This window comes from Biomphalaria glabrata, chromosome 17 (genome assembly GCF_947242115.1).
Source record: "Biomphalaria glabrata chromosome 17, xgBioGlab47.1, whole genome shotgun sequence".
Taxonomy (NCBI): Eukaryota; Metazoa; Mollusca; class Gastropoda; family Planorbidae; genus Biomphalaria; species Biomphalaria glabrata.
Window position 1 is genome coordinate 1,462,605 of NC_074727.1, and position 143,750 is coordinate 1,606,354.

At 37.8% G+C, this 143,750-nt stretch overlaps 4 protein-coding genes across 11 annotated transcripts; 3 read left to right on the plus strand and 1 right to left on the minus strand.

Annotated features, from left to right (window-relative positions):
- Window positions 1-26,562: 26,562 nt before the first annotated feature.
- Window positions 26,563-27,785, minus strand: LOC129923720 (soluble scavenger receptor cysteine-rich domain-containing protein SSC5D-like). Its single transcript, XM_056016181.1, has 2 exons — window positions 27,723-27,785; window positions 26,563-27,309 (listed from the first exon to the last, which is right to left on the minus strand). Exons 1-2 carry the CDS (start codon window positions 27,783-27,785, stop codon window positions 26,563-26,565), a joined length of 810 nt encoding a protein of 269 aa, XP_055872156.1.
- An 854-nt stretch (window positions 27,786-28,639) lies between these two features.
- On the plus strand, window positions 28,640-79,321 carry LOC106073156 (26S proteasome non-ATPase regulatory subunit 10-like). 8 transcript variants are annotated; one of them, XM_056015676.1, is made up of 2 exons: window positions 28,640-28,875; window positions 73,959-79,321. In XM_056015676.1, exon 2 carries the CDS (start codon window positions 73,976-73,978, stop codon window positions 74,771-74,773), a length of 798 nt encoding a protein of 265 aa, XP_055871651.1. In that variant the 5' UTR covers window positions 28,640-28,875; window positions 73,959-73,975; the 3' UTR covers window positions 74,774-79,321. The 8 variants fall into 8 exon arrangements, 6 of the variants coding, with proteins under 6 accessions (XP_055871651.1, XP_055871652.1, XP_013089094.2 ...); XM_056015677.1 differs by lacking the exon at window positions 28,640-28,875 and adding an exon at window positions 28,951-29,062; XM_013233640.2 differs by lacking the exon at window positions 28,640-28,875 and adding an exon at window positions 48,806-49,241.
- Window positions 34,088-34,969, plus strand: LOC129923721 (uncharacterized). Its single transcript, XM_056016182.1, has one exon. It carries the CDS (start codon window positions 34,088-34,090, stop codon window positions 34,967-34,969), a length of 882 nt encoding a protein of 293 aa, XP_055872157.1.
- Window positions 79,322-88,885: 9,564 nt separating the features above from the next.
- LOC106077499 (testicular haploid expressed gene protein-like) lies at window positions 88,886-108,345 on the plus strand. The gene is made up of 7 exons (XM_056016104.1): window positions 88,886-88,974; window positions 91,824-91,884; window positions 92,894-92,958; window positions 94,534-94,597; window positions 95,859-96,095; window positions 99,476-99,557; window positions 103,776-108,345. The coding sequence occupies exons 1-7, from the start codon at window positions 88,956-88,958 to the stop codon at window positions 104,004-104,006; spliced, it is 759 nt and encodes a 252-aa protein (XP_055872079.1). The 5' UTR covers window positions 88,886-88,955; the 3' UTR covers window positions 104,007-108,345.
- Window positions 108,346-143,750: the final 35,405 nt, after the last annotated feature.

Consider the following 143,750-nt stretch of genomic DNA (forward strand, 5'->3'; position numbering starts at 1 on the left):
CACTGTACTTCTCTAGTATATCACTGTACTTCGCCAGTATATCACTGTACTTCTCTAGTATATCACTGTACTTCGCTAGTATATCACTGTACTTCGCTATTATATCACTGTACTTCGCTAGTATATCACTTTACTTCGCCAGTATATCACTGTACTTCGCTAGTATATCACTGTACTTCGCCAGTATATCACTGTACTTCGTTGCACTTCGACTTTTCTCAGCTTGCATCAAGCCGTATTCCGCTCTACTCAGCTGTTCCGAGTCGTACTCAAACCGACGTGATCAGTCCTACACGTCATGCTTAGTCTGTATTGACTGTAACGACTCAAGTCCACTGTAGTACGCTGTGTAGACTTTAACGACCAGTTACCTCTACCCTAGTTTACTTGCGTCGAGTCGTACCCATCTCTTCTACTGTCTCGCACAGTAGACAACAGTAACGACGACTCTACCGATGACTGACTTTTCACATTACCTCTCTGGTTTACACAGAGTCTCTAATCGCTTCTCCAAAGTTGCAGAAACAATGCTAGCACCTTCTGGAACATCACGTGACGACACGTCACATCCCGTCTTTGTTTATGCATGTACATTCCAGAGAATACTCGCTGCTGTGTCATCTCGCCGGGGGTCACACGTAGTGACCTCTACCTGTCAACGCTCATTTGTAACAAATGTCAATTTTAGGTTCCAATGTTGATCCAACAAATTAGTGTTGTCCAGAACCTCCATGTTTTATCACGGGGGTTGATCTAGCTCCATATTTAGTCGATTAGAAACTAATGTGTCCCATTGTAGATCTAAAGCTACAATAACTCCTCTTTGTTTGCCAAATCATCAGCTTTAAAAGGAATCCTACTGTTTTAAGAATTTTGATACCGTCTTAAAGTTACTTAATAACGTAACGTGGGGAACATGAGTAAATAGAGCTAATAGATTTCTCTGGTTTAATTGTGGATTTAATTCTAAAAAAAATAGTCAGTTTTGTTCTCTTTAATCAGGGGTTCTCAACCTGTCGGTCGCGACCCCCTTGGGGGTCGATTGACGATTTGCCAGGGGTCGCCTAAGACCATCGAAAATGTGAATTGTTATTGTCTACTCTTCTATTGTTGTATGTGTGGGGGATGGGGGGGGGGGTCGCGGCAGAGTGGGGGATTGTAAAAAGGGGTCGCCGAGCTTAAAAGGTTTAGAACCGCTGCCTTTAATAAAATGTATCGAAGCTTTGTCACAAAATTGTATACTCTTCTTTTTATGTAACGCAGGGCCGGATTTAAGTAAGTGGGAGGCCCCTAGGCAGGATTTTTGTTGATACCCCTACACCTCTTTAATAAAAATCTACTTCTTAATAAAAAAAATACTTAGGCCTCGATCTAAAAGTAGGTTACTTTTTTAGAAGAAAGAGATAGAGTACTTGTAAGTTTAAATCATTTCCTTCTTTCTAAACTTTTTAACCCAACCGCCCCAGTATGTTAAAGTCAACAACACCAAATCGTCAACTCGAGTACTATGTACGGGTGCTCCACAAGGTTGTGTACTTTCTCCTGTACTGTACACTCTTTACACTAATGACATAAGAAGCATCTATGACTCAGTTAAACTCATTAAATTCGCTGATGATACTGCCATAGTCGGTCTTATTTCAGGAGACGAAACTCAGTATCGAAGCTCGATAGAAGAGTTTACAAACTGGTGCACCGACAACTTTCTAGAACTGAATGTAACAAAAACTAAAGAACTTATAATAGATTTTAGAAAGAAAAAACAAACTATACGTGAACTGCAAATAAACACTACATCTATAGAACAAGTAAAGGCATATAAATATCTAGGCGTTATCATCAACAACAAGCTTTCATGGGAAGACCACCTTGGAACTCTGACAAAGAAAACAGCCCAGCGACTCTTTTTTCTATACAAACTCAATAGTTTTAAACTAAACAAGAAGATCCTTGAGACATTTTACGGCGCGACAGTACAAAATCTGCTAACATACGGAATAAGTTGTTGGCAAGGCAACGCCTCATCTAAACTGTTGCGACGTCTAGAAAACATCATTAAAAAAGCATCCAAAATTACACTCACAACATTACCACATTTAAAGGAACTTTTTGAACAAACGTACCTAAGAAAAATCGAAAAAATCTTGGAAGACAACGGCCACCCGCTCCATCAGAACTACGCCAGGTCGTCGCGATGTGGTCGACTGCCGTCAATCAAAACAAGAACGGAGCGGTACAAAAACTCGTTCGTACCTCACTCGGTCAGACTCTATCACCGTCACTCATTGATCAGGGAACATGAAATGCATCAAGATACCTGTGTGTAGTCGCTGAATAAACTCTTTATGTTGTCTGTTGTATTTATGTGTATTTTTCTGTTGTGTTGTCTTTATATGAGAAACGAGTCCTTGTAATCACAACAAATTTCCGTAAGGATCAATAAAGCAGTCTTAGTCTTAGTCTTAGTCTTAAAAAAAATAGCCCTGGGTTGACACGCTTCTTAACCACGACAGAGTTGCCAACCAGAAGATTTAAGGAATTGTCTTTTAAAAAAATATAATATTTGAAGATGAAAATCGTAACAGTTTCTCTTTTGAGTATACCCCGGATCAATAGCCCCGCCAGTCCCCCCCCCCTTAAATCCGGCCCTGATGTAACGTACAACAATCTTACAGACTAACACATTATTCTACAATATGCATATACTGTGTTAGACTGTGTTAGACTGTGTTAGACTGTGTTAGAATGTGTTAGACTGTGTTAGAATGCGTTAGACTGTGTTAGAATGTGTTAGACTGTGTTAGAACGTGTTAGACCAGGGGTGGGCAAATTACGGCCCGCGGGCCACATGCGGCCCGCTGAAGTGTTTTATGCGGCCCGCGAATACCTACAGAAATCATGTGTACCCACAGTATATACATATAAAAATGCTAATCCATTAAAAATAATTCTAAATTTCCCTACAAATTATCGAAACTCTTTCATTATATAAAGTCAAAGACACAATCTCAGGCCAGTATTTCTTCAATGCTTTGAAGAACTGTGTTGAATTTTGGGTATGATTGGAACAAGATGGCAAGTGTAACAACTGATGGAGCTCGATCTTTGACTGAGAAAAACTTTTTTTTTAAAGAATATCCCAACCATAAACTCTAAACAGAAAAGTTTGCACAAAGCTGCATGAATTCTCATCATATTATGTGTATTTCTAAACGGTAATAAAAACATCTAACCTACGGTCATAACCACAGGCAGTATTGAAAAGTACTTGTGTATATATATATAATTAAATATTCCGATGCATCCGCTGGCTTAGCATGGGCAAGGTAATGAGAAGAATATAAATTCTCAAAGTAGAAATGTCCATATTCTTAGAAGGATATTGACTGTGACTTTGAAACTAATATTTCTAATGAAGAGTGGAAGATATTTTATGTTTTTCATGGTAGCTATTGAAATGGGCTGCTTGCTTATGTAATGCATGTTAAATTTTTCAAACAAGGCTTTCCAATTTCTCCAGGCCAGCAGGGGAAAATAGGCTTTGTCATTTTCCTTTGTTGAAAGGTGAAAATATTTCTAGTGAAATGGTTAATATTACCAGACTTATTTGAATTCCTTAATTATGAAATTTATGAAGGCAAATTTTAAGACGTCAAGAACCAGTTTTCAATACCATCAGCTCATCATTTAGTGCAGAAGCTGATTCAGCTCCAGAGAACATAACGCCATGCAAATTATAACCTGTAAGAGAAGTTCAAGTCAGTACTTCCACTATAGCTTAATGGGTGCCAGAAGCTGTATTTCCACACTTTAAAAAACTTTGCAGCTAAGTGTTAACATTATTTTGGTACACATACATATGTGAACAAGTATTTTTCTTGTGGAAAATAAACAAGTGTAATCACAGGTCGATGGTGAATGACTATAATTTGACAGCAGTCACAAGTATAACAACTAGAAAGCTAGCTCCACAATTCAGGAACATTACGCACGAGTGTAAATAGTCAAATTTCTCACATTAAGTACAACTGTACATTTGTGGTGAAATGTAATATGAAAAGACAATAGCAAATTTAAAAAAAATTGTTAAATTGGTTTCAGAAATTGCTAACTCTAGTAATTCCTCAATTTGGAATGTGAAAAAAAAAAGGAAAAGTGAATGTATGATACAGTATACATATGAATTAAAAGACATTATACAGTTAACTAGCGTATTTTTCTAAGTTGTAAGTATACACACACACACACACACACATATAAATATATATATATATATATATATATATATATATATATACACATATGCGGCCCCCCATTCCCAAAATTTTGTTAATGCAGCCCTCGATACAAAAAGGTTGCCCACCCCTGTGTTAGACTGTGTTAGACGTAGTGATTTATTTAACTTTGCAGTCCTTTAAATGTGCAATCCTATATCTGTACAGACCCATACAGTTTTAGTCCTATAATTAGATGAGATTGATAAAATTATTAATTGTCCAATCAAATGGAAATTCAGTTTGACTACAATTTGACCACATCAGCGTAATTACTGTAACAATTACAATATAGATGCACATTGTGTAGTTCTATGAATTCGTGGTTTCATAATATATCAAAACAGCGCTGGAAGTACCATGATGCAGCATGTGTAAAATGACCCAATACTAGATCAATAGTTCCTCGCATAATCAGTAGAACGGACAAGTTGGCAGCACTGGCCTGGTTAACGAACAATGGTTTAGCTTCTTTATTCAAAATGTGTTAGTTACCAACTTTCCCTGAAGGCTGGATGTTAAGAATTTATAAGAGACTGTATTCTCCACTCTCGAGAAGCGATAGATCAGAACTCATCGATCGGTATGGATCGATAGGCTTTGTTCTGATGCGTAAGTGCATTGCGATCAAACTTTTTTTTTATAGGCCAAGTCATATAGTCTTGTTATGAATCCAATAGGTTAATAATAGTTGCTAAATACTAAGACTAAGACTAAGACTGCTTTATTGATCCTTATGGATAATTTGCCGTCGTTGTGCAAATGGTTTGGACCATGTCCTATTTTGAACCATGCTCTGGTCAGAAACAAACAAGGTCACTGTTAAGTGTGTTTATATTATTATTATTATTATTATAGCTTTTATATAGCGCTACTTTCATGCTTATAGCATGCTCAGAGCGCTTTGGTCCAATCTCATTTGTGGACCAGTGAGGGGGAGGGGGGTATCTAGGAGTTGGTTTTCCGTTAGGGTTAGGCGCTCAGTTAACGCAACTCTGCCCGAGTCGGGTGTCGAACCTCGAGCCCCCTACTAGGTAGCCAAGACAAGCCAAGTTCAAGCGCACTTAGCCTCTCGACCACGCTTCCCACCTATAATAGTAGTAAGTACAGGGTTCCGGTTTCGAATCCTGGTGAAGACTGGGATTTTAAATTACGGGATCTTTCGGCGCCTCTGTGTCCACCCAGCTTTAATAGTATCTGGGGAAAAAGTAAAGGCGGTTGGTCATTGTGCTGGCCACATGGCGGCACCCACGTTAAGAGAAACAGATGACCTTTGCATCATCTGCCCTATAGACCACATGGTCTGAAAGGGGAACTTTACTTTTTTATTTCATATTCAAATTCAACATTGGTTTTAATCACAAACAAAAAAAACTCTACTTTGTTCATTACAATATTCATTCTCCGACTGCCCCCCTCACCCCTCACCCTTTAAAAAAAATATATAAAAAATTTATAGAATTATTTTCCATAACAAAAAAAGAATTAAAGGTCGATTCAACAGGTAAACAAAAGTTAGCTCATTTTTTTTTCAATTCCAGGTAAATTTAACTCTTTAAAAGCCTTGATGAATCATATCAATTCTTCATTAGTAGTCGCCCCATCTGCTACTTTACCAGACCGCTCGTCTTCCGGCCTCTCACGATTTCAGTTTGAAAACGAACATTTATGAGCCCATGAGCCAAATATAGTTTTATGACGAAGTGTTGCCTGAACTGGTCACGTGACTAAGACTAAGAGTGTCACGTGATCCCCTGGTGATGTTTTACCGCCGCGACTTTCTTTAACTCTCTAAATCAGCGGTTCTCAACCTTTTAAGCTCGGCTACCCCATTTAACAATTCCTCACTTTGCCGCGACCCCTCCCCCCTTACACACACACAGCAATAGAAGAGTAGACAATAGCAATCCATATTTTCGATGGTCTTAGGCGACCCCTGGCAAATCGTCAATAGAACCCCCAAAAGGGGTCGCGACCCACAGGTTGAGAACCCCCTGCTCTAAATACTGTGACGTTAAAGGAATGATTATACTGAAATGTCGCCACAACGGAAGGTAACACATTTAACCCTGTCTCAATACCAAAGCATTAAGAAAGGAGTTGCTAGAATGTTGTAGTTAACCCTTCAGAGACAGTTGACTTGAGCGACTGGACTTGTTGAGATGTTGCCACAACGGTAGCTAGGGGACGGCGCTATTATTTCGCACACCACATCGCCGACCCGCGGGGGGTGAACAGTTTGTTGACGTCACCGCTACTCTCGAAACTGCACGTGATTGTGATGTAGTGAAATATGACCCCACACACCCACCCACACACCCTCTCACACACCCTCTCACACACGCGATAGAGAACAGCAAGAGAAAATATCTTTTTAATTATAATAAAATAATGTGGGGGGAGGGTGGGGGAAAGCCACAAAGGAAGAGGGGGTGGGGGTCGGACACTACTTCAGAAAAAGCCATCTTTGTGTAAAACAAAACAAAAAACACTTTTGTATTTTGTTGGATTTAAATTGAATTTCTTTTTTTTTTTTTTTTTTTTTTTTGTATTTGAAATCGTAAGTTTCTGTGTGTGTGTATGTCTATAAGTGTCTGTGAGTGTAATTCTTTAAATCGATCTCTGTACCAGTCGGACTTACTGAACAAGTCAAACAGAATTCAGATGATTGTATTAGTTCTACAATTGGTTGACAGAAACTTGGACTGTGAATAATACTAATAGTGAATAAATCAAATCATCATTTTAATATGTTATCAGTATCGATCAGTCTGAGATGCAACTTTACGGAATGGACTATAGAAGAGATTTTAATCCTGACAAAGAAATAGAGTAATGGAGAGAGACGTTTATCGGATCGTGCGTGGTGCCCCAACGGTTCAACAGGCTGAGGGAACAGGTGAAGTTGAATAAGCCTAACTCAGTGTTTCTCAAACGTTGAATAGTGACGTCCCTCCCAAATTCCAAACAAATTTCGCTCGCATCCCCTTAAGCCAACTGGGGACCTGGAGAACATTGAAGGCGCCCCCCCCCCCCCCCAGAGTAGAGTCCGGGAGAACTTTCATAACATAATCAAAAAGAAAAGAAAATTAAAAGACATATAAGTATGACGCAATTTTTCGAGGACAGACGCAGACGGCGACAAGAAAATCTTAATCGACCACTGGCGCACAATGGTTATGCTTGCCCTTGGTGTGGCAAAATATGTAGGTCACAGCTGGGGCTGCGTAGCCACGGGAAATACTGCATTCCTCATTAATCTTTGGACTCGAAGACAAGCTTTATTATTATGTTTAGAATCCGAATTCGCGTAATGAATGTTCATTAAATCTAGTATCTTTACTCTTTTTTAGCGGCCCCCGAAAGGGGAAAAGACGCTATTAGTTTTGTGCAAAATGTCTGGGGGCTCCGGGTTCCAATCCTGGTGAAGACTGGGATTTTCAACTTTGGAATCCTTAGGCGCCTCTGAGTCCACCCAGCTCCAATGGGTACCTAATATTAGTTGGGGAAAAGTAAAGGCGGTTGGTCGTTCTGCTGGCTACATGACACCCTCGTTAACACATAGGCCACAAAAACAGATGAACTTTACATGATCTGCCCTATAGACCACAAGGTCTGAAAGGGGAACTAGTTAGGCCAGGTTCACATCTAACTTTGCATTCACTTGCACCTTTCCTTTGATCTGCTGTACCGTTGGGGCACTACACAAGATCTGTCAACCTTCTTTCTCCATTCTTATCTCTCATTTGTCTTTGATATAATTTCATTTGGATGTTCTTTCTGAAAATATTGAAGCCTGCCTGGGTGGACCACTTCGGGGGCCGATTTTGAGTTTGTGTTTCCACACAAACTGTCTTTGTAATCTTGTTTTTCTTTCGAAAATAGTGTCTTGTATATAAATTTTGTAAAACTCGAAAAGGTTCATTTTAGAGATAGTATCGGTGATTCAGCAGGTACTTCCTCTATCAGGCGTTCTGAGTTTTAGAAATTCTTTCTCTTGGCGTCTACAAACGCCTTTTCTCGTAAACTTGAAGAGCATATGACAATTAAGGGACTTTTAGGACGCCTCTGAATCCATTCAACTCTAATGAATACCTAACAATAGTTGGAGAAAAATAAAGGTAGTTAGTCGTTGTGCTGGCCCCATGACATCCGCGTTGACCATACACAAAAATTAGCAATTCTACGCCACTGGTGGTCAGCTCTCTTTTCCCAGACCTCTCCAGATATGAACTGCAATAGTTTGCACGAGCATATCTACCACAAGAATATTTCTTAAGTACAATGTAACAGACTGCTCAGTCACCATTTCAGGATTCATTCCCCGCCTTAAGAAGCCTCAATGTTTCTCACCTCCCATTCACCATTTTGGCTATTTATATTTGAGTCCTAAGAAGAATGGTAGTCATTGTTTTTCTTTGTAAACTAATGATAGTCATTGTATTTCTTTGTAAACTAATGATAGTCATTGTATTTCTTTGTAAACTAATGATAGTCATTGTATTTCTTTGTAAACTAATGATAGTCATTGTATTTCTTTGTAAAATACCGTGTATTCACAGGTGCTGATTTCCGGTCGCTGATTTATAGCATCAAACTGCTGGTAGACAACTAAACCGTTATAGGTGTAGTGCAATAAATAATAAATTAAAAAAAACATGAATAACTTCCTTGTGAACAAACGAAACAAAACTTTATTTATAATATAGACAAAAGCAACTTGATAAGAAATAAAATAAATATAGTAGACCTTAGTAATAATATTTAACCAAATATCCATCCATTGGCCTCCTTCAGTCGTAGAACGACTATGGTTCATCTCAGAGCACACTTCCTCATGTGGCTGTGGAGCCCTATTTTGGAGAGACACTCCCTTCCACAGATAGCGCAGGTTAAGGTGGCTTTTGCTTCGGTGGTAGAGGAGCTGGCCGTTTTTCGGATTGTGCGTTTTTCTTCCTGAGCTGAGACCCATGTACTTTCACTGTCCATAGCTTTCTTGGTCACTGTCTCTCTCCACCTGTTGCGGTCTAGAGCTATGTCTTCCCGATTGTCAGTATTGATGTTCACTGACATATATAACCCACTACAATAACACAACCTTTCAGTCTTTAGTCATATGTTCGAGAGTAGTCTCCCAAAACTATGACGTAGTGACACCTCCCCCTATGTTGCATCATTGACAATTGACAACCAATCGCTAACCACTTTCGACCTTACTGTATAAACACGCTCACACACAGACACACACACACACTCTCACTCACTCACTCTTCATAACAACTAGTAAGGTCTGAATGGAGTTACCAAATCCATCCTTTTTTTTCCGGTCAGCAGTAGTTCTTAGCAGGATATCAAGAGAGAGGCCGGTCCATTCTTGTACGTTGTCCAACCAGCTTTTGTTAGGATGACCCTTTCTCCGTGCTTCCTACAATGTTCCGAATTAGACATTAATTCCCCTTCGCCTATCCCCTGGTCTGTTGGACCTTTGGGGACCAGAGAAGGTCTGTTGGACATTTGGGGACCAGAGAAGGTCTGTTGAACCTTTGGGGACCAGAGAAGGCCTGTTGGACCTTTGGGGACCAGACAAGATCTGTTGTACCTTTGGGGACCAGAGAAGGTCTGTTGGACCTTTGGGGACCAGACAATGGACCTTTGGGGACCAGACAATGGACCTTTGGGGACCAGAGAAGGTCTGTTGGACCTTTGGGGACCAGACAATGGACCTTTGGGGACCAGACAATGGACCTTTGGGGACAAGAGAAGGTCTGTTGGACCTTTGGGGACCAGACAATGGACCTTTGGGGACCAGAGAAGGTCTGTTGGACCTTTGGGGACCAGAGAAGGTCTGTTGGACCTTTGGGGACCAGAGAAGGTCTGTTGGACCTTTGGGGACCAGACAATGGACCTTTGGGGACCAGAGAAGGTCTGTTGGACCTTTGGGGACCAGACAATGGACCTTTGGGGACCAGACAATGGACCTTTGGGGACCAGACAATGGACCTTTGGGGACAAGAGAAGGTCTGTTGGACCTTTGGGGACCAGACAATGGACCTTTGGGGACCAGAGAAGGTCTGTTGGACCTTTGGGGACCAGAGAAGGTCTGTTGGACCTTTGGGGACCAGACAATGGACCTTTGGGGACCAGACAATGGACCTTTGGGGACCAGACAATGGACCTTTGGGGACCAGAGAAGGTCTGTTGGACCTTTGGGGACCAGACAATGGACCTTTGGGGACCAGACAATGGACCTTTGGGGACCAGACAATGGACCTTTGGGGACCAGAGAAGGTCTGTTGGACCTTTGGGGACCAGACAATGGACCTTTGGGGACCAGACAATGGACCTTTGGGGACCAGACAATGGACCTTTGGGGACCAGAGAAGGTCTGTTGGACCTTTGGGGACCAGACAATGGACCTTTGGGGACCAGACAATGGACCTTTGGGGACCAGACAATGGACCTTTGGGGACCAGACAATGGACCTTTGGGGACCAGAGAAGGTCTGTTGGACCTTTGGGGACCAGACAATGGACCTTTGGGGACCAGACAATGGACCTTTGGGGACCAGACAATGGACCTTTGGGGACCAGAGAAGGTCTGTTGGACCTTTGGGGACCAGACAATGGACCTTTGGGGACCACAGACAATGGACCTTTGGGGACCAGACAATGGACCTTTGGGGACCAGAGAAGGTCTGTTGGACCTTTGGGGACCAGACAATGGACCTTTGGGGACCAGACAATGGACCTTTGGGGACCAGACAATGGACCTTTGGGGACCAGAGAAGGTCTGTTGGACCTTTGGGGACCAGACAATGGACCTTTGGGGACCAGACAAGGTCTGTTGACCGTCTTTCTCCATTCCTCTCTGCCTTTTGCCATGGATAGAATCTCTTTAAATGACAGGCCCGTATATCCTTTTCTATTATCTTCCCATCGATTTCTCTGTCTGCCTCTTCTTCTTTTTCCTGGTACTGTTCCCTGAAGGAATATCTCTGCGAACCATGGGGACCTTGAGATATGGCCATAGAGTTTTAGTTTGCTTTTTTTTTTTTTATAACAGCGAGTCATCGTGGGGTCCAATCGCTGTACTAAGTATTTTGGCACATTATTTTCTCTCACACCTAAGCTACCACATAGTCAGTTTAAATTAATTAGGTCTGGGGGGAAGGGGGACTCTTTTAATGTATTGCCATACCTAATTTCTTATGCTATACAGAAAGTCTCTGGTCATCCACTGCACCCAAACTTGTCCCCGGACGTCTTGACCAAATCTTGCTTCCGGAAAAGGACGGGCTTTAGGGCGAGAGAGTGAGTTCGAGTGAGTTCACTTTAATCCAAATCCCAGCGCAAGTCACTTGTCACTTATGCTATAAACTGCAATACTTTTGAATTAAGATGTCTAAGAACATTCTATAACAAATATCAAATATGCATCATTCTACTCAATCCCTTATTCGGGAATCTAGTGCATCCCCAGAAAACGCTACAAATAGATAAAATGAAAAAAAAAAATACTTTTATCAAATACAACAGATGGAAATGGTCAATAATGGTCAATAATTTTTCGTACAATAAGATACTATAAACTCAACTACATCTGAGTGATTCCGCATTGCAAGGGAGAGAATCAATAGGGAAAAAAAGTTATCTGAAAACTTTAGTCTCATATAGTATATATAAAATTAATATATACATATTTTCACAGTTTAACTAAATTAATATGTTGTCTAAATACAAAAATATTTTTTTTTTCTAAGAAATACTAAATTATTTTATTTATTTTTATTACATTTGCATCTTAAAAATGTACAATTTAAAAACTCTTACCTTTTATCATGTTTTATGTATAGAAATATACCCTAATTTAAAAGTTTTATACAATATAAATATATAAAACACTCATGAATCTCATTTTATTGATACCTTTAATGGTAAACGAAGGATTATTCAAACTTGCATAATATAATTGTATTTAAGCATAACAGCAACTAAATATTGATTGTAATATATAAAAGACATAGATTTGACTTCTGTACTTAATTTTTTTATTTTGCATTTAGAATTTATAAATTATTTTGCTTTAATACATGTTTTTTTTTCTCTCTAAAAGTAGCCCAGAAAAAAACATGAATCAGTTACATACATGAATACTAGTGTTTCAGCTTACGATGCCACTCGCCTACATGGCCAGAGTAAGTCATTGTCCAGATCTCCCTTTCATACATATATGCTGGTGTTATGATTAGTTATAATGTAGTTGAACGCTTTTTAAAAGTTTCGCAATCTTTTTAAAGTGTCTTTCGCCTCATTCATCACTATTTTATTCCCTCGTTTTTTTGTTTTTTTTTCATTCATCATTATCTTATTATATATTGAGCATAAAACGGGTGGCCTGAGTCAGCCAGGAAAACCAATGACTGGGCAGAATTGAGGTCACATTGGTTAACATGCATGACTAGATGCATGACGCGTAGGACGTAATCATTTTCGCTTTTTTTTTTTGAAGTAAAGTTTGTATAATATAAGATTCTCTCGTCCTTTCATTCATCATTATCTTACTTCACCAAACTCTTAATGGGTACTTGAAGTTAGTTGGGGAAAGAAAAGGCAGTTTTGTCGTTGTGCTGTCCACATTACACTCTCGTGAGCCTTTGGCCATAGAAACAGATGGCCGTTAGATTGCAAAGTCAGAAAGGGGAGGTTTATTTTACTTATACACTCTCATCTTACACCCCCCCTCCCTCCCTCCCTCCAAACCTGCCCCTCCAAACCTCTAGTACTCGCTCTGATGCGCTAATATAATCAGCAATCAAGTACGTCCTTTCTGACATATAAGTGGGACCTATAATCGATTCAGTAGGTCCACCTATCAATAACTGCAGTTCCATCTACTTAATCTGCTTATGTTTTTTTTTTTAGTGGCTGTTCACGGTTGGTGACCTTCATAATATCGATTCTTCTATAAAAGCTCCGATATTCAGTGCCAGCGTAAAGAAAAAAAAAAGGTGCACTTCCCTCTCTTTCCTGCATCGCGATGGGCGACTACGAATACAAAAGAAGTAAGAGAAGATCGATTTTTTTTTCCAATCCTGCGATATTTAGCACCAAGCAACGATTACGTGACGAAAATGCTTTCATCTGATTGGTTGAAAATGATTCCATCTGATTGGTTGGAACACAGATCGCTGAAGTGTTTAGTTCATTCATAAGATGAAATGTAAATTAAGAATTTAAAGGAGTTTTATAAAATGCTTAGATACCAGTAAAAGTTGCTCTAATTTGTGATATTTTGCGTGTATATGTTGTTGTTTTTTCCTCTGTAAGTTATTGAAAATAGAAAAAAAAAAAAACTAACACAAGACAACCTCGCTCCATTGTAAAATGTTTTACATGTTTCGGATGTTCCTTCAGATAATTACTTCCTAGTCCAAACCTCCCGCAGGACGACGCGGGATGGGAGCGGGCAGGGTTTGAACCCTGGACCATCGATAAATCTGAACGACAGTCCAGCGCGCAAACCGCACGACCAGGCAGCCACCCTATTAATTCCGTTAACTGGTTAAAATCCGTAATAGCGTTAAACAGCTTCTATCAGCTTATAACACTGCTGATCAAGATCACCATCACCTCTCCCTTAGTCTGTTGGACGGTTGAGGCACCACACATGATTCGTTGACCACCTCTCTCCATTTCGCTCTATTTTTTATTTTTTTTTTGTGGCCGAGGTTTAGAGTCGATTTGCTGACTTTGTTCCGTGTAGATAGTTTCGTTTTTTTTTTAAAGATTCCTTCCAAACGTGGGAGATCCTTATGCCCCACCCTGTATATAGATCTATAGATCATTCAGTACGAATGTGTATGTGTTTCGTGTGTGAATGTTTGTTCGAGTTTTTAATCAATATTGTTTTTGTACAGTAGTTTTCGCTGAGCTTGTCAATTGTAGTCAAACTGAATTCCCGTTAGATTGGATCAATAAAAATTATCTTATCTTATCTTATCTTCTAAAACAAATGAGCTGCTTGGAAAGTGGGCCACATTTTAGTTTTGTACTTGCTCTTCCCTGACCCAATGTGACCTCTGGCTCAGGCTGATTTCCATAATCAACATAAGCACACCTACGGGACGAAAGTAGGTCAGTGGGTCACAATTAAAGTGAAAGCGACGACTTTACCTTGATCAGCTGGATCGCGCGCCCATAAAAACATCTCTCGACTCCCTCCTTCCCCCCCCCCCCCCAAATATCATTCAGTACGAAGTACTACGAAGTCATGTCTTGTTTTCCTTGTGGCAAGGTACTGGGTTCAAATCGAAGTGTACACAAAAAAAAAAAAAAAAAAAGTGGTTTTGGGAAAAAAAAGGGGGGGGGGATTCTGGACAAACTGTTCGGATGAACAACACCAGAGTGAAGTTGGTCAAATCCCTGGGCAATGCTTCTCTGCCTCTACATTGGCGGCACTCGGGTTGAAACGGTCGAAAAGAAGACGATTAGGCCAATAGGGAAGCATAACAGAACCACCGAGGGGGGTGCCATTGCACTGACGGGGATGGAAGAAGGCCCCCCAGCAAACATGTCACTATCCACACACCGTTCCTCAATGGGTCCATTTTTTAATGGCGGACACATGACTGGCTAATGTGGTACAGAGAAGGAATATCGGAGGAGTTTCCCCGGTGTGCTCGGCCTTTGGCCTCGCTTCTACCCCCCTGGGATACAAACCATCGGTGTAAGAATGTAGAAATTTACATTTGTTTCGATCTTTCCCAGAAAGAAGTATTTTAATTTAGCCAGCTTCCATGGTCATGGTGTTCCAAGAGTCTTAGAATCAACCCTTAGAACTGCGGTCTGGGTGACTGTGCAGAGTCAGTGCAGACCATAACTAAAGCCCAGGCATTCATATCATTTCCATGACATGATCCATAGCCTTTTCGCGACTGAAGGAGGCCATATATAGAAATAGGTCTCTGAAAAAAAATCGCACATCATTCTTCGTCAGCACACAACTTTTACTCGTAATCCCCCCTTCTCATGTTATATTTCATGTTTCTGGCCTTATCACAAGGTCCTCATTGCTATCAGAGACCTTCGTTCAGGGAACAGTACCAGGAAAAAGAAGAAGAGGCAGACAAGTAACGCGATGGGAAGACATTTCATTAAAGACTAGACAGGCCTGTCATCGAAAGAGATTATATTCAAGATAAAAGACAGGGAGGAATGTAAAAGGGCGGTAGACGGATCACGTGTGGTGCCCCAACGGTTCAACAGAGTAAGGGATAGGTGAAGGTGAATGGTTATGTTTCTGAAGCTGCATTGACTTTCTGTTCCATGCTTTATCATTCTTCATCTTTCCATTTTTATTACAAAAGCTTAAAACAATTCATTCCGTCTGTCTGTCTGTCTGTCTGTCACACATTTTGTACACGTTTTTCTCTCACTTACTATTTACGGATCAAGTTAAAATTTTGTACACAATTATTCACTCTGCTTACAAAACATGAATCAATTTTTAAAAAATAATTAACCAATTAACTAACTAATTAGTGGTAATAAAATAATTTTTATTTATACAGAAAAGGGAAATAAATCTCAGAGTATTGCGATACAATGACTGTAAATTTGCAGTTGTATATCCCTTAAAAGCACTTATATAATCTTTTTTTTTTTATTAAATTATTTGCTTGTTCTTACATTGGAAGTTACCCATAAACAGAATATTTCGAAATGATAAAAGCTACCAGCTTTGATGTAGGAGGGACGGTCTTACTAACGGACCTCTTCTTTTGGAGGCATCCTTTCCTGTAATTCGTAGAGACACGTTGCTACACACCTGGTCACGTGACAAAAAGTACTACACCTGTGGGTCAATAGTAACACCAAGATGTTCCCTACTCTCAGTGGCACTCTATTTCCGTGAACGAAGATATCCCCGGAGAGTTTTGACACGGGCTGCTAAAAATGGCTACACCGCGTGCTTCAGGTCTAACAGTGGAAACAGAGATAATGGAATGAAATTTTCCCTCGACACCGGGCAATGTATTTTCAGTACAACAACATCATGAAGATCCATTGACCTGTCTCTGAAACATAGGAGGCGCAGAGGCTGAGTGGTAAAGCACTTGGCTTCCAAACTGAGGGGTCCTGGGTTCGAATCCTGGTCAAGACTTGGATTTTTCGAGATCTTTATGGCGCCTCTGAGGCTACCCGGATCTAATGGGTACCTGACATTACTTGGAGAAAGGTAAAAGCGGTTGGTCGTTGTGATGGCCACATGACACCCTCGCTAACCGTGAGCCATAGATGACCTATACATTATCTGCCCCATTGGTTGCTAGTTCTGAAAAGGGGAACATTGCTATCTCTAAAAAAAAAACAATCTAATCCCAAATTCTAATACTAGTAAAAACATTGGACTAAATTTTATCTAACTGAAGATAATAACTTCCTACTTAATAAAATTCCTAACTACTAACAGATTTTGCAAAGGTTATCTGTTTCTATGGCCAACTGTTTACGAGGGTGTCATGTGACCAGCACAACGGCAAACCAACTTCACTTTCTCCAACTACTGTCATGTACCCATTTGACCTCAGGGGCGTCCTAAAGATCCCGAAATTAAAGACCCCAGTCTTCATCAAGCCAAGTGTTATACCCCTCACCCCTTTCTATACTTATAATTAACATATACTTTGTATATTATTTTCTGTTATGTTATTGACTAACTAATAACCATTAATTATACATGTAAACTTTTAGTAAAATTTTTTTAAAAATGGGCTCAGTAGCAGATGATGAAATGGGCAAGTGCGACACTAACCTAATGGAACGGCAACACGGCGGCTTAATTAATGAGTCACGTGGGTGGTCCCGTGAAGCCAGCAAACAACAAAATGGAGGTAGGTTAATTGGTATGTCATGAAATGATTCGCCGACACGATTCTCTGCCAGGTGGTGGTGGGGGGGGGGGGGATAACGGCTTGTCAGACCAAGTGTAGAGGTTTGAATCCTGATGTTAATTTAAAAAAAAAAAACAAAAAAAAACTTTTGAAATATCATTCATAAGTTTTAACTCTTTCTCTCCTAACTGACGCTACCAACGTTGATTCCGCTAGAATGTGGTAAATAATTACGGAGAGAAAGAGTTAAAGAAACTACGAAAATGTCATTGAGTGAGCAAGTACAATTTCATTGATTACACATTCAATGGATACCAGCACATATAGAACTAGAAGGAAATGAGAAGGCTGACACACTCTCCAAGTCTGGGAGAACAAACTCACAGTTGAACTATTCTCTCTATCCAGAAGAAATGAAACGAATAGTGAATAGGATAAACGAGAAATAGACAAGCTCTCAACCGAATCACAAGAAAGACGAAATCAGTTATAAACTATCCCGACAAGATCAACGTCTAATCTTTCGCCTCAGAACCGGACACAACTGAATCAGACAACATATGTTCTGGAGCCTATTAATTGGAACTAGTGAAATCTGCCCATGTGGAGTGTCATCAGAGAATGCTGACCATGTCCTCCAAAACTGCATTCTGCATCAATTGACCCGAACAAGACACTGCCCCAAAACACCCCAATAGAAAGAAAACGCTATGGAGAGTTCCCTGATTTGGAAACCACTGCGCAGTTCATCTCATGTATTGGTCTAGTCACCTGAACACTCCAACAGAACAATGAGAACGAGGAAGAAGAAGAATTGAATACTCTAGCATTTTCATTTTAGAGTTTAAAAAAGAAGTAGACACTAAATCATGCAAGAGGCTTCTACTAATTTAAACCCGGCCCTGATATGAACACTAAAACAATGTAGCCAAAACTTATAAATGAGGATTTGCGTGTTCAAGCATATGCAATAGAATAACTACTGCACAGTGTCACGTGACATCCGTGTGAATGACTTATAGTTTCTAAACATTGTTTCCTGACTGTGATAAATTGATGTCTTCAGGTCGACAACCTTTTTGTCCTCAAGTGACATTGGCGTCGGTCCAGGTTAACTAGTTCTTGATTTCTCCTCATTGGCGTTGCCTCAACATTCGAATCATTGGGGAAACAAATTGAAGTAAATTTAGTACCAACATAAGTTTTCGGATTCTTGTGCCATTGGACCACATATGAGTTGGGCATACCTGGATTTTCCAACACATAGACCATATAAAACAAGGTCATGTTTCCCTTTCACAGCAGATGATGTTAAGGTCATCTGTTTCTTTGGCCAACGGTTAACGAGCAGGGTGTCATGTGGCAAGCACAACAACCAACCGCCTTTACTTTCCCCAACTAAAGTCAGGTCCCTATTAGAGTTAGGTGGACTCTGAATTCAAAATCCCAATATTCAACGAGATTCGAATCCAGGATTCCAGGTTTGGAATCCAAGCGAGAAACCACTCAGCCACCGCGACCTCATGGCCTATTTAGTAAAATGTGATGTGGTTGTATAAAGAAATGTAGTTATCTGTTTTAACTATATACATATTTCTTTATACTAGTTTGTAGGGTCACATTTTATCAAATGGAATTACTAAAACAACAAACATTTGTAATGTTATTAAATTTTAACTGAGATAATACAAATTATCCCCCTTTCATGTTGCCTCCATAAATATTTTTGTTTTCAAAATCTGCTAAAGGAACGCAATGCACAATTCTTATTTTTTAATGATTGTAATTTCATTTTTGAATACATAATATCAATGTTTCTACCTTGTACATTCAGATATATTAGTAATCTTCGCGATCGGTGAAAATGGTCACAAAATGGAGGCGATGTCTCCACATAACTTCTAATTGTAAGAAATGGTTCATAAATAGCAAACATCTAGATATAAAAGTAATGAAAGTTATTGACTTTAGCTCTAGGTAATTCACTTTCTTTGTCGCATCACTGCAAATATTTAAAGATAGCTTTTTATGATAATCTTTTGGGAGTCCACAGATCTAGAGTAGTCTAGATGCACAAATTGTAAGACAAATTTCCTTACGGATAATAAAGATTATTATTATTATTATTATTATTATTATCTTGATCAAAGTTTTATCTATTTTTTTTTTACCAGGTGACATTTATGGTGTCAGAAGTCAGAAGTAGGGTCCATTAATGTAAAGGCAGACGATGTAAAGACCTAGGCCAAACATAAACACAGACCTTCTCCAAACATAGATCTAATCCATATGTACATATTTGACATACACAGACATTATGTACATATTTGACATACACAGACATTATGTACATATTTGACATACACAGATATATTTACACTTTTTATAATGTCAAACGTATGCCTTTTTGGAATTTTATTTTGAACTCTGGTCCGTTTAGTGCGTCCATAAAACTAGTATCTTATATTTAATGAGAGAACTAAACAGTTTGTAGTTGTGATGACCACACGATACTCTCGTTAACTGTCAGCTATGACCTTGACATTATCTGTCCCATTGACCATATGGTCTGAAATGCAAACTCTTTTTTTTTAACTCTAAAAGAATATTTAGGATTTATTTAGTGTTTGGTATCAAAGCCTAATTAAATCATTAAATAGAAACAATTTTATAAACTTTTTTCGTATGTAAATTATGAGTGAGTCAGGTGTGAATGTACATTTTTTTTTCATAGTTACTAAGTTCGTTTTGGTGTAATGCACAAATTGTAAGACAAATTTCCTCACGGACAATAAAGAGCATTATTATTATTATTATTATGTTAGAAATGAACGAGAAGTCATTCTCTGGCGCTGCCAGGGTCGAGTTTCGCTAAAGAGAAACAAAATTCATCGTAGTCCCTTTAACAGTTTCCACTGAGGAATTCTCTGGTGATGTGGCAGGTCTGCAGCAGTACCGCCCTCTGACAGGCAACGAAGATGTTCCTAGGAATGTTAAGGGCCTTGAAGGTGTCTGTGAGGTCAGTTGTTATTATCCCCTCGGTTGATATAACAATGGGGTATATTGTTATTTTGGACAATTTCCATAGACGCTTAATCTCCAAGCCTAGGTTATTATTATTATTATTATTATTATTATTATAAATCTATAAAGAACTACCTGATCTGGAGTCAGATCAAGGTCTGCTTGACCTCTTCGATGTTATAGGGAAAAAATTCCAAGAAAAGAGTTCACTAATCTATTCCAAGAAACCAAGACACGGATTTAAATGCGTTGGTCTTTCAAGCAATCAATACAAATATGTGTAACATTGTCATAAAGTAAAATTCCAAGAAAGAATAAATAGGACAATTAATACAATCGATACAAAGAAAATATATGAAACAGAGTAGCACCATATAATATATGTCTCTCTATGTTCTCATAACAAGCCCAGAGCGCTTTGATCCAATCTCTTCATGCCCAGAGCGCTTTGGTCCAATCTCTTCATGCCCAGAGCGCTTTGGTCCAATTTCTTCATGCTCAGGGCGCTTTGGTCCAATCTCTTCATGCCCATAGCGTTTGGTCCAATTTCTTCATGCTCAGGGCGCTTTGGTCCAATCTCTTCATGCCCAGAGCGCTTTGGTCCAATCTCTTCATGCTCAGAGTGCCTTGGTCCAATCTCTTCATGCTCAATGTGCTTTGTTCCAATGTCTTCATGATCAATGTGCTTTTGTTTAATATCTTTATACTAAATATAGTAAAGTTTCCCTTTCAGACCTTGTGTACTTTAGGGCAGATGGTGTAAAGGTCATCTGTTTCTGTGGCCTACGGCTTACGAGGGTGTCATGTGGCCAGCACAACGACCAACCGCCTTTACTTTTCCCAACTAATGTCAGATACCAATTAGATATAGGTGGACTCAGAGGCGCCCAAAGATCCCGAAATGGAAAATCCCAGTCTTCACCAGGATTCATAGTAGGGGACCCCCGGCTCAGAAGACAAGCGCCTTACTGCTTAGCCACCGCGCCTCCACATTAGGATATAGATGGCCATATTGACTTAATTACGTCACCAACAACGTCCCTTTATGCGAGCTGTTTTTTTCTGTAGTAGCAATTGAAAAAGATCTTCTGGCACTTTATCCGACTCTTCTCTCCGACTGACCGCTTGATCAAAGTCTGTTTATTTATATTATATATAGTTCGTCCATCGTGGTTCGATGATGACCACTTTGTCATCCAGGGGGCTGAGGTCTTTGCACTGGGGTTTTATGCCTCCTCATGTGGCTGGTGAGACCTATGTGAGCCCGGAATGTTCGGCCGCACACTGGGCAGGTTATTCCAGCTGGAGCTAGTGTCATTGGCCTTACTTTTCTTCTCAGGCGTTTTTCTTCTGCCAGCGTTGTTCTTTTTTCCTCAGCAACCTGTGCGCCAGTTTTCACAGCCCATTTATCTTGATGCTTGGATCCGAGTAGGCTTTCCCTGGAGCAGGCAAGTATAAGACTTCAGTCTTATTTGTGTTAATGGTAAGGCCAAAGTCTGAGCATGCTCTTGAGAAGTCACTGACGATGCTCTGTAGATCATTTTCAGAGTAGGCATTTAGGGCACAGTCGTCAGCGAATAGCAAGTCCCTGATTACTGCTGATTTTATTTTTGACTTTGCTTTGAGCCGCCTCGGGTTGAATAGGCCTCCATCAAATCTGTGTGTTATACTGGCCGCTTGCTTTGTAGACACAAGTCTATTTACAAAACAACTGGTCTAGCTCTCAAGTGGAAGACTCTTAAGTAAACGAGAACACATTTTCTCTCTTTTTAACCTACTTTGTCAAGACCTGACCTACTGACTGAAAGCCAAGTCGAGTGTGACAATGCCCTGATGAGTTAAAACAATTTATGTTGATCGCTGTCAAGAGTAAAAACAAAAAAAACAACAAAAAAAACATAATGGATACTTCAAAAAAAAAAAAGAATACCTCCCTTTATATATTTTTTTTTCTCTGAATAACTAAAGAATGTGAGATTAAAGAGCAATGAAACATTGCTTACCCCACCCTACCAGAAAGAATCCTGGTTACGCGAATGTATACATCTACAATACTTTATAATATCCCAATGAGGCATAAGCAAATCTAAATAATAACGGTGGGAAGCGTGGTCGAGAGGCTAAGTGCGCTTGAACTTGGCTTGTCTTGACTACTTAGAAGGGGGCTCGAGGTTCGACTCGGGTGTTTACTGAGCGCCTAAAGGCAGCATGGAAAACCAACTCCTAGATACCCCCCCACTGGTCCACAAATGAGATTGGACCAAAGCGCTCTGAGCATGCTATAAGCATGAAAAAGCTATACTAATAATAATGACAGGCCTTTAGATCTAGACTCAGAAGACGATGCGCACAGTTTTCCTGAACATTAATTTATTAAATTCTTGAATCAATAATGCCTTACATTTGGAAATTCCCGAACGCGATAGTCCTTTGAAGAAGGCGATAGCCCTTTCATTACACGATGTTTAGTTTAATCTAGATCTAGACCTGGTTGTCGAGCCAAATTTAAATTTATTTTAATTTTTTATTTTAATAAAATTATAACGGTCAAACAAAGTTTTACCAGTGTGCCCAAAGAGCAAGCTATTTTTTTCTCAGCGATATACATTAATTGTTAAATTTCTAGGGAAATCTTTAAAGCCTTTTTTTGAGATCCGTGTCCAGATTCCATCAAGAAGTTCAGACTTGAATAGCGCAATGTCTTGGGGAATGCAAATTATTAAGTCTTCTTTGGCACAGGCGGCCTTAGGGGGTGACGAGTGGGGCAACCACCACAGGGCCCGCTCCAGAGGGGGCTCCGCGATTGCAGTTATTATTATTTAAGTTTAGCTTATGCCTCTTTAATGGGCTTACGCCTCTTTTTTTTTTGGGGGGGGGGGGCTTCTTGCCTCTTTTTGGTTATCAAGACTCAAACCGTTTAGTTAGTTTGGACACCTACCATCAATATTAAAGGGAAACTCCGATAGTTTTGACAATTTTCGATATGTGTTTTGATTTACAGATAATGAATATATTATTCTTTTCTTTTTATTAGCAGTAATAACTCAGTAATTGATGTTTTTCTAACGTAATTTTCCTGCGCATCCAAAACAGTCAGACATTCACCGGGTTTCTAAGTGACGTCACACTAGCCTACTAATTTAATCTATTGTCTTATTGGAAGACCATACAGCAAAGCTTACATTCTCGTAAAAGAAATATATCTTGGTCTATGCAGTTAGATCTAGATCTTGTAAGCAAAGAAAAAATGCGTATTAAAAGTAGATTTACATGCTTGAGCACTGCTTGACTAACCACGGCAGTGTGTATTTTCTCGCCTGACCACTCAGCACACAACACACACTATCGCTTGGTTGTCTAGTCATGACCGACTACACGTAGTCTCGACTAGCCTTACACTGACCAGTTTGTTCGAATCAGTCAGACACACGATCTATTTACTTCTTGGGAAAAGGAGAGGCTTAGATGAAAATGTTACTTTTTTTTCTCGAGTTGAAATGTTGTTTGTAAAATGTTTGACATGTTTCGGATGTTCCTTCAGAGTTGAAGATAGTTTACTTCCTAGTCCAAACCTCCCGCAGGACGACGGGGGATGGGAGCGGGCAAGGTTTGAACCCTCGACCGTCGATAAATCCGAACGACAGTCCAGCGCGCAAACCGCACGACCAGGCAGCCATCCTAATGCTTTTAGATCTACCTAATACCTATACATGTACCATAGCTTTGGAATAGGCCGTCACTAAGCCCAAGAGCCTGTAAGAATGAAGCGTTACGATTGGTCAAATCTAGTTTCCTTTTCAGTATTGTTGAAGGATATGCCTAACCTAAAAACAAAATCTCAAAGCACCCCGTATTTTTTTTTGAGATGTCAAGAATTTACTGTCTAATTTATTTAATATAAATGTTTCTAAGCATTTAAATAAAAAATGGGAAGATGTTTACTATTACAACTTTTTACGCAGAATTCAAATATGTCAATAACTCAAATTTGAAAAACCATAGGAGCTTCCCTTTAATAAAAAGTAATAAGGATAAAAAATTATTTTTTTAAAAGTCAAACACTCGAAGAGTACACTCTTCATCCTGGCATGATTTGCAGAGCATGTACAATACAGTATCCTGCATAATCAAACAGTACAGTACAGTACAGTACTATTTAAGGTACTATTTTTGTAAAAATAGTAAAGCGTATGTAATTTTAAATGAACGCTCCCCCCCCACCCCCACCCAACGTTCTAACTAAAAAGGAGCGGTCAAGAGATTAGAGACAGGGTTACTGCTGCGATTGGACCCTAGGATCACCTGCTAACTATCCTAAAAAAAAAAGCAAGCTAAAAATCTATGGCCATATTACAAGGTCTTCGGGGCTTGCAAAGACCTTTCTTCAGGGAACAGTACCAGGAAAAAGAAGAAGAGTCAGACAACATAAAAGAATTGACAGACCGGTCATTGAAAGAGGTTCTTACTAAGGCAAAAAGACAGGGAGGAATAGAGAAAGACGGTCGACAAATTTGGCATGGTGCCCCAACGGTCCAACAGACTAACAGACCGGTCCAACAGACTAAGGGAGGGGTAAGGGTAAAAGTAAAGGTAATTAAGCGTATACTAGTGTGATATGATTCGGTATATATGGTCTACGCTTGCGGCTCACGGTCCTGTGTATAACATTCGCCCGGGGCCCTGCGTGTTACACTTGCCGCCGCTTCCTCCTAATGCTAAGGCCGCCGCCTCTTTTCTTAGGTATACAGCAGAACAGCTACAGCAGCAGACGTTGTACAGTTCATCGTTGCCCTTCTCCAGACTCTGGCGCTTCTCATAGAAATGAGATGGAAGTTTGGGCATTTGCATTGGTCGCCCACATAGCAGTTCCCCATTCTGCACTCAACCGATGTGCCCAAAGGAAGGGAATTACCCGATTCAGTTTAGAATCAGCGACGTATCAGGTTCTGCTAGGCCAGGGTACGCTATTCTGCCTCAACGTAGCACTCGGGTTGAAACGATCGCTAGAGGAAGTGATTAGGCTAAATGAATCGCAAAACAAGATTCACGTGGGAGTGTCTAAGGGAATGCGAGATCTTTCCCATTGCACAGTGCGGAGTTGAAAGAAAGCTTCCAGGTCCCTGTTGATAATCCATGCGCCGTTCCTCAAGGGACCGTTACCACTTATCGCGATTCCTGCACGGTTAGATTGGTAGAATATAGGAAAATGGCGGGGGTTCCCGGTGTGCTCGACCTTCGGCCATGTATTCTAGTCCATGCGACCGGAGCGTCAGACACATTGGAAATAGCGGTGTTGACATTGACATTGACTTGGACCTCTTCCAGACAGAACGGTTATGTTCAAGCAGGCTTACACGCCTAGAGTTCGAAGAGCCTTCGGCTCAACTCTTTTGACAATCTCACGATTCTTCCAGAATGTATCACTGACTGAGTGTTCTTTCTTATAGATGTAGATGCAATGATGTCTATTAGTATCTAATTCTTCGAAGAAACATCTGTAATAAATCTTAAGATCTGTGGCATTTTACGTCTCGAGAGACGATCTTTTCCCTTTGCAACTTCTTGTGTGACTAAAGAGGCCAATCCTTGATACACAGCTGCGATCGCAGGTTGGGCATATGTAATCACCAGGCGCCGTTACATTTTCAACCTTCTTTTTGCTTCTGTTGTGTATGACATCTGCAATCTGTGACCCTTCCTTTATGATTTCTCTCCATGTGGATCTGTCCAGTGCCACCTCTTCCCACCTCATCTTAAGATATTGAGTTGTCAAGGGGTACTTACTTGTAAAATTCTTAACTGGTATCGACTTTGGTATCGGATAAACAAATATTACCGATTTTAATGTAGTCTTAGAAGTACGAAATTAAAAATCTTTAAATCTTAGCTGTTTTTTCTTCTTCTATTTCTATTGACGCTGCAAGTATACGTCATCCATTGTTATATTTAACAACCTTTAATCTAATTTCCCCAACAATCGATTTTCTTAGCTATTAAAAAAAAAAAGAGTTTATCTTAGACTACACAAATTACTTTTTTCACTCAGTGACGTCATAACTTCTGCTCGCGGGTCATATCTTGAACTTGACGGTCCTATGAGCTGAGGTGACCCTCGATACTATTGTCGGAAATTACAAGTCCGGAGTTAGACTATGGTAAATCCAGCACTGAAAGTATATTTGTCACCCAAATCGAAAAAAAAAATAATGAGAACCACTGTTTTTCACAAAGGCTATTTTAAATATCGTAAGTTTCCATTGCAATTTTAGAAGACTTAAAATTGTTTATATCCTTTCTGAAAGATTTGACTACTTTATTTTTTTTTTAAAGTATGGTACCCTTTTTAGACCTTGTGATCAATGCAGCAGGTCATCAGTTTCTGTGGTGATCGGGTGTTGTGATCGGGTGTGGTGATCGGGTGTGGTGATCGGGTGTTGTGATCGGGTGTTGTGATCGGGTGTGGTGATCGGGTGTGGTGATCGGGTGTTGTGATCGGGTGTTGTGATCGGGTGTGGTGATCGGGTGTTGTGATCGGGTGTGGTGATCGGGTTTGGTGATATGATGTGGTGATCGGATATGGTGATCGGATGTGGTGAACGGGTGTGGTGATCGGGTGTGGTGATCGGATGTGGTGATCGGATGTGGTGATCGGATGTGGTGATCGGGTGTGGTGATCGGATGTGGTGATCGGATGTGGTGATCGGATGTGGTGATCGGATGTGGTGATCGGGTGTGGTGATCGGATGTGGTGATCGGGTGTGGTGATCGGGTGTGGTGATCGAGTGTGGTGATCGGATGTGGAGATCGGATGTGGTGATCTGATGTGGTGATCGGGTGTGGTGATCGGGTGTGGTGATCGGATGTGGTGATCGGATGTGGTGATCGGATGTGGTGATCGGGTGTGGTGATCGGATGTGGTGATCTGATGTGGTGATAGGGTGTGGTGATCGGGTGTGGTGATCGGATGTGGTGATCGGGTGTGGTGATCGGATGTGGTGATCTGATGTGGTGATCGGATGTGGTCAGCACCACGTCTTTTCTTTTCCCCAACAACCCATTAGAGATGTATGGACTCAGTGTGGACTCAGTGTGTGGACTCAGTGTGGACTCAGATGCGTCCTGAAAATCCCGAAATAAAAAATCCTAGTCTTCACCAAGATTCGGGCCCAGGACTCCAAGTTCAACCACTCAGCCACTGCGCCCCTGTACACACATTATAAATGGGACTAATTTGGCTTATACCGCCACATCAGTCAAGTACAATTTTGTCCCTTGTTCGAAACCAAACAAAATAATTAATTGCCAGTAATTAATTAAGTATTTTTTTCCCATTGATTCTTGTTTTGTCAGGTACAATAAATAATTGTGCAAAGTTTCAACCTGATCCGAGAATGGCTGTGGGAGAAATAACGTATTCAAACTTTTTACCAGGCAGAGTGAATGGATATTTGTAAAAAGAATCGACTAACAGTAACACAGCGATGAGTCTATGACTTCTCATATAACATTGTATAACAACTTCTCTTGCCAACCTCTTTCCATGTATCTACAAGAAAGTCGTTCTTCTGACAAACCCCTTCTCGTAAAAGATCCATTTACGACATACTCTGTTCATTCGCCCATCGACAACACAAACTAACAAAATGTTTTCGTCCTGTAACTTTATTCAACTGTTAAGCCAACTCCTTTGTTCTGTTTCGTAATTTTAATATTGTTTAGAGTCCAAATTAATAATATAGAATTAAAATATAACTGCATAAAACGTTCGGCCCATTATTTGAAAGACCTGAATTGTTGTCAGAAGAAAAAAAAAAAAGAGAAAAAAAAAGGGGGGGGGGTATTCTGGTATCTGTTTAATAATTGTAAAAATTAATTACCTGTTGTCCTAATTACCTGTCCTCTCTCAAGTCGCAACCCCCCTTCCTATTTGTTTCTTTTGGTAGATATAATTGTTAAATAGAGGCACGCTCTGTCATTATTTGAATCAAATATTTAAACAGCTTAGTCGCAGAAGAAAAACCAACGAGCTAGCCCCCCCTAAAAAAAATCCCTTTATGTCACAACGCGCCACGTATTTGTATTCTTTTTTTTTTTTTCTATCTTCATTTGCCTCCCCTGCTAATTATCTTCCTCCCCAATGTGAGGGGATTGCTCCAGACGACCCCCCCCCCCACCTTCCCTCACTACCCCCCCCCCCCCAACACTGCAAACAAGTGTGCGCGTGTTGTGTGTGTGTGGAAGTCGTTCAATGAATGACGCTGCAAGTTGCATTCAGCCCCGCGCTCTCAATCGAGTTGCTGCGTTGAGGCACATCAATAATTGATGACGTCATATTGCTCATTGAAGCCGAACCATAGCGACAAGGCTCTCCCCCCCCCCCCTTTTTCTCTGCAATACATTCCATTTATTTATGTACACACTAGATCTATGTATAGATCTACATACAAATATATCTGGTTTACGGTGTAGGAATTGCGTAACTTGAATACTATTACAAATTTGGATCATGTGTTGTTGTTTTTTTCTAGTCTAGTTTCTGGATTTTTATCGTTAAAGAATTTCTCATTACATAATTTAAAAAAAAAAATGAAATTTTGAAAAGGCGGTCAAGGGCACGCTATCTCTACCGCTGTTGTTAGCAGAAGACATCATGGCGGCACGTGAGTTATGATAACGACCCAGCAGGTAGGGGCCTTGCTTTGTTTACATTTGATCTTGTCAAATTATAGTGGTCAGTGCCAAACATGTAAAAGAAAGGACGGATGTCAGCTATGACAGTTTCTCTTGTGTGATTGTTCTAAGCTGTGGTCTTTTTTTTTTTATGCGAATAAGTAATACTTCCACTCGGATTATTTATCGTCAGAGGCGTCACGTGAGTACATTTTAAAAATATGAGCGAAATTGGGAATGTTAATCTAGAAACGCTACACTTAGTAACTATAAACGACACCAACACTATAACGCCGTATTCAACAGTCCATTTATTTACACACCCTCATAGTACGAGGTTACACACAACACATGTGATATAAACTTTCTTAGCAAGGGAAATAACTCTACATACTAATAACAAACACATACACATAACACAATGTCAACAGGGAAATTATAGAATTAGCTGAGTGTCTTGAATAAAAAGGCTAAAGATGTAGATTTACTAGATCTAGATTTTTACTGGATCTAGATCGACATCGAAATCAAGTCTCAGGGATCGTTACAAGATTTTAGACACCTTTCATCTAGCCTGTAGTCATACATCTAGTCTAGACGTATGACTCTTATGATCTTATCTCTCTCTCTCTCTCTCTCTCTCTCCTTCAGTTTACCTACCATTGGTTTGTTTGCCATTGTCGAGAAGGGAGCATAATCTCTCCTCCAAGATATCAAGAGTCACCATTCTTTCTTTTTTTTTAAACGTTTAGAAAGTTAATGTTAAAGTTATGATTAGGATTAAGGTTATGGTTAAATTATGATGTAACATTTCGGTTAGAGACGCATGCGAAAATAAGCTTGATCTCATTATTTCCATTTCAAAATAAAAATATCTTTAAAATCTGATCACAATAAGATAGATACAAATATTTCGTGTCATCTTGTCATATCGTCTGCTCGTTTCATACGGTGCCAACGCCAGGTCAAAGGTTGCTTGATGCAAAATAGGTGCCAGTTGCCAGTGTTCATCTTATCTTATCCTATATAATACAGACGTTACTTCAAAAAAAAAAAAAGAAGATGATTACGTCCTACGCGTAATGCATTTAGTCATGCATATTAACCATTGACCTAAATTCTGATTCTAAGTCACTGATTTTCGTTGCTAGCTCAGGCAACCCATTCCATGCTCTAATAGCACTAGGGAAGAAGGAGCATTTGTACAAATTTGTCCTAGCATATGGAACGAGGAATGTGCCTTTATCTTTGTGTCTTTCTGAGTATTTTATTAACTTTTGTATTTGAAGATTATGGTTCAGTCTTAACTATAATTGCTATTTCACTTTTGAGTCTTCTATCCTGAAGGCTTTCTAAATTAAGTGATTTTACTCTACTCAAATGTGAATATTCGTTTGTTATGAATCTCACTGCTCTTTTTTTGTGGCTGTTCCAGTTTCTTAATGTTTTCTTGGTTTGATTCACTTTTCTGTCTTTCTCAAAATAGAATTTTGTTAAAAACAGAATAAGTGTGACTATAACAAAATTACTATGTTAGATTAGTCTGCTTAGCCTGCGTTGTCTCGTGCTGTTAATGCACTGAGTTGCCATTGAAAAAATAATATAAAATATAAAAAAAATAATATAAATTTTTAAAAAATCTGGGAAATGTCGAAAGGCGGAACACAAATCTATCTGTTATACTCCCCTCCCCTTTTTCACTCCTTTCACTCCTTCCCCCCTGTACTTGCATTCTCAGTCACCAGAAGTAATCGCCTGGGGGGCTGGGGGAGAAACTCTCTCAATCAAATACACGACCCTCAGTTGTGTGATTGGGCGTGGCCCATTAACTGATTGAATGGCTGGCCTCCATAAGATCTTATTTACAACCTACTGCTGCATAAGGGGAAGGGGGAAAGGGAGGCGACTTCAAAGAAAAACGAAAACCTAGTGGGAAAAACCTTTGATCAGTTTCACTGGAACTCATTTCCTAGGTTGAAATTTATGTCTATAGATTTGAGTCACGTGATACAGCGGATGTAGATTTCTTCAAGGACGTTGACATTCCAATTTTTGTTTTTTCAAATAATTGATTCGTGAAATCGTTTCCGTTCCTACTTTTGATTTCTAGTTTTTAACATTTTCACACAGACGGCTTACGTTTTGGAAGATTGGGCGGAGGACAGTGTTTAAGGTATTAAAATTTAAAAAGAATAGTAAAACTTTTTTTTTTTTTAGGAAACCTCAGAAGTTTGCGATATTCAATTTTAGCTTTGTCCTTGGGCCTTTTGCCTCTTTTTTGGGGCCCTCTAGCCTCTTTTGTGGGCTTTTTATTTTTTTTTTTTCATTTAATATTTCATTTGTAAGTTCTCAGAATTCACAATCATTAAATGATAAAGAATTAAAGAGAAAATTTGAAACATGATTAACCTATACTTAATTACTTTACAAGTATATAATAAGGCGTGTCTTCGAGTCCGAAGATTTGTGAGGAATGCAGTACTTCCCGTGGCTGCGCAGTCCCAGCTGTGACCTACACATTTTGCCACATAACCATTGTCCGCAGGCGGTCGATTTAGATTATCTTTTCGCCGTCTACGTTTGTCCTCGGCATAAATATATATATATATATAATAATTAGAGTGAAAATATTTTTTATAGCAAAGATATATACGTCTATGAATTGAAAACAAATTTTGTTGTAATTGAATTATATGAATGTTTTTCGTATTTTCTAAATGGTGATTGAAGACAGGAATATGTAAGCCAGATATTGCAAATTTTATCTCCCTTTTTTTCTATATAAAATTTAATAATTTCCACTAATTAATTAACTAATTCGAATTTAATTCGTTTCATGTGTTGTCATGGTAATGAATAAATGTGTACAGTACTGTACAACTTCAGCTTGATCGGAGAATGGGAAATAGCGGCGCAATAGGAGAGAAACAGTGTAAAACAGGACAGACGGACAACTAGACTGACCGAACAGATTGTTGGCCATGGACTAGACTTCAAAACTAACCAAACGTTTTCTATCCATGGCTGAAAATAACACCCTAATTAACACATCTACTAATTAGTTTACCTGCTCCTGGAGTATGAGTCCGTGTGAATATGTGCGAGTGCTAGGTGTGATTGTGCACGAGTGTTGTGTATTTGTGTGTGTGTGTGTGATTTTCCTAGAAAATATTCGTTTATAAGCCTTTGGAACCCAACGAGGTCTTTATATCCTTGATGGTAAAAAATACATTAGCATAAAACGTATAATAAAAATGTGTCTGGGACAATAATGTAGAAATTTTTAACATGAATTCATGAACAGGGTTAGCGGACACCTTCAAGCTGAAAGAGGGACACGAAAGAGAACGAATTTGAGGACCAAAGTAGGACACTAAGGTGAAACAAGGAGGACAGTGTTACAAAGGAGGATAAAAAAAGAGGGACGAAAAGTAGGACAAAGCCTTACAAATAAGGACAAAATAGTCAAAGTAACGTTCGTACTCTTAATACGAAAATGAGGACAAAAAGAGGACACAAAGGTCAGAAAAGGAGGACAGTGTTCCAAAAGAGGATGAAAAAAAGGAACAAAGGATGATAAGAGGGCAAAAAGGAGGACAAAAAAGAGGACAAAGCCTTAAAAATGAGGACAAAATAATCAAGGGCATCGTTTGTACTCTCAATACGAACATCTCAAGGAGGACTGTCGTCAAAAAAAAAGTCTTTCTTGCTAATGATTTCAAGTTTGCCTAGATTTACTAGTCAAACAACAAGATAACATCGTCAATATCAACAACAGATTCCTTTCTGTATATGCAAGAGGTTAATTACCCGATAAAATATTTATAAATTTTAACAGGAAGATATAAGGGACTGAATTAGATTACTGGGTGTTATGGCATTGCATACACAGCGGCTATGTCTGTATATCAGAGGACGTCTGGTAACTTTGTTTATACATGTAGTTTAAGAGAGTGCTCTATATGCGTGAGTTGGACCTACTGATTATTCGTTGGCATCACCTCAGCTAACGCCACCTAGCGTTGTTTCCACCTTGTTTTGGTCATTTCGCATGACTAATTTAACTGGTCAATGTGTCACTAGTATCACTACCAAGTGACAGCCGCACAACACCAGCGTGACAACCATGAGATACTATCGTGACAACCAGCAATGATATCGTGACAACCGCACAACACCAGCGTGACAACCACATAGCACCAGGCTGGCGACCACACAATACCATTCTGACAACCACACCATACCAGCGTAACAACCACACAACATAACGTCACAACCACACAACATCTACATGACAACCACACAAAAGCAGTGTGACAACCACACAATGTCAGCCTGACGACCACACAAAGCCAGTCTGACAACCACATCACACTAGCGTAGCAACCGCACCATACCGGCGAGAGAATCCTCACCAGAAAACACAAAACTGCTTTTCATGAAATTTCTTCTGACCGAATGAATGATACTGATCACAATGGGGCGATGTAAAAATGTTTTGTAAAATGTTTTACATGTTTCGCATGTTCCTTCAGAGTTGAAGATAATTACTTCCTAGTCCAAACCTCCCGCAGGACGACGGGAGATGGGAGGGGGCAGGGTTTGAACCCTGGACCATCGATAAATCTGAACAACAGTCCAGCGCGCAAACCGCACGACCAGGCAGCCATGTAGTGAAGGTAAACTTCGGAAGCCAAAGAGTTCCATGTATCCGAATGGTTGAATGTGAATGCACACTCGACTCACAGACGTTGCCTTTATCACAATGTACTTGTGACGGCGTAAAAAGTGAAATGAAAGGAGAATTTTATAATGAACTCAGTGGAACTTGAAAGAATTCTTGCCTCAGGAAGAAGGATAAGAATTTTTTGTTTTCTTTGTTAGTATTTTATCAATGAACGTGATTTGTATGTGAGATGTATGTATGTATGTATTACATATGCATGTATCTCTGAACTGACAAACAGAGCACGCCACATTAAATGGAAATATACAGTAGGGACATTCTAAAGTAACTACACCATGGGAATGTGGTGGTATTGATTTAGCCAGTAGCTCTAGAATACAGTTAGCATTGCTATTCAAATATATTCAGTTCTAGAGCGTACTAATTGCTCAATTCGCACATGGGAGACAAACATTACGACAGTCCATTAGCAACATTTAAAGTAACTCTGCCCCAGCACCGCGCTAATGCTGCGCACCAGCGCACTGTTTAGCACCGGACATGGACTGTTTAGGTGAAGAGCTTTTTTTTTCCGCCCTAAGCAGTAAGAAGGATTTTACAGAGGCTAGTCAGAAGTCCGGGTGTCCTACGTCCTGGTGTCCTACGTCCTGGTGTCCTATGTCATGGTGTCCTACGTCCTGGTGTCCTGTCCTGGTGCCCTACGTCCTGGTGTCCTTCGTCCTGGTGTCCTACGTACTGGTGCCCTACGTCCTGGTGTCCTACGTACTGGTGCCCTACGTCCTGGTGTCATACGTCCTGGTGTCCTACGTCCTGGTGCCCTATGTCCTGGTGTCCTATGTCCTTTTGTCCTACGTCCTCGTGTCCTACGTCCTGGTGTCCTACGTCCTTGTGTCGTTCGTCCTTGTGTCCTTCGTCCTGGTGTCCTACGTCCTGGTGTCCTTCGTCCTGGTGCCCTACGTCCTGGTGCCCTATGTCCTGGTGTCCTATGTGCTGGTGCCCTACGTCCTGGTGTCCTATGTCCTGGTTCCCTATGTCCTAGTGTCCTACGTCCTGGTGTCCTACGTCCTGGTTCCCTATGTCCTGGTGTCCTATGTCCTGGTGTCCTATGTCCTGATGTCCTACGTCCTGGTGTCCTGTCCTGGTGTCCTACGTCCTGGTGCCCTACGTCCTGGTGTCATACGTCCTGGTGTCCTGTCCTGGTGTCCTACGTACTGGTGCCCTACGTCCTGGTGTCCTACGTCCTGGTGCGCTATGTCCTGGTGCGCTATGTCCTGGTGTCCTACGTCCTTTTGTCATACGTCCTGGTGTCCTACGTCCTGGTGTCCTACGTCCTGGTGTCCTTCGTCCTGGTGTCCTACGTCCTGGTGTCCTTCGTCCTGGTGTCCTACGTCCTTGCGTGTGAATGTTGGACAGGACAGTTGATAGAATTACACTGAGTGTTTGCATGTGGGTGTCGATTCAATACTTGACAACTACTGTCTGTGTTTGTTTACTATAACCATTGTCATCTGTCCCTTTCCTAAGTCTAAAGGGTGCTGTGACAGTTCACGTAGCCATTCTCACCACTTTTCCTCGTCAGCAGCAATTCTTAGCAGAAGATCTTGATAAAGACCGGTCAATTCTTTTGCGTTGTCCAGCCAGCTTTTCGTTTTGTTTTGGATGACCCTTTGCACTGTACCTTGAAGATTTAACTTTTGACATGAGACAGTCTTACAATATGACCTTTTTTTAAAATAACAACAACATGGAAACCTCAGAATTTGCGCTATTCAATGTTAGCTTTATCATCATATAAATCCTTGGGCCTTAGGCCTTTTTTCTTTTTGTTTCACTTTTGGAAATAATACATTTGCTGCGCTAGACAGGGTGTACAAACATTTTTGTGTTCTTTTTTTAGTATATGATACTCTGCATTTTTCTGTAGTTTTTATTCTCACAGGCTTCTATTCTTCTTTTAGTCTCTCCGTTTAGCGGTCAACTTTCACGAACATGTGAGTCATTCTACGCTATGAACATAGACAGGGCCGGTCTTAGGGCACTGCAACCTATGCGGCCGCAGTGGGCTCCGCACTTTCATAGGCCCCGCGCTAACACCAGTTGTAAATTATTAAATTAAACCATTATAACTTATAACAGGGTTTCCATGGCCTCCACGTTCCATAGGCTAAGACAAATGTGTACAAATACTTCTTCTTCCCTAGTGCTATTAGAGCATGGAATGGGTTGCCTGAGCTAGCCAGGAAAACCAGTGACTTGGCATGACGCGTAGGACGTAACCTTCTTTTTTTTTTTGTAGTAACGTCTGTATTATATAAGAAGAAGAAGAAGAAATTGCAAAGTATACGAAAAAAATCTCCTGAAATTATTACATTATCCTAAAAACTAAAAAAAAATGACCTTAGAAATAGACAAAATTGTCATTTTGGGCTGTCATTAAATACTGAAAATGCCGATCTCTTAAAAAAGTAAATCTACAAGGCAGATGTGAATATTTATCGGCTTTTTGTTGGAAAAGTACCTTCTGTTGTAGATGGATCGTAATTTAATTTGACCGTGATTTTACACTTAGTAAAATATGAATAAAATGCAATGACAAATTAATTTTATTACAAAAATTCTTAATTTTCACTTATTATCCTAATCCCTTCCCAGACTAGGCCCCGCGCTAGCCGTTTCGCATAGGGCCCCGCAATCTGTAGGAATAGCCCTGAACATAGAATCTAGTTTTTTTAATTTAAATTGTAAGCTAGTGAAACTTTCCAAGACTTCCTACACAGTTTTCTCATGATGGCGGATGCCAGGCTTAAAAGGGGTTTTTATCTCTTTATGTTATTTATATAAAACATTTTTTTTTTTTCAAATTGACCTTCGTAGAGTATCCTCCCTAGAAGCTATTGCACTATGATCTTTTATCAACAGAATCAAAATGTTTAAAAAAAAATCCTAAGGCCACTGGCGTAGCTAATGATTTGGGGGCCCGGGTGGCTTGACCCCTTTAAGGGGCCCCTGCATTTTGATATTCGGCATCATGACATGAGATAATGACGCAATATTTAATGTTAAAAGTTTCGAACACTTATTCTCCCCCCCCCCTTTTTCAAGAGAGGACCCGGGGGTATTTTCAAATTTAGACCTCCCCCCCCCCACCCCCAGCTGCCTAAGGCCCCCATCTTTATAACATGTTGTTTTTTTTTCACCAGCAAACTTCAAAACATGGTGATGTCTTGATATAACATAATAGTTCCAGCATCAAAACTTCACATCCTTTTTATGCCGTCGCCAGACACTATATTCCTGTTTTCAGCGTAGCCATTGTCCATCTAATTTCCAGACTCAACATTTGGTTCTGTTCCTCTATTGTTCGAATTGCAAATATCGTGGCATGAAAAGGGGAAACAACTCTTTGTTGATGGGATAGCAACAAAAAAAACAAAAAAAAAAGTGCCCTACACTAATGGGCAGAAGAAAAAAAAAAAAGTTCCCACGAGAGAAGGAAACGCTACTGCTGTGCACTGATCTACAAATATTGTCCGAATGTCTCTTTTCTAGGCTTTTTGTTGAGAACGATGAATCGATGATTACGTTTCGCCCACCAGTAATGCATCCTTTGACATGCGAAGCGTTCGTCAACATACAGAAAAATACAAATACACATATTTTTAATATTCGCCAGTCGTTTTGTAAGCATGCCTGTTAATGTGACCGCAATATGGATGCTCTGGTCAGAAGATACATCATGAAAGAGAATAAGTAGATCATCCAAAAGAGGATATGTGAATGTGAGTTACCAATTAGTGGCCACAAAAGAGAATTAGTGAAAGTGAGTTACCAACTAGTGGCCACAAAACAGAATAAGTGAAATTGAGTTGCCAATTAGTGGCCACAAATGCCCACAAAAGAGAATAAGTGAATGTGAGTTACCAACTAGTGGCCACAAAAGAGAATATGTGAATGTGAGTTACCAACTAGTGGCCACAAAAGAGAATATGTGAATGTGAGTTACCAATTAGTGGCCACAAAAGAGAATATGTGAATGTGAGTTACCAACTAGTGACCACAAAAGAGAATATGTGAATGTGAGTTACCAACTAGTGACCACAAAAGAGAATAAGTGAAAGTGGGTTACCAACTAGTGGCCACAAAAGAGAATATGTGAAAGTGAGTTACCAATTAGTGGCCACAAAAGAGAATAAGTGAAAGTGAGTTACCAATTAGGGGCCACAAAAGAGAATAAGTGAACTTGAGTTACCAACTAGTGGCCACAAAAGAGAATAAGTAAAAGTGAGTTACCAACTAGTGGCCACAAAAGAGAATAAGTAAAAGTGAGTTACCAATTAGGGGCCACAAAAGAGATAAGTGAAAGTGAGTTACCAAATAGTGGCCACAAAAGAGAATAAGTGAACTTGAGTTACCAACTAGTGGCCACAAAAGAGAATAAGTAAAAGTGAGTTACCAACTAGTGGCCACAAAAGAGAATAAGTGAAAGTGAGTTACCAAATAGTGGCCACGAAGGAGAATAAGTGAATGTGAGTTATCAATTAGTGGCCACAAAAGAGAATACGTGAAAGTGAGTTATCAATTAGTGGCCACAAAAGAGAATAAGTGAATGTGAGTTACCAACTAGTGGCCACAAAAGAGAATATGTGAAAGTGAGTTACCAACTAGTGGCCACAAAAGAGAATAAGTGAATGTGAGTTTCCAACTAGTGGCCACAAAAGAGAATATGTGAAAGTGAGTTACCAACTAGTGGCCACAAAAGAGAATAAGTGAAAGTGAGTTACCAATTAGTGGCCACAAAAGAGAATAAGTGAAAGTGAGTTACCAATTAGTGGCCACAAAAGAAAATAAGTAAATGTGAGTTACCAATTAATGGCTACAAAAGAGATAAGTGAATGTGAGTTACCAACTAGTGGATCGAATTTAGATGTGGCCCGCGGATATATAAAACTTCCAATCACCACAGCCTTTTTTCTAAGCTTTTGATTTACTTTGGCAGTAAAAAGGGAATCAACTCTTTGTTAATGAATAACTTCCTCAGTTGTCTAGAAAAGTTTGCTTGCAGTTAACTCTACAAGACGTGTCAGATGATTTTCAAGTTTACAAAGCTCAACTCTGTCTGGTACAAATTTTGTACACGTTATTTCTCCCAAACCTATTCTCTGATCAATTTGAAACTTTACACAATCATCTGTTGTACCTAACAAAACATGAATCAATAAAAAAAAATGACTTAATGATACATTGGTAAATTGTTATTATTCTATGGCATTGAAAAAGTTAAATAGATGGTACTTATTGAGAGATGTGTCTGTATATGTGGAGTTATTCCCCTTATTATGATTTGTGCACGTTTTTCTCCCACTTACCATTCTCAGATCAAGTTGAAATTTTGCATAATTATTCATAGTCGATGACAATACATGAATCAATAAAAAAAAATTAGTTGATCGATTGGTGGTGATTAATAAATTTTGTTTTATGTAAAAAAAAATGGAGCTTATTCCAGCAGTATTGAGATTTATGACATGATTATGCGGTTCTTTCAATAGAAGGTAACCTTCTTTGTAACTTCTTTCCGTGTGAGTTTGCCTTATTTTCTAAAGAACTAGTTCGTCCATTTGTCCACCTGTTCAGCCGCCCTTTTTTTTTCTCGTCTGGTCTTGATCTTCTCCTTAACCTTTCCTTCATGACCTCACAAACACACATGCACAGACTCTACCAGAGGCGTATCCCGGGTTCAAGAATATCTTGGTAGCCCCCCCCCCCTCCAGCCAATAAGACAAATTTAGTAACAATGAGTAATCTTCTTCTTCTTCTAGCCAGCTTTTTTGCTGCTGAGCTGTCAACTCTTTTGCAGACTGTGCCAAGGAAAAATAGTGTGCTGTTTTCTTCAGTTGTTCAGCACTGCCGTACAGGGTGTTGGTTATGTTGAGGCTGGAGTGGTAGTAGGGTCTGCCTAAGGTGGATTAGGAAGGGCCATTCAAAAAGGAGATGGTTTACGGTTTCATAAGGGTTGGCGCAGTGTCTACAAAGGGGGAGTTGTGTGGGATTTATTTTATTGAGATGGCTATTGAGATGAGTAATCTAAATGTAATAGTACATTTCCAGATGACATTCCAATGTTAAGATCGTACCTTTTTTTAATACGAAATAATGTCATTACGTTTGATTCAGTTAGGGCTCCTTACAATTAATAGTGTCTTACAAGTCAATGTTTGTTCAACTTCTGAACAGAATTAAACGACTTCAAATTGTTTCAAATGAACAAACCAATGTTCTAGCTAAGCTCTCATGTGGGCCCCAACTGACCATGAGTCAGGGTCCCAAGCGCAAGGAACTCTTTCGCGCCATGGTTAATACGCCACAGGCTGGGGGCCCCCTAATGGTCGTGGGCCCGGTTCCATTGAACCCCTTCGCGCAGGGCGAAGGATGCAGGACCGGTCCTACAGATTGCCGGCCCTACGCGAAACGGATTGCGCGTTGCCCAGTCTGAGTAGGGATAAGGATAACAAGTGAAAAATTTAGATTTTGTATTAGAAAATAAATTTGTCTTTGCATTTTATTCATTCTTTACTAAGTACAAAATCACTGTCAAATTAACTTTTCACTACTATAGTAGTTTTCCAATAAGAAGGCGATACAGATCTGCTTTTTTTTTTAGATTTACTATCGACTAGCAGAATACCGGTGTCGAGATAGATTTAGATCTATATGTGTATGCCAGTGACTATTAAAGTAAATTAAGTATTAGAACTTCTTGTTTTGGTTAAAATTCGTCTAATTATTAAATTTTTATTAAAAGAAAGCTTTGGCGTTTCCCAAATTAAATGACACCCAGAAATAACAATTTTGTCTGTTTTTAAGGAGATTTGCATGAGTTTTCAGAAGATTTTAATAATTTCAGGAGATTTTCATGACTTTTTCGTATATTTTGCAATTTCAGGAGAATTTCAGGAATCCTTTCAGAATAAGTTGAAATGGTTTAATTCAATAATTTACATCCAGATTTCGCACGGGGCCTTTTAAAGTGCGGATCCCACAACGGCCGCATAGGTTACAGTGGCCTAAGACCGGCCCTGCATGGATGCTACGCCACTGGACTCTACAAACACTCATATTTACATAACCACCATCATACAGACTCTCACACATCCTCTTAACTCGCGCAGACTATCTCTCTCTCTCTCTTTCTCTCTCTCTCTCTCTCTCTCTCTCTCTCTCTTACACACACAAACAGTAACGCGTTGTCGAGAAAACACAAAAATAAGTCAAGGGAAGTAAGCAATAGTGGCTGACTGAAGGTGCTTACCTCCTCCTAGTACATCCCCCCTACCCCCATAACAACCAGTGTCAATATTGATTTCGGGTCAGGCGGGTCACCACGCAAACAAACAAAGTGATGGAGGCCACATACATATCTATCTACACCTTGGATACGGGAGCTGACCCAGAAGGACACCTTTAAAAATAGACTAGTGGTCTCTCCTACGCTCAATAACAACATGAGTCTGTCATTAGTTCTACATTCGATCTCACTTCCTTAATTAGTGAGTGCAAAGAAGAGATTAAAAAAACTGGCAGGGAGAAATAACTCCAAGATACTTTCATAACAAGCTAACATTAACAATTATTATAATAGTGTTGTGACCCTGCCTTGCACCAGTGCTTGAGATGCGCACTAGCGCACTAGTGAACGTAAACAGGAAGACGCTAGAATGGAGAGAAGAACATTGCATCAGGGATTGTGAAAGAGTCTGAATGTTTGGGAAACTAAAAGGCCAACTTTTGTGCTGCCTGAAGGTTGTAGTAGGGACCTGGAGCGAAGCGGGGAAGGCTGACGTGCATCAGGGATTGTGAAGAGTCTGAATGTTTGGGAAACTAAGAGTCCAACTTGTGTGCTGCCTGAAGGTTGTAGTAGGGACCTGGAGTGAAGCGGGGAAGGCTGACGTGCATCAGGGATTGTGAAGAGTCTGAATGTTTGGGAAACTAAAAGGATAACTTTTGTGCTGCCTGAAGGTTGTAGTAGGGACCTGGAGCGAAGCGGGTAAGGCTGTCGTTGGTCCACATTCGGGTTAAGTAGCACTGTATACTTAGTAGTAAGACTCAGAGGAAGCTGAAGGATGTCATGTGTTTGCCCTAGTGAATAAACACAACTATTTATTTCCTGTTAGACTGTGTTGAGTTGCCTGCCTTTTCGTTGAGTGCCTAACCTAGAGAGTTACAACAATATTAAGAAAAATGCAAACTTAAATACTGTGTATTCTATTTAAAATGATTTTATATATTTCTATCTCATCTATAACATTCTTCCAGTGGTATAAGTCTCAAATAATTAGAGTTAGACCAGTAATAATACATTTGAAACAATCTAACTATAAATGAAACTAGTCTTCATCTGTACCATTTATCCAGTTCCTTCCCTTGACCACATCAGATTAAAATATGCTACTTTAGTGTTTGTTGTTTGTAAATGCAGAGAATAAGACTTCACCTCCAGTGTTTCTCAATTATGGTTGGGACGCTGCTTCTATCAGCCTTCCCCTTTGGCTCAGATATTGGATCCGGCGGAACTATTATCACATTTTGGATCCGGCGGAACTACTATCACAAACAGAAGAAAGGGCAAAGGCAAGTAGACCAGTAGGGAAAGTCGTGGTAAAGGCTTCTGGAGTCAACCCTGAGGAACAATCAGGAGCCGGTGACCCTCAGGCAGCTTGCTGGACGCAGACGTACATCCTGGCATCGCTTGGGACGCTGCTGATCCCAGAGTGTATCGTTCCTTTATAATTAGATCAGCTACGTGTAAAATGGAGAACTGCTTTGTAGGCGACATCGGTCTAACCAAAGCTGATGACCAGGCATTCATTTCGTATCTATGAAATGCTTCACAGCCGGTTCGCCCAGTAAAGTTTCTTCAGTACGCTTGGCCTCCATGTGCTCCTCTGTCTTATCTTATACAATACAGACGTTACTTCAAAAAAGAAGATGATTACGTCCTACGCGTCATGCATTCAGTCATGCATATTACCCAATGACTTAAATTCTGCCAAGTCACTGGTTTTCCTGTGTAGCTCAGGCAATCCATTCCATGCTCTAATAGCACTAGGGAAGAAGGAGTATTTGTACAAATTTGTCCTAGCATATGGGACGAGGAATGTGCCTTTATTTTTGTGTCTTTCTGAGTATTTTATTAAATTTTGTTTATGTATTTGAAGATTATGGTTCAGTGTTTTATGTATAATTGCTACTTTACTTTTGAGTCTTCTGTCCTGAAGGCTTTCTAAATTTAGTGATTTTACCAAAGGTGTTACTCTGGTCCAAGGGTTCTCAATCTGTGGATCGCGACACCCTAGGGGGTCGATTGACAATTAGCCAGGAGTCGCCTAAGACCATCGAAAATATGGATTGTTATTGTCTATTCCTCTATTGCTGTATGTGTGTGTGTGGGGGTGGGGGTGAGGTCGAGGCAGAGTGGGGGATTGTAAAAAGGGGTCGCCGAGCATAAAGGTTGAGAACCGCTGCTCTAGTCAAATGTGTATATTCTGTCTTCCATTTTGACAAACGTGATGCAGACGGTGACAATGATCTATGTAAGGCGTATCTCAAATGTTTTGGAGCGTGGTGGCAAAGCGCTTGGCCATCCGAACATGAAGGGCCTGGGGAGGTCTCTGAAAACACTAGACTCTTTAAAAAAAAAAAAAAAAAAAAAAGCGGCAAAAATGAATGAATAGTAAACTAGCTTCAAAGAATGTCAAGGACATCAGAAGTTGTTCAAGTGTTTACGTTTGTTTACCAATCATGTAATAGCCCCGAGCGTTGTTTTTTTTTAAGGCCACTTTCAATTGGTCAAAATTGTGACAATGTCCGTTTTAAGATAGGGCTTGGCTAATGACATCAATCTTCAAGATCTGTAACTGCACTTCGGCTGATTCATTCGAGTTGCGTTTTATTTGGTTTATAAGACTTATTATTGAGTAAGTCAATGAAGTCAATGCTTTGACATTCGTTAACTCTTTCTCTCCGTAATTATTTTTCCCATGTTTCCATGGATTTCTTCATTTTGCTCATTAGTATTTCACTACCCTGTTATGATTAAGCTTCAATAGCTTTGTCCATTGTTATCAGAAAATGTTGTATTTTTATTTGGTATATGATTAAAGGGGAATGCTCTTTTTAGATAAAACTAAAAAAGTTAATACATTTATTTAATGAGGTCAAATCAACGATGGGATCGTCGATTAGAAGGGAAAGAGTTAATACTGCAGTCGCTACTATTAAATTATTTCATGGTGTGATTAAAACTGCGCTGGAATGTTTAATATAATAGCAGAAGTATAAAACATCGTTGGATTACAGCAGCGTCTGACTTTGACCCCCACTAGCCCGATTGGCTCGAATGTAATATTACATGTGAATACGCTACTAATAATTGTCAAGTGATATCTTAATAGTAACTGGTCCAACTGAATAAATAACTTCTTGGTTAGTTTAAATTAAATTTGGCTTGAATTTCTGTCTCTCTGTCTGTCTCTCTGTCTGTCTGTCTGTCTGTCTCTCTCTAAGAAAGTAAATACATTGTGTCGATATCCAAGCACATGACCTAGGAAGTGTCTCCTCTGTCTGTGTGTTTCACGTGTGTTTGTATAGGTGTGAGTGTTTATGTATTTGTCTTTTGTTAAGCTTCCGCGCGGTGTTGATTCTTGGCAATATGTCTAGTGTAGATCTGACTGGAAGTAACGCTGAACTCAACTACTTCAGTAACACCGGCGAAAGGCCGAAACAATCAAATATGTAGTCAACGCTGATGTTGTTCTATAACGATATTTAATAATCAAGAAGGGAATCGTCCGATGTCCGCTATGTCCGTAAATCCGTATCTATTCTACTGCTCTACAAGAAGCGTCTTCTTTTAGCGTCGCTTAGAGCGGTCACGTCACTTGTCGCTAAGTAAAACTTTCCCCTTATTCCCGAAACAAATAACTAAATCCTAATCATGTCATAACACTTTATATGTGATAATGTGCGTGTCTTATATGTAAGTGTGTGTGTGTGTGTGTGAGTGTAATGACTGACGTTGTAAAGATGGTATAAGGTGCATCCATTAATAACGTCATAACGAGACGGAACATGTGGAAGCTGACTAGTGGAATTCATTTATTATTTAATCCAAATAATGTTCCTATTTTATTTCGTATATTTTAAAATATTTTTTTTTAATGAAAAAAATTAATTAATTAAAAAATGATTCTTAGATGGAAAAGGATAAACAAGAATCTATTTGTGGACGTCAGAAGTGGATACTCCCCTAAGTGGTATGTAGCCACGACGTCTACCTCAATTTACCGGGCAACTCGTTCCACAATAATTCCGTCCCGCGAGCCTTTACTATTGCTCAGATACGACGGTGTAGATATGAAATGGCGAAGGTCCAGTTCTTGGACAGCTCCACACACATACACACACAAAAACACACACACACACTTACAATTGCATGAGCTATAATATTTGGGGGCCCCTTGCCCCCCCTCCCCCCCGTAATCATTACTGCAAGCAGGCCCAACGTGAAAGTATTGATTCGTTGGTTTGGTGACCGCTTTACATTCGCCTCTTTCCACAGTTAGTCAAAGTACAGGAATGGTCATCAAAACTAAGGAACGGGTGGGGGGGGGGGGATAATGAACTGAGTTTAAAAGACAAAGAGCTTAAACTCGACTTCCCCCCCCCCCCACACACACGTAGGAAGTGAACAAACACTCACTCACACACACACACACGTAGGAAGTGAACAAACAAACACACACACACACACACACTACTCTGGTAGAAATATTGATAGAAAGAGAGCGAGAGATACTATTTATGTCCTATGCGAGTGTTCAGGCATGAGTGCAATTCTTATTCCCCGAGACACTGGGTGCTGTGTGGGCTGTTAGATCTAAGTCTTCGTAATTGTCTTACGAGTGAGGTGGAAGCCTCTTGGAACTCAGCTTCCCTCCCTCGGCCTGTCTGAACGAGTGTTTTGTCTGGCAGGCATTCCTTAATCACTAGTACACACTCGTATCCAAGACGCTAGGGGTTACAGTCGAGGCCGAAAGCCGAGCACGCCGGGGAAAGTGCTCATATTTTTTTTTACATTTAATATTAAATATTACGCCAAATGATGGCGAATTCCTAACTATGCAACTGTATATAGGTCTCAAGAGAACTGTTGCTCTATCTCTCGCCCACATGCCCTATCAGTTAATATAATCTATCTATCTATCTATCTATCTATCTATCTATCTATCTATCTATCTATCTATCTATCTATCTATCTATCTATCTATCTATCTATCTATCTATCTATCTATCTGTCTGTCTGTCTGTCTGTCTGTCTGTCTGTATTTATGAATGTATGTAGGATCATCCATCCATCAGATAGGCTGTTATGATTAGTACTAGATCTAAACTCTATATAATATACAGATAACACTACGTTCGGGCTGATGATTGCGAGCAGGTAACTGTTGACATGGACATGTTTGTTACTAGCTATACACGTATAAAAGTATGCGTCCTTCACCTTGCATGGTCACATTTTCGGTATCTGTGTTTTATGCAAAGATTAAATTGAACATGTTTTCTACCTTGTCTACTCCACCCTTGTTTTTGTATGCATTGTTTTTACACCAAAGAAACCGCTATCATAAACCGAGTGAGCTGTTTACCATAAAATACACTGACTAAAGAGACTCCTATAATAAATACAACTAATAACTGAATAAGTCACTACTAGAAACACTTGCAACTGAAAGTATGTGTGTTTGTATATGTGTGTGTGTGCATGTATGATGTATGAGTATATACATTTATATATACAGGGCCGGACTTAGACCACCACTACCTATGCGGCCGCAGTGGGCAAGTACTTTTACAGGTCCCGCCGCTCCGCGCTAATTCTAGGTGTAAATTCTTAAATTAATAAATTATAACTTATATATAATAACAGGGTTTCCGCGGCCTCCTGATTTTCCAGAGTCTCCTGGAAATCTCATGTAATTGCAAAACATATCTAAAGTCCTGGAAATCTCCTGAAATTATTGAAATCCCCTAAAAACTCATGAAAATCTCAAGAAAATAGAAAAAATTGTCATTTTGGGGTGCCAATCATACGCGTGATTAAAAAAAAAGCCATTGTCAGCTTCCATTTAATAATTTTTTTTATTAATGTTGACGTTACCCTTATCCCTACCCAGACTTGGCCCCTCGCAATCCGTTACGCATAAAGCCACGCAATAGCTAGAGCCGGCCCTGAATATATATATATATATATATATATATATATATATATATGCTTTTTGTTCGTATGTGAAAGTGTTATTGCTCTGGTCACTTTTCTCCACAACTTCAGGGCTGTAATACACTTGTTCACTTCTTGACTTTACCCGAGTATCTTAAACGCGATAAGAACAGTAAATACTTAAATTAGCATACGCTGGCTAGTATTAGCAGACGACTATTTCAACATAGTATTCTAACCGTATCTTATAAACTACAGACTTGATCTTTTAGTCTTTTTAATTACATATTTATTTCAACATTATTTTCTATCTTATCTTATAAATTAGAGACTTTTTAAAATCTTTTTTTCTTATTGGTTACAGACGTTTGTTATATACATTTCTTATACAAAAGAAAAGAATTACGTCCTTCCCTTGATCTACGTCTTGAAGCTTCTCCAGGTTAACTTTTAATGATGCCGTGCTTGGATGCGAACTCGCCTCTTTGAGATGACTGTCCGTCGCGCATATCACATGGCCCTCTAGTTTAAATGTCGGGCTCTCACTGACTCCACCTTCACCTATACTTTAGTCTGTTGAACCGTTGGGGCACCACACTAGATCTGTTAACCATCTTTCTCCATTCCTCTTTGTCTTTTGCCTTGGATAGAATTCGTTTCAACCACAGGCCCGTCCATTCTTTTATGTTGTCTTCCCATCGCTTTCTCTGCCTGCCTCTTCTTCTTTTTTCTGGTACTGTTCTTTGAAGGAAGGTGGTTTTCAATGACTTATGACCACTGTTTGACAACAGCGTGTCTTAAGACGATACAATTTAATTGACTTTTTAACTCTTTCTCTCCGTAATTATTTCCCATGAATTATGCATTTTGCTCATTTGTTGCACTACCATGTTATGATTCAACTTCAAGAACTTTTTTTGTGTGCAATCAGGGAATGTTAATTAACTCTTACAGTGCGGCGTTACTCTTAGCAAGTAAATCCCGAAAAGCTTCATTTTTTTCTATCAAAATAATTCGCACTGAAAGAGTTAAGGTATATAATTCTAGTTCTTTTTATACAACACAAATTAAAACTTTATAAACAAAAAAAATAATTTCATTTAATGGGGTCAAATCAATGTTGGTATCGTCAGGAGTGTAAGAGTTAAAAGTGGAATTCCAATTAAGTCTTGGTGTGTATTTAATGCGTGTTGGATAGGGAACTCTATTTCAGACATGCCATTGAGATCTTTTCATAGTCCCTCGACAGTGTTTTATGTTCCGTCAACAATGTGTGTATTTGTCGCACCCCTTTGTATGAAACACTCGGACATCCTTGACATTGGAAATATTAAAAAGTATTACCGGTTATTCAAAGAGAAGCCAACTACTAGCCCGATCATACATGACGGAACTGAAAAACTAGGTCACTGAATTTCAAAGGTTCCATTGCAAGATAGAGAGCCCAATCTGTATGTATACTAGATCTATATACGAGAAGGAGGGAATCTAAATAATTGTTGGTTTTAAATTTAAGTCTGACCCATTTAATTTTTTTTTTCTTTCTTTCCTGTTCACTGCCAGGAGACACCCAGCTATCTGACCTCGTGAGACGCAGGAGATATTCCCTCGCGACTGTCTCGCGATCATTATTTGCAGCGTTCCCATTGGCTGTTTCCAAGTCAGACGGCCTCTGTCCCTCCCACTGCGCATGTCGGTCGCGGACCCGGAACAGGCCGCATCGAAACCTGTTACTAAATATTACTTCTTGAGTCACATACTGCTCTTATGTTTTTTTTTTTTTTTTAATTGCTTCTTTTATCAACCGTAAAACTATCCAATGGTTTTTTCCAGCTAATGGCTTTCCGCGCGTTGACAGGAAAATGCCGACTCTCCCCCCTCTCCCTCTCTCTCTCTTTCTTCACCGCACTACCCCCTTCCTCTAGCCCCCACGCTCCCCCTTTTTACCGCTATTCTTAAAACCAAAGTGTAAATATAAGGTTGAACTTAGCACAATGCAACGTATAACCACCGGCGTACTGTGTAAGAGAAGCTCACTTTTTTTTTTGTTTTGAAGTCAGCGACTGAACATATTATTCAATTATTGAACTTACTGTTTATAAGATCAAATTCATATATAAAGAAAACTTTGTTATTAAATTAGAAACAGGCTGACATTTCAAGATTGTTATCTCTGAATGCATGATTTTTAATTTAATCTAGACACGATAGGAAGGATAAAAAAACTGGACCGGCCTAATAATTAGCGATAAACCAGTGCATGAAGTTAAGCGGTTAATTGTATACATACAAGGGTCTAGACTATATTGAAGTTTTCTTAATTCTTGGCTGCTAATTGACTTCTTCTGGGCTGTTTATTTTCTAAGGATTTACTCTTCATGCCACGCCATTCAGTTTATCAGTACATGGTCAAACGTGAGTATATTTTTTTTTTAAATATTTCAACTCGAAATTTGAGCGTGTCTTGATTAAAGGATACTGATGTTCTCAATATAGATGTAACACCTTGGTGCATGACTGTATGTTCGAATCCTATTTGTTGCTTAACTCCAGCACAGAAGGTTACTAAACCTAGACGTAGCCATATGACTAAAAATGTTATTAGATTTACATAAAGCTTTTGATGTCAAGATACTTTATAGAAATTTTGTGTTTTGTGAAATTGTTTCACATTGAATTTAGTATATACATGTGTACAATGGAATAATCATAATAAATAATAATAATAATAATGTAAATGTAAACATAGAGTTGAAGCTAGGTGCTGAAACAAATGATACATACATATATTAAACATAAATGAATAACAGCACCAGGGACCAAGTTTTTAAGAGAGAAAGTAGTGAATTAAAATGCTACGAAAATAAGGGCATGCGCCGACCGAGGCTCGAACCTGTGACACTGGATTCGACACCACCGCCTAGCGATAACGCACCAAGCGAAACTAGCCTCTAGACCATCGGAATGTCCAAAAATGTCCGCTGGTCTAGAGGCTAGTTTCGCTTGGTGCGTTATCGCTAGGCGGTGGTGTCGAATCCAGTGTCACAGGTCACAGGTTCGAGCCTCGGTCGGCGCATGCCCTTATTTTCGTAGCATTTTAATTCACTACTTTCTCTCTTAAAAACTTGGTCCCTGGTGCTGTTATTCATTTATGTTTAATATATGTAATAATAATGTACCTTTATTATCCAACATATTTTAATTATTGCACAATGGGCGTACTGAGCCAAACGTGCTCCCTGGACAAGAAAATTTATTGGCGCCCCCCCCCCCTCCTTCCTATTTTCCATGAACATCACGGCACCTAGAAATATAGGCTTATAAAGAAAACTTATTTAATAATAATATAATACGAATAACCTTAGAATGTATTACCTAACAAAAATTATTGTTTTGAGCCTCTCTGTGTGTAGCGCCCCCCCTCCCCTGAGGGTGTCTCTCGGGATATCGTGCCCCCCTTGCCACCCCCCCCCCTCGCTACGCCTCTGTATATTACACACATATAAGGCTTGACTTCCGAGTCCGAAGATGAATTGAGTCCAGTGTTTCACGTGGATACACCAGCCCCAGCTGCGAGTCGTCTGTTTTGTTTTGCTGCATCCAGCGCAGACGTAGAAGCCATTGTCTGCCCGGTGGTCGATTTAGCTTCTCTTTTTCGTAATCTCCATAACAAAAAGTCTCAACTGTTACAAGTGGAGTTTTACACCAGATGCTGCCTGGCCGCTGCCAAACCCCTCCCCCTCTTCCCTTGTCGTGCCGGAGGTTAGAGCTAGGATGTAATTATTTTCTAACTCTGAAGGAACATCGGAAATATTTTTGAACAAACTGGCTTTTTTTTTTTGTTATTGAAAATGTGTCACTTGTATCTTGTCTGAGATGGAATCTGTGATGGTATCTTATATGTGATGGTATCGTCTGTCTGATGGTGTAGTCTCTCTGATGGTGTCATCTCTCTGATGGTATCATATCTGTGATATCTTTTATGTAATGACATCCTTTCTTTGATGGTATTTTCTCTGTGATGGCGTATTGTATGTGATGGTATCTTGAATGGGATGGTATATTATCTCTGATATCTTCACTCTGATAGTATCTTTTCTGTAAAGGTATCTTCTTTAAGATGGTATCTTCTCTCTGATGGTATCTTCTCTGTGATCGTACCATCTCTCTTATGGTACAATCTTTGTGATGGTATATTCTCTGTGATGATATGTTCTTTGTGATGGTATCTTATCTGTGATGGTAACTTATCTGTGATGGTATCTTGTCTGTGATGGTATCTTATCTTAAGCTATAAATAAGCTATACTATGTGGAGCTTTGAGGTTCAGAATAATGCCATCAAACATCAAGATTCTGACGAACTGATTATTACATTATTATTATTATTATTGTTATAGTTATTAAAAGTTATTATTACGTAAAAAAAAAAGCTAAAGTTTCGGTTTTGAGATTCAGACAGAAGTGACTAGGACGGTGGGTGTGAAGTTTTTGAACTTTTCGTTTCATGACCGGAAAACGAAATTCCGTGGCTGGTGCGATTTTTATGTGATATGATTGTCGTGTGTGTTTCTATGGTTACGGTGAGAGGAGTTTGGCGATTGGTTGGTGGCTATGCATTGTGAATGATGCAAGATTACCGCACTGTCGTAAGCTATCTTGGGTACGCCAGACGACTCCAGATTGCCAGAGTAAAAAGACGTTTTTTTTTTGTAGTGAGTTAGATTTTGTTCAAAATATCAATTTATGTTATGACTAAAGTCTTCTGCATTTGTTTCATCTCAAGTTAAATTTGTCTATAATATAATAAACGTTTTAATTCAGTTTTATTCACAAAGAAGTTATTTAAGCAATTTCAAGTTTTATAAGTAAAGATACAATACGCCTACAGCGGTTTAGTTGTCTACCAGCAGTTTGGTACTACAAGTCACAACTGGCAATAGCAATAACGGCTCTGATTTTTTTTTTTTTTGCAGAATGTCATTGATTTAATGTTCTCTCTTTCTCCCTATTTCTCTTCTATCTCTTCTCTCCCTCTCTCTCTCCCTCTGCTTTTCGCTTCTTTTACCCGTGTCTTAACTCTTTCTCTCCGAATGAACGATACCATCGTTGATTCGAGCTCCTTAACTTCAATTAATTTCTTGTTTTTATAAACTTTGATTTGTGTTGTATATATAGAGCTATGCATTCTCCTGAGATTCTATACCAAAAGTAACGTTTTGTGATTACAATCTAAAATGTTATTGAAGTTTTATCGTAACAGGGTAGACCAGGGGGTTCTCAAGCTGTGGGTCGCGACCCCCTTGGGGGGTCGATTGACCATTTGCCAGGGGTCGCTTAAGACCATCGAAAATATGGATTGTTATTGTCTACTCTTCTATTATTGTATGTGTGTGTCGTGGGGGGGGGGGGTCGCGGCAGAGTGGGGGATTTGTAAAAAGGGGTCGCCGAGCTTAAAAGGTTGCGAACCGCTGGGGTAAACTGTACAAATGTGGAAAATGAACAATTCTGTCAGAACGTGGAAAATAATTACGGAGTTAAAAAGAGTTAAAACCCATTTTTTTTTCTTCTTGTACTTCTTTAAATCTATTGAGCAGCACCGCAATATCGGGAGATGAACACATCAACATTTTATCAACATTGCAAACGTAAAACATCAACACCAGTAAAAAAAATCATCTCGAAGCTAATCAACTTCAAAACACCCAAAGTAAAATCACAGCAATGCTTCTACAAACATGTCAACAGCAATAAATCGTTAAACATGACAATACCCTTACAGTATAATATTATACCAAATATACCTTTGTCCTGAAAAATAATAGTTGTTTAGACTTTAACAAAAAATATATCTTATCTTATCTTATACAATACAGACGTTGCTTTACAAAAAAGAAGATAATTGCTACTTTACTTTTAAGTCTTCTCTACTGAAGGCTTTCTAAATTTAGTGATTTTAGAACTAGAACCAAATAATAATTCAAACTGAAACCAAATAGACATTTTGACTGAAGCCAAATAGACATTTTTGACTGAAACCAAATAGACATTTTGACTTAAATACAAATAGACATTCATTATCACCGCTCCTTCCATTTATACACGAACTCGTAATCTTGTCAAAACATTAGAGTTATCGCCCTTCTATCAGTCGTACATTTGACGCCGTGATAACATGGACCGTTGTTACTGAGATAACGTTTTGAGTTTGGGTAATTCCTTCAACCAGGATTGGTTAGGAAATAAACCCAGTTATTTCAACATATAAACCCAGATATCTCCATCAATACAAAAAAGCACATTTTGGTCAATATCCCACTACGATTCATCAATGACAACACATTTTATTACAATTAAATGTAATATTGTCATATTTTTTTCCATTGTCGCCCAGTCTGTAAGATAGGGTTAGGTTTTTTTTTCCCGTTTTTTTCCCGTTTTCATTTCCTTTATTAAAGCGCTGTAAGATAACTGCACTACAATATGACCTTTACATCATCTGCCCTATAGGCCACAAGGTCTGAAAGGGGAACTTTACTTTATGCCACTAATAAATGATGGTTTTTCATGTGTAAAGTAACGCTTGCAGACCTTGCGATCTATGGGGCAGATGATGTAAATGTCATCTGTCTCTGTGGCCCAAGGTTAACGAGGGTGTCATAGGACCAACACAACGACCAGCCTCGTCACTTTTCATCCAACTAATGTCAGGTACCCAATAGAGGGGTGAACTTAAGGGCGCCCTAAAAATATATCGAGCATCAAAATCTCAGTCTCCGCTGTGCTTTGAACCCGAGATCCTTCGGTTCGGAAGCTAAGCTCTTTAGTCCTCAACCACCACCCCCTCCCTTATGACCATATAGTGACGGATTTTTTTTTTCACAAACTTTTATGTCAACCCTCATGCTCCAACTTTAAGAAATTGGATCTCCTTATTTCGATAATTTTCTTAATAGCATTTTGCTAAGAGGTTTATACTTTCCGGTGCTATATTTTCTGGTGCCATTTTTTTAAAACTCGGAGCAATGCTTTTCACCGCTGGTTTGATAGAAAAAATATTATTTTTTTTTAGAAGGAACATAAATGTCACACGATGACAGCGAGACGTATATAGGCCTCTTTGTATTCGAGTCGCTCTCAAATAAACGTGAACTCGAGGTCTCAAGTAGGGCTGCCTGCAGTATCGGTCTTAGATAAGCGGAGGCCTTAGGCGAAGTGAAATTTGTGGCCCCAAAATGAAACAGAAAAAAAAAAAAAAAAATAAACAGCCAAAAAAAAAATTACGCAATTTATTTAAAACCTATTGTACTCTAACCATAACACTGGGGACAATTTTCGATATTTCTTCTCTGAAAGAATAGTTTTGAGACCCGTGCAAGGCCCCAATCCATCGGAGGACCTAGTTTGCCTATGCCTAATGCCGGCCGAGCCTGTCGATTTCAAGAAAATCTCCGATACACGTGAACTATGACGGCCTACATTTTGATATCAGCATATCAGTAGTTTAACTATTGTTTCAATCTAGATATAAACTGCATGTATCGTAGCCAGTGTTGGTGAATTTGTTTCTGCTGAGAAAATAATTAAAACCCTAATTGCGTTCACATGGCGATACATTTAATACACTTAACGTATTGATTTCTATATGTTTGTCCCAAAATTGTGTCAGCAAGGGAGCCCTAATTGCTGGGAGCCCATTTAATGAGTGATCGAATGGACAATCTCTAATCTTAAAAAGAACTGTGGACGGTCGTTGACTTGTAGCACCAAACTTTTGGCAGACATCTTAACCGCTGTAGGCATATTATATCTTAACTTGACATAACTTGAATCACTTGTCAATGAACAGTATTAATTATAACTTTTATTACAATACAGACAAGTTTAACTTGAGATAAAATGAAATAAATGTAGCAGTCTTGAGTAATACTATAAAATGATATTCTTAGCAAAATCTAACTCACTACAAAAACACGTCTTTTCACTCTGGCGTTCTGGAGTCGTCTGTACTACCCAAAACAGCTGACGACAATGCCGCTTTATCTTGCATCATTCAGACTATATAGCCACCAACCAATCGCTAACCTCTTCCCACCGTCACCATAGAAACACACACACTCTGAAAGACACAAAGATAAAGGCGCATTTCTCGTCCCATATGCTAGGACAAATTTGTACTAATACTCCTTCTTCCCTAGTGCTATTAGAGCATGGAATGGGCTGCCTGAGCTAGCCAGGAAAACCACTGGCTTGGCAGAATTTAAGTCATTGGTTAATATGCATGACTAAATGCATGACGCGTAGGACGTAATCATTTTTTGTTTGTTTTTTGAAGTAACGTCTGTATTATATAAGATAAGAAGATAACACACACACTCCATAACACACTTACACTAACCCTTATTGTTTTATATCGCTCGTTTACAAATACCGAACACACTTACACATCGAAAGCCATACACATACCACAATCCACACACTAAGACACACAATCGTATTGGCCTGGATCTCCTTTCGTTCTTATCATAAAGACAACCCCCTTGACAACCCCCTAGTCTGTGTATCACTATAATTTATCCAAATGTTTGCTGAATTACGTAAATGTACGGCCAAAGCCGTTGTAAGGATATAGATCTATTAAGGTCTACAGTCCAAATTCTGAATCGGCTAGTCAATCGACTCAAAGCCTATTAAATTGCTAATTTTGTTGACCTGAGACGACCTTCCCATTGTATGTCATGAATATATTCAACCTATTTAAAAAAAAAATGGAAGATATTCAACATCCGGGAAGGGAAAGGGAAGATACCCTTGTCGAGTTAGATTTCTTTATTTTTTAGTTTATGTTTGTAGAGTACAAAAATTGTTGATCCCCGGGACTGATTCTAAAACCCTGCCACCAAATATCAAACTTCAGGTAATAAAACTAATACCATGGAAAGATAACTCTTCAGATTACGGCCGAGCAGACGTGAAAACATTATTCCGATTTAACGACGATCAGACCAATTACCTTGGACCTGGCTAGCTAATGCAAGTTTGTGACAATAAACAGTCGATAAGATGTCACGCCCGTAACAAATCACTGTTAATTGGAACCTGGTTACAATGTTTACAACATGAGGTCAAGGAAGGTGCTACAGAAAAGAAAAAAAATTTAAGAAGATTGAAAACAACTGGGTTTAGTTTTTATTTATGCTATTTCCGAACCTTGTTGATGTCTAAGGGCTGAGCCGAAGGCTCTTCGAGCCCTAAGTTTGAAAAAAAACCTGCTTGGACGCCAAACAGTAAAAAAAAAACCTGTGTGAACACACAGTTCTGTTTGGGAGAGACCCTAGACAATGCCTATGTAAAGCATTGCTGTTGACCGATGCATTTGGCCCCCAACGCGTGGGCTAGACACGGCCGAAGGCCGAGAATACACCGGGATCTTCTGCCATTTTCCTTCAATGTACCAAGCTAACTGTGCGGGACCCGCCATTTATGTAACGGTCCCTTTGAGGAACAGCGCATGGATTGGTGACAGGTTTGTGGGGACTTTATTACAACCCCGCCCGTGAAATGAGTGGACTCTCGTCTACCCGTGGGCATCCCCACGGGAGTCCTGTGTTGTTACCCATTTAGCCTAGCCACTTCCTCTAATGGTCGTTTCCACGCGAGCGCCACGATGAGGCAGGGCAACGCGCCCGCGTATTTCCGAACCTGCCTTGAAACTAGCCATAGAATACTGAATCACAAAGTCAGTTTTAATCTTCAGACGTCGTGACAATGCTTAATTCAAGGGGGAAAAAAAAAAGTAGGTTAGATACAATAGCCACGAGCTGGTCTATTTTTAGTTCTTCTTTTTGTTAATGCTTTGTTGTAACGATGTGACATGCCGTAATTTTTGCGGGCAGTAGCACGAAACTTGGGAAGGGGGGGGGGGGAGGAGGAAAGTAGTTGGGTGGGGGAGGGGGCGAATGTCTTTAACAAAACCTGAATCATTATTACATGTGTACACTGTCTTAAGTCTTGGCTGGCGAGGGGCGGGAACTGAATGGGCACTCAACAATGTCCTCTCATGAACTACTCAATTAACTCAGTTTCATACTGACTTATAGTAATACTAATTGTAATACTAATATCAATAGTAAAACTAATTGTAATACCAATAGTAATACTAATACTAATTGTAATACTAATACTAATAGTAAAACTAATAGTAATACTAGTGCTAATAATAATAGTTATACTAATACTAATCTTTTTTATCCATAAACGAATTTGACTTACAATGTGTGCATTACACTAAACCAACCAATACAACTAGAGAAAACCAAAATATACATTCCCACCAGACTCACGCAAAACATTACACGTGAAATAGTTTATATCAGATAATTGAATTGTATTTCATGATATGATTACACTCGCGTTTATTGATGTGGCTTCCTCTCAACGGGAACACGACTTATTTTGCAAAGGCGGATGTAATATGTTAATTATTGTGATCTGAAAGCAAGCAAACACCCTGCTAGGACCACTCAATCAACATTAGACATTTCAGCAATAAAACCGACAAGTTCTTTATTTTTTTTCACGTCGCTATTAGGTCGAGATTTTTTTTTTCCCCAAAGGCTTATGATTTATCAATTTATCTATAGTGCCGCATTCTTTTTGTTCTTGGCAGTTTTGGGTCTAGTATAAATAAAGTATTTATTTAATTGTGTTTATTAGCCTAGGTTTGGTAGAGATCTAGTGCTCCGCTTTTTCAGTTAAGTTTAGAAAGTAGGACACAGCGAAATGCCCTATGGTACTTCAGTCTATGGTACCCAATTATTTAAACTTTGGCCGATTTTTACACACACTCAGAATCGTACGATGCCTGGTGTGGCACACATACACACTTGTCGTCACACGATGGCACACGTTGAAAACGAGGCTTCCTTCCGTCCTTCAAGTGTTGTCGCAAAAGTGCAATGAGTCGGCAAGAATGCCGTAATGCACCTCGGCCAAGCAGAAGAATTACCTAGTTCTCAAATTGTTGTCCGCGGATCCCCAACAGTCCGCGAGAAGACCGTAATTGGGGGGTCCACAGAAGAAAATTTTATGCAATTATAATAACTTCTTCGCTAAAATTTAGTTTAAATCCAATGGGATTATTTGAATAATAATAATCAACTAGTCCCTCACTATTGTTTATTATGTTTATTACGAACTATTCTATGACCATTGTTGACGCAGCTTGGCAAAATAATGATTAATAACAGTCCTGTGAATGGACCTCATTTACCAATCGTAAAAAAAACAAAACATTTAGTCACGTGGTTCTCTATCCTATACAAATTACGTAATCCACAAAGGCTGTCACGTGATACGTCTTTTTCATTGTTTTATCAATATTATCACGTGGCTAAATGTCCGCTAATATCGTATGACTAATAAAGGGATCCATAGATTTGAGAACCTCTGATCTATAGATTTTTAAAAAATGAAAAAGAGGCTTGGCACGCAGATTCACGGATGACTGCTTAACGTATCGGCTGCAATCACTCCCGCCACTTCGCCCCAGAGCATTGGGCTTTTGTTCGCAGATGGGCCTATTTTTGTGCAATCATTTAGTGCTGCCACACTTGAGACAATAAAAAGTGCGGGGTGGAATCACGTCTGCACGAGGAAGAACCGCGCAAGCTGAACACATTATTCAACCATCACATGACCTATATTTTCTTTTGAATTTAATTTAACTACATTCGCCACCTTCTGTGACTAGTGACATAGCGTCGTGCCGAAATATTTGTTTATTTTTGTGCCTTGGAAAAGTGTATGGCATTGTCCTGTCATAGTAATGTCATGTCACTGAAATGTCCTAGAGTTGATTTCACTCTCACCTTCCTGTTGACAACGATACTTGCATAGACTTGGACCACTGTTGGCCCTCCTTCAGTCGTAGAACGACTATGGTTCATCTCGCACACTTCCTCATGTGGTTGTGGAGCCTTATTTTGGAGCGACACTCCCGTGTCATTTGATAGTGACATAATCTTTTATCTTTGGACTCATCTCAATTAAGAGAAATATGAGAATTGTTTTCAAATAACGTTCTCCTCTATTGTTCTTCAATGTTCTTTAAGGTTCTTCAATGTTCTTTAATGTTCTTCAATGTTCTTTAAGGTTCTTCAATGTTCTTTAATGTTCTTCAATGTTCTTCAATGTTCTTTAAGGTTCTTCAATGTTCTTCAATGTTCTTCAAGGTTCTTCAATGTTCTTTAATGTTCTTCAATGTTCTTTAATGTTCTTCAATGTTCTTCAATGTTCTTTAAGTTTCTTCAATGTTCTTCAATGTTCAATGTTATCAATTATTTGCTGTGGGTGGAATACAATTCCAGAGGTTTTTTTTTTTTTTTTTTACAAAATATGCGGTTGGCTGTTGAGCTGGTCACATGACACCCTCATCAACAGTTGGCCCAAGAAGCATATGAGCCTAACCTCACATGGAAGGGAACTTGGCCACTATAACTACGTCCATTGCCATAAAATGGTATTTCTGGTTGACCCCTGCGTTAAAAGTTAAAACAACACCAATTTGGTCTAAGTCGACTGACACTTCTATTACATAATACTCAAGTTCCGGTTGCTGTGTTGTATTTCAATTCCTCTATTCAGGTCACACTTTCGGAAGTGGAACCTGGGCAAAGACAACGATTCTAGAAAACGGCTTTAACGACTTTCCAAGAATTTTGATAGTTGATGATGTATATCGTTGGGAAACAAACTACTAGCTCGTTGGCCACACTGGGAACGCTCTAGTTTTGACCATTACAATTTTTCAAAGTATAAAATGAAAATAAATTTACATTTAGCTAGAGAACTATAAAAAATCTTTATCTTGAATAGACTATATCAATATAGGTCTTCTGGTATTTCCATTCGAGAATTAAATAAATTTATGTTCAGAAACAATTCGCTCACCGTCTTGTTAAGTTGTTGTATTTTGACCCAAAAACTATATTGAGAAGAATGTCGCTGGTTGTTTTAAAATTTTGTCTCAAATTTTTTTTTTATTGAAGATCAAACGAGAAACTGGAGCAGATTACTTGCAGTTTCGTTTCTTTTTAGACACCATTTTTCTAAAAATCTTGTTTCGTTTTCTGTTAGCAGTTTCCGTAGAAGTGTGTTCGCAGAATACGTTGTGTGTCTCTGGCCGAACGCATATGGAACATGAAGCGAGAAAAACTTTTCAAAAAATATTCACAATCTTAGAAACTATATGTGAGACTCTAATTGTTAAGTGACGTCGGATAAAATATGGATAAGATTTACTTCTAGAATCACTTGTGCGATTTTTAAAGTTGTTTTGTTGCAAGAATTTGTTACAATACAAAAAAATTGTGTCTACAATAAAAGACATAGTCAACCAAAAAAAAAATTGTGTCTACAATAAAAGACATAGTCAACCAAAAAAAAAATTGTGTCTACAATAAAAGACAGTCAACCTAAAAAATAAAAATTGTGTCTACAATAAAAGACAGTCAACCTAAAAAAAAAAAAAAATTGTGTCTACAATAAAAGAAATAGTCAACCAAAAAAAAAATAAAAAAAAAATGTGTCTACATTAAAAGACATAGTCAACCTAAAAAAAAATAAAAAAAATTGTGTCTACAATAAAAGACATAGTCAACCTAAAAAAAAAAAAAAAATTGTGTCTACAATAAAAGACATAGTCAACAAAAAAAAAATTGTGTCTACAATAAAAGACATAGTCAACCTAAAAAAAAAAAATTGTGTCTACAATAAAAGACATAGTCAACCTAAAAAAAAAAAAAATTGTGTCTACAATAATAGACATAGTCAACCTAAAAAAAAAAAAAAAAAAAAAAAAAAAAAAAAAAAAAATTGTGTCTACAATAATAGACATAGTCAACCTAAAAAAAAAAAAAAAATTGTGTCTACAATAATAGACATAGTCAACCTAAAAAAAAAAAAAAAAAAAAAATTGTGTCTACAATAAAAGACAATAGTCAACCTAAAAAAAAAAAAAAAGTGCTAAAAAGTGTTTATTTTGCAATTGTAACTTTAGGAATGAAGAGGTTGAACTCTGAATAAGTTCGGATCTACGTGCGTTCAGAAATCCGAGATCTTGGTGCTTCTGGTGAGCAGAACTCGCTTCGACTCCTCGCTTATTACTCCTACGGTGCCACGATGAATTTCTAATTGGTGAAATCTGGCCAGGTTTATTGCAATGAACAGGGGAAATAATCATGAACTTTTTTTTTTATTGATAACCTTTGGCTGCTCAACAGTGTTAAATGTTTAAATTTTAAAAATACATTAGCGAAAAAAAAAAAAAAATTTTAAATTGTTAAATACCTTTACTTTAACTATCCCTTAGTCTGTTGGACCGTTGCGGCACCAGGCAAGACTTGTCGACCGTCTTTCTCCATTCCTCCCTTTTTTTTTTTTTGCCTTGTTTAGAATCTCTCTCAATGGCAGGCCCGTCCATTCTTTAATGTTGTCCTCCCATCGCTTTTTCTGTCTGCCTCTTCTTCTTTCCCTGGCACTGTTCCCTGAAGGAAGGTCTTTGCGAGCCCCGTAGATCTTGTAATGTAGGTTTTAAGCTTTCGTCTTTCTACAATAGTTAGCAGGTCATCATGGGCTCCGATCGCTACAGTAACCCTGTCTCTGATTTCTTGGTTTGTGATGCGGTCTTTGAATATGATGCCTAGGATCCATTTAAACTTCGAGTAGTCATGGAAACTTCGGGAATGCATGAAAAAAAAAAACACTCCGATTTAAAAAAAAAACAAAAAAAAACAACTACCTTAATACCTCAAGATGCATTTTTGACTCACTATATTTTATACTTTGTCATATTTCTTGACACACATTTCGTAAGAAGAAAGACGCAAGGAGAAATGTGATGAGTAGATATATGCACATCTTTCGTCACCTATTTGGCGCCTAAACAGCATTTGATGTCCACTCCCCCCTCCTACTTGTGTGTGTCCTCTCCCTCGTTTAGTACTGAGTTAGCAACGGCACAACAAAATATCATCTTGTCTTCATTCTACAGCGGTTTTGTCTAAATCTGTGTTGTCCAAGCTACGACACGCGGGCCATATGTGGCCTTTTCTCCCCTTTCTCCAAACCTCTACCCATGGCGCCTAATACATCCGCAGACGATCAATTTTTAATGGACTCCACGATTTTTTTTTTATATGTGACGCAGTCCGTGACCCGTGTGTCCAAGATGGAGATGGCCACCATATTGAAACACTGTTGGCTATCACTAGTCTAGATTTGTTCTTTTCGATTGTATGACATTTGAAGCCAAACAAGTCATTGCAAGGTCACTTCTGCTGTTTCGTCTCTCTGGGCTTCTAGCTCCGCTGTGTTCCAGAGAATGATGGCGACCTTCATGTTGTTGGCCTGAGGTTAGGGTCTGATTATGTCTAGTTGTAAGCTTTATGCATGAGTTGGATATACATTTTCAGGAACCGAGAGCCTATTGGCTGTTGGCCCTTACTACTCAGGGGGAGGTCACATTGTTTGCAAATAATAAGAGGCGTTTTCCAAATTATACAACCAACCAAAATGTGATGGTCTATTCCCTTACATTTTCAGAGACATTTATCGCAGTTGCTTTTCTTGTAGCTTTGATGTCTCATTCATATAAATATTTTTATTGTAACTTGTTGGGGGTTTGTAAAATATTTATTCAAGAAAAATAACTAGAAAAATCCCTTCTTGTAAATAAACAAACATTAAACATCTTTTTGATCTGTTTCCTTCTTTGTAATAATAATAACAACAACAACATTATTAAATGTTTAGAATGTAGTTGAAATCATTCTTTGCAGCTCGAGCTCTGGCTAGGTCACGTGAGTGTCAACAGATTAGATTTAAGGCCCGTCCTGTCACACACTCTCAAAATAAAAACATGATCAGCTGTTGCCTATTGTATTGATTTCCGTTTATATCAACTTTTTATGTCTACACACTATGTCTGTAAGTTGCATCTCTTAAAGCTGAAAGAAACTGAGATATAAAAGCTGGGTGTTTGAATGTATTAACTTTTCATGCTTTTGAATGTCGTCTGCTCTTAAATGTGGAAGGGGGGGAGGGTTTCCTCGTAAATTTTCGATCCTAAATAGTGTCAAGGAAGTTACATTAAAAGACGTTAAAAGATCTTTCTTGCCAACTATCTAATAAAAATTAGTGTGCGCTACAAGTTTAGTGCTAAAAATAAAAGTGCACAAAATTGTCGTCTGCCTACTAAATCACATAGTTTAGCAACACTTCCTGTTTACTCTACACCGGATACACCAAACTGGGGGCTATTAATAGATATCCGCATGAGATGAAAATCTTTTAATGATCAGTTTAGGTCATGACATCCGCAGAGCATCTAGTGCTCGTTTCGTATCGAAACAAAACTTATCATTTCATTGTCCGCAGAAGTACAATCTCGTTTGGTCATAAAATAGTCTGTACTTAAATGTCTGATCAATTAATATTCAAGTTACACATAATACATTAAAGAATATTACATCCCCCTATTTTTTATTTACTGTACCAAGTTAGGTCTTTAAATAGAGTTTACACATGATTGCATCTTTACTTCTCAATTTATAGAAGCAACTTTGTGATTCTTTTTTTTCTTCAGTTTTATATCTTTCTAACTTGTTATTCTATGGCCTCCTACTGCTGCGAAGCGACTATGGATCATATCGTAGAATTTGAAAGCCTGGGCATTAGCTATGGTTGGAAGGATATCACCCACACATTAACATAAATGTTTCGTCTTTTCTGTATTTCGAAGCGAAAAAAAAAAAAGAAAAGAATACAAACATGAGAAGCATACAGCATTCTTTTAAAAAAGCTTATCTTATGAGAATAGCGCCATATTTACAGCCATATATCTCAATACTGAAATATTTATTTCCCTTTTTATTTATTCATTTCCTTTTTTTAGATAGAAAACAAAATTAATTATTTAATTCATTGATTGGTCAATTTTTTCGAGTGATTTAAGTTTTGTGAGAATAATTGTGCAAAATTTCAACCTGATCCGAGAATGGAAATGGGGGAAAAAAAGACGTGTTCAAAATGTGTATCAGACATAGATTATCTTATCTTCTTATCTTATATAATTATAGATTATGATAGATGATGTACCTCTCATCGTGTTTCTCTTGTTCCCATTGGGCCAATCGGGTGTTTACTGTTTCTAGGAGATCCTAGAATTGGTGTTTCTGCGAGAGGCTGTTTATTTGTTTGTGTTTAAGGGTGTTTATTTGTTTGTGTTTAAGGGTGTTTATTTGTTTGTGTTTAAGGGTGTTTATTTGTTTGTGTTTAAGGGTGTTTATTTGTTTGTGTTTAAGGGTGTTTATTTGTTTGTGTTTAAGGGTGTTTATTTGTTTGTGTTTAAGGGTGTTTATTTGTTTGTGTTTAAGGGTATTTATTTGTTTGTGTTTAAGGGTGTTTATTTATTTGTGTTTTACACCTTTTGAAAGCTCCTTTAGGAATAAAGCTCATTACGACCTAGCCCAGATCGTCTGCAGGACAGAAGGGGATACGGGAGGGCCAGGCTCGACCTCTGGATCATACTGAGTGCACACCACATGACCAGACAGCCATCTAAGATACCGCCATCAGCGATAGGTTAATAACTCAACACAGTACTATGTTATTATGACCCAATCCGTGGCTGTAGTTTCTCATTGAGGTCCCAAGAGAGTCAGTTCACTCACGTGATCGTATACCTTTGCGATCTTTAGGGCAGATGATGTTATGGTCATCTATGGCCGACGGTTTACAACCGCCTTATCTTTTCCCAACTAATGTCAGGCACTCGGGTGCGTCGTAAAAACCCCGATATCCAAGGCGTCACCGAGATTGGAACCCGAGACTACTCGGAGTGGAAGCCAAGCGCTTTATCACTCACCACGCCCTATTATATATTTAATTTATTAAATTTATAGCCCCCCCCCCCAGGACTTTCATTTACTTGGAGGCCCCGTAAATGTTGTGCACGACCCAGCAATAAATAAAATCGATTTTTTTTAAACTTACTCTACCGGAGTGGTATTGGAGCACTTGAGTTCAAAGGCCCGCATATAATTTATTGGCCAATTAATCTGTTCACTTTAAAACTTCATCCCCCCCCCCCCCCCCCCAAAAAAAAATCTAAATCCATTGTTCCCGGTGTATCCAGGAGCGGGGAAATTTTTCTTTTTCCGCGTAACTCAAGACACAATATCGGGCAGAGAAGCGAAACCTAGTTAAATGATGGCGGTCTCGATGAACAGGATATGACGTCATTCACGTCGGGATTGGTTGAAGTAATCCTTAAGCAAAAGATGATAAGATTAAAATTAGTTTTTTTTATTCAAGTGGTGGGGAAATTAAGCAAAGGTGCGCGATAGAAAGGAAACATGGCCAAGTGATGACAGATTTTTATCATTTGACACCAGTTTGAACTTAACATAGGTCAGTGGTTTAAAATGTAAATCTTTTAAGTTGAAGACACGCGTAGGGCATTTATTTTTAGCAAAGATTACTTTCGTGTAATTATGGAAATGAAGATTTTTAGATCAAGAAAATAAGTTTTGGTTTTAAACTCCGTAATCCAGTTCACCTTTTTGTTGCTGTTGTTATTATTCCTTTAACTTTAATTCTTCAATTAGGCAAATGAAAGATCACGAGGATTTGTAAAGTTGTCGCTTTTTCTTCTTCTAGCCAGCTTTTTTGCTGCTGAGCTGTGAGTTCTTTTGCAGACTGTGACAAGGAGAAATAGTGTGCTGTTTTCTTCAGTTGTTCACTGCTGAGCTGTGAGCTCTTTTGCAGACTGTGCCAAGGAGAAATAGTGTGCTGTTTTCTTCAGTTGTTCACTGCTGAGCTGTGAGCTCTTTTGCAGACTGTGCCAAGGAGAAAAAGTGTGCTGTTTTCTTCATTTGTTCAGCACTGCCGTACATGGTGTTGGTTATGTTGGGCTGTAGTGGTAGTAGGGTCTGCCTAGGGTGGATTAGGAAGGGGCATTCAAAAAAGGATATAGTTTACGGTTTCATAAGGGTGGGCGCAGTGTCTACAAAGGGGGAGTTGTATGTAATTTATTTTGTTTATTATTTATTATAATTTTTATTATTATTCAGAAATATTGATTACATTAACATTGTCACACATAACATAGTAGACAACAGACTAATGTGATGAGGACTTCTGAGGTGGCAGTCGTCCTGACTGAATGTTTAACAATTTGTACTTCACTGCATTTATGCATGTAAATATTCAGAAATTTAGCCTAGAATAATAATCTAGTAAGTAAGGCAATATAAAATGGCTAACTGGAAAGATTATGCAAATTTCCTAGGTTTGTCATATTATGCCTTTAAATATTGAGTTAGAAATTGTGATATAGGAATGAAGATACAATGTCGGAACTTGTAATTAGGTCTGTTTTTTTTTTCTTGGCCTTAGGTTGTATCTGCCACGACCATTAATGCTGCTGTCGCTTTGAATTGGAGACTCAGCCCCAGTCTTTACCTCTTCTTGCTGTCCATGTCTCCATCGTAGAAAGAATAATCGTTGTAAAGCCATATTATATTATCATCTGCCTATTACACTGAAGAAAAAAAATAATTTTATTTCTTAAGAAATCATTAATGTTAATATGGGTAAAATCTGTTTTGCATAAATTACACTTTAAATAAGAAACTTGAACCACATAGTAAGAAACGAGTCTCATTTCTAGGCATGTTAAAGTACATACAATCTTGTTCAAATACGCTCTTAAAAAAAACAGCTTTATGTTCAACCTGGGTAGTTCTGAACTTAATACAGAGAGCTTATGTTTAGCTATCAAATCTCTACATGCCCTGGTCTTGCCTGTACAGAATAGTTTGTGGGGAAGTGGAGCCTCAAGGTCACTTTGGACTTTAATTTATGAATGTATTTACGGATAGTTTTTTTTTTTCCCTCTCTTATCAACATTTCTGTCGTTATCTATAAAGCATGCATTCTCCCAACACAGGCATGCAATGGTTCTCAAGTTGTAAATTTTAACAAAGGCACGCAATGTTTCTCTAATTTCACCTTCCAACAAAGACATGCGGTGCTTCTCAAGTTGTATCATGTATTCACCCAACAAAAGACATACGATGTTTCTCAAGTTGTATCTTGTATTCACACAACAAAAGACATACGATGTTTCTCAAGTTGTATCATGTATTCACCCAACAAAAGACATTCAATGTTTCTCAAGTTGTATCATGTATTCACACAACAAAAGACATTCGATGTTTCTCAAGTTCTATCATGTATTCACACAACAAAAGACATTCAATGTTTCTCAAGTTGTATCATGTATTCACCCAACAAAAGACATACGATGTTTCTCAAGTTCTATCATGTATTCACACAACAAAAGACATTCAATGTTTCTCAAGTTGTATCATGCATTCACCCAACAAAAGACATGCAATGTTTCTCAAGTTGTATCATGTATTCAACCAACAAAAGACAAGCGATGTTTCTCAAGTTGTATCATGCATTCACCCAACAAAAGACATGCAATGTTTCTCAAGTTGTATCATGTATTCACCCAACAAAAGACATTCAATGTTTCTCAAGTTGTATCATGCATTCACCCAACAAAAGACAAGCGATGTTTCTCAAGTTGTATCATGCATTCACCCAACAAAAGACAAGCGATGTTTCTCAAGTTGTATCATGTAATCACACAACAAAAGACATGCAATGTTTCTCAAGTTGTATCATGCATTCACACAACAAAAGACATACGATGTTTCTCCCATTCCATATAAATATACAGACTAGTGAAAGGTATATCATTTCGCGATTTCAGTACCCAAACACGTTGGCGACTTCCTATTGTTAGTCTGGTCAGCACTATTGCCCATTTTTTCTTTCACTATAAACTTCTCCATCTGTCAGGTTAATGAAAACCTTTTAAAAGCCATTTTGTTTCTTAATCGATATCTGATATCTTATTGTGAAGAAACAATTTCTTTTACGTTTAAAGTACCTTTTAATTGTGAAGCATTTCAACATAACATATATACACGGCAGACATTATATACAGATCTCATACTTCACTAGCTGACTTCCTCTCTTCTTGTTTACACACTCGTCACTTCCCCCCAAGTCCCCTAACTCTCCGATACCCAGCACTTGACCGTGTGTCACGGTTGACCACACAGTAACCGTGTCACGACACTTATCTTATCTTATCTTATAAACTACAGACGTTGCTTCAAAAGAGAAGATAACTACGTCCCACGCGTGTCTTAGAGTCAATCTTATCATGCATTTTAATTAGTGACTTTGGCCAATCAATAGTTTTCCTGGCTGACTCAGGCAACCCATTTCATGCTCTAATAGTACTAGAGAAGAAGGATCAATTGTACAAATTTGTCCTAGCATATGGAATAAGAAATGTGCCTGGCATGAAAGTATCAAGCTGCCTGGCATGAAGGTATCAATAATCTTAAAGCCCATATACTTTGACTGTCAATAAGTTATATGTAATCGCTGAAATCGGTCAAGTAACCAATGTTCATACAAGTCACTAACACTTTTGAAACCCTTGATACGAATAAAAAAAATATATATAATAGACTAGGATACAAGCATACTAGGCTACTAGATTCTAACATTCTAGACGATACTGGGCTACAAGATTGGGAGGCTTTATTCTAAACAGACTATCAGACTGAGGGACTATATTTCCAAAGGTGGTTTGTTTTCAATGTTAGAAAGGGAGTTAAAAGTTCCGTCTTTATTTTACAGGAAACTCTTGAGCAGTAATTCTTTTGTTTTGTTTGACATGTTTTGGGTGTCCCTTTAGAGTTGAAGCTAATCTACTTCCTAGCCCAAAGCATCCTAGGGACGCCTCTGGGTAGGGTATGAACCTGGGACCATCTCGAAGACCAAACAACAGTCCAGCGCGCGTACAAAAGCGACCAGTCAGCCTTTTTTTTAGGAATGTTCATGTTGAATGAGGAACTTGAACGTTTTCTGAACTGTTTTGAAAAGTTCATTTACTCTAGATCTTTTATATTCCTACCGGAAGTAAACTTTTTTTTTATAAGATAAGGTCTTATTATATGTGTTTTAAGAGCTCTCGATTTACTCTTATTTACTCACCCATTGGATTGGGGACCATTTTATTTGGAGATTCTCGGGCCCCCTGGACCCACCCCTTTGAGCCTGTGATAGTGTATGTGACCTTTGTTTCCTCCTAACTTGCTCCAATGCAAATTTCTGTTGTCGAATATGCAAATAAAAAAGTTCATTTCTAGATTGTGATCATGGAGTGTGTTCTCTCTTGTCTCGGGTTTTAACGAGTTACTTGGCCACGCCCATCGCGCCTTAGGTGCTTTTGTCAAAGACTGTTTTGTGACATCTCTCTCTCTCTCTCTCTCTCTCACACACACACACTCTCCCCATTCCGTGTCGCGATATGTGAATGTAACGCCTAAATTGAACTGAAAGAACGCACAGAGATATAGATCAGTTTTCGTTTCTTGGAAAAGGTCACAGAACGGTTGCATTAATTGAAAGCTCGTCCAATCGATGAAACATGTACAAAGTTTTGAGGGATCTTGACAGAGAGTAATCCTCTTAACATTCGAAATGGGGTCGCTGGGGTGGGGAGGGTCGTGACAGAACACGTTTTTTTCTTAATGGAATTCGTACCGCAAGGCTGTAAGATCCTTTGTTGGTAAGCAAAAGTACTTTGTGATGTGCACATCTTTAAAGTTGCTTACATTTTGGGATGTGAACATCTTTAACGCTTTTATTTCTAGTAAGTCTACATTTTATTGCAGAAAGAATGTAATTTACTCAGTTTTATTACTATTTTGTAATTGTTTAAAAATAATAGAATTACGTGTATTTATATAGAAACAAAAATGAAAGCACTGTAGTTAGTAATCAACAGGGTTCAAATTACACTTGGTTCAGAGTGAGTAGTGACTTGCGATAGAATAAAAACGAGAAGCACTTTGAATCTGTTACAGCGTCTTGTTATATTTTTTTTTAAATCTAATAATTATTTTTTTCATATTTCTTATTATAATAATTATATGTTCGTTTTTACTATATTGTTGTGAAAGTATACATTATTCTGAATTATCCCCCATTAAGATTTGAAAAAAGTTGCCATTATAGTTTTGATGCATGTGCATATTTATAAAACAAATATGCATTAAAAAGTATGACGAATACAGGATTAACAAAAAAAAAAAAGAGTTTCATTACATATCATTCTGTCTCATGAATTATCAAACAAGCCTTAAGCATATAAAAGACATCGAAAGATAAATTCTAAAGAAATGAATGCCATTAAAATCAACGTATTATTTTTTTTTTAGTCTTCATGCTTTCTAATAGATTATTAGATTTTTTAAAAAAATATAACAAGACGCTGTAATGAAGTGGACAATAAAGACATTTTTCTTTTCCCGATTTAACTTATTTATGGTTGTTTAATTACCTTCTCCGCTAATGGGAAATTGAGCCTCAATTTAGTAATTTTTTTTTTACTTATTATAAGCCCATTCTTCCAACCCGAGAGAGTCGTGTTTAGGAGGAAGAAATAACAGAATTCATATTTCCGAAACCAAAAAAAAATCATTATTCACAAAGTGAAAACCATGTAAAGATTAAACACAATCAGGATTATAAATACAGATACTACACAGTAGATATGACCCATAGATATAACCAGTAGATAGAACCTTATTGATTAATCCGATTATTGTCTTCTTTTGTACGTAAAATTAAACACAACATTAATGTTAACTCCCTCGGCTTTTAATGACTATTGGAAAATCACTGCTGTTTCTCGAAATGTAAACACGTTTATAATATTCAGAAAATGTCTCTAAACTTAAACACGCTGCTTATTGTTTCTACAATTAAAATAGCTTTGAGCCTGGCTACTATTATAACGTAACAGTCACTCAACTGTTTAAGTACTGTGTCTGGTATAATGGACATTGTTTTATAATAGTAATGAAGTAAAGTTACCCTTTCAGACCTTGCGATCTATAGGGCAGGCAGATGATGTTAAGGCCATCTGTTTCTGTGGCCTACGGATTGCAAGGTGTCATGTGGCCAGCACAATGAAAACCAACCGCCTATACTTTTCCGTAATAATATCAGGTACCCATTAGAGCTGGGTGGACTCAGAGGCGCCCAATGATCCCGAAAATAAAAATCCCTGTCTTCACCAGGATTCGAACCCGGGGCCCTCCGCGTCTTCATAGTTTTATAGGATTATCACAAATATATCATGGTTTACGATTAAAATGCATAGTTTTATACTAATATTTGATTTGTGTTTAATTTTTAATAAATGATTGTATAGTACTATAGGGCCTACAGTAATAAAAAAAATCGTTGGATGAAGATTAGTACATTGTATTAAATATAACTTTTTTTCGTTTCGTAATAAAAAACGCTAAGTAATCCGCTTTTCGTTTCATTCCGTGACTTGTTAAATAAGTTATTTTGACCTCTGCATCTAAATTTAGACTATCATTACTTTTATATCTTCCCAGCAAGTTCATGTCGGCAATAATACAAGAAAGAATGTAGCCGTAGATTTTGTTGTGAAAGATTTATTAGGGACGTGTTAGGGTGACCCTTCCCAGCGTACCTTTGTTTCTGTATCAAAAGAATGACTTTGCATTGGCTTGAACGTACATCTTTTGTCAGAACCCGGATGCTGCTAAAAATAGCTAATTGAGGAACTACTTCTCCAGAAAATATTATTAGGAAGATAAATTTTGCCAGTGTTTGTGGTGTTTTGATATTATTTTTATTCTTTTATCTGTGTAGTTAGTTATTACTTATTTAAATGATTTATAATATATTTCCCCCCCCCCCACACCAAAATAACACTAGAAACAGCGAACAACTGCGCCCGGGCCCATGACTCATTGGGGCCCTGTGTACAAAGGCCGTTTATAAAATCCAGACAATGTCCAAGCTTTTGGGTTTCATTATTACTCGTTTTTATGTGGTTTATATATTGCGATATGTTTTTATGAATGGACTGTTAAATCACCTTCATCTATCACTGTGTCTGTTGGGCCATTGAGAGAATGACAAAGACAGAGAGAGAACGAGAGAGAGAAAGATAAAGACAGAGAGAGAAAGAGAAAGATAAAGACAGAAAGAGAAAGATAAAGACAGAGAGAGAGAAAGACAGAGAGAGAGAGAGAGAAAGTCAGAGAGAAAGAGAAAGAGAGAGAGAAAGAAAAAGACAGAGAAAGATAAAGACAGAGAGAGAGAGAGAGAAAGTCAGAGAGAAAGAGAAAGAGAGAGAGAAAGAAAAAGACAGAGAAAGATAAAGACAGAGAGAGAGAAAGACAGAGAAAGAGAGAGAGAGATAAAGACAGAGAGAGAGAGAGAGAAAGAGAAAGAGAGAAAGATAAAGACAGAGAGAGAGAAAGAGAGAGACAGAGAGAAAGACAGAGAGAGAGAAAGAGAGAGAGAAAGATAAAGACAGAGAGAGAGAAAGATAAAGACAGAGAGAGAGAAAGAGAGAGACAGAGAGAAAGACAGAGAGAGAGAAAGAGAAAGACAGAGAGAGAGAAAGAGAGAGAGAAAGATAAAGACAGAGAGAGAGAAAGAGAGAGAGAAAGATAAAGACAACGAGGGAGAGAGAGAGAAAAAGACAGAGAGAGAAAGAGAAAGATATATATAGAGAAAGATAGACAGTGAGACAGAGAGAGAGAGAGAGAAAGAAAGAGAAAGATAAAGACAGTGAGAGAGATAGAGAATGTTTTGGAGCTCCTTCTAACCACAGTAAACAAATGTTGCCAGTGTCTGCTCTGTGATTTTAAACCCGGTTTTAAGTTTAACCAAGAAGCCAAAAAAAACACCAGCTCCCTGCATTAAAAAAGACACAATTATATTTGAAAGTATTTTAAAAAGACATAAATAATAAAATTAAATTGTAAAATCTCTATCATACAGAAATATAGGCTTTATTTTGTTTGTTTTATTTTGTTTTACAAAATACTCAGTTTAGGCTTAATAACCGATTCATTTCATCCCATTCATCTCTGTTTACCATACTATGACAGCAACGTTGGAAAATTTAAATGGGAATTTAGTCTTTGAGTCTAAGGCGACATTTACACAAAAAAAAATAATACGTTTTTAAAGGAACAAAACAAAAATTATAGAATTAAAATACAAAAGAAGCAGGCCAAACAGTCAAATAATCATAGTTCTAGCTCAAGTTTTATACTTAGCTTTCATTGAAACGTTTAAAAAATCTGGCCCACTTTTTTAAATCTGTTGAACCAATTTATTCAACCCATAGATTTAAGATATATATCTATAAGTATTATATCTAGACTGGAAACTGAAAACAAATTCTTATCCGTGATTGATCGATTCACAGACCTATATATATAGATCTATATATTTTTATGTACGTAACTCTTTTTCAAGCTCTAATGGAAGTCTTTTCTGTCTTAGAAAAGTAATGATCTTTAGTTTTCAAAGTTTAGAAATAATGCAAAATCATTTCTATGATTTTCTTTAGAATGGGCTATTCATCACAGAACTAGGCTATATATTCACGCTAATATCTTAAACAAAGCCATTTCCTGTTAGTTTCAATTTAGATAATGTTTCAAAAAATCCTAGATGGAAATAATTCATGTTGATTTAAATCATCTTATGTACATTTAATTATATTGATTACCTAGATCTTTCTAGATTATGTATCTGAAAATTGCAAAATAATAATTATGAGACGTGAGTACTCTTATTTTTTGATGTTCAATTACTAGGTCTAGATCTAAAAATTAAATTGTTTGTTACATAGGTTAGGGTTGAAAAAAAAAACACTTTACTTCTTACAACTACTTTACAAAGCAACTCCTTGTTTCAACTTTAAACAAAATTTTCAAGACTTTTTTTTTTTAGTTTTAAATTATCTCCATGTCCAGTCTAGATACAATATATATACGTCTATGATTCAATCATATTTTGATGATTCCGCGGACCATTTGTATTTGAGATTACGAGTTTTCAAGATATTACGTCATACTTAAATGTGTTCATTGCACTTGCATTAAACGTGCTTCTATTTTTTTACCTCCTACAGAAATACAACAGAAACGCATGCTCTCTATCAGCGTCTGCTCGGGGCCAAGGTCAAGGTCAAGCATGAAAGCGGACTCAGACGGGCACGAGTCTGCTGTTCAGTTCATGGGCTTCCTCCGGAAGGACGAGGACACGCTGACGGAGGTCACCAGGTCCTTGGCGAAAAAGGACAAGGCGTTCATCCAGGAGATGTTCACCACGCGGGTGGACGAGTGGACGCCCCTGCACGCCTGCACCCTCCGGGGAGCGAGGAAGCTTGTCAAGATCGCCCTCAAGGCCGGTGTTAACCCCAACATAGAGATGGGCGTCCCTGACGGGCTCCCTGGACGATGTTCGCCCTTGCACCTTGCGGCTTACAGGGGCGACGTCAGCATAATCCAGCTGCTGATTCAGTTCGGCGCTCATCTCGAGAAGAGGGACAGCAAGAACTACACGCCCCTGCACTACGCCGTTTTAAAGAGGAACACTTTAGCTGCCAGGAAGCTCTTGAAGTTCGGCGCTGATGCCTCTGTCTTGACGCTGGAGGAGCGAATGTTCTACAGGGATGACATTGACTCCAAGAGTTCCGGCGTGCTCTGCGTCCCCGTAAAAGCCACTTCCAAAACGAACTCCAAATTCTCCGACGTGCCGTCTTCAAACTCAAAGCGTTCGGGCACCACCGCTTCGTCTTCGAGATATCCGGAAGTCGGCTCTTCGCACTCAAAATACTCAAGCGTCAGCGCCACGAACTCTAAGTACCCAGGAGTAAGCTCTTCGAAGTATGCAGGAGTTGGCGCTGCGTCCTCCAAAGACAGATCCAGGTCCAAGGTGTCTTAACGGAATGTGTTGCTATAGCAACCTGATAGTGTTATGTTAATGTACTTGTGAAACGCCTGCAGAACTCAACAAGTATTCCAGGTGTTCTGCACACTCCGCCTCTGTTCCGCCCAGTGATGACAATTTTTCTGTTTTGTAAATATATATAGGCATGTGCGCGTTATCATCATATTAATTCTGAAAAGTTTTATTTTCTGTTACTATGGTAACGTTGTTAAATGGAAGACAAATGGCATCAAATAGCCATAAGACAGTACAGCCTTGACCTTGTTTTCTATATCAACTATGATTTGATTTATCAATGTTACACCCCCAAATGACCCCACCCCATCCTGCCTTTTTTTTTCCTCTTTTTTTTTAAACATTCCAAAAAACATTATTAGCCTTATTTTTTAATATTTTTTTATTTATAAATATTCTATATACCATTTTTGTATATATATATACACCGATGAATATTTACGATTTCTTCAAGTTATTTATAACATCAGGTGATTCGATCAGCTGATCCATTCACTTATTGGAAAATAATTAATCTTGCTTTGGATAGTCAACAAACTTTTATCTTATCTTATCTTATATAATACAGACTTTTAGGATGATGACATGGCTGAGAAACTACTAATTAGAAATGCTACAGCGCTCTAGTTAATTGACAGTGAAATAGGCTCTCACCAAACGTCAGGGTGTTCCACGGGTTCTTGCCCTAGCTATAACACACCGAAATAACTGGGTCAGATAGCTAAACACAAACTTTAGTGTTCCTTCATTTCATAATACGCTGTCCTGGTGCGAACGTACACACATCCGGTTATTCGATCATACATTCAAACTGACACATACAAGTGAAAATTGATTGTACACTCATATGAGCAGTCATCCGCGACAACACGATTTCTTTGGAAAAAAAAAAAGTTCTTTAAAGCATGAAATAATTATTCTCTTCATAATTTTAACATTTTCATCTTCATCAAATGCTTGTTATGGAAGGTCGCGTTCTTTTTTCTGTATTCGTACAATGTCTATAGGATAAGCACATATTGGTGTTGCAAAATATATAGGTCAAAGCTGGGTCTTTGTGGCCTAGTAATAGACTGCATTCTTCTTGATAGACTTGGTTGCGTGGTCATGTGTTGTGCGCCACGATTGTCCTGAGTTCAAACCCCATAGCATTCTTCCCTCATTTTTCCTGAGGGGGGATTTGAAATGTAAGGGAGGAACGGTCGAAACTTATAAACCAGACTTTCGACTTACTAGGGGAAATGTTGTTTTTGTTTAAATATAGAGAGTTAAATGAAAGAGATACGTATTCTGGTTTGTCTACTTTCACTTTCGATGTCCTACACGACTCTAACTTCAATGTCCTACACGACCCTACCTTCAATGTCCTACACGGCTCTACTTTCAATATCCTACACGACTCTACTTTCAATGTCCTACACGACTCTACCTTCAATGTCCTACACGACTCTACTTTCAATGTCCTACACGACTCTACTTTCAATGTCCTACACGACTCTACCTTCAATGTCCTACGCGACTCTACCTTCAATGTCCTACGCGACTCTACCTTCAATGTCCTACACGACCCTACCTTCAATGTCCTACACGACTCTACCTTCAATGTCCTACACGACCCTACCTTCAATGTCCTACACGACTCTACCTTCAATGTCCTACCGTTAGTATCTTCCAGTCGTTTTCTTTTTCGCCATCTTCTATTTCCTGACATTTAAAAACTTCGTCTCCAACCTGATAAGCACAATGTGATAGTCATCCCCGGACACCATACGTAAAATACCCATTGTGAAGAACATGGTATTGTCCTGTTTGCTGTATTTTTTTTTTTACAATCATTTATTGTATGTATGTATGTAAGTGTATAGTAGTACATACAACGCATATTAAAGCCATTGTTTTGATTGTTTATGCCGCAATATATTGTAAATTACATTTTGTATTCGATTATTGTAATTCATGTAGATTCGCTCCTTTTCTTTTAAACTATATTCGATTACTCTCATATCATTAATATTACTGCTGCTTTCATTCTCTAATTTTATTCTTTAAATGTTAGTTATAAATTTGGTTGATATATTTTTAATTTTTTAGTTCAAATAAATGTTTGAGTTTCAGTGGGAGGCGTATATACGCGATGAACTAGAAAGGATTAAATTATTGTGGCTACTACATCTATCACACAAGGTGTCGCGGAATATTCTGTCACGATATACACAATAGTTACATAAATTATAGATTTTATATAGCGCTACTTTCATGCTTATAGCATGTTCAGAGCGCTTTGGTCCAATCTCATTTGTGGACCAGTGGGGGGGATGGGGTATCTGGGAGAAGGTTTTCCGTGCTGCCTTTAGACGCTCAGTAAACACAACTCTGCTCGAGTCGGGTGTCGAACCTCGAGCCCGCTTCAAGTTCAAGCGTACTTAGCCTCTCGACCAGGCTTCCCACATATACAATAATGTTTGCAGACACTAAGGTTAGATTTCTGCAATAATTAATAGACCGACAGACCCATTTTTTTTTCTCTCTCTGTGTTGACATTGAATGATCAACACTTTTAACTGGATAAAGAGATTAAAGAGAAGACTTAATGAACTAAGAATGTGATTATTTGATCATTCTGTTTCTCCATTCCTTGTTCTATGTCTTAGCCAGGGCTAGATAATAGCATTAATCGCAATTGACTTGTAAGATAAGGAGTCTATATATCCAATAAACTTGATATAGCAAAAGAAAAAGGCTGCCCATTGATACAAGTGGAGACTAGTGTTGCTTTTGTTCTATAAGCTCTCATCGGAGTGCAATTTGAATTAATTATTTTAGAATTCGACATCAATTAACTTTTTTTATATTTTTTTTAAAATACAACGCTACTGTGTTTAATATAGTCCTCCCTAATATTAGACGCTTGTATAATCTAATTCTAATAAATCTAGCTGTCACCAACCTATGTACATAGCATCGTGTTAACATTTCATATCAGGGTCACCTGTTACTGTGATGAACCTAAACAGTTCAAAGGTCAACATCGGGTCAACTATGCATTTTTGTTTTGTTTACCTTGCCTTTTGTTGCAAATGATTAATTAAACACAATTTCGTAGATGAATAGAGGATAGCAGTTGGATGTTATTTGTTGAATTATGCTGCATAATAATGTGAATACTTGCCTAATTTATACTGTGAGTTGTTTTTTTTTTTTTAATAAATTATTGTATTACTGATATGCTCATGTGGGAGGTGAGGCATTATGGGAATGAGTGGAGGCTAGAGGTCAGGCAGGATAACTCTTGTTTACATTTGTATTTTCTTGTTGTTGAAATAGCCTTTTAAGGTTCAAAAGTTATTGTGACCTTTGTAAACTAAAATATCGTATTGTAAAAAAAGTTCAGGGCCTGGCAGGGCAGGTATCAGTGTTACAGGTTGTGATGAATGCAGTATTATCTCAAATTTAATACGGAAATATAGCTACCAGCTAGTCCAGTTAGGATTAAAACCATTAGCATTTTAATATTAAATTCTCCCAGAAAATTTTGACCAGCATTCATGCTGTTATGTATGCACTCTGGCCTGGAGTCTAGAAAGTCCCGAGATCGAACTCTTCATGGAGATCTGTGCTAAACGTAATAATCTTCATTTCAGAAAGAAGAGAAAAAAAAATTTCCCACAAATAGGAAATAGACACGTTTAAAAAAAAAATGGATTGTCAGAAAATAATATGAACTCTCCCTCTTTCCCCGTTCCAGGCCAGATTGGGCAGCACTGTAACCAAATCAACACTTCACTTGGAATTTTTTTTTAATTTTTAATTCACTCATTTTCTGTACGGGCAACTCTAACACCAGGAAGTAGTCTTATTTAGTAACAACCGCTCGACTGTGGAAATATTGTAATGCCATTTTTTCTTATTTTAGAGAAACATATTTATGTATTCATGTAACCTTAGAATTAAAGATTTTATGTGGCGTAGCGGTCCAGTAATGCTACTTAGACTTAAAGTGTTGTAAATTTTATGAAAAAAAAATATCCTAAAATTAGTTTAATATCAAATTTGACGTCTACTTCCTAAAAAAATGAAAGCTGTGATATGTTTTTGACATTTGATTTCAAATTTCTAAAAAATTAACATTTGTTAGGATTAGGGTATCACTACCTCTTTATCAACACGTGATGCGCTTGACATCTATGGCTATTTGGCTGACCGATTTAGGTCAAGGAAAGACACCTAGTTGTATCCTGCTCAATAGCCTCCAATCATTCATTACACCAATTGAGCAAATAGTCTCAGATTAGATTTTTTCCCCCCGAATGCTGTAAATATAGTTCTGGCATTTCTTTCAGACATATTCCAAAATCGAAGGTTAGTTTCGTATATGATTTCTACTTGCTAAATAAAACCCGCTGTAATAATTTTTTTTCTTGCTTTCTTTTATCCTCGCTACGTCACATAGTATCCACAGTATGTTTGTACGTATCATAGATGTATATCTGATGACAATAAAGCCAATAATTTATTTTGTTTACTATATCTAGATTCGTTATTTATTTATTTTTAAAACTGTAATTCTTGTCTTTTTTTCAACACATGAACACAAAAAACAAAAATTGTACGTGTTACTGTCATAGCGAGACCGGTCGTTATAGAAAAAGGCCGCTACACTGAGCTGTGACGTCGCAGCCTGTGGGCAGCGGAGACCAAACAGGTTGTGACGTTGCAGGTCAGTGCACAGGCCTTCTGTGACGATTGGTCTCGGTCGTAGACTGAAGCACTGTGGCTGAGTGGTAAAGCGCTTGGCTTCCAGGGATCTTTAGGGCGCCTCTGAGTCCACCCAGCTCTAATGTGCAATTGGCATTTGTATGTGAAAAGTAAAGGCGGTTGGCCATTACGCTTGCCACATGACACCCTAGTTAACTGTTGGTTACAGAAACAGATGACTTTAACATCACCCGCCCTATGGACCGCATGATCTCAAAGGAAAATTTACTGTCTTAGACTGAGATGTATAAAACTTAAGGAAACAATGTTTAGACATTATCTTATCTTATCTTATCTTATTTAATACAGACGTTACTTCAAAAAAGAAGATGATTACGTCCTACGCGTCATGCATTTAGTCATGCATATTAACCAATGACTTAAATTCTGCCAAGTCACTGGTTTTCCTGGCTAGCTCAGGCAACCCATTCCATGCTCTAATAGCACATTAGAACAGGAGAGAGATAGAGAAGAAAAGGAAAGGAACAAGAAAGGACGAGAAGGAGGGAGAGAGTGAGAGATTAAAAAGCAAATACATCATAATACATAATACATGATAAATCACAATTCACACATATATGAATTGGAGATTTTTACGAGAAACTAAACAATGCAAAGGACGCTAAACTGAATTTCACGGTTGCCAACTTAAGACACAAAAAATTTGAGCTTTACTGTCAACTCTAAACAATGCCTCAAACATGTACCTTTTTAAAAAATAACATATCAACACTTTTGTACACCTATACACCAAAAAGCTTGCTATTTATAGTTTTTCAACCACGTATGAAAATCTCCGAAGGACACCAAAGGCTTGCATTCCAATACCAAACAGATTAACACATTGTACAGAGCTGAAATGAAAATTACACTGAGGCTTATAATGCAAACCCGTAATTAAATTATGCTGGTCTACATTCATATTACACGTTTCACATGTAGGCCTACCGTACAAAAATCGACTGACAGCTCTACGAACAAATACACAGAGGAGGAATTATCTCTCCTGTCCGGCCTTTATCAACACATTGATAAGCTTGACCTCTATTTGGCTGACCGATTAAGGTCAAGGGAAAGAACAATTTGTAGTGACAGCCACAATTCTGGTGTCTGCTTATATTAGAGGCAATGGAAAGGCAGTACGTAACGAGAAGAATTTGTATGATACTGATTGTAGAAAGGCCGACTTGTTAGCCACAAAGCTATCCAAATACTTCTAAAATTAGAAGGTAATATAAGTTTAAAAATTTTACCGATCGATATAATTCTCTACACAAAGTTTATCTCCCCTTAAATACGTAAAGCCGACTGTCTATATATAAAGCAACAAACAAAATATAAAAATACTTACAAAGATAACATATTTTAGAGAAATAACTCCTCTATTACTACCATTTTTCTCAATATCGCAAGATTTGATTTTCTTCTTGTACTGAAAAAAATAATTACCGCTAATTAATTAGCTAATTGTTGTTTTTTTTACTTATTTCATGTGGTGCCATCTACAATGAATAATTTTGCAAAGTTCAACTTGATCCGAGAATGAGAAGTGGGAGAAATAACATGTACAAGATTACAACTAGACAGACTAGGCTGGCTGCCTGGTCGTGCGGTTTGCGCGCTGGACTGTCGTTTATCGACGGTCGAGGGTTCAAACCCTGCTCGCTCCCATCCCCCGTCGTCCTGCGGGAGGTTTGGACTAGGAAGTAAACTATCTTCAACTCTGAAGGAACACCCGAAAACATGTAAAACAAACGGATTTAGTTGCTATAAGCTTTGTAAAATGACTACAAGGGGCAATCGAATCAAACTAAATATGCATCCTAAAAAAAAACAGTTATTGTAATCACAACAAATTTCCGTAAGGATCAGTAAAGCAGTCTTAAAAGTATAGGTGCTATCGAATGAAACGACAAAGAGCTCTCGTATAATAATGCAGGTGCTATCGAATGAAACGACACGGGCTCTCGTATAATAATACAGTCTCAATCGAATGAAACGATACGGGCTCTCGTATAATAATACAGTCTCAATCGAATGAAACGACACGGGCTCTCGTATAATAATACAGTCTCAATCGAATGAAACGACACGGGCTCTCGTATAAAAGTACAGGCGCAATCGTTTGAACGTCTGGGAACATTCAGAAAACAGAGTTTGAGACTCCTCAGAGAATTCTAGATCTAATTAACAGCCAGGAGATCTTCACTTCAGGAGGTCAGTACAGTCGGTCCCATCTAGCAAGCCTGCAGCTGTGGTTTCTCTCCACAGACCACAGTGACGTAGTCGTGTCCTGCTAAAGTTATTGCCTCCAATCATTCATTACACTAATTGAGCAAATAGTGAATAGCATTGCCCAGCGGGTCCTGTTGAATGGAACCTCTTCTGAAATATGTATAGATTGGTTTTATCGAGTTTAAGGTTTGTTATTGAGCGATGTTGGATATTGTTTATTTTTATGTTCTCATTACACGAAAGATTTCCATGTATCTAGGTCACACCTTGCAATGCTAAACTAACCTAGGTGACATTTGAGCCTTTATAAAAAGCTTATATCAACTCACAAAGTCGGTTTGCCAGGTAAACATTTTGTAGGCCTACACGTTATTTCTCACACACCAATTCTCGGATCAAGTTGAAACTTCGCACAATTATTCATTGGCGTAGACAATAAATGAATCAAGGATAAAAAAAATATTTAATCAATTAATTACTGGTAATTAATTATTTTGTTTGATATCAAATTAAGGGAAATAACTTCTGCATTAAAGAGAGATATAGTTGTAAGTAGAGAGTTCTTCGCCTTAGATAAGCTTTTTCTTTTATATATATATATATATATTTTTAAAATAAATTTTCCTTGTATATCAAATGTATTCAAATCTCTATCCAAAGTGCTCAAAAGTATTCAGTTTGTGTCACGTGATTTGGTGCATGTTCAGGTGCTTGAGACGAGTGTTTATAGCGACATCCCGCAACCACTAACTCTTAGCGACACAGATATGTCCCAAACAAGGAGTGACACTCTGGCAATAAGAAATGTTTTTGGCCAGGGATTCTGTCCGCATTGACGTTTGTTGCTATCTTTATATATATGAATGGAAAAGTGTTAACATCTTCAACAAATAAGGGTCAGTGCTTAGTAAGGATTTTTAGACAAAATAGTTTACTCTAAGCAGGGCCGGCCCTAGCAATTGCGGGGCCCTATGCGGAACGGCTTGCGCGGGGCTTAGTCTGGGTAGGGATAAGCATAATGTCAAAATTAAGATTATTTTAGTAAGAAAATTCTTTCGTCTTTGCAATAATTTTTTTATTAATTTAAACCTCGCAATCCTGTTTTTATTTATTGGCACCCCAAAAATGACAATATTGTCCATTTTTGATGATATTTTAAAAATTTCAGATTTTTAGAACTTTTTCGTAAATTTTGCCTATTTAGGAGATTTCCTGAAAATCAGGAGGCCACAGAAACCCTGTTATTATATATAAGTTATAATGATTTAATTTAATAATTTACACTTACAATTAGCGCGAAGCCTTTGAAGGCGTGGGGCCCACTGCAACCGCATAGCCAAAGCCAAAAAAAAAAAACCCAAAACCCAGAGGTTTTCAATAATAATAATTTAATTAATATAGAACGCTGTTAACAAACATAATGTTGGCTCAAGGTGCTGTGATAACATCACGTCATCAACCACCATGGACGTTTTCAACAGTAGGCCTACGTCATCAACCACCATGGGCGTTTTCAACAGTAGGCATACGTCATCAACCACCATGGGCGTTTTCAACAGTAGGCATACGTCATCAACCAATATAGGCGTTTTCAACAGTAGGCATACGTCATCAACCACCATGGGCGTTTTCAACAGTAGGCATACGTCATCAACCACGATGGATGTTTTCAACAGTAGGCATACGTCATCAACCACGATGGATGTTTTCAACAGTAGGCATACGTCATCAACCACGATGGACGTTTTCAACAGTAGGCGTACGTCATCAACCACGATGGATGTTTTCAACAGTAGGCATACGTCATCAACCACGATGGACGTTTTCAACAGTAGGCGTACGTCATCAACCAACATGGACGTTTTCAACAGTAGGCGTACGTCATCAACCACCATGGGCGTTTTCAACAGTAGGCGTACGTCATCAACCACCATGGACGTTTTCAACAGTAGGCATACGTCATCAACCACCATGGACGTTTTCAACAGTAGGCGTACGTCATCAACCAACATGGACGTTTTCAACAGTAGGCGTACGTCATCAACCACCATGGACGTTTTCAACAGTAGGCGTACGTCATCAACCAACATGGACGTTTTCAACAGTAGGCGTACGTCATCAACCACCATGGACGTTTTCAACAGTAGGCGTACGTCATCAACCAACATGGACGTTTTCAACAGTAGGCGTACGTCATCAACCACCATGGACGTTTTCAACAGTAGGCGTACGTCATCAACCAACATGGACGTTTTCAACAGTAGGCGTACGTCATCAACCACCATGGACGTTTTCAACAGTAGGCATATGTCATCAACCAACATGGGCGTTTTCAACCGTAGGCATATGTCATCAACCACCATGGAAGTTTTCATAACATGGGCTTACAACACCGCAAACAGTGGCGTAGCTAGAGTTGGGGAGAGGAGGGGGACAAAATCATAATTCCCCCCCTCCCCCGTGCCCCTACTTGAGGTGGGCCGCCCCCCCCCCCCAAGCTCCTAATTTTTTTTTACATAAAATATTAAATATCAAGCCATTGTTATGTAATCTTGCTATTCAGGTGGAGTCAAAAATATTAGACAGTATTGATCTAAATGATGTTATAAGATGCCTTTGCTGGACAGAGGCGATATGAATGGACCTCATTCACCAATCGTAAACAAACAACATTTAGCTACGTCTTTTTCTACCTCTTCTATACAAATTACGTAATACACTCAGGCTGTCACGTGACAGTTTTTTTTTCCCATTGTTTTATCAATATTATCACTAGGCTAAATGTTGTTTATTTACGATTGGTGAATTAGGTCCATTGATCTTTGTCACTTGTGTTTATTATATCGCTAATAGACAACGACATTATTTATTAAAAGTCTTAATAATTATAATTTGTTGATTTTATTTATATACCGTACCAATCAGAGTTTGGACTTGAGTACACTATCTCGTGTCATGATGTCAAATATCAAAATGCAAGGGCCCCTAAAAAGTTCAAAGCCTTCCGGGCCCTTACATCCCTCGCTACGCCACTGCCGGCAAACATATACATAAGTATATTTAACTAGACAGCAAGTAATTTTTTTGGTAGACGAGAATGGAATGGAATGAAAAAATTTGATTGGTTAAAAAACAATAACTGTATTATTAAAATAAAATCAAAACGCATTTATGTTGATATATCGCAGCCACCCCTTTTTTTTTTCCCCGTTTCAAGCCTTGACTGTGCTGCTAATGTGTCTTTTCAATCAGCTTCTAGAGCAGCGGTTCTCAACCTTTTAAGCTCGGTGACCCCTTTTTACAATCTTCCACTCTGCCGCGACCCCCCACCCCCCAGACACACACAGCAATAGAAGAGTAGACAATAACAATTCTTATTTTTGATGGTCTTAGGCGACCCCTGGCAAATCGTCAATCGACCCCCAAGTGGGGTCGCGACCCACAGGTTGAGAACCCCTGTTCTAGAGGCTGACTGGCTGTTAATTATCATTATTTATGTAAACGAATGTGTCCAGACACACAACACGAGTGTCCTATTATATTCTGCCCTAGTGACTGTATTGATTGGCTGTTAATTATCATTATTTATGAACACGAATGTGTCCAGACACACAACACGAGTGTCCTATAATATTCTGCCCGAGTGACTGTATCGATTGGCTGTTAGGTGAGTAGAATGGTGACGAAAATGTGCCAAGGTAAATAGAACTATTGACTGACACAGGTGTGAAAAGGTTGCTGGCGCACTGTCCGCGTCTTAGCCTTTGAAGATTGTGCATCTTAATCCCCGAACACACCAAGTGATCCACGTCATGACTAATCGTATGCTGCTATGGATCACTTCACAGTTATACATAGTCATCCCGAGGAATCAACACACGGCCTTGACATTGTGTAGAGAGAAAAAAAAACAACTTAGGTCACAACTTCCTGTGCTCGAGATACACATCTAACACGCAACACTCGCGTCTTAGTGCTGTCGCAGAATTATATTAGTTAACCCTTAAAGTGCTGAGCTGTTTTACAATGAGTTCATACAAAATGAAATTAACAGTTCTAATGTTTAGAGGCAAAACTACCACACGCGCCTTAAGGGTTAAGTCTGAGGTCTGCGTAATGTATCCCTTTTTTTGTGGACAAAGCCAATATGAACTCACTCCGTCTGTCTGTCAGTCTGTCTGTCATATGACATAAGGTGCTTTAGACGTAGAGAAAACTTAAATAGCCGTAGAACAGAGGCTTTGTCTGCATCAGGTGTGGGGAAATATGTAGGTTGTAAATGGGTTTGCGTGGCCATGTGGAACACTGCACTCATCCTTAATCTTTAAAATCGAAGACATTTCCGTTATTCCGACAAAGTAGAAAAAAAAAAAAAATTTTAAAATAAAATATTGGATGATAAATGGACAATGGAAGTTACACAACAGTATATAAGTTCCATTGTTAGGCTGCATCAGCGGAAAGAGGGGTGACAACATATACTCGTAATAGATATCTTCGGGGCCCTGTATACACTAGTGCTGCTGAGGTACCATATCTTAAGAAAATTTCTTGTTGGACACTAAATTTTCTATTCGTTTAAAGCAGCGGTTCTCAACCTTTTAAGTTCGGCGACCCCTTTTTACAATCCCCCACTCTGCCGCGACCCCTACCCCCCCCCCCGACACGCACAAATACAGCTATAGAAAGAGTAGACAATAACAATCCATATTTTCGATTATCTTAGGCGACCCCTGGCAAATGGTCAATCGGGGGTCGCGACCCACAGGTTGAGAACCCCTGGTTTAAAGAAACTTGTTTGTCTCAGTGTCAGAGAATGATTGTAACAATGAATTTTGTTTAAACAAAACTATATTCTTACATAGCTTACTGAAGTCTTCTCTATTAATGTTAGATTAAAGATTATAGAAGCAAAGAAATTATATTATTATTATCTTATTATTTTAAAAAAATTAAATGACTTGGCAGGTATCAATAATAATGAGGCTTATCTGTGAAGATTAAGAAGAATCGCAGCATTTAATGCGGTTGCCCAGTCCTACTGTATCAGTGGAGATTTTCACCCTGAACAAACAATGTCAAGGACGCGAAATCAAAGTTCAAAGTTGACAAGTAAACTAAATCTACAAACGGAAGTGCTTAGAAAATATGATACTGAAGTACCAAGAAATGCAAAACAAATTATTACTTAAATTTACAAAATACAATATAGCTTTTTTTTTTATGGACCTTTTTATTTTTTACACCGGAAACACCAATAAAGCTTGCTATGGATTTGCTCCCATATATGAAAATGCCTTATACATGCCAATGCGACAGTATGTCTTACAAAGCTCTTTATTCTCGTCAGAATTTTTTTTTAGCCTAATTTTTATAAGTTTTATGCACATTAAACTGGGGGAAATTTAACGGACTTTGGTTTAACTGCTGACTCTTTTTTTTTTTTTCAATTGAAATCAGTAACCACCAGTTGAGCAGGTCACGTGATAAGCAGACGATTAAGAAGATTATAACTGGGATCCAGGGGCGGCCTTAGCAGTGCGCAGGGCCCTGGGCGAGTGTTTTGTGCGGGGCCCTGAAGGTAAACTATACATTCCGTACCACATCACACTAACGGGCTAATCCGTCTCCAACGCAGTAACAATAACAATTCAGAATGTCCGCCTCTAAGCTGTGGGCCTTTATTTTCGTTACAAAATATAGAAAATTACGTATGTACTGTTTGCTACTATTGGCCTCTGAAGTGCATTATATACTGTATTGTAATTGTTCTGCATTAAAAAAAAATTCTTTCAAGTTAAAAAAAATACTCCCATGGCCGCACGATGTCTATGCACTGTAGCCTATTTTTCTTCTTCTTGAAACTGTCAGGTAGAGTTGAGCCTTCGGCTCTTGGAGCTCTAGGCAAGCAAAAGTGAACAAGAGCTCCCTTTCATCGGCCTGAATGAGAACAGTGTACACTGTTCTGTCTGGCGGGATGTCAGACTCGCGGCAAGAGACCGCATGCACAGGGATCCCTGCCATTTTCCTTTTCTATACCAGACTTTATGTAACGGCCCCTTGAGGAACGGCGCCTGGATTGTGACAAGGTTGTGGGAGCTTTTTTACAACTCCGCACAGTGCAATGAGGATGCTCTCGCACCCCCCTTAGGCACCCCCGCGAGAGTCTAGCTTTGCTACCCTTTAGCCTAATCGTTTCCTCCTACGATCGTTTCCACCCGGGCGCCACTATGAGGCAGGGTAGCATTTCCGGGCACAGTAGCCTATAAAACACATAGGCGAAAGAATACAATCCAAAAAAGTTTATTTTGTATTTTAACATCTACGTCCAATCGGATTTTATTAGGAAAATGTGATCAAGTTTGTGACAATAAAGTCCCCGATCGCTGGGCCCCCTCCGCCCCACTTGCCACCCCCTAATGCCGCTACTGCTGGGATTAAACTGTTACAGGTGATTGAAGTGAGTTGTTTAATCGTATAGCCCTAAAGACTGAAACACATTGACATTAACAAGATCACCTGAGCTGGTACAATTCCGTGTGTTGTGACTTCCATTATATATTTTTACAGCATTCTTTTCGGGTCATGTGACCTAATTTCACGTCTGCTATCAACCAAGCAAAGGAAATAGAATATCACATAACTCGTAATAGATATCTAGAAAAAAAAGTTTACCAAAGAGTTGGACTTTTTTTTAATTCTTGAATTGTTACGGATTTGTCAATTTTTTTTTACTATCTTCTTTATATTTTTTTTTCTTTCAATATAGAGTCTATATTTTTAACAATGTTTCTTAATTATTTAGGCTAAATAAGATAACACATTTACAAGAATAATATTAAACTTTGTCGAAGGGAGCTAATTACTGAATAATTTTGCGTTACAAATATCTAGGACTGTGTCCCTTGAGTCCCTTCAGATATTTTTATACTTTATTGTATAAAGTAGATCTATATATATGATCTATAAAAACTTATGAAACCATAAGAAAGCTTGTTGAACATCTTCAACACTTCCATGTCGTATCACAAAAGCATTTTTTTAAAGCAAAGTTGAAAATAAATTTATAGAATATTGTAAATTTGTCTATTTTGAAAAAAAAAAAAAGAAAATAAGACAATGACAGTAGTGTCCCCTAACAATTTCTCCTAGCAACAAGTACAGGTCGAAAATGGCGGCAAATCAGACAGGTAAGTAACACTGTGCAATAGGTTTACATAATTAATGGGTAATAATAGACAAATTATAACCACTTTCGATCTAGATGCTTAGTTGGTAATGACAATGCGTAGGACGTAATTATCTTCTTTTTTTGAAGTAATGTATTGTAATTAGTGTATTAAATTAAATAGTAGCAGAGTACCACTATTAACTTGATAAGTCATTATTATTTAAAATTATTATCATTAAGTATTAAAATTAAGAGACTGGAATTAGATCTAGTTAACTTATTGACTTATCACATCTTATTAGAGTTTTCAGTTTAGACTTTAGAGTAGACTACTAAGTATTAGACTTAGACTAGTCTTAGACTTAAAATTAGAATCTAGTTACTAAGTTAGTCTTATCGACTGAGGAAGCTAACATACACGTCACTCCCCTATTTAAAAAGGAGAAAATCTTACCCAGGAAACTACAGAAACTACAGTCCAGTATCAGTCATTAGTATCACTAACCAGCATCAGATGTAAAATCAAAAGGTTTAGATAATAGTGAACAAATAGATGCTATCTTACTAGATTTTTCTAAGGCTTTTGACAAAGTTCACCACCATAGTTTGCTTAAAAAATTAAAATATTTCGCATTAATGGTCCACTGCATCAGTGGATTAAAGATTTTCTGATAGGGAGAGAACAAACTGTAATAATAAATGGCTCTAAATCAACACCGATAACAGTAAACTCAGGTGTACCTCAAGGAACGTCTTGGGTCCACTACTATTTTTAATTTACATAAATGATTTACCAAATTGCATTACTTCAGGAACAAAAGTCAGATTATTTGCAGATGATTGCATAATATATAGAACAATAAAAACAACACAAGACACAGATATTTTACAAAGAGAATTAGATGAATTACAGAAATGGGAATCAAATTGGAGCATGTCTTTCCACCCAGAAAAATGTCAGTTGTTAAGAGTAACAAAAAAACTAAAACAAATTAATTCCACTTATCTTATTCATGGCAAACCAGTAACAGACTAAAAACGCAAAATACCTAGGTGTTATAATAAATGAAAAACTGTCATGGAATCCACATATTGATGAAACTACAAAAAAATCAAACAAAGCATTAGGATTTATTAAAAGAAATTTCTATAAATCAAATAAGAACATAAAACTAAAATGTTATTTAACATTGGTTAGGCCAATAATAGAATATGCATCCTCCATTTGGGACCCCTCAACTCAAGAAAACATTAAGAAACTGTAACAGACACAAAATAGAGCAGTGAGATTCATAACAAACGAATATTCACATTTGACTAGAGTAACACCTTTAGTAAAATCACCAAATTTAGAAAGCCTTCAGGACAGAAGGCTCAAAAATAAAGTAGCAATCATACATAAAACACTGAACCATAATCTTCAAATACAAAAACAAAATTTAATAAAATACTCTGAAAGACACAAAGATAAAGGCACATTCCTCGTCCCATATGCTAGGACAAATTTGTACAAATACTCCTTCTTCCCTAGTGCTATTAGAGCATGGAATGGGTTGCCTGAGCTAGCCAGGAAAACCAGTGACTTGGCAGAATTTGGGTCATTGGTTAATATGCATGACGCGTAGGACGTAATCATCTTCTTTTTTTGAAGTAACGTCTGCATCATATAAGATAAGAAGAAGAAATCCTAGAACACATAATATGTACTAATGTCTAGTAATGTAGCAACATCAATGTTAAATCATAGATAACCCACTTAACAAACATATGTCACTACTCCATACAAACATTATACACATGGCTTTAGGCTTTAGGAAATATAGATCCTGTGAAACACGACTAATTAAAATTAGTTATATATAGGAATAATTGATGATTTTTCAAAAGGTTTAGATAATAGTGAGCAAATAGATGCTATCTTATTAGATTTTTCTAAGGCTTTTGACAAAGTTCACCACCTTAGTTTTCTTAAAAAAACTAAAATATTTTGGCATTGATGGTCCATTGCAGTGGATTAAAGATTTTCTGATAGGGAGAGAACAAACTGTAATAATAAATGGCTCTGAATCAACACAGTAAACTCAGGTGTACCTCAAGGAACAGTCTTAGGTCCACTGCTATTTTTAATTTACATAAATGATTTACCAAATTACATTAGTTCAGGAACAAAAGTTAGATTAATTATTTGCAGACGGTTGCATAATATATAGAACAATAAAAACAACACAAAATACAGAAATTTTGCAAAGATAATTTGATGAATTAAAGAAATGGGAATCAAATTGGAGTATCTTTCCATTTTATTAACAAAAAAAGTAAACAAAAAAAAAAAAATAATAATAATTCCACTTATCTTATTCATGGCAAACCAGTAACACAGACTAAAAACGCAAAATATGTAGGTGTTATAATAAATAAAAAACTATTACTATGGTTCATCTCAACTAGCACTTTTTCATGAGAATGTAGAGCCCTATTCAGGAGAGACATGTATATCCATTTTTGCTGTCCATAGCTTTCTTTGTCACTATCCACCTAGTGCAGTCTAAAACTTTGTCTTATCTTATCTTATGTAATACAGACGTTACTTCAAAAAAAGAAGATGATAACATCCTATGCGTCATGCATTACGCATGCATATTAACCAGTGACCTAAATTCTGCCATGTCACTGGTTTTTCTGGCTAGTTCAGGCAACCCATTCCAGTAGTCATTCAATGTCCATAGCTTTGAGGTTCCCTTTGATTACATCCACATATCACATATGGAGGGGAGGCCCAGAGTGATTGGCTACATTAATTGTGTGCTGGGCCTATAGCTTTTAAACTCAATTTCATTTTAACTCTTTTCTTATGTTTCATCTTTTTAGGCCACAGAATTGATGTGTTGGCTAAACCCAGACAACTTCATCCACTGTACAGAGAAAATAGGTACAGTTTACAATATAATCCTGAACATAGAACATCCTGATACTAATCTTTCTATATCACCTTCACCTATCCCTTAGTCCAGGTGTTCTCAACCTGTGGGTAGCGACGCCCCTTGGGGGTCTATTGATGATTTGCCAGGGGTCGCCTTAGACCGTTGAAAATATGGACTATTATTGTCTATTCTTCTATTGCTGTATGTGTGTGTGTGTTGGGGGAGGGGCGCGGCAGAGTGGGGGATTGTAGAAAGGGTCGCCTTGCATAAAAGGTTGAGAACCGCTGCCTTAGTCTGTTGAACTGTTGGGGCACCACATATGATCTGTTGAACCATTGGGGCACTACACATAATATAGATCTGTTGACAGTCTTTCTCCATTCTTTCTAGATCTATATCCTGAAATGTAAAAAAAAACCTATTTCATCAGACTGGAAACAGTTTGAAATGCCATAGGACCAAGATATTTACTCATGCTTTAAGGATGCAGAGCTTAGAATGAAAAAAAAAATGTATTTCTAACTTAAGTGAAAATATAAGCTGATATACTTATATAAACATGTATGTGAAGTTTTATTTTTTCAAAACCTTGATGTTTATGGGGCAGGTAAGCAGGTATTCTTTCAATGAGATCTTGCTTGCAGGTTAGTCTTGCGCAAGCTCAGCATTAAGGATGTCTTTGGGAATTCTTCCATCTTGCATGTGGATGAGATGTCCTCGCCAACATAATCATTGGGGGACTGCAGGCACGGCATGGCCTAAATTGTGCCGATGTGCCTAAAATCAAATCAAACCAACATAATCCTCTCTGTGTCAATAGAGCACAGTACACTTTCTATTATTTATACATTTATAAATGAGTTTAATATAACATAGAAAAGAAAATTTCCATCTAAAATGCTAAAAAAAAAAAATGTGACCTATTCAAAATTGGCTTTGACTTAATATGTTGCACAACCCTCTGGACCAAGTAGTGTACTCATTGATTTAAAATGTAATGTCATTTTCATCTGCTAGACGATCGGTCTATTGGGTGGACAAGGAGCCGCTAAAGCCTGGCCCAGATGGAACTACAGCAGTTGGTTAGTCAACGTTTTGTTTTTTATGATAATTATTCCACTAGGTAGGAGCACACCAACTTAAATGAACTATGTCATAGTAACAATATCATTTTGTTTGTGATGATTCATGTTGCATTAAAGACTTTTGTTGCATTAGTTGATGTTGATCACATGAATGTCCACTAAATGTTCCAGACTTTAATTCCTACTTGATTAGATTTAAAAACAGTAAAAATAAATTTCCTTTTATTTACCTACTTAATGAATTAGTTATACTTAGGTACTAAGGGTTGTATTATTCAATTCCTCGAAAAGCAATCTTTAAAAAAAGCAGTGGTTCTCACCATAATTTTGTATGGCTCTGAGACCTGGGTGCTCAATTGAAGGCATGTAAAGCTCCTCGAATGCTTCAATCAAATTTGCCTTCTCTCCTTAATGGGCATATGCTGGCAAGACTACAATACAAATAACTATGTTCTGTTGGAGACCAGTGTGGACAGTGCAGTAACACCGATTACCATTCAATAGCTGGACACTTATCCCTCATGGGGGATGACCACTGGCCAAAGGAAATCTTCTTTGTCAAGCTTTAAAAAGGGTGGCATAAGTGATATAAAGATCAACTCAGGTACCTATTCGCCCTCACTGGCATGGGGAAAGTAGCTGGTAGCAGATGGCCTCAGAAAGAGACAATTGGAGAGCCATCACAAAAGCTGCAGGACACACATTTGAAATACAAAGAAAAACACTTGTTGAAGGCATGCCCAGAAGACAAAACAGAAACTTAAATAGACCCCTGCAGATAACTGCTTTGTCTGTGTCAGATTTGGAAATATATGCAGGTCACAACTAGGCTTCCATAGTCATGTGAAACACTGCACTCATCCTTAATCTTCAGAATCGAAGACATTGCCATTGTTTAATACATACATAAGTTTAAGCAGATCCCAGTTAATGTTATGTAATTTTTAAGCATATAATATTTGAGTTTAAGTTTTTCAAGATATTTATCTTTGTTCATCGAAGCCAAAAACAAAAAAAAAATGTTAAAAATATAAAGACTAATTTGTTGACAGTACGCTTATAATAAAATATTTTTATTAGTCAGCTTTGAAAGAAGTTAAAGACTATTTAACAATTAGAGGGATTCAATCCCTGGGCTTTGTATTAACATTAGGAAGCACATACTTAACCACCAGAAAGCTATCAAAGCATACATAGATTGTATTAACATTATGTATACATTTATTAACATTAGGAAGCACATACTTAACCACCAGAAAGCTATCAAAGCATACATAGATTCCATCTTCTACACATTTTTAATGTAATGTAAAACTTGTTGACCTAACTCAAATAATATTCTTACAAAAGAATGACACAAACTTTAAAAAAAAAAAAAAAAAAAAAAAAACTTTAAATACAAATCACTTCTTTTTTAGATTGTTTATTTGTTTAAAATAATTAGCAAATTAGATGAAAACAACAATAATGATGCCAATAAATACATTAATTTGACATTTATTTTGAAAAACAGTGATTGCAGTTGATTGAAATCCCTATGCAAAGTTTTAACAAAGTTTTTGTTCTATTTAGATGCCTCACCAAGAGTCCTGGAGTTGTCTCGCCATAAGACTGCAGATGGATGGCATCCTGACAGGTAAGTCACCTGGAAATGCAAAGCTTTATTTTATGGAGATGAATTTATTATGGCCCTTTGTTTTAATTAGTAGCTGACTTTAATGAAGAATGCAACCTGTCACAATGAGGATACACATTTCATATAGCTGCCTTGATGGTGAAAAACATTCCAATCCCTTAAGTTAGAAATTTATTTTAGTGTAAGGGAAAATAAAATAAGCATTATGTATAGAAATATTTTTAAAAAGTGTTGTTTTTTTTTTTACCTTACAATGAAATGTGTAGTTCTTTCTTGAAATTTATTTTATTTCTTTACATCATCTTCATTTACCTCTATGCACTTGTCCTAGTGATGTTGCACCTGTTCAACCCCCTGCACCCAGCCCAAATATTAAGCCTATATAGAGTCTTTCCTAATCCAAATATTGCCCGTCAAGAATAGTGATTTTCATGTACCGACGATACCTTGTGTTTGTAAATAACTATTTAATGGATTCTTTTCTATGGATACTTTTACTAAAAGAAAAGTTATTCAGCTTCTTTCTCTAAAATATTGTTTAAAAAACATGAGGGTATCATTAGATGAAAATCCCCGCCCCCCAGAGAGCAACATTTAATTTAGGAAAGACGTTATGCAGTAATGTTGTTTGGACCAGTTGGAGCTGGTTGATGAGATGGGAGCTTTGATAGAGGATGTGCTTACATCTAGAAGAAAATTTTATAGAGAACTTAAATCAATTTAAATGTAATGAAATGTCAGTGGAATGGTTCGGCTGAGTGGTAAAGTGTTTGGCTTTCAAACTGAGGGGTCTAAAGTTTGAATCCCATTGAAGAACGAGATATCTAACTGTAATGACTACCTGGCACACGTTGTTGAAGTAGAGGCCATTGGTCATTGTGCTGGCCACATGACACTCTTGTTAACAATCAGCCTTAGAAACAGATGATCTTTACATCTTCTGTTCCCATAAATTTCAAGGTCTGAATTGAAAGATTCAGGTTTAATTGTTATGTCAGAAACTTTTCAGGCCATCCACATTTTGCACACTGTTTAGTTATTTTATGCTTTTTAAAAAAGAGGAGATTGTTAGGTCATAAAGAGCATTAACAATGTCTGAAATAAAGGAAAAATTTCAGAAATGTTTAATGTATCATTAAGGTAAAAAATAAAAAATCAATGTATAATATTTTAAAAGTTTATTTAATATCTATATTTTTTTATTGAGCTAATAAAAGTAAAATGTGACCATAAACCAATTTTATTAAATGTGTATTTTCAGACCTTCTGCCTCCTGGCCAGTTTCTGAGACTGCCAAATCTGCTTCGGCATCGCCAAGAATCATACAGCTGAGTGGGCACAAGAATCCACATCGTAACTATCTGTTTGACCGAAGTCCTGAGTGGGACATTCCCAGGTCAGCTCTCTCATCCAGTTCTGGCCCCAGACTTGATAGGCTGGCAACGCCGAAGAACCGGGCAGATTCTAATTCCTACTATGACCCTTACTGGGGTTACAGGTCAGTCACAGTGTACTTTGTATGTCTACTCTACAAATCAAGTTTTTTTTTCTAGTCACTGTTAATTTTAACACTAGACTACAAGTTATATGTGGCCTCTATATAACGAGGTAGTTTTAATTTTGATGGATACATTTAATTTTTTCTCAAAGAGTAAATGTAAAACCACAAAAGTTGAGTCTTTTAGTTCTGTACAAGTGCTCCTTCTTCCCTAGTGCTACTCCATCATGGAATGGGTTGCCTGAGTCAGCCAGAAAACCAACAACTTAGCAGAGCCACTGATTAATATGCATGATTAGATGAACATTTGAAATGCATAGGACATAATTATAATTGATAAGATAAGATAAGAGCTCAAACTATTTTAACTTGGGGGGTCATAAGAATTTCTTACACCAGTATGTCATGGCCACATCACAGCCAAAAGAAATTATTGAGTTCAACAAAACAACTTCTTTATGCTAAAGAGAGAAAAGCCCCCAGTGTGTGAGTACTGTCACTCTCACAGTGGGACATATCCTCCTTGATTGTCCCAGGATATTAGAGGGAAGTATTTTAGAGACGACAACTTCAGAACACTGTTTGATAGTGTTGACCCTGGGAAGGTACTGGGCTTTATCCGGGAGGTGGGGTTGACTACAAAGGTTTGATTTGTGATAGGCCAAAGTAATTTTGAACTTACAATATTTACAACAGATTTTTATTAAATTATAAATTTTACTATTTTTACCATGCGAGCTGTCAATGGACCTTGTTTTCAATGACTTAACTGTATAATATTTAGCTCTTGAGCTATAAAGGGGGAATAACTCTTGAGGGATTATGGGCACAACATGGCCTAAATTGTGCCAATAACCCAAAATATCAACAGAACAAAGCCACTTTGGCTGCCTTATGATTTGTGGGGCCAGATAGCACCGGGTCATAGTCTGAATGTAGCCCTCAATCTGTAGTTTAGCCTTTTTGTCTTAGTTCATTGTCAGAATAAGAAATGTCTTGGTAATAAATAAGTTTCAAGTGTGTCTTGTTAAGTCTGTGACCATCATTTCTTCAAAAACATTTATTATAAAAAAAATATTCATTGATGTGTAAAAGCAAAGAAATGAAAAGCAAAGGCTTCATTCTTATTTTTTTTTATGTGAATTTTTCTGCTCAAGTAAAGTGTGTTCACTTAGTAGGTCATTGTTTGCATTCTTATTAGGTTAAATAATTGTTTCAAAACTATCTTTTTTTCCTTTCTCTTTCTCTTGTGTTTCTCTTATCATCTCTCTCTATTTTTTTGTATTTTTATTACTCACCAAAAAAGTACATAAGTATCATGAAATATTTACTCTTATTTAATCATTATAAAGAGCAGTGAATGAATCAAGAGTGAAGAAATAACTGAAACTTTAAGAAACAATCAGACAGTAGAAACAAGAGTTTTATCAACCAATCACAATGAACATCATCATTTCGTAGTTTTTTTTGTTTTTTTTTAAAGATATACAATCGAAATTTCTTTCAAATGTAGCCTGTGTTTTCTTAGAAAGTAAATCACTTTAATATTTAAAGTTTTTTTTTAAATTAAAAATACCATTTTAATATTTGGTGGCTGAATGATAAAACCCTTGGTTTCTGTGTTGAGGGATCTCAGGTTCAAGTCTCAGTGATATAGGATTTTTTAATTTCTGGATTTTTATGACGTCTATGAGTCCGCCCAAGTTTAAAGGGTACCCGAACTAAGTTATGGAAAGTGGTTGGTTCTTGTGATGGCCACATGACTTTTTTTTTTACATCGTCTTACACATGCACTTGTTCCTGTGTTTCATTTGTAGTCTTTGTTTCAATGTTTAAAATTGGTGAAAGCCCAAACGTATAGAAACCATGTTTATTTTTTTTAATAGTAGGGCTTGGGTGTTGAAAGGTTGACCATGGCTATCACCAGGGGTTGAGATCTTGGTCAAAGGGTCCATGTGAATGTGTGAAAGGATATTTGAGGTGTGTAAGATTTGTAGAGGGCTTGTGACTGGCCTCTCATAGAGAGATAATCAGAATTGGTGACAGCTCTGGGAGAGTTAGTCAGAGTTGAAGACTGGAGTTTGATAGAGTTAGTCAAAGTTGAAGACTGGAGTTTGAGAGAGATAGTCAGAGTTGTTAGGGTAGGTATATAGTCTGTGTTGGACTAAGTAAATAAAACTGTTTGATCTGATGATCCACCAAACATCTATTGTAGGTAATAATAATAATAATCTTTATTACCCAAATGGAAATTTGACTTACAATTTGTGCATTATACCAAACAAAACATAATAACTATAGAAAACCAAAATATACATTCACACCAGACTCATTATTGATTTGATTGCCAGGGGAACAAAAGAGTTTTTGTGTGTGTTAATGTGTTTGTCTTTGCTATCTGTGTCTTGTATCTCTTTTGTGATGGCAAAATCACAAAATCCTGACCCGGAGGTTGATTTTTTATTTCTAGAATCTTTATAGCTTTTTTATGAATGTTTTTATCAAACAGCTGCCCAAATGGGGGTTTGTTTTTTGCCAATGACTTTACCAGTAGCATTTAGGATTCTATGAAGTTTTTTTTTAATTTAAGATTAGTTAAATAGTTGCATAAAGATTAGTTAAATAGTTGAATAAAGTGTTAATCTACTACATATGAGTTGTGTCCCCTTACTGAAGATGCACAACATCACCTAGCCTGTGTTGGTGTTCCAGAAACTATTTAGTTATCAAAAACCCAAGAGAATAGTCATAACTAAATTTTACTGCAAATACTGATTATATCAGCAAAAAAGGGCAGCAAAGATTACGATTACTAAGAAAACTGTCCTCGTTTAATGTTAGCGAAAAGGCCTTGGCTATGTTTTATCACGCTCACATCTGCAATATTTTAAGTTTCAATATCACTGCCTGGTATGGCAATCTGAGCATTAAAAATAAAAATAAACTTTATAGAATCCTAAATGCTGCTGGTAAAATCATTGGCAAAAAAACAAACCCCATTTGGGCAGTTGTTTGAGACAAACATCTATAAAAAAGCTAACAAGATCCTCGAAATAAAGAATCACCCTTTGTGTCAGGATTTTGTGATTTTACCATCACAAAAAAGATACAAGACACCGATAGCAAAGACAAACAGACACAAACACTCTTTTGTTCCCCTGGCAATCAAATCATTAAATAAGAACGATCAGGTATAAACTTTGTCACATGTAAATTATGACTCAGTCTGGTGTGAATGTACACTTTGGTTTCTTATAGTTATAATGTTTTTTGTTTGGTGTAAATCACAAATTGTAAGACAAATTTCCATATGGACAATAAAGATTATTATTATTAATATTATTATTTTTATTATTATAACATATGTAAATATTTTTCAGGCTGCCAATAGAAGCCAACATCCTAAAAGCAAGTTGCTCACCCAGAGTGGAGGCTCTGAGTGCTTTCAAGGACTATCATAAAGTAAGTCATTTGTTATTGATTGGTGATAGATGATACACAAAACTATAGACTGCTTTAAGATTTAATCCTTTCACTTTTACCTGAAAGATAAATTTATCTTGGTCAAATGTAGCAGTTTGTCTGTTATGTTTTATTTGAATAGATGTTAGCGTTGCTAGTTTTCTGTAAACTACTCTTGGTCTCCTTTTTATGTTACCACTATGTACCACTATTTTATATGTCCAAAACTGGTAAACTGAGTGATGAAGGATTTTACTTGGTCCAAATCTGGTCAACTGAGTGATTTTACATGTCCGAATCTAGTTAACTGAGTGATTTTACATGTCCGAATCTGGTCAACTGAGTGATTTTACATGTCCGAATCTAGTTAACAGAGTGATTTTACATGTCCGAATCTAGTTAACTGAGTGATTTTATACGATCTCAAGAGCTGATATTTTAGCAGTTTTCAAAGACTCTTAAATCTAATTGACTTATGTTGGACCGAAATGGCTACTTTGCCATGTGTTATGTACTTTACACTGTCATCATAAAAGTTTTAATTACTTACTTAATCGTTATGACTCCCAGGGCTGCAGCAATACTTTGCCATTGGACTCTCTTCTAGACAATTCCCCTCAGTTGGGTCCACGTCCATCCTCCCATCATTGCTTCTTGGTCAAACAATCTCCTCCATGCTTGCTTTGGTCTTCAAGTCTTTCTCTTCCCCAGTGGGTTCCAGTCTTGCAATGTTGTCTGCTGTTCTTTGCATCGCGTGCCTAATCCAGCCCATTTCTTGTTCTATTGGTGTCCCACAGGCTGTAGTTTGAGATTTTGTTTGGTCATATGACACCAATTATATGTTGCAAGCATTTGTCATGAATACCTGGAGTTTGTCTGTATTGTTACTGTTACTCTCCAAGTCTCTATTTTGAAGATGTCGACTGCCAGGCTGGTGTTAAAAACATGCTTAGCCTTGTTGATACAATAATTTACATCTACATCTGGGGGAATCCCATCTGGTCTGGTCTGGCAGCTTTCCATTGTTTGTTTTTTTTTTGCTTTTTTTTTTTTTTGTTGCCTTTCATTATTTCCCTTTTAATTGGAGTTGCCAGTGTTGATTTTGAATAACTGGAGGAATAACCAGTGGTGAAAGTCTTATAGAACTTCTTGAAAGTGTTCTGTCTATCGTTCTTTTTGTTCTTTTTCCATACAGGTGTGTTTTTACTTTTCTGACCAGATGAGGCTTTAGGCCCCTCATTAAGTCTTCTTATATTTTCTTGTCTAGCTGCTACCTGTGCCTCGTTTCTGTCAGTTCTCTAGCACTCTTTTTCACTTCACTCCGAACTTTCCAGTATTGTGGTCTGATACCTTTTTTTTTCTGATTGGTTTTGACACGGGTTTATTTTCTTTCTGTTTTTTTTTTTTTTTTTACTTCTGGGCTATTTGAGCACAGGTTTCTGTTACCGTATCCATTCTTTATTTTCTTTCTTTTTCTATTCTAAAACTTCTGTGCTTGATAATTTCTAGACTTGGTGGATCGCAGTTCAGTGTTTTTTTTCTGTTAGTCCTGTGAGGCTGCTGTATTTGTTACTTCACAGTTAAACATTTCTTCAATTTCTCTGTTTTTTTTGGGGGGTTTGTTTTAAGAAATTGTGTGTTGACTTTGAAGTGGGGTCTGCTTGCTGTGTCATTGGATGCCTTTGATTGTCTGAAATGTTGGTAATAGCAGTTGGTGATCTGAGAGGAATGGTTGATAATGGTAGACTGATCATGTGTGGTGCCCCAACAGTTCAACAGAGTAAAGGATAGGTGAAGGGGAAGGGTGATCTGAGGCAGCATTTGTATCAGTCTTGCTATTACATCCTTCAAACTTATTTCCATTTCTTGCAACTGTCATGTGGTCTATTTGATAAGTGATGTGGTCAATTTGATAAGTGGTGTGGTCTATTTGATAAGTGGTGTGGTCTATTTGATAAGTGATCTGGTCTATTTGATTAGTTATGTGTTCTATTTGATTAATGATGTGGTCAATTTGATTAGTGATGTGGTCTATTTGATAAGGGATGTTGTCTATTTGATAAGTGATGTGGTCTATTTTATAAGGGATGTGGTCTATTTGATAAGTGATGTGTTCTATTTGACTAGTGATGTGGTCAATTTGATTAGTGATGTGGCCCTGTGGTCTATTGGATTAGTAATGTGGTCTATTTGATAAGTGATGTGCTCTATTTGATTAGTGATGTGGTCTATTTGATAAGGGATGTGGTCAATTTGATTAGTGATGTTGCCCTGTGGTCTATTGGATTAGTAATGTGGTCTATTTGATAAGTGATGTGCTCTATTTGATTAGTGATGTGGTCTATTTGATTAGGGATGTGGTCTATTTGATTTGTGATGTGTTCTATTTGATAAGGAATGTGGTCTATTTGATAAGTGATGTGTTCTATTTGACTAGTGAGGTGGTCAATTTGATTAGTGATGTGGCCCTGTGGTCTATTGGATTAGTAATGTGGTCTATTTGATAAGTGATGTGTTCTATTTGATTAGTGATGTGGTCTATTTGATAAGTGATCTGGTCTATTTGATTAGTTATGTGTTCTATTTGATTAGTGATGTGGTCTATTTGATAAGGGATGTTGTCTATTTGATAAGTGATGTGGTCTATTTTATAAGGGATGTGGTCAATTTGATAAGTGATGTGTTCTATTTGACTAGTGATGTGGTCAGTATGATTAGTGATGTGGTCTATTTGATTAGTGATGTGGTCTATTTGATTAGTGATGTGGTCTATTTGACTAGTGATGTGGTCAGTATGATTAGTGATGTGGTCTATTTGATTATTTGTCAATCCATCGGGTGAAGTCCAGGTTGTTTTTTGGATTGCTCTGTGTGAAAATACTGTACCACCAACAACAAGGTCATTAAAGGCACAAAAGTCCACAAGTTCTCTGTTCCTTTTGTCTTGTGCCAGTTTGGGCTGCACAATCTAGTAAGATTACTCTCTCTCTTCTTTTGTTGCAACATTTGTGGGAGCATAATATTGAGTGATAGTAAGTTTTCCTTTTCCATGAAATCTGGCAAGGTGAGACTCCCCATCAAGCCATGCTGTTGGTACTTCTGAGGCCATCATTAGGGCGACTCTTTGTGTATGGCTGTGATTGAGGTCCTCATGACCACAATAGAAGTTCTGCTGGTTATGTCCGCTACCATTCCATTTTGTCTCTGCTGGTCCAAGCACCTTAATTTTAAATCTTTTCCTTAATGAAGTTTTTTGAACATTCAAATAAAGTTCTAATATTCCAGGTCAATAGTCTGGTTTTCACTTAACACTTCAGCAGATTTGTCAGCATACCAGCAGTATGCGAACTACCATGACTAAGGTTTTTTTTTTGCTTTGTTCTGTTGTAGCCTCTGTATTTTTTTAAGGGGTGAGGTTGCTAGCCTCATGCCCAACCATCCTCCTATGCCTCTTGGCGGAATTATCTCCAAGTTAAAATCTATATTTATAAATCATACTATGATTATTTTAAACGTCTTTGCAAGTTTCTAAAACTCCTGTTTTTTTCTTTCTAATCCTTAGTTATTGAGTGCCTTGTCTTTCTTTTGTTGTATTTCTAGTTTCTGTGTTAATTTTGTAATAAATTTCAAATACTTTAAGCAAATCATCATCTACGTGTTTTAAGTTGAATGTCACAGGCTTAAATTCTGACTTTGAAGGATACAAGATTTTTGTAAATTTCATAAATCTATATTTCAGAGTCCACACAATTCATTTCTTCTTTTGATGTAGGGTTCTTAAAATAACTATACTATATATCTTGTTTTATGGAGGGCTTTGGCCTGCTTCAACACATCCCTCCATTCAGATCACTCCTGGGCCTTTTGTCTCCACGCCCTAACCTCAAGCTGGTATAGATCTGCCTCCACATCATCAATCCATCACATTTGTGGTCTGCCTTAGGGTCACCTGCCTTTTGTTTTTTGCTTGTATACCAGTTTTGCTCCTCTGTTGTCTGACATTCTTTCAAGGTGACCTGCCCAACGTAGTCTGTTCTTCTTTTTCATTTCTGTCACTATGGGTGGAATCTTCATACAATTGATATATCTCATGGTTAGTGCGTGTCCACCATGTTTCATCTTGTATAGCACCATAGATTTTCATAAAAAAATTTCACTCCCAAGTATTTAGTAGATTTCTGCTGCATTTAATAAATTCATTTTATCTTTATTTTCTAGAATTTTACTCCAGCAAGGCCAGTTCAGTGGACTGTGTCCAGGGAGGCCTTGCAGGCCATAGCCTCTATCAGACTTCAGCAACTGTCTCGTCCACCATCTCGTGCACTGACCAAGGATGATTTCGACCCTTACAGAATTCCTTCTGGGGCTCTGAGAGCCCAGTCCACCCCACGGCTTGATGAGCTGGCATTGCCCATCCCACGCAAAGTGCGAGCCAAAAGAATAGTTTGACTTTTTAATTTGCCAAAAGTATTGGAACAAATTATTTTTATAATTGTTCAGTTATGTTCATATTTAAACAATCTTTTTGGACTTAGTGAACTAATTTTAGTGAATTAATTTTAGTGAACTAATTCTAAAAACTTTTCCTTGTAGCAAAGAAATTTTCTTTGAATGTGTTTACTCCCATGAATTTCTAGCCTGCTTTTCTTTGTTGCTTTTACCAATCCTATTGTGCTTATATTTCTGTGTGCCAGGTGTTCTTGAGTCTTCCTTGTCCTCACAAGACTGCTGTATTACTAGCAAGTGCCTGCAACTTCTTTTTGTTTTTCATATTTCAATGACATGTTAGAATAACTTTGCTTTTACTGACGGAGTTTTTCTTTCTCTTAAACAAGTTAACGTTGATTGACTACATTAGTTTTGTTCTGAAGCGACTAACTTCCACTGACTATGCTAGTCCTTCTATAATCTGATTTTATTTTAACTGACTTTTGTAAGAGTATGATGCTAGTAGATTAAAGATATTTTTAGTTTAACTGTTTTTGTATCGCTCGTATTTCATGCTATTGAATGCTCAGTGTGCTTGGTCCAACCTTTTTTTGTGGACATGTGGAGTATCTGAAAGGTTTCATGCTGTTTTTAGATGCTAACAGAACTTGAGCCTAGATGATATGTAGCCTAACAGTCGGTGCCACAACGTGTGTGTAGAACAGAAATTGATGTCATGACTGTCAGGAAAGGTATTGTTTGTCAGGAAGCTAGAAATATAAATTTGGCTCTGCCGAGACTTTGAGAACTTTTGCTACCTGTTGAGAGTAAACCTTCGTCATTGTATAAAGCTGTGTCTTGACTATTCTTTAATGTTTCGTTGTCGAGAGGCTGTGAACCTGTAGTGATATCAGATCACAAAATAATGTGTTTTCTTTCTTCACGGCTCTACTTTCACTGACTATATTAGTCGTGCTAGACCGAAATCTTTTGTGTTTAAAGATGCATCTATGACTAGCTGTATGAATACATTTGATGCATGACAATTTTAAATTTTTTTCCTTTTCAATGTTTACCTTAAAAGTTTACTTATACATTTGTCTTTTCCCAAAATATTTTTTTCCGCTAATAAATAAACAATAGAATGTGAGATAGCAAGATTTTTAAAAAATTGAAGATTTTATTTCTTAGAATAATTGTTTCATTTGTACATTAGAGAAATAATGTCTGTAATAAAGTATGGCATGCTTTTACTGCAGGTCATATGTGTAGAAGTCAAATCAATTTTTGATATTACATCAGTTTATTTCTTTCCTATTTTAAAAATGCTGTTTTTTACAAAAGTTATTTTAAATTTGTTTCTTGATCCACAATATTGAAGCAACAATGCACTTTTTGTTCAAACTTTTTGGCTTTTGCTATGAATTTTGTTTTATTTTTTTGGCACATTTTTGTATATAGTTGCAATGAGCTTTCTGTTAAAATTTCTGAAGTATTATGAGTTCGTGTCATTACAACAACAGTATTACATGTTTTTCTGTATATCATTATATGGGTTTTAAATTTGGTTGTGTCACATTTTAAAAAACTATATCCATGTCATTAATGTTTGTAAACAAAAACGTATTTCTCAATACTGTCCTGTATTTAATAGAATTTTTTTTTTATACAGATTAAAAAAATTTTTTTAGATTAAAGTAAGACGGCGTTCCATTCAATGAAATTGGTCGCTAAGATCTGTATGCTGCCAAATAGTGCTTATCTAACTTTTTTTGAAAAGTTAATTTTTTCTGTGTAAACATTTTTGACAACAAAAAACACTTTTAGGAACTACTTACCAAATATAAAATTTACTTGTACAATATTTTGTTAGACTACCTTTTGTTCTCATTTAACTGTCTTGTATAAAAGTGTATTGCTATAAAGAGAATCTTTTACTTTATATATATATATATATATATATACAGTCGAATCCAGTTAATTGGTCCACTGGTTAATCAGACCAACTTCTTATTGGAACCCAATCCTAAAGTACCTAAACTTAACACATAGTATCATTCAATCCAGTTAACTTGACCAGCTGCTTGTTAGGACCAAAGCTATTGCTTCCCAATGTGGTCTTATTTACAAATATTTAACTGTACAATCTGTGATCTTAAGTTATGCACTGTTGTGATATTTATTGCCTACATGTAAGCTATTTTGGAATAATATAAATTTTACTACCTTTTTTTGCTAGAGAAGGACACAACCTTTGTAACTCCAATTTTAGAGAGTTAATTATTGTTTGATGAAATTTTTATATAGATTTCTCTTTTTTTTTTGTTCATTTTTCAAAGCAGTTGTTTGGATGTATTAAAAGAAGAAAATCACAAAACAGCAGTTTAAAATCTACTTTTCACAGCCGAGCACATTGTTTCACCAAGTACAAACCTGTTGTGAATGTGGTTTTGTAAACTTTTTAAAAGTTGCATAATCTGATTTTCATTTTTTTTACTATTAAAAAGAAAATTGCTTTTTTGTTAACCATTAACTCTAAAAGTTAGGACTCTTTTCACCTATTTATATGTTAGCTCTATACTCAATTCTTGTTAAGACTTAAACAACTATTAATAATATTCAAGGGCCATGGTTACATATCTGTATTATACTTTCAGTATTACTATTGTACTTTAAATTTTTTTTTACTCCAGACTATAGTCTACTTATAATTTATTATCAGTATTATTTATATTTATTATATATATCAATATTTAATTACTGTTTATATTTTCTTCACTAACCATAATGGGACCCAAATTGAGATTATATTTAGCAGGGACTAACATCTCTTAACAACATTGGGGGAATTTTGTGCTGATTTACCTTCATGATTTTCTCCTATGATATATAATGATACTGGTCCTTTCGGAGGGTTGGACATTGACGAAGCTTATTTCTATTTATTAGAACCATAAAGTGTGAAGAAAATCGAAAGCAAAAGTCAAATCTAGTATATCTTGTGTACATAGTACCATTTTTATTAATAGTTTTAAGAATTATATTTATGATAATACAATGTACTCTAGAACAAACTAAACATTTCATAACATTAACTAATTGAATGCCTTTTCACTTTTATAATTTTGAAAATTGTTTTATGAATTCGAGATATTTTCTCAATTTCATAAACACTTCGTAAGCTAGCATCCCTATTGCTCTTCTGTATTCTATAAGCTGTGATATATTGAATCCATGTCATAATTGTATAGACCTATAGCAAAATGATTATCTTTTTTTTTTCTTTCAAATAACAACATCAATAAGTCAGAGAAGATTTTTTTTTTATTGGATTAAAATGAGAACTGATTTTGAATTAAGTGGTAACATCTGTAATTTATAATCATTGGTTTTCTTGGCTGATGCCATGCTCTAGGGAAGAAGGAGCACTTGTATGAATTTTTGCTAGCACATGGAATGAGAAATGTGCCTTTAAGTGGGAAACGTGGTCGACAGGCTAAGTGCGCTTGAACTTGGCTTGGCTACCTAGAAGGGGGCTCGAGGTTCGACACCCGACTCGGGCAGAGTTGTGTTTACTGAGCACCTAAAGGCAGCATGGAAAACCAACTCCTAGATACCCCCCCCCCCCCCCCCCCCACTGGTCCACAAATGAGATTGGACCAAAGCGTTATGAGCATGCTATAAGCATGAAAGTAGCGCTATATAAAAGCTATAAATATATATCTTCAAGTCATTTATTGAAAGTCAGATAAAAATAGATTAAGACGTTCTCTTTACCAGAAGTGGGTGGTGATATCTGTATGCAATCTTTATTGAAGAAAATTAAATACAATTACATGTGTTCCAATTTCAAAAAAAGGTTTAAGAAAGTTGGAACGGTCTAAATTTAGTTTATTTATTGTCAACCTTCACAATATCTTACAAAGTATAATTATCAAACTTTCTTAAACTGGTTGAGCACATTCTGCTTAAGTTCAATGCCAAATGTTCTTTAAATGCATAGTAGCGAGACCATTATTTGTTATAGAAGACCTCAACACTGACCTGCAACATCACAACTTGTGGGCAGTTTAAACCAATACTTCATTGCCACGTTGTACAGTGTTGAGGCCTTCTAAAATAATAAGTATCCATAATACGGGGTTAATATTGGTGGCAAAAAAAAAATCAAGCCAAATGAAAATGTTTTCATTTAAATCTATCAATTTTGAACAGTCTATTTTTTTACAGTTTGTCTTGTTGTTGTTTTAACATGCTCTGCACTTTTTTTTTTTTGCTGGATACTTTCTAGTGATCACACCGTGTGCTGCCTTTGATCTGCTGTGCAATGATTGAATTAAAATAATTAATGTCAACCAAAGTCTGTCCCAATTGTGTCCATTTGTAAGGTTTAGTTTTATGGTAAACACACAGACATTTTAATGTTGCATGTGGACACAGATGTAGTCTAAGGCTGGACACATACTTTTTAACCATCTACTGAAAACAGACTTTTGACTGATTTAGTTTCCATAATTGTATATGAATTAGTTCTTGCTTTTAGTTCAGTGATTAACAGAGCTTATAATAGCAGACCTTACATTAACAGACCTTGTACTAAGAGCCCTTACATTAACAGACTTTGCACTAAGAGCCCTTACATTAACAGACTTTGTACTAAGAGCCCTTACATTAACAGACCTTGCACTAAGAGCCCTTACATTAACAGATCTTGTACTAAGAGACCTTACATTAACAGATCTTGCACTAAGAGCCCTTACATTAACAGATCTTGTACTAAGAGACCTTACATTAACAGACCTTGCACTAAGAGCCCTTACATTAACAGACCTTGCACTAAGAGCCCTTACATTAACAGACCTTGCACTAAGAGCCCTTACATTAACAGATCTTGTACTAAGAGACCTTACATTAACAGACCTTCCACGACATGGCCTAAATTGTGCCGATGTGCCTCAAATCCAAAATCAATCTTAACAGACCTTGCACTAAGAGCCCTTACATTAACAGACCTTGCACTAAGAGCCCTTACATTAACAGACATTGTACTAATAGCCCTTACATTAACAGACCTTGTACTAAGAGCCCTTACATTAACAGACCTTACATAAAGAGCCCTTATATTAACAGACCTAGCATTAAGAGACCTTACATTAACACATGGCTGCCTGGTCGTGCGGTTTGCACGCTGGACTGTCGTTCAGATTTATCGATGTTCCAGGGCTCAAACCCTGCCCGCTCCCATCCCCCGTCGTCCTGTGGGAAGTTTGGACAAGGAAGTAATTATATTCAACTCTGAAGGAACATCCAAAACATTTTACAAACATTTTTACAAAGACCTTATATAAACAGACCATACATTAACAGTTAGGCCCCCTAACAGACCTTATATTAACTGACCTTACGTCTCTTCTCAAACGCATAATAAGCGTCACATACAGAAACAAAAACATAATAACTTAGTCATTTCAGAGGCCTGGGGAGAGATGACATTGACGTTCTGCTACAGCGAATCATTCCGAGGGTCTCCATCATTCAGACAGAAAAAGTTCCGGGCGGGGGGGGGGGGGGGGGGGGGAGTACGAATACTATTTCCTATTCCTGATCGCGTATTGAGGGTACTCCAATAGTCAACTGCAAGCCTATATCGAACTTCTAACAGCAATAAGTGAAATATCTATTACAAATACGTAAAGCAGCTTCAGTAGCTTACACGTCGCAGTCCTCTTGTTAATAGTTTCAATGGAACATATTTTTCTAGGTGTAGTTAGTTTTATTGGCGGGGAAATATACTAGCTTTGAATTGTCCGTCCGTCCCGTTTAGATCGCACAAACTAGAAAAGATATTGAAAATCCAACTTCATGATATCTCCTATCTTTCAGAGTTCTGATGCAACAGCGACTTTTTTTCTTTTCTAAAATAGAAACATTTCGTTTTTAAAATGAACTTAGCAATACGTTTTTTTTTTCATGCCATATAGATATAGGTGGTGGACTGCTTTTATGGGAAGCGTGGTCGAGAGGCTAAGTACGCTTGAACTTGCTACCTACTAAGGGGGTTCGACACCCGACTCGGGCAGGGTTGTGTTTACTGAGCGCCTAAAGGCAGCACGTAAAACCTTTTCCCAGATACCCCCTCCCCCCCACTGGTCCACAAATGAGCTACAAGCATGAAAGTAGGGCTGTAAGAGCTATAATTATATTTATTGCTGATTCTAGCTATAACAGGCTTCCCGAGCTAAGAAGGGATCAATAGGAAGGGAAATAATAGAATAAATCCTTAGCTTTAGAAAGTGTGAATAGATTAAAAACAAAATAATATGACCTATTAAGGCAGTGACAGTTTTAGATATTGGTCAAGCAATGTGAATGAAGTTCTGTAATCGATATATAGCATTCGTTCTTATCACATCATGTAATAAGTTTGTTCTCATTGACATGTACTCTCTCATTAGATACAGTAGAGCCCAGTTTGGGTTCAGTCACACTCAGCTTATTTCGCATTTCTTAACCCGGTATCTAGGATTTGTTTTTCTGTGCTGCCTTTAGGCGCTCAGTAAACACAACTCTGCCCGAGTCGGGTGTCGAACCCTTCTAGGTAGCCAAGCCAAGTTCAAGCGCACTTGGCCTCTCGACCACGCTTCCCACCAGACAGATTCAGTCGATTTGGAGCAGGCTTTTCTTTTCTTCTTATATTATAAAATACAGAGTTAGGCTTCTTCAAAAAAAGAAGAGGATTACGTCATACGCGTGTTCCTATGTCAATCAATTCATGCATGTTAACCAATGACTTAAATTCTGCCAAGTCATTGATTTTCGTGGCTGACTCAGGAAGAAGGAGTATTTGTACAAATTTGTCCTGGCACCTGGAACATGTAATATGCCTTTATCTTTGTGTCTTTCTGAGTATTTTATTAGATTCTGTTTTTGTATGTTCAGTGTTTTATGCATAATTTCTACTTTACTTTTAAATTTTCTCTCCTGGAGGCTTTCTAAATTTAGTGATTTTACTAAAGGTGTTACTCTAGGTGTTACTCTAGTGAAATGTACACAAACACATTCTTGTAAGGTAGTCTAAACTAATGTACTAATGAAGCAAACTAATACACGGTTGTCCAACTTTTTTCAGCCAGGGGGCTACACACATTTTCGACAAATGTGACACGGGCAGTATTGCCGTCGAAATATAGTCGATTCCAATGGAAACTGATCTTTTGAGATTCTTTATTACGCATAGTGGGTAGAAAAAAATTCTATTAGCTGGATAGCAACGAGTCACGGACCAGATCGGATGTAGTCCGCGTAGCTTGTTAATCACTGAGCTAATAGTTGATATCACGTGATCTCGACCAACGATTATGGATTAGTTTTTCTTCAAACATTTTTAAAGTATGCCTTTGTATTTTAATCTAATTTTGGTTTGATTTGGAAAAAAAATCTGGTCAATTAAGATATTTGTCTTTTTAAAAGTTCGTGCCAAGTTGGTTCAATAAAAGGATTATAATTTCAAGGAATAACATTACAAAGCGTGAAATGGGCTATATAAAGTAGGCTCCTACAATAATCTGTACCCAGAATGCATTTCAACAGCATTCCTGAGTCTGTTTTAGTTTCGAATAAAGTAGCTTCAGACGTTTTGAAGATATGCCTCATAACCTCGCCATAAACTCGCTTTAGCTTCGAATAAAGTAGCTTCAAACGTTTAAAGAAGCTCTAATAACTTCGCCATGTACCGGCTGCTATTCTTAATGCTGCAAATTGTCATTGTTTTATCACGCGATTCACTCCAAACATCGAAATATAGGAAATCTCAAGTTTGCTTTGTTCAGCAAAGAATTTTAAAAGGCTGCATGCTTCTCGCTGGCAACAAACCTATTTCCGGAATGCGATGCGCCATGGCGTGCTCAGCCAAAGTCGAATGTGAGGGCTACAGTCTAGAATTGGAGACATCGAAATGTTACATAAGAACAAACTGTGCGGGGCTTGCTTCTGTCTGTGCTCAGCAGGACGACGGCTTTCAGCACTTCAAACGCCTTCCTACTCCTGAGAGTTGTACCAATGGAGGATTCTGGGATACGAGTCTCCGTGCGTGCACTTGCGTCCATTCGTTCGCGGGAAAACGATGCGAAAGAAAAGCCGAGAGCTGCGAAGAAGTGTTTGAGTTCGGACAGGAAGCGGAAATGCTGGAGTCAGTTATCGTTCTTTACCCATGCCTTGCTGAGATTTTTACGTATTGTTCTGTGCGTTCTGGAGACGTCATCACCCACGTGGCCTCGTACACCGGAAGCGGAAATTTCAATCGAGGATGGGCCGATTACGTCACAGGTTTCGCCAACAACTCAACCGGTAAAAACGAGTTTTGGATAGGGCTTGAAAACATTCGATGTCTCACTGCAAGGGCGTTTCCCCAGGATCTCATCATCAATCTGACGCTGTCGCCTCCTTTGGGGAGTTCGTCCAGTTTCACTATCGAATATACGCAGTTCACCGTGGGAAACGCCTCTACATTTTATCGCTACAATTTCGCTACGTTTTCCTCCAGCAAAACAGGGCCCTTGAGCCCCGGCTACAATATTAACAACTGTTTGGGCCCACCCACGGGGCAAGGTTTTTCCACCCCTGATGCCGACCACGACAATGACCCGATGCCCAACACCAACGCCGCCTTCATCGCACGTTCCGGTTGGTGGTTCTGCTTGCCGCAGGTTGGGGTCCCACCTCCCTGCAACCCTTTCGGACTTATGTTTTCGCGTCCTGGGGAGCGTATCTCCCCCGAGCACATGAAATTTGACACCATCGCCCTGCCAGGTTTGTACAATTACAAAGTGCTGGTAGAGATGTATCTAATGAGAAAAACAGCGGCATGATTAGAAAAGAAAATACAAAATAAAAGCAGGATACTTTGATACCATCACTGTCGTAGATGACTTAATGTGAATAAGTACTTTGCGTTTGTGAATAAAAATCATCAAGATGGTCCGCTAAACCAGTGCAGATACTTGCAGCTTATACTATTTCTAGGTCTTCGCACAACCCCATCTATGGAAGTTTGATGGAACTATTCGAGATAACCTTAAAACATACTGGTTTTATTGTGTTCTGAAATCGGGACCAAGGAGTTTTAAAGTATTTCTCTGTTGTGAGGACGCGTCTGACTCTTGTACATCTATTAAGAGTGTCTTGTACGGGTATATGCTTTCTAAAGCGAGACCCAAGCGAAACACGAGACAAGCAGACGTGAAGAGTTACACGAAAAGAGCAGACGATGGACGAACTATATATATATATATGTATCTATGTATGTGTGTGTGTGTGTTTATCTTTTTTTTTTCCTTATGTTTCTTTCTATTTTCTTTCTTTATTTCCCCACATCTCTTTCTCTCTTTCTCTCCATCTCGCTCTCTCTTTCTCTCCTCGTCTGTTATGCTATGGTGCTAGTATCCTCCTTTGGTTTCTACAAAACTTTATATAAATAAAGACTGCATTACTACAAGAATAAATAATCCATTTAATTGACTATTTGATCATTTTATTTGTTTGGCCACAAGTGCTACAAAAGTAGCCAGGGTGACAAATAGTCACAATATACACATAATCAAGATGAAATAAAAAATGGAAAAGTAATAATAATGAAATTGGTAATTTAAATTCAACTTACAACAATAATAATGAACAATAATGGATAATAATGAACAATAATGGATAATAATGAACAATAATGAATAATAATGAACAATAATGGACAATATCGCAACCAGCAGATCACGAAACTCACAAACAGTGCAATGGATCTAGCACATAATTCCAATGCAAACCATCAACATAGCAACGCACAATATGAGAATAATGACTTATGTAATTAAATAATGGAAGCGCGGTGGCTGAGTGGTAAAGCGCTTGGCTTCCGAACAGGAAACCCAGGTTCAAATCCTAGTGAAGAATTGGATTTTTACTTTCGGAATCTTTAGGGCGCCTCTGAGTCCACCATGCTCTAATGGTTACCTGACCTAATGCGTACCTGACATTAGTTGGGGAAAAGTAAAGGCGGTTGGTCGTTGTGCTGGCCACGTGACACCCTCGTTAACCGTGGGCCACAGAAACAGATGCCCTTTACATTATCTGCCCCATTGATCACAAGATCTGAAGGTCTAATAAAGTTATATATTGAAATCTCTATATATAATTCTCTTCATGGCTTATCAGTTTGGACAACAAGAAGTAATGGAATGATCAATCTTTCTGCAAGTCGGACTCTATAATTCGTGCTATGGCGACGGCCTAGTTAGACTTTAAGTATCCGATTATTAGTTTTACTACTTAAAATATTTAAAATAAGTAAAGTATCTTTCAATAGTTTCAATGGTAATTTATTTTAAAAGGTTGGGCAGTCTCCAGACATGGTCTTATCATTGGATTAGGCCCTGGGCGAGTGTCATTAGGGGCACGAATATTTGTACGATGGGCTGCAGATGACGAAAGATTCTCTTTGTGGCGGGGGCTCCAATCTCTCTCTTTATCTCTTTCCTTCTCTCTTTTTATCTCTCTCTTTCTCTGTTTCTATCTCTATTTTTCCCTCTCCCTCTCTAGTTAGCTTAAAATAAGGATACATGTATAATGGTTAATATAACGATAAAGAACACTAAACGCTGAATACATCGACTCTTTCATAACACACTCTCTATAACACAGGTTACACACAACACAGAATGAACTTTCTTACCAGGGAGAATAACTCTACCTACAAACACATACACATAAATACAATGTCAACATCTTAATCTTTCTCTCTCTCTTTTCGTCTGGTAAGCTTTGATTCTAGTACCCTCCCTTTGTTTCTACAAAAATGTATTTTAAAAAAATTTAAAGAGTGCTTACAACTTTAACTAATAATCTGACTTTTCAGAGGAGGCCTCAGCATTGGGCGGGGCCCTGGGTGAGTGTCATTCGGGACCGGGACACGAATATTTGTACGATGGGTTGAAGGTGACAAAAAATTCTCTTTGTGGCGGGCTCCAATCTCTCTCTTTCTCTTTTTCTTTCTTTCTTTTTTCCTCTAAGTCTTAATTTATCTCTTATTCTCTCTCTCTCTCTCTCTCTCATTCCTTGGTTCTATCTCTTTCGCTCTCTCTTTTCCTCTCTCTATCCAGTCTATCTACCACTCTCTTTCTATCTCTCTCTCTCTTTCCCACTCTTTTTGTCTCTCTCTCTCTCTCTCTCTATATATATATATATATATATATATATATATGTGTGTGTGTATGAATGTATCCCACTCTCTCTCTCTCTCTTTCTCCATCTCTCTAGTCGTAGTCATGACCTGGTAAGCTTTTCGCGCTGTCACGTGAGCCGTTTGTCGACAAACTCCTTGTCCGGTGAATTAATTATGGTTGTGAACGAATTGTCATTGAATCTTCATCAAAGTTAACATTAGTTGACGGACACCACGTGACCCGGGAGCTCCAGAGAAGTTGGCACACGTTCTCAGACCCCACTAGCTACAAGCGGCCGCGCAGACCACGCAGCGACCACGGGGAATGTCTTCTTATTCCTATTCTGTAACAGCCACAAAGGACCGCCACTCAAGCCACGGGGGTCCTTGATGACGGCCCCCTTTGTGGAACGGCGTGTCCGACTTGTTAGACTGGGGGTTGTTAGACCTACCTTTCATTCTCAACCTGGAGAGTTTAAAAAAAAAAGCATTAAAAAAACATAAACAAAACAACAACAAAAAAAAAAAATACAAGATAAACCCAAGATAAACGGACAGAAGTGAGGTTCGCTACCCTTTGTTCGTCTGCTTCCACTAACATTTCTACCGAGGCGCCACCTTTATGTAGCCTACGAAGTTTATAATAAATGCCTTTAAAAACAAAAGTTAAATAATAATAATAATAATCGTCTGTGTACCAATCAATGATTATAAGTAATTAGCCTATTAGAATTTGTATTAGGTAATGTACCAATCAATGATAGTAGGTAAGTAGAAGTGTAGGCCCTACCTATCAATCAGTGTTGGTAATTAACAATATACCAGTCTGCGATTGTAGGTAATAAACTATTTGTTTTATGTTTAAAAAAAAAAAAGCCAAGATTCGATTTGGAATAGTTTATTTTTGGAAAGAAGATATAGGGCAGGGGTTCTCAACTTGTGGATCGGGGTTGACGATTGACTATTTGCAGGGGTCGCCTAAGACCGTCGATAAATGGATTGTTTTTGTCGATTCTTCTATTGCTGTGTAAGTGTGGGTGGGTGGGGGTCGCGGAAGAGTGGGGGAGGGTTGTAAAAAGGGGTCGCCGAGCTTAAAAGCTTGAGAACCGCTGTTATAGGGTAAGACCATGAACGTATTGCACGTATGACCAGTCATGGCGACGCCTCTGATTACCAATCAATCAAGTCATGGTCTACTTAACATCACGATAAAGTTGTGACCTCCGTGACAATGTCGAAGGCGCCGCCTGAGCCGACAACTGCGCTGATAGCGAAGGACCCGCTCGGGAAGGCCTTACCCTTACCCCACTACTAGAAAACTCCAAAGCAGAAAGAGGAGATTACGTCAGAGACGGTCCTGATGGTAGACAGGCAGACGTCTATCGGCGCCGGAATGAAAGGTAAGACTACGAAGGAACTGGTGGATGGGCCAACCGAACTGGACACTAGCAGTATAATGTCAAGTTGACATTGGCACAGGGGAACGTGGGTGGGTGCGCTATATAAATGTATATTTTTCCTACGCATTCTCATGATTGTCATTTTTTCCCCCGATTTTTTAAAGCTTTTCTTTTGTATAATGAAAAGCTGTAAGGATCGTTATAGTTGTTTTTTTTTTTTTTATAACGTCACCGATAGCCCACAGCCCACAGCCTAAGGATAAAATATACGGTAAAACTTTTTAATTATGTTCAAAATTAAGGTCGCTATTTAAGAGTGCCTAATTTTCCGGTGCCTAATTTTCCGCCTTGACAAAATTAAGTGCCTAACTATCAGGTGCCTAAATTTCCTAGTGCCTAATTATCCGAGTGCCTAAATTTCCGGGTGCCTAAAATATCCGTGCCTAAATATCCAGTGCCTAAATTTCCAAGATTCATCAACTCTAATGGGTACCTGGCATTAATGGGGCGGAATAAAGGCGGTTGGTCGTTGTGCTGGCCACATGGCTTTATCGTTAAGCGTCGGCTATTTAAACAGACAGGGCCGGATTAAAGCATGAGGAGGCATCGGGGCAGGATTTTGTTAAAGCCCCTACACATTTTCGAAAGCTTTAAAAAGATTCACTTATGATTATTATGAATAACAATACTGAATTTATATTCAAAAATTTTACAAATTTTAGAAGAAAGAAATAGCAGGCTTACTTTTATAGGCCTATTTAATCTCATTTTTTTTTAAATATTTAAAATGTATATTTTAGTTTTAAAAAGTTTAGGCCTACAGTCTTGAGTTTGCGGATGGTAAGGCTTTTGGTAGTCGCACTGCCGTAAATCCGAAGCTACATTAACATATTACTATTTATTATGACGCGTAGGACGTAATCATCTTCTTTTTTGAAGTAACGTCTGTATTATATAAGATAAGATTAGATTATGAGCATGCAACAAGCGGGCACTTCTTAATCACGACAATGTTGCCAGCAGCCGACGTAAGATTTAATGTGTAGGTGGTAAAAATGTGAAGAAAAAGTTACTGTACTGACCCGTCAAATTATTTATTTTTTTTGTAAAGGCTGTAGCCCCGCCTGATCTCCCTTAAATCCGGCCCCGAAAACGGATGGTATTTACATCATCTGAACTATAAATGGCGAGATCTGAAAGAGATCTACCACAAAGTCTGCAAAAAAAAAAAAAAAAAAGTCTATTTATGCTTCCTAACGGTTTTTAAAATTTTTCTTCAATAGTTTTCCTCCTTTCTCCCCCCCCCCCCATATAACATATAGTTGGTACAAGTTTAAACCTGACAGTGAACTCTGTGAGACCCAGCTTACCTTTTTACCTTTACCGCCTTATCTATCCCTTAGTCTCTTGTCTTTCTCCTTTCCTGTCTTTTGCCTTAGATCCAGCTAGGCGCCCAAAATCTAGGGGACTTTGGAATCGAACCAGTCGGTGCAGACGACACCTGCGATATAGGTCACGGTGCAGACCGTCCTCCGTCTGTATTTCGTAGGTGTTGTGAGTCGGTTAACCCGCCCCCCTCCTCACCCCCAAATGTAGAGGCGGGACGAGCATGGATAAGTTGACCTCTCGCAACAATGGGGTCAGTCGTGACATCCGTGACCTATGTCGAAGGTGCCGGCTCAGGAGGCTAGTTCTATGCTGTTAATTAGCAGCACATCAATCTCTGGTCAGATGTGTTGTGGCAGCGAAAAAGGGCGTTACATCACTCACACGAGACCACGAGCTCCTTGCTTCATACATACTCATCTCTTTGTCTTTTGATTCCGACCTACATATTTTGCCACAACTTATGCATACCGAACCGTGTACTCTGGGGTCTAAGTTCTCTTTTTCTTCGACTGCGCTTTTTTTTTATGAATCACAGACGTTACTTCAAAAGAAAATATAATTACGTCATGTGATTATCTAGTTATGCTAGTTAATCCGTAATTTAGTATCTGCCAAGTCGTTGGTTTTCCTGGCTGATTCAGGCAACAAGTTCCGTGCTCTAATAGTATTAGGAAAGAAGGGGCATTTGAACAAAAGAAAATATAATTACGTCATGCGATAATCTAGTTATGCTAGTTAATCAGTGATTTAGTATCTGCCAAGTCGTTGGTTTTCCTGGCTGATTCAGGCAACCCGTTCCGTGCTCTAATAGCATTAGGAAAGAAGGGGCATTTGTACAAAAGAAAATATAATCACGTCATGCGATAATCTAGTTATGCTAGTTAATCCGTGATTTAGTATCTGCCAAGTCGTTGGTTTTCCTGGCTGATTCAGGCAACCCGTTCCGTGCTCTAATAGCATTAGGAAAGAAGGGGCATTTTAACAAATTTGTCCTACCATATGGAATGAGGAATTTGCCTTTATCTTTGTGTCATTCTGAGTATTTGATTAGGTTTTGTTCTCAGATCTTAAGATAATTTTTATTGGTCCAACGGAAAAAGTTTGGGAAACACTGATCTAATAGATCTAGTAAAGTGGTTCGCAAACTGTGGGCTTCGAGCCCTATGCGGCTCTTTGACTTCTTGGCTGCTGCTCTTCCACGAAATGTTTAGAGCAGGCAGGAAATAGTATTTTTAACCTGCCGTGTAAAAGACGCGTAACCATGTTAAAAGGACACCATAGACATAAATAAATATAGACTGGAAAAAGGAAGTAACTTCATGTAACTTGAAAACATGTATATCTATTGTATTCAGATTTCCGAATTCTGAAAAATTGAAAAATTGCATGATCTTCAGTCTTAGAGATTAAACAAAACTCCTAGACATAAATAAAGTACACAGAAATGCAAGTCACAAATTTTCGTTTCATAAAACTCTATTATCGGCCAGTCTATATTTATTTATGTCTATGAAGGACACATATTTAGAAAGCAACAATAGCGCGGATCGTCGCACGCACTGACGCGCTTCATAATCGCCGCCTATTTGCTGCGCACCGAAATGTAACGCAAAGCAACAGATTACAAAGTTTTGTTTTTTTTTAATTTTTTATTTTTATATTTTTATTATACCCTAATTTAGTCAGTCCTGCGACTTGAGTTTTTTTAACTTCATTATAAAGAAAATTTTAATCGACCACCGGTGACAAAGGTTGTGCTTGTGTGGCAAAATATGTAGGTCACAGCTGGGGCTGCGTAGCCACGGGAAATATTGCATTCCTTATTAATCTTCAGACTCGAAGACAAGCCTTGTTACATCCGTAAAGGGTATAATCATTGAGAAATGTGCAAAGTAATGGAATTTGGATTGAGGTTTAATCATTTTATCTCGCGGTCTTTATCTTTATCTTAACATTTTATGGATTTCCAATTGAAGTAGAGAGAGAGAGAGAGAGAGAGAGAGAGAGAGTGAGGGAGAGAGAGGGAGGGAGAGAGAGAGTGAGAGAGAGAGAGGGAGGGAGGGAGAGAGAGGGAGGGAGAGAGAGAGGGAGAGAGAGGGAGGGAGAGAGATACTGAGAGAGAGAGATACTGAGAGAGAGGGAGGGAGAGAGAGGGAGGGAGAGAGAGTGGGAGGGAGGGAGAGAGAGAGGGAGGGAGAGAGAGGGAGAGAGAGAGACAGAGAGAGAGAGAGAGAGTGAGTGAGAGAGAGAGTGAGAGAAGAGTGTGAGATAGAGAGAGAAAGAGAGAGACAGCGACAGAGAGAGAGACAGAGACAGAGAGAGAGAGAAAGAAACAGAGAGAGAGACAGAGACAGAGAGAAAGAGACAGAGAGAGAGCGCTCGATCAGATCTTCTTCCCCATCACAAAGTTCGTTGGTTATTGGGAGAAACATTTTATAAGCTTCATTGAATCATGACCAAAAAAAAATATATTCTTGAGTATTCACTATTGACTTGGCAGAGATAATGATATAATAATGAGATAATGATATGCAGATGACAGCTCATTTTTTTTTACGAACATGTAATGCTGATAAAAAAATATTTGATTAACAGTGTCATAAACATATTCACTATATACACTACGCGCGCTGGGCTGTCGTTCGAATTTTCTAAAGTTTGATTGGTCATAATAGTTGCACTATTATTATCAATATCTGCCAAAGTGTCTGCTAAATGTAACTAGTACTGCTTAGAAACATGGTGAGAACCACCGCCTCGTAGACACTGATTTTTGTAGGCAGGCGGAGCGATCTGTTGCCTGAAGGCGTCCAAAAGCGCTACTGGCCCTGGACAGACGGTTATTAACTTCCCTTGAAAGTGAGGCGTCATTTGACATTATACTACCTAGATAGTTAAGATATATTATGCCTTCAACAGTTTAGTTGACTACCATCAGTTTGGTGCTACAAGTCAAAGACAATCAACAACAAAACTAAATTAAATAAAGCCATGTCTATTTCTACATCTTTTTGTTGCTACTAACTTCTAGCTTGGTGTTACTAACAACTAACTTGAAATGGGAGAGGTGAATTACTATCTAATTCATACTCAACTCTTCAAATTCCATATAATTACAGAGAACTGACATAAAATAAAACGTTAACAAAATGTGTATTCTAATTGTAACTTTTCCTCTATTTTGCATTTTTTCCCTTCTAGATTTTCATCATTTTTTGCGGAAGTCATTTCAGTTCTCAATTATTTTGTGCAACAATTTACCAGAACATAGTCAATCGGGAGAGGTCACTACACCAAGACTTTGTCTTCTTATAAGAATGGATGGCTGCCTGGTCACGAGGTATGTGCGCTGGACTGTTGTGTGGTCATCTTGATGCGCATATCTTGCCTGATGTCATTTATTCTGCTGGACGTTTGGTCAAGGAAGTAGATTCTCTTCTTCTCTCAAAGAATTTCTGCAACATGCAAAAGTTTTTTAAGTTTTGGTTTGCGAAGTAAAATATTCGCAAATGTCAGCTTTGGTTAAAGATTTTTTGCAGGGAGGTGCAAGTGGCCACCTGAGCATTAGAAATAAAAACAAACTCAATAGAATCCTAAATGCTGCTGGTAAAGTCATTGGTAAAAAACAAACCCTATTTGGGCAGCTGTTTGAGACAAACGTCCATAAAAAAGCAAAAAAGATTCGAGAAATAAGAAATCACCATTTGTGCTCAGAATTTTATGATTTTACCATCACAAAAGAGATAATTTTTTTAAATTAAAAAAAATAATTTTTTTTAATTTATTTTTATTTTATTTTATTTTTTTTGTTTTTAATTTTTTTTTAAATTTAAAAATATATTTTTTTTTTCATTTTTTTTTTTTTCAAATTTTTTTTTTTTTTTTTTAAATTAAAAATTTTTTTTTTCAAATTTTTAAAAATTTTTTTTTTTTTTTTTTTCACATTTTTTTTCATTTTTAATTTTAAAAAAAAATATTTTTACATTTTTTTTTCAAATTTTGTTAAATTAAAAAAAAATTTTTTTTTTAATTTTTTAAAAATTTTATTTAATTTTTAATTTTATGAAAAAAAAAAGTTTTAATTTTTTTTTTTCAAATTTAAAAAAAAATATTAAATTAAAAAAAATTTTTTTTTATTTAATTTATTTTTTTTGTTTAAATGTTTTTTTATTATTATTTTTTTTTTAATTTTTAATTTTTATTTTTTTTATTATTTTTTTAATGAAATTTCTTTCAGATGTACCTTTAGAATTAAAGATTATTAAATCAATGCACAAAACCTGCCGCAGGATGGTGAGAGATGGCCGCAGGATTGTGAGAGATGGCCGCAGGATTGTGAGAGATGGACGCAGGATGGTGAGAGATGGCCACACAAATGTCATCAAATCAACATAATATTGTTGTAAGCTTGTCCCACCCGACTGACCATTTTTTTCCCACGTGAAAAACCTTTTTGTGCTTGGAGGGAAAATGTCCGGAGGAGTGTGTTAATGTGTTAACAGAGGAGTTATGAGTTTCGATCTCTTGACTGAGGATTGAGGATTGTTTTCGATTGTGTTAGTGAATCGGGATATGTATATTTGATTTGGAGATATTGACATTATTTCTTTTTATCGAGGATATTAATTGATCATAGTTGGATTGTGCTTCTGCAATCGGAGAGATACTAGCGATCCTGGGAGCACGGTGAGTAATTTTCTTTAGTTCTATCCCACGTCGTAACAATATACTAGAATTTTATTGCGGACAAGAACACACAATGACTAATATCATCAGTGAACTCCTAAAAGATTGAATTCCTCTGTTCAAGCAAAGATTCGTGAAAATATACATAAGCAGACCTTATCCGTTGCGCGTCTCACAATTATTCTCATTATCTTTTAGCATGTTAAGTTATTCTCTTATCTTTTAACATGTTAAGTTATTCTCTTATCTTTTAACATGTTCAGTTATTCTCATTATCTTTTAACATGTTCAGTTATTCTCATTATCTTTTAACTGTTAAGTTATTCTCTTATCTTTTAACATGTTAAGTTATTCTCATTATCTTGAACATGTTAAGTTATTCTCATTATCTTGAACATGTTAAGTTATTCTCATTATCTTGAACATGTTCAGTTATTCTCCTCATCTTGAACATGTTAAGTTATTCTCCTCATCTTGAACATGTTCAGTTATTATCCTCATCTTGAACATGTTCAGTTATTCTCATTATCTTGAACATGTTCAGTTATTCTCCTCATCTTGAACATGTCAAGTTATTCTCATCATCTTGAACATGTTCAGTTATTCTCCTCATCTTGAACATGTTCAGTTATTATCCTCATCTTGAACATGTTCAGTTATTCTCATCATCTTGAACATGTTCAGTTATTATCCTCATCTTGAACATGTCAAGTTATTCTCATTATCTTGAACATGTTCAGTTATTCTCCTCATCTTGAACATGTCAAGTTATTCTCATCATCTTGAACATGTTCAGTTATTCTCATTTTCTTGAACATGTTAAGCCAGCGGACAATGCTGTAGTACTGAACATCGGAATGTTATGTTTCCACATTTTCAAATACATCTCGGTACTGCCTGTGGGTAAGACCCCTTGCTCTTCTCAGCTTGATCACTGGTGTAATTGGGTCAATAAGATGTTTAATAATCAATGAAGCTTTTCACCAAACTTTACCGTGCAGAGGTAAAAGTTTATGGCAGTGATATTGCCTAGAAATCATTATAAAAAGAGCATCAAAAATCACACGAACAACATTACCATGACTGAATTAACTTTATGAACAGAAATGCCTAAAAAAAATAATCGGGAAAATCTTGGAAGACAACAGCCACCCGCTCCATCAAAACACTACGTCAAGTGGTCGCGAAGGAGGGCGACTTCTGTCAATCAAGACAAGAACAGAGCGGTACAAAAACTCGTTCCTACCTTATTGGGTCAGACTTTATGAACCCCAAGCCGTCGAAACATGAAAAGGACCAAGATACCTGTGTGTAATGGCTGCCTGGTGGTGCGGTTTGCGCGCTGGACTGTCGTTCAGATTTATGGATGGTCTAGGGTTCAAACCCTGCCCGCTCTCATCCCCCGTCGTCTTGCAGGAGGTTTGGACTAGGAAGTAAATTATCTTCAACTCTGAAGGAGCATCCGAAACATGTAAAATATTTTACAAAACATTTTACAAAACAATGAACCCTTTATGTTGTGTCTGTTCTGTTTATGTGTATGTTTTGTGTTGTGTTGTCTTTATATGAGAAAAGAGTCTTTGTAATCACAACACATTTCTATATGGATCAATAAAGAAGCTTTAGTCTTAACAAAGCATGTTTTTTCTTAGTCAAAGCTCGGACATCATCAGTTGTTACACTTGCCATATTGTGTCGTGTCAACCCAACACTTTCAACACAGTTCTTCCTAGCATTGAATAAATGCTATCCTAAGTTTGCTTCTTTCACTGAATGTTTCGTCATATTATCAATTACAACAATCCTCGTCTACTGTAAACGTTTATCTTATCTTATTAAAAACAGACGTTTCTTCAAAAAAAAAAGAAGAGATGATTACGTCCTACGCGTCATGCATCTATTCATGCATGTTAACCGATGACTTAAATTCTGCCACGTCATTGGTTTTCCTGGCTGACTTAAGCAACCCACTCAATGCTCTAATAGCGCTAGGGAAGAAGAATTTGTTCAAGCATATGGAACTAGGAATGTGCCTTTATATTTGTGTTTTTTCTGAGTATTTTACTAGATTTTGTTTATGTATTTGAAGATTATGGTTTAGTGTTTCATAATTGCTACTATACTTTTGAGTCTTCTATCATGAAGGCAGTAGCGGCTCTAGGGGGTGGCAAGTGGAAACACCAATGGCTACTCTTATATTATACTCTATAAAAATTGCTAAAATGTCTATTTCACGAAATTTTATAATATTGTAAAGATTTTCTCTCTCTCTCCCTCTCCCTCCTCCTCTCTCTCTCTCCCTCCCTCTCTCTCCCTCTCTCTCTCTTTCCCTCTCTCTCTCTCTCCCTCTCTCTCTCTCCCTCTCTCTCTTTCCCTCTCTCTCTTTCCCTCTCTCTCCCCCCCCCTCTCTCTCTCCCTCTCTCCCTCCCTCTCTCTCCCTCTCTCTCCCTCTCTCTCTCCCTCTCTCTCTCTCTCTCCCTCTCTCTCCCTCTCTCTCTCTCTTCCTCTCTCTCTCCCTCTCTCTCCCTCTCTCTCTCCCCCACTCCCTCCCTCTCCCCCCTCTCTCTCTCCCTCTCTCTCCCTCCCTCTCTCTCTCCATCTCTCTCCCCCCCCTCTCTCTCTCCCTCTCTCTCTCTCTCTCCCTCTCTCTCTCTATCCAAACTTTCTACGAAGAGGCCTACTGCAGCACACGACGAAACCGACTGAAAGAAATCTATATTTAGTCTAGAGTCTAGTTCTAGATCTAGTCTACATGTAGATTTAGACCTTATCTAGAACTAGTCTGAAAATCTAGATCTAGATTCTTGATATATTCTATATTATAGATCTATATCTAGATTTATAAAAATTGTCTACTGGTTGTTGATTTAGATGTTCTTTTCGCCGTCTATGTCTGTCCTCGGCAGCGGATTTTCTTTTGGTCTCAAGTGTGTATTCCGCGGCCTTTGTAAGTGATCTCCCATCTGTCCGTTCCGAAGCCACCTGCAACCAGGAGCTCTCTTCTATGTCAGTTAAAGTAATTTAAGCTTGTCTTTAAAGCGTTCCCGTGGGGAATCTCTGTTACGCTGACCACTTCAGCTCAACAAATAAGACTGCCTTTGGCACACTTTTGTCACCCATATAGGAGACGGCCCCTGCCCAGAGTCGGACTATAAAAAGTTCATATATACTGTCCATACCGCGTTTGCAAAGATATTGCTGTTTGTAGTGCAGACTTGCCACCGTATGTCTATGATGGACCGCAAACATCTTTGTTGAAAGCGTTCAAGAAGTCTTATTTCCTCTCTGTTTAGTACCCATGTATAGTACCCATGTCTCAGATCTATATTGAAAGGTTGACAGAACGAATGCTTGGTAGAAACTGATTTTTGTAGGCAGGCGCGGAGTGATTTATTTCCCAACACTCTCGCTTTTGTACGCAGGCGTTGAGTGATTTATTTCACCACACTCTCGCTTGGTGACGTACAAAAGCATTACGTCATTTGATACTATGCATCACAGATAAGTGGTCTACCACGTAAAGATACTTCCCAGATAAGTGGTCTCTACCACGTAAAGATACTTCCAAGATAAGTGGTCTACCACGTAAAGATACTTCCCAGATAAGTGGTCTCTACCACGTAAAGATACTTCCAAGATAAGTGGTCTACCACGTAAAGATACTTCTCAGATAAGTGGTCTCTACCATGTAAAGATACTTTCCAGATAAGTGGTCTACCACGTTAAGATACTTCCAAGATAAGTGGTCTCTACCACGTAAAGATACTTCCCAGATTAGTGGTCTCTACCACGTAAAGATACTTCCCAGATAAGTGGTCTCTACCATGTAAAGATACTTCCCAGATAAGTGGTCTCTACCACGTAAAGATACTTCCCAGATAAGTGGTCTACCACGTTAAGATACTTCACAGATAAGTGGTCTACCACGTTAAGATACTTCCCAGATAAGTGGTCTCTACCACGTAAAGATACTTCCCAGATAAGTGGTCTACCACGTTAAGAGGCTGTCCATTCACAGTGATCTTTCCGGCTGAGTAGATTTTATTGCGTGACCTCTGAAACATGACTTCTGTTTCTCCAAGGTTTACAGTAAAATCAAAATAGGCAGCGGCGTACGCAAGTCGTTGACCGCACGCTGGAAATCATGTTCAGTGTGAGCAAATAGGGCGCCATCGTTTAGCATAAAAAACGTTCAAATGTCTTTTTTGTTTAACTGGGGCGCCATTGTCATTTTTTTTCTTCTTTCTGAAACAGTTTGATATTGAATATCTCAATAGAAATTATGTCATAGTTTCCTTTGCATTTCAGATGTTGTACTTGTTACTTCAGTATTGTCAGACAAGAAGATACGCTGTTACTTCAGCTGTTTATGATAAGAAGATAAGTTGTTACTTCAGTTGTGTATAATGAGAAGATAAGTTATTACTTCAGTTGTGTATAATGAGAAGATAAGTTGTTACTTCAGTTGTGTAAGATAAGAAGATAAGCTGTTACTTCAGTTGTGTAAGATAAGAAGATAAGTTGTTACTTCAGTTGTGTATAATGAGAAGATAAGTTGTTACTTCAGTTGTGTATAATGAGAAGATAAGTTGTTACTTCAGTTGTGTATAATGAGAAGATAAGTTGTTACTTCAGTTGTGTAAGATAAGAAGATAAGTTGTAACTTCAGTTGTGTAAGATAAGAAGATAAGTTGTTACTTCAGTTGTGTATAATGAGAAGATAAGTTGTTACTTCAGTTGTGTAAGATAAGAAGATAAGTTGTTACTTCAGTTGTGTAAGATAAGAAGATAAGTTGTTACTTCAGTTGTGTAAGATAAGAAGATAAGTTGTTACTTCAGTTGTGTAAGATAAGAAGATACGTTGTTACTTCAGTTCTGTAAGATAAGAAGATAAGTTGTTACTTCAGTTGTGTAAGATAAGAAGATAAGTTGTTACTTCAGTTGTGTAAGATAAGAAGATAAGTTGTTACTTCAGTTGTGTAAGATAAGAAGATAAGTTGTTACTTCAGTTGTTACTTCAGTTGTTACTTCAGTTGTTACTTCAGTTGTTACTTCAGTTGTTACTTCAATTAGTTTCGTTTATGTCAAATGTTAAATAAATGGATCACATATGGTTCAAAAGACTACGGGATAGGTGAATGTGATTAGTCAGTGATGCCAAGCCCCAAATACTGCCCGCGGGACAGATCGCCACTCGGCGTGGTTCCATCCGCCCGCCGATATGCCGGCACAAATTGTAGAAAATCACCCTTCAAAATAAAAAGTTTTAAAATGTAACTTTACCTACGTTGGGGCGTCAATTTTTCTCTGACAAATTTTTAACAACATTAAACATTTGTGCGTTCATGAAATGGGACTCTGAATGTAGAATCTACCAGGAAAAATGAACGGGTCTTGTTTTTTTTTTTGTGGAACATAATAATAAAGCAGCATTTTTTATTTGTAAAAAAAGTGTGGCTGTTTTAAAAACAAACAATATATAAACGGCATTGCAAAATAAATATGACGGTATTCTTGATTTGAGCCGCGAATAAAAGATTGTTTAACTCCCAGAGATTGGAGGATTGATGGGGATATTCTCCTAAAATAGACAAGAAAATGAGTCGGTGGTAAAGCTAGCTACAATGTTGCTCACATTATAAGTAGAGAAATGAAGCCTTTTTTCTGACGCTTACAAGAAGATCAGTCCTAAGTGAATGTAAAAAGTAGACTTAAGTATTAATGCAATAAAGATATAATGCAGTAGGGACTTGAAGTACGAACTGATCAACAATGACTAACAATGAACATTAAACCCCAATATCTTACTCCGTCCTTCTTAAAAAAAAAAAAAAAACTTTCCAAAAACTGAAATAATTCTTGACCTTATTGTTTTCTGCTGGTCAGTAAATTTGTTTTCACTGCAACTGGTCAAGGTCTCTATAAAGTGTTTTTTTTCTGACCTACTTTGTTGACTGGACTGAATGTGCAGTGGAGCGTGATCGGCAGAATTGTTATTGTGTCTTCCTTGTGTTCCAAACAGAGAGAAATGGAGAAAGACAGTCAACAAATCTTGTGTGGTGCCCCAAATCTCAAAATAAACCATTAAAAAATCCTAACTAGATCTATAGATCATCTCAATATATCAAGCCAGATATCCAGTTGTTTATTATTACACAGACTAAAAACGCAAAATACTGGTGTTATAATAAATGAAAAACTGTCATGGAATCCACATATTGATGAAGCTATCAAAAAATCAAACATAGCATTAGGGTTTATTAAAAGAAATTTCTATAAATCAAATAAGAACATAAAACTAAAATGTTATTTAACCTTGGTTAAGAAAACATTAAGAAACTAGAACAGACACAAAATAGTGCAGTGAGATTCATAACAAACGAATATTCACATTTGACTAGAGTAACAATTTTAGTAAAATCACTAAATTTAGAAAGCCTTCAGGACAGAAGGCTCAATAGTAAAGTAGCAATCATACATAAAACACTGAACCATTATCTTTAAATACAAAAACAAAATTTAATAAAATACTCAGAAAGACACAAAGATAAAGGCACATTCCTCGTCCCATATGCTAGGACAAATTTGTACAAACAATCCTTCTTCCCTAGTGCTATTAGAGCATGAAATGGGTTGCCTAAGCTAGCCAAGAAAACCAGTGACTTGGCTGAATTTAAGTCATTGGTTAATATGCATGACTAAATGCATGACGCGTAGGACGTAATCATCTTCTTTTTTGAAGTAACGTCTGTATTATATAAGATAAGATAAGATATTTCTAAAGTAATGTACCAGTTACATTCATATTACTTTTCATGTGTCTTCATTTTGATTATTTTGAGTATGTTATTATTATATTGTTCTTATGTGTAATGACATCCTTCGTAGCACTTGGGCTTTGTGGCAAAACAAATAAAATTGGTCCAACAGACAAAGGTGAAGGCTCAAAACTTAATAAATATTTTCAAACTCTGGGGCGTAGCCAGGATTTTCCATCATTTGGTGGCCCGGGGGCTTGACCTCTTGGGGACCGTGCATTTTGCTTAAAATTTAATTTTTAATGTAAAAAAAAAAACCTTAAGTGGGGGCCTGGAAGGATTTTCAAATTCTCCACCTCCTCCCCTCACCCTAGCTACGCCACTGTTCAAACTGCAGATTTTTTTTTTTACATCTTGCGATCTAGCTGAACTGGGTGGTGAGGTTTTATTTTATTTATATTTTAAGTCGCTGTTGCCCAAGAGAGCAGTTTCAAACTTGAGTCTTGGTGGATAGGCGGACTTTTAGTTCTAATTTAATTTTTTATTCCACAAATGTTTTGTTTGTAAAATGTTTTTAAATGTTTCGGATGTTCCTTCAGAGTGGACTTGAAGACAATCTACACCCTAGTCCAAACCTCCAAAAGGACGACGCGGTATGGCAGCGGGCAGGGTTTGAACCCCGGGGGCATCGAGTCGACTGTACGACAGTCGAGTGCGCGTACCGCACGACCTGGCAGTCATGTCTAATATGGAGATGACAATCAACTGATGGTTGCCGTGTTGTTGTGAGTGTGTGTGTTTTAGGATCCTCCCCTCTAGTTCTTCAGAGTCCACCCAACTCTAGTGACTTTAGTTGGTGTGGGGGGGGGGGGGTTAAAGGCGGTTGGTCGTTGTGCTGGTCACATGACTCTCTTGTAAACCATTGGCCAAAGAAGCGGATGACCTAAACATCATCTGCCCCATAGACCACATGGTCTGGAAGAGTACTTTTTACTTTTTAGTAGTATTGCTGATTAACTAAGTTATTATAGCGCCATGCTGTAGCGCGTGGGTTCGATCCTCGTACTGTCTAATTATTTTTCTCTTTATTTTTTCATTCCACGAAAAGAAAAAAAAAGAAAAATGCGTGACATCATTTATTAAAATTTCAGAGAAATTTTATTAATTATGTACATTTAAACTATAATTATTAACAGTTACTGTACAGTGTGTCTTCTAGACATCTATAGTAACATCAGCTTCATAAAGTAAGAAGGGATTTGAAACACAGTTATTCTAAAATTGAGAAATTTTACATTTCCCTTGTTAGATAAAGGGAGTAGACTCTCTTAGACATATTTGATCTTCAAATGATGGAGATTAGTTAAACACAATAAATAGATAGGGTAAATAATCCACGAATTAACCATTTCAATGGATTGATCCTAGTAGCCTCCCTTTTCTTCTACCACCCTTTGGAAAAAAATAAATAAAAGAACAAAAAAAAAAAAAAGATAAATATATGTATTTCTCTCTCTTTTTTTTCTTTCTCTCTCTATTTTCTTTCTCTATTTTCTCTCTATCTCATTATCTCTCTTTTGTTGTCTCTTACTCTCTCTCTCCGTTGACATTGTATTTATGTGTATGTGTTTGTTGTTATTCCACTTGGTATTAAAGCTCATATAGTGTTGTGTGTAACCTGTGTTATGCGAGAGTGTGTTATTAAAAAGAGTGAGGTGTCCAGCGTCTAGTGTTGGCGTCGCTTATTGAGTTCAGTGTTCCTTGATGCAATATTAAGCTTATAAGTGTATTATTTAAGCTAACACTCTCTCTTCCCCCACCCCCCACCTCTCTCTCTTTTCCCCTGTCTTTCTCTTTCTCTCTCTCTCTTTTCCCCTTTCTTTCTTCCTCTCTCTTTCTTTTCCCCTTTCTTTCTTCCTCTCTCTCTCTCTCTTTTCCCCTTTCTTTCTTCCTCTCTCTCTCTCTCTTTTCCCCTTTCTTTCTTCCTCTCTCTCTCTCTCTCTTTTCCCCTGTCCTTCTCTTTCTCTCTCTCTCTCTTTTCCCCTTTCTTTCTTCCTCTCTCTCTCTCTCTCTTTTCCCCTTTCTTTCTTTTTCTCTCTCTCTCTCTCTTTTCCCCTTTCTTTCTTCCTCTCTCTCTCTCTCTTTTCCCCTTTCATTCTTCCTCTCTCTCTCTCTCTCTCTTTTCCCCTTTCTTTCTTCCTCTCTCTCTCTCTCTCTCTTTTCCCCTTTCTTTCTTCCTCTCTCTCTCTCTCTTTTCCCCTTTCATTCTTCCTCTCTCTCTCTCTCTCTTTTCCCCTGTCCTTCTCTTTCTCTCTCTCTCTCTCTTTTCCCCTTTCATTCTTCCTCTCTCTCTCTCTCTCTTTTCCCCTTTCTTTCTTCCTCTCTCTCTCTCTCTCTTTTCCCCTTTCTTTCTTCCTCTCTCTCTCTCTCTCTCTTTTCCCCTTTCTTTCTTCCTCTCTCTCTCTCTCTTTTCCCCTTTCTTTCTTCCTCTCTCTCTCTCTTTTCCCCTTTCATTCTTCCTCTCTCTCTCTCTCTCTTTTCCCCTTTCTTTCTTCCCCTCTCTCTCTCTCTTTTCCCCTTTCTTTCTTCCTCTCTCTCTCTTTCTTTTCCCCTTTCTTTCTTCCTCTCTCTCTCTCTTTTCCCCTTTCTTTCTTCCTCTCTCTCTCTCTTTTCCCCTTTCTTTCTTCCTCTCTCTCTCTCTCTCTTTTCCCCTTTCTTTCTTCCTCTCTCTCTCTCTTTTCCCCTTTCTTTCTTCCTCTCTCTCTCTCTTTCTTTTCCCCTTTCTTTCTTCCTCTCTCTCTCTCTCTTTTCCCCTTTCTTTCTTCCTCTCTCTCTCTCTCTCTCTCTTTTCCCCTTTCTTTCTTCCTCTCTCTCTCTCTCTTTTCCCCTTTCTTTCTTCCTCTCTCTCTCTCTCTCTCTTTTCCCCTTTCTTTCTTCCTCTCTCTCTCTCTCTTTTCCCCTTTCTTTCTTCCTCTCTCTCTCTCTTTTCCCCTTTCTTTCTTCCTCTCTCTCTCTCTCTCTTTTCCCCTTTCTTTCTTCCTCTCTCTCTCTCTCTCTCTTTTCCCCTTTCTTTCTTCCTCTCTCTCTCTCTCTTTTCCCCTTTCATTCTTCCTCTCTCTCTCTCTCTTTTCCCCTGTCCTTCTCTTTCTCTCTCTCTCTCTTTTCCCCTGTCCTTCTCTTTCTCTCTCTCTCTCTCTTTTCCCCTGTCTTTCTCTTTCTCTCTCTCTCTCTCTCCTCGTCTGCTATGCTTCTGTGCTGATAACCTACTTTGGTTTTTACAATCAAAATTTTATTTTTAAAAAAGTTTGCATTACTACAAGAACAAATAATCAATTTAATTGAAAAATGTAATAATTTTAAATAATTTTATTTGCTTTGCCACAAAGCACAAGTGCTACTAAGGCAGTCTATTAAAATAAAACTTCAATATACACATGATCAAGATTAAAATAAGTTAAAATAATAATATTGAAATCCGGTAATTGAAATTATAAGTACAACAATACTAATGACCAACAATACCGCAACTATCAGAACACACGAATACGATGGAGAAATAGTGCACTTGTTATCTAGAACCTAATTAGACACATAACTATTAACATATATATAACACAATAGGAGAATAATGATGTCAATAATTTAATAAAGTTATTTATCAAAATAACACTATAAAATTCTATAGTAGCTTCAGAATAAAAGCCAGAATTAAGTTTATGAATACACGAGTTGTTTTTTTAGTGTTTTTTTTTTTACCGATTTAGAATTTAACAGTTCAGCTAATTTTTCAACATTGGGGGCTGGAATAATATATATATATCTGTGGCATTTTACGTCTCGAGAGACGATCTTTTCCCTTTGCAACTTCTTGTGTGACTAAAGAGGCCAATCCTTGATACACAGCTGCGATCGCAGGTTGGGCATATGTAATCACCAGGCCCCGTTGCATTTTCACCCTTCTTTCTGCTTCTGTTGTGTATGACATCTGCAATATGTGACCCTTCCTTTATGCTCTCTCTCCATATATATATATATATTAAAAATTTTAGTCTGTGTAGTTTAAAATGCTCACACACCAGCAGATAATGAAAGGCATCACCTATTTTTGATGTACAAAATGGACACATTCTATCTTCATAATTCCTCCTATTGCGACGGAAGAGGGCATTACTACTTCTAATCTTTAAAATAAGTAAAGCATCTTTATATGGTCATTTATTTCAAAAAGGTTGGGCAGTCTTCAGAGACGACCTTAGCATTGGATAAGGACCTAATCGAGTGTAAAGTTCCGCTTTCAGACCTTATTGTCCATACGGACAATAAAGATTATTACTATTATTATTATTATTATTATAGGGCAGATGATGTAAAGGTCATCTGATTCTGTGGCTGTCATGTGGCCAGCACAACGACCAACCGCCTTTACTTTTCCCCAACTAATGTCAGGTACCCATTAGAGCTGGGTGGACTCAGAGGCGCCCAAGGATCCCGAAATAAAAATCCCAGTCTTCACCAGGATTCGAACCCGGGACCCCCGGTTCAGAAGCCAAGCGCTTTACTGCTCAGCCACCGCGCCTACATTATCGAGTGTTTTAGAGGCACGAATATTTGTGAAGATGACGAAAGATTCGCTACAATCTCTCTTTCTTTATCTCTTTCCCTCTCTTTTTCTCTATATCTTTCTCTCTCTCTCTTTCTCTATATTTTTTTCCCTCTCTTGTTAGCTTAAAATAATGATAGACCTACACTCATTAGCCTAATATAACACTAAAGAACACCACACGCTGAATACACCAGACTCTTTCATAACACACTCTCTATAACACAGTATGAACTTTCTTACCGAAGGGAATAACTCTACACACTAACACATACACATAATTAAAATGTCAACATCTTTATCTTTCATCTCTCTCTCTCTTTCTCTCTGTCTCTCTCCCTCTCTTTGTCTTATTTGCTTTGATTCTAGTATCCTCCTTTGGTTTCTACAAAAATGTATTTAAAAGAAACTGAAGATAGCATTACAACAAGAGCAAATAATCCGAGGTTGTCTCATCATTGGAGGGGGCCCTGGGCGAGTGTCATTATGGACACGAATATTTGTAGAAGGGGACTAAGGCACGAAAGATTCTCTTTGTGGCAAGGCTCCAATCTCTCTTTCTCTTTTTCTCTGTTATACTCTCTCTATTTTTCTCTTTTTCTCTCATGTTAGCTTAAATAATAATAATAATAAGGCTTGTGTTCGAGTCCGAAGATGAATGAGGAATGCAATATTTCTCGTGATTACACAGTCCCAGCTGTGACCTACATATTTTGCAACATGTAGGGCAAGCAGAACCTTGGTCCGGCTGCAGTCGATTAAGATTTTCTATATGCGACGCTAACACTTGACGCTGGGTACATCAAACTCTTTAAAAACACTCTTACATCAGTGGCGTTAGCATCCATGGCGCGAAGGGGGTCAATGAACCCGGGCCCACGACCATTAGGGGCCCACTGCGCTTGGGCCCATGGCTCTAGACTTGTTGAGCACTCGGGGATGACACCAAAGTGAAAAAAATAAATTCACTTTTGTAAAAACTGATAAAAAATAGAATTTGAAAAGCTCCCTCAAAATATCATGATCGTTGTACCAAAATAAAATTTAACTTCAAAACGCAAGGATTTGCTTTGCATCAGGTTTTGTAAATTGTAATGGTGGGCTAGCCCTAACCGTGCGCTTGAGGTGACAATCGTTTCCATATCGTCCCATTCTTTTATTTGTTTCCTTGTCTGTTCATAAAACTATTGGTAGTAGTAGAGGGATGGGGAAGGGGGGGGGGAGAGAGAGAGAGTTTGGTTAAGTATCAGGAATAACCCTGATTGTCACTAATTAAAATTAAAATTAAAATTTCGATAAAGCTGCAAAGTATTCAATTTTCTTGAAGCTTAATATGTTTTTATTTTGGTTTGTATTTAAAATATGTAACAACAACAGATTATTTAGTACGCAGAGCTTGTATTTTTTCCAATCTTACTCTGACATAAAACAAACAACTATTTAATCTGAAGAAATTTTATATTGTGAGACATTCAATCAAGACGATGCGTCCTTCAAAGTCTTCATCGCATTGTTTTGTTGTCTTCTGTATTGTATACAAAATGTGAATGTAATCATTATATCAGGATAAAAAAGGAGATGGAAATCTAGCCAAAATAAAAATTACATTAAATATTTAGCAAGCCAAAGAAACATCAGAGTGTTAACATAGGAATCGTTTAAGTTGAACATGCTTGCGTTATTACAATTAACTCTTTTCTCTACGTAATTATTTATCTTATTCTGGTGGCGGCGGGGGAGGGTCGCCCGTAATAGAAGAGGCAATCGGCGCCGCAGATAACATCCGCCGAGCTATTGGAGCTGTCGTTTTCATGCAGTGGGCGCCTTCACATTGCGGCGTGAGGGGCAATGAAACGGCAGACGCCCTCGCAAGGGAGGGTGCTTTGGCAGCCACACACCTCGAAGCACCAAGCACGTACTTACAAGCAACGGCACAAATCCGAGCAGTCATTCATGAGAAGTGGTTAAAGTCCTGGGAGAAATCCGACAGAGCGAGTGGTGTCTGGCAGCGCATGCGTCACCCAGATCGCGAAGATCCATGTGGCGACTGATGAGGTCAGGGCAGACAATAGTTTGGCAGTGCAGGACGGAACACTGTCCTATTGGGGCATACTTTGCCCGGTTCCGCACTAACTTTGACTCCCGATGCTGTCACTGTGGAGAGAGCGTCGAAACAGTGTCGCATGTCTTGTACGAGTGTCCCCAGCTCCGCGAGCTAAGGGGGGACTTGCCTGTGCAGTCACTCGACTTGTATGGTAGCTATGAGGCACTACGCCGGACGGCTAAGTTTCTTGCCAGAGCACTACGGGAGGACTAATCCTTCCTGCTCTGATTTTTCAATAGGAGTTCATCTCAGGTGGAATCAGCGTTGGTATCGTCTGTTAGGAGAGAAAGAGTTAAGGGTGAAACCGACTTGGGGAGAAGGTTTATAACAAGATCTAGAAGATAAAGAGATAACTACATTGATCATGGAATAGTGCCATTCTCTGACCAATGACTAGTATTTGGTTGAATCTTGGTTCATAGCTCTTAAAGAAATTTAACGATATATTGAGATAACTACATTGATCATGGAATAGTGCCATTCTCTGACCAATGCTTAGTATTTGGTTGAAACTTGGTTCATAGCTCTTAAAGAAATTTAACGATGTAGCGAGATAACTACATTGATCATGGAATAGTGCCATTCTCTGACCAATGACTAGTAGTTGGTTGAAACTTTGTTCATAGCTCTTAAAGAAATTTAACGCCATATATTTATACAAAAACCTCAGAAAATTGCTATGAATATTCAAATTTGACAGGAAATCAAAGCTCAACAGATTTAAAACGAGATAATAGACCTGTCGGGCAATGCAGTTCTGGACAAAATACCGGTACTTTAGGACATCCATTTGTCTCTTTCATTGGTGCCAGCACTCTAGACAAATAAAAAGTTGAAATTAAATTTGTATTATTTGTTTGCTACTGCTAGTGATCTCCGATGACGGAAACATCTAAAGAAATAGAAATTAGATAGTCATTTCTAGGTTTTCATATACATGAGAATAAGACGTCAGCAAAATTTGCAGAACAAATGATCTAAGTAATTCAAAAAAAAAACCCATTTATCCTTAAATAAACTACTAGGCTAAAGCTATGAAGGTGTAGCTATTGTAGGACGTAATCATCTTCTTTTTTGAAGTAACGTCTGTATTATATAAGATAAGAAGAAGGTGCTTCCAATATGACTGGATACTAGAAGAACCTTTGGGCATTGTTTCATCTAAAGAAGCCGCCGCTCGCGCATTAAGAAATAGATGCACTGGTTTCTTAACTTTGCTACTTAGAAGGCCAGAGAAAAGTTCAGTGAAATAAATATTCGATCTATTTACTGTTAAATAATGGACGTAGAACTAGATACTAGTTTGTATCAATGTTTGAAAGTTTGACACCTAGAAGTGTTTGAAGAATGTCAATGTGTAGAATGGGAACTTGGACTCATAAAACATTTCTTTATATATTTGAAACTCCGTTAACTCGTTTCATTCTGTTCAGAAATTGTACCAACATTGACTTTTAATTCGTGTTGGACTTCCAACAGAGTCAAGCGTTATAAGATGATTAAAAAGCTACTCTACTTGCATTGGAACGTCTTTTGGTCAATGTACCGCTACATTCACATGACTCAATTGTTTTGTCATACATTGTATTCGCCCTTATTGTGGGATAGGACCCCTTCAATATTTTCTTGAACCCGGGCCCACGGGTATCATGCTACGCCACTGTCTTACATAACACACACAATAGGAGCTTTGCTTACCAAGGGGAATAGCTCTATATACAAACGCAAACACATAAACACAATGTAAACATCTCTATATTTTTCTTTCTCTTATTCTCTCTCTTTGTGTGTTTCTCTCTCTCTCTCTCTCGTCGTTCGGTATGCTTTGATTCTACTATCCTCCCTTTGTTTCTACAAAACTTTATTTAAAAAAAAAACGAAGATAGCTACAAGAGCAATTAATCAATGGCGTCTCAGCATTGCACGGGACCCTGGGCGAGTACCAAAAGGGACACGAATATTTGTACGATGGACTAAAGGTGTCGAAAGATTCTCCATGTGGCGGGGCTCTAATCTCTCTCTTATTCTCTCTCTCTCTTCTTCCCCCCCCCCTTCTCTCTCTCTCTTTCTTTCACTCTATCTCTTTCTCCCCTTTTTCCTCTCTGTTACCACTCTATCTTTCCCACTCTTTCTCTCTCTCTCTTTCTCCATCTATCTCTCTCTCTCTCGTCGCAGCCATGACCTGGTGTGGCTTTCGCGCCATTTCTCACGTGAGCTATTTGTCGATAAACTCTTTGTCCGGTGAACTAATTATTGTTTTCAAAGAATTGTCATTGAATCTTCTTCAAAGTTAACATAAGTTAATTTAGTTGACGAACACCACGTGACCCTGAAGCTCCAGATAAGTTGCACACGTTCTCAGTTCACAGACCCCCCCCCCCCCCCCCACTAACTACAAGCGGCCGGAGACCGCGCAGACCACGGGGAATTTCTTTCTGTTCAAATTCTGTAACAGCCACAAAGGACCCGCCAGCCACGGGTCACTGGTGACAGCCCCCTTTGTGGAACGGCGTGTCGGACTTTTTTGACTGGGACGGGTTGGGGGAGGGGTGTCATTCTTAACCTGGAGAGTAAAAAAACAACAACATACGTAACAAAAACATTTTAAAAAATATATTTAAAAAAAAGAAGCACCCCCCTCCCATAAAACAACAACAAAATAACAACGTTAAAAAGGCATTAAAAAAAAAAACAAAAAAACCCCACTAAAATGAACGGACAGAAGCGAGGCTCACTACCCGATGTTGGCCTATCTGCTTCCACTAACAATTCTACCGAGACGCCACCTTAAGGTCAGGGGGATCTGGAATTAACTCGGTGTCATTGAACCAGCTGTCTCTGTACCATTTGTCGTGGCGCCTTTATTGACCTCAACCTATCCCTTGGTTTGTTAGCCCGTTGGGGCACCACTCATGATCGGTCAACCGTCTTCCTCCATCCCTCTCTGTCCTTTGCTTTGAAACGAACAGGCACGTCCATTCTTTAATGTTGATTTCTAATCGCTATCTCTGTCTGCCTTTTTTCTTTTTACTGGTATTGTTCTCTGAAGGAAGGACTTTGCAAGCACTGATGACTAATGACTTAGTGGTATTGTCATATTTTTTTTTTTTTTACAGTGGTCAGCAAGCCTTCATTAACCTATTATAATGTCTTGAATTACTTTCCTTATTTCCGACCCAGTGCAGTCTTGCCAATGTTGGCATTATTTTGACGAGAAACTCGTGCGCTAATGGACACACGCGATGGCTGTGTTGAAGCACGGAGATACTTTTGGGCTGTATGACACGTTGCGGGGTTGACTGCAGACGCTTGGTACTAGATTGACACACGGGATATGACGTAATTATTTTCCTTTTTGTAGTAACGTTTGTAATATATAAGATACGAAGATAAGGTTACGCAACAAGATCCACTTTATTTAGAATCTTATAATGGCAAGCGAGGAAGATTGTTTTATGGACCTAGATTTAGTCTAGAATCTAGACTTGAAAAGGGGGGGGGGGATATAATTGACCTAATTATTAAAGCAATAGGCTACATGTTAGAAATTTAGTTTTCGTTTTTTCATCACCGGGAAATATAGATCTTTTTAAAAAATATGAAATTTATACAATTTATTGTAGTAGCGGTATCGTAATATTATTGGGTTGGAAAGATTCCATGTCTCTTTTGCAAAGCAACACCATGTATGCCACGAGAACTCCAACCATTAATAACCTTGACCTTGCGCGAGTGCAAGTAGGGAGATGAACTAGGTCACCAGACGTCTGCCCATCCACGCAGATAACTCTTGTTACCTGTTTGAGTGTCAAGTTTTAGTGTCGTCGCTAGGGGTGGGGGAGTTAGAATATCCAATCAGGGACAAGATAACAAGTTTATAATAAATGTCTTTAGAACAATGATTTACAAAAATAATCGGCACATAAGTTATAGACTCTAGCTGTATACATTCAGTGATTGTAGGTAATAAACTATTTGTTTTATGTTTGATAACAAAAATCCAAGATTTGATTTGGAATAGTTTATTTTGGGAAAGGGGGTGATATGATAAGACCAGTGCTTTTTTTTTATTACGGTATTATACGCACCGGTACCGCGTACGACAGCTTTTTCAACGTAGGCAAAAAAAAATAATTATTCCTTGTATTTTAACGTTTATTATTAATTTATAAATAGTTAAAAGTAAGGAATCCATCTCTGTGTACCGGCACCTATTTAAAAGAAATAAAAAGCACTGGGTCAGACCATTAACTTATTGGCACGAGTCGCCGTGTTCTATATTAAATCACGATGTTTTGCACTGAGCCGACTTCTGCACTGATCGCGAAGGACCCGCTCGGGAAAGACCGTGACCTCCGTGTCATATCACGTTGGCTGTGGAAAGACAGCCTTATGAACTCTCCGTGACTTACGCCTTCTTCGATGTAGCGCAACCAGAAAAAAAAAATCTCAAGCATAGAAGATTACTTCATAGACGGTTGTGATGGTAGACTGACAGACGTCTGTGGCGAGGGAAGACCTGTAAGACTAAGACGGAACTGTTCGATGGGTCAACCGTACTGGACACTTCGTAACAGTAGGCTATAAATGTCAGTTGGTCGACACAGGGGAACGTGGGTGGGTGCGCTATGAGCTCCCACCCCCAGCTCTATTTTGTTTTAGAGAGAGAGAGAGAGAGAGAGAGAATAATAATAATTATTTTATTTATAAAGCGCTGTTAAATAAAAAATGTAGGCTGTGATAACATTACACACATTAACAGGAGAGCTAAAATGACAAACTAATTTTAACAAGTTTTAAACAGATAGGTCATATACCGTCTTAATGTTCTTCTTGAATGTAGTGTAGTAGATTGTCTGTCTGAGATCAATGGGGAGTGAGTTCCAAACCTTTGGGCGTGCACAGAAATAGCCCGCAGACCGTAGCTTGTGAGGAAATAATATGCCTAACATGTGTTGCCAATAGGTAAATCCGGCCCTGGTATAATACTAAGTTTAATTTGATGTAGGCCCCCAACCTAAGACAAAGGTAACGGTAGTCGCGAGATTGTACTTTAAATCCTAATTATTTCAAATGAAAATGTCTCCAGGGCTACTAACTGATCAAACTTCCATTTTGTATTGTTTATATTTCTCTCTTTTGGATGACGAGTTTGGCGACCACTGGTTAGTAGATTGTGTGTATGTGTATTGAGGGGTCACGGGTCAGAGTAATTTAAGCGATCTATTGTTTCATAGCAACTAAACGTCAACGTGTGTACAACTAGTTCCGGATGTAACACAAGCAATTTACATATTTCAGATAAATTGGCCAATCACGTCGTCTTTAAGATCTAGTCTAGACCAAGTTTTGACACAGTAGCCTCTTGGGTCACTGGTGGCCGAAGTGAACAAAACTCGCTGTGTAAGGTGTTGTCAGCATTCACATCAGGCGCTCCTATTATCTAGATTTCGTTATGTCCCTTGCTCGTCATCAAGTCTAGTGCCATATATGATCTTCGGGTGCAGGTCTGTTTGCAATTGCAGTGTCTTCCAACTAGAATCTAGATTTAGATCTCATACCATCTTATTATCTAGTCAATATCTATTAAATTAGCTTTGGCAACTAACTCTTTTTATGGTCATTCTGTCAAAGATTCAATACATTTTATAACGTCATCTTCATGATAGATCTAATCAATCTAGATGTACTGTAGTAATAATCTAGGCCTTTTAAATAAAGTAATTTGCTTCTTGTAACCAGCTCATTTGTACGGTATCTAGATTCTAGTGGTCTATAAAATTATTAAAATAAGTATACATGTCTATATATTACTAAAGTCTATACTCATGTCCATAGTGACAATCTCATCTCATTTATATTCTTGTAAAATCAATGCTTAATAAATTAATGTATAGATAATATTAGATATATCTAAAGACTACTCTTACTTTACGACAGGCTAGATCAATAATATAAGATCTAGTCTAGATTCTATTTTCTAACTTTTGATTTCTGACGACCCTAGCTGTCAGCACAAATTAACAACTTATCAAAAATGTAATCCTTTGAGGGCTTTGATACTCAGTGATGGGAATTTTCCGAAAATGTAATTTCCGAAAATTTCTTCTGATCCGATTTTCTAGCAAAAAAAAAAAAAAAAATCCGAAATTTTCCCTACATTTAAAAAAAAAAAAAATTAAAAAATTTCGAATTTATGAAAAAACAAAACAAAACGATTTTATTATTTTTTTGCATTTTCAAAAAATGCGAAATAAGATTTTTGATTTTTTTACGAACATGCGCACATCCGGTCTCTGTCCAGTTGTTAGTTCCATTTTTAAAAACAGTCTCGTGTTACCTTGTCACTATTGTCTTATAAGTCTAGATCTCGGTGTAGACTAGAGTGACTAAAGTGGTTTGAATCAGTCTAGATAGGTATATTCTAGATAAGATATCTAGTTTCTTTAAACTGAATACGTTTGATCTAGAGAATAAGCTTAGCTTGCCATTTTGATGAACTTGATCTTTTGAAAAGATCAGAAAAATATTAATTAATAGAAGGAGTAGGAGTATGATCAGTATCATTATTCATATACAATACATAGTAACATAGTGACAGTCGACATAGACTCTAATGTCTCTAATCATGATCATCATCATGATCAAAGTATTTGAAAGTATGATGATATGATATGATTATGATCATACGATGGCCCCTAGATTTTTCTAATTTGAACCCTGCTTCAGTGAGTGCTTGCCGACTTCCATGTCCATGATTTAACATTTCATGGACATGAGTTCAAATGGGATTAGAATGATTAGAATTAGACTTAAACTTAAAAAATGGTCTTAGTTAAACATCTATGATTTAAGCCTATGATCGAGATCTAGAAATGAATCTAGATCTAATTTATCTATTATATATTTTTAATATAAGAATTATACTATCTAGAGACTAGATCTACTCACCTACCTGCCATAAAGATAGGTATGCCTACTTTACGTAACTATACTAGATCTAGGAAGTTTCTGAATATTAGTCTGATAGAATATAGATCTAATACTCAGTGTAACAAACAGAAGTATAGCTCATCATACTTTTGAAGTATTTCCAAAACTCAAGCATGTTTTGATTTTCAAACACATTTATTTCTTTATAGTTGTTTGAGAGAGTTGTTACAATACCAGTAAAGCAGTTATCTATTATAATAAAGTATTATAGAATAATGCTGAGACTGCCTGGACCCAGATATAAAGCATATTGCAAAAAGCTTTCTCCAATCATCTATATGTGCAAAATTTCCTAAACTTTTTGTAATGTCTGTTGCCGTCACTGGTACTATTTGAATAATCAGCTTTTATGCTTAAACCAGTTCAGAAATTATGCAAAATTTGGAAATTATTATTCCCTGTTAGGCTTGTTGACTTTAGACAAAGTTTAGATTTTGATGAGATCTTGTCTAGCTAGATCTTATATAGCTTACAACACTCTAGATCTAGATATTAATGATAAATGTGTAAGCAAAAAAAAAAGATACTATAAAGCCTTAGAACTATTTTCAAAAACAAAATGCTGCCTTATAACTAGCGACTTAGTTTAGATTTTAGGTCTTAAAGCTGTTCATTTGTGTCGAAAT

Excerpts from the sequence above, each read along its gene's own strand:
- LOC129923721 (XM_056016182.1), top strand. The coding sequence starts at position 34,088 with ATGGACTGTTTAGGTGAAGAGCTTTTTTTTTCCGCCCTAAGCAGTAAG.
- LOC106077499 (XM_056016104.1), top strand. Across the intron at positions 91,885-92,893 it reads CCACTGTACAGAGAAAATAG|ACGATCGGTCTATTGGGTGG; the intron begins GTACAGTTTACA and ends TTCATCTGCTAG. Across the intron at positions 94,598-95,858 it reads GATGGATGGCATCCTGACAG|ACCTTCTGCCTCCTGGCCAG; the intron begins GTAAGTCACCTG and ends GTGTATTTTCAG.
- LOC129923720 (XM_056016181.1), bottom strand. The coding sequence starts at position 27,785 with ATGGATCTTTTACGAGAAGGGGTTTGTCAGAAGAACGACTTTCTTGTA. Across the intron at positions 27,310-27,722 it reads TTGTAGATACATGGAAAGAG|GACGCATCTGAGTCCACACT; the intron begins GTTGGCAAGAGA and ends CGGGATTTTCAG.
- LOC106073156 (XM_013233643.2), top strand. The coding sequence starts at position 69,569 with ATGTGCACATCTTTAAAGTTGCTTACATTTTGGGATGTGAACATCTTT. Across the intron at positions 69,633-73,958 it reads CTTTAACGCTTTTATTTCTA|AAATACAACAGAAACGCATG; the intron begins GTAAGTCTACAT and ends TACCTCCTACAG.